The 144179-nt window shown below is 39.1% G+C and overlaps 3 protein-coding genes and 1 pseudogene across 14 annotated transcripts; 2 read left to right on the forward strand and 2 right to left on the reverse strand.

The window, feature by feature from the left end:
- Nucleotides 1-35092: 35092 nt before the first annotated feature.
- On the reverse strand, nucleotides 35093-104285 carry LOC103719549 (uncharacterized). Of its 12 annotated transcripts, none has more exons than XR_016395743.1 (26): nucleotides 103655-104098; nucleotides 93311-93478; nucleotides 90374-90448; nucleotides 89129-89207; nucleotides 88654-88752; nucleotides 83846-83910; nucleotides 83599-83688; nucleotides 81329-81418; nucleotides 81114-81200; nucleotides 80788-80871; nucleotides 77191-77310; nucleotides 68287-68315; nucleotides 60257-60389; nucleotides 58378-58941; nucleotides 55285-55838; nucleotides 55131-55194; nucleotides 54935-55037; nucleotides 54600-54787; nucleotides 50646-50771; nucleotides 50198-50246; nucleotides 46537-46599; nucleotides 42489-42561; nucleotides 40251-40370; nucleotides 40089-40166; nucleotides 35526-35576; nucleotides 35093-35433 (listed from the first exon to the last, which is right to left on the reverse strand). XR_016395743.1 is itself a non-coding variant. In XM_089923917.1 (26 exons), the coding sequence occupies exons 1-26, from the start codon at nucleotides 103862-103864 to the stop codon at nucleotides 35323-35325; spliced, it is 3495 nt and encodes a 1164-aa protein (XP_089780043.1). In that variant the 5' UTR covers nucleotides 103865-104101; the 3' UTR covers nucleotides 35093-35322. The 12 variants fall into 12 exon arrangements, 9 of the variants coding, with proteins under 9 accessions (XP_089780043.1, XP_089780045.1, XP_088579555.2 ...); XM_089923917.1 differs by having other exon boundaries at nucleotides 50176-50246; nucleotides 103655-104101; XM_089923919.1 differs by lacking the exon at nucleotides 103655-104098 and adding an exon at nucleotides 101203-101346 and having other exon boundaries at nucleotides 50176-50246.
- Nucleotides 63702-64523, forward strand: LOC149753369 (uncharacterized; annotated as a pseudogene).
- Nucleotides 104286-119867: 15582 nt separating the features above from the next.
- On the forward strand, nucleotides 119868-122319 carry LOC103721461 (putative glucuronosyltransferase Os03g0107900). The gene is made up of 3 exons (XM_008811685.6): nucleotides 119868-120787; nucleotides 120873-121114; nucleotides 121577-122319. Exons 1-3 carry the CDS (start codon nucleotides 120128-120130, stop codon nucleotides 122058-122060), a joined length of 1386 nt encoding a protein of 461 aa, XP_008809907.4. The 5' UTR covers nucleotides 119868-120127; the 3' UTR covers nucleotides 122061-122319.
- An 8103-nt stretch (nucleotides 122320-130422) lies between these two features.
- Nucleotides 130423-132925, reverse strand: G1 (transmembrane protein G1P-related 1). Its single transcript, XM_008811684.6, has one exon. It carries the CDS (start codon nucleotides 132785-132787, stop codon nucleotides 132041-132043), a length of 747 nt encoding a protein of 248 aa, XP_008809906.1. The 5' UTR covers nucleotides 132788-132925; the 3' UTR covers nucleotides 130423-132040.
- Nucleotides 132926-144179: the final 11254 nt, after the last annotated feature.

Consider the following 144179-nt stretch of genomic DNA (forward strand, 5'->3'; position numbering starts at 1 on the left):
GCGTCGCCACCATTCGTCTTCTAAAGGGCCCACTCAAAGATGTAAAAAGCTGAAGGAGATCAAGGAAGAAAGAAGAGCATATGATAAAAAGAAAAGCCACCATTTATACTGCCTTCTTCTCAAATAAAACTTATTCTTACATATATCCCTCTCACCTCGGCTTGCTCCATCCAGACACCATGTCGGCATCCACGGAATTCTCCCGAGTTCCTCCAGAAGTTGCTATGCATCCTATTATTCCTGTGTTTCCGGTGGAACATCATGATGTCGTGTCGTCTTTGGTTAATGGTGAGGATGGGAGCAGAGAGTGCCGGACGCCGACCACGGAAGAGAGCAGGCTACCGACAGTCCCGTCCAGCTGCCCGCCGGCGCCGAGCAAGCCCCGACAAGTGCTTTTGTGCAAGAGGAGACTACCGGAGCTGGAGTTGTTCGGTGCTCGGCTCGAGGAGATCGAGCTCTGGTTTCCACAAAGAGATCGGCCGGCCGCAGGGTCTTCTTTGTCATGCCGGTCGAAGAAGAAGCGGAAGCGCCGGCGTCTGGGTAAGAAATGAGATGGAAGAACAGTGCCTATTTCAGTGATGCATGCAATTTTTTTCTTTTTATATGGATATATGTTATTAGATATCGTAAGTTTGTTGGTAGAAAGACTCTGCGATTTTATTTGTTTTTCCTCCAAATATAGGTGAGAGAATATTGAGAAGATGAGTTGCTTGTTGTTAATGTCTTGAGATGATTTGTATTTTTTTTTTTTTTGTTACAACGGCGGCTCACACCCGTTGGGTATGAATGCGGCCAACAAAATTAGAGAACAAATGACTAGAGAGAGCCTCCGGCGTGGACACGTGGTCTATCAAGATAAAACTCCCCGAGTAATGTGTAGCAAAAGAGGCAATTCAGTCCGTGGCACAATTTGTCTTCCTGTAAATATGTGTAACCAGGTGAGAGTTACACTTTTCTAGAAGTCGGCATATGTCGTGGAGCAGGGCTTCTCCTCTGCAGCATACCTCCGACCTCGGACTCACTTGATCACAGTGGTCGAGTCTCCCTCCAAATGGATGCAGTCCGCATGCAGAACGCGTTTCGCATAGATAATGCCCTCCTATACTACTTTGAGCTCAACGCACATAATGGACATACTAAATATCTGCTGCTACCAGTCTGGCATCATGAGGTTAATATTGTGTTGAGAGAGCAATAAAGCATCTACATGATATTATCAGTATTGCTGTGCAAATACTAGTGGAGATATTTTATATATATATATATATATATATATATATAGAGAGAGAGAGAGAGAGAGAGAGAGAGAGAGAGAGAGAGAGAGAGAGAGAGAGAGAGAGGTGGTGGTGGTTAGTGCCCTGAAAGTTTGCTGCATGCGGGCGCATAGGTTGGGGTGGGTGGCAAATTTGACGTTTTATGATGCGGTTGTTCGGAGTGACGGACGCGTAGACAAGACTGTTTCATGTCTGCTGCGTTGCCACGTTGAGTTGCGAAGAGGCGGCACGCAAGGTTGGCGACCAACGATGTGATAGTGCTTGGCACGTGCAGCACGAAAGTGGTATTTTCTATTCGTTTGGATTTTTTTTTTTTGCTTGAATATTCTTCTGAACATTCAAATTTATATAAATATTATTTTTTAAAATTAATATTTACATCTTCATAAAATATTTATTTTATATGTATACTATTTTTTTTTACATATATATACGCATGCCATCTAATACGGTTAGATGTGAGCCGATTAAATGAAATAATTAGAATATTTTTAACAAAAAGGCATGAAAAGAAAAAAACTGTAAGGTATATATACAAATAATAACTTTACCAAAGTATTTATATTTTTTTTATATTTAGAAGGATATACATGTAAATTTTTTTTTGATATCTTTTCTTATTTCCCATATAAATTAGTTGATATCTTAAAATATTTGGGTCATTTCATTTTTCCCTAATGTCCTACCTTGGCTATATTAAAATAAGATCTCAATTTATCTTAATTTTGTCCATCAATTTCAATTTTCAAAACCTTATAGGGAGACAGTGAATAGCCTTCACAAAGTATTAGACTAGTTTTTTTACAAAGTACCTTGACTTAAACCATTAAATCTTTTTCCAACTATTTACTTGAGATTGGCTTTATTGGTCTTTGTTCACTAAATATTTTTATTAAGAACCATATCTAATATTATTCAAATATCTTAAGAGAAGATGCTTATATATTTTAGACTGGTTATTTGTCCAACACTAACCCTTCATCTATTTCATCTAGACTTGAAATCGGACATGGTGTTATAATGGTATCCTGGATTTAGAGCTAAACACCTAAAATATATTGACACTATAAGATCAGATTGTGACGTCTGCAATCTGACTAATATAAGAACCCAATATTTAAACATCATGTTCTTCTGTTGTGTGTCAACAAGAGAGTCAACTCTGTAGAGTACAAGTGGTTTAAATTCCATAGTCAGCAAAGCAAACAATTAAAGGCATATACTGTAAGTGCTTTATCTTATGCCCCAATCAGCCGATGATTGTCTTCACAAAATTAAAGGTTATCAGAAGAGTTGACTAGCTAAAGTGAGGCATTCCATGTGTCCATGAACATATGCTAATAAGATTATGATTCTAAATCCAGGATGCTATCATAACACCATGTCTGGTTTCAAGTCCATATGAGAAAAATGGAGGGTTAATGTTGGATATATAACTAGTCTAAATGATATAAACATCTTCTATTAGGATCTTTGAATAATATTAGATATGGTTCTTAATAAAAGTATTTAGTGAACAAGGATCCATAAAGCCGATCTCAAATAGTTGGAAAAAGGCTTAGTGGTGTAAGTCAAGGTACTATGTAAAAAATAGTCCACTATTTTGTCAAGATTATTCACCATTGTAAGGTTTTTAAAATTGAAACTCTCATCAACCTCAATGGGTGGACAAAACTAGGATAAATTGAGATCTTGGTTTAATACAACCAAGGTGGGACATTAGGGAAAAATACAACAACCCAAGTATTTTGAGATATCAGCTAATATATATAGGAAATAAAAAAATATATCAAAAACGTTTTTTTTTTTTTGTATATACCATCCTAAATATAAGAAATTGCATGAATATCTTTGCAAAGTTGCTATTTGCATGAAAAAATAGAAAATAGAGGGATATACATGCAAATATCAATTTGAATATTTTGGAAAAGTATTTATGCAAATTTGAATGTTTTGGCGGGTATTCATGCAAAAAAAAAAAACCCTTATTTTATGAGCATGTTTGTGATGAAATGGAAGAGGATTAAAGGAAGAGTTAGGAAGATGTGGGATCAATTTGGTTTCGCGGTCAATTGCCAGCTTAAGAAAGGAATGAAAGAGTTTTGCTTCACAAAAAGTCCTCGACCACTACAATCATGGCCAAAGTGGTTCGATGATTTAACAACTGAGGGTTATTATGCTCCTCAAAATACTTAGAGATAGTCATCAGGTTATTGCCTCTCTTCTTTATAATAATTTTTCTCAGCCTAATTTGTAGGCTAATCTCTTTGTACATTATTTCCTCCTCGACCACGACGATCATGGCCAAAGTGGTTCAATGATTCAACAATTGGGGGTTATTATGCTTCTCAAAATACTTAGAGAGAGTCATCATGTTATAGCCTCTTTTCTTTATAATAATTTTTCTTTACCTAAATTGTAGGCTAATCTTTTTGTACATTATTTCCTCAAAAAAGATTTGACGGGGGAAGTTTTCTTTCCTCCTATTTCTCAAAATAGAAAACAAAAGAAGCGATGAAACATTACACTAGCAAATGTTTTGAAATCTAGAACATTAGTCGAACCAAAAAAATGACTAGGTTATGGGTTGAACTATCAGACAGTGAAAATAAACAACAATATCATGAGACAATTTGGCCCATATATGTTACATGTGTTAGTATTGAGAGGACCTTTTCTTAGTACAAGAATGGATCTTTGGTGGTACTAGTTATCATGCCCATAGTAAATGCTGGATAGACCAATGTGAAGCGGATAACTGCTGAAAGCATCTAAGTAGCAAGCCTACCCCAAAATGAGCTATCCTAACTTCTCTAGAGCATCCAGTAGCAAAGCTGAGAACACGATAGATTCTCTACCCTTAGACAATGGAGTGATAGAAGTATTAAGAATCCAAGATAAGGTCACGACAAGAAGAGCTATTTATCATTATGATAGGTGTCAAGTGGAAGTATGGTGATGTATGCAATTGAGGCATCCTAACAAACTGAGAGATTTGAATCTTTTCCTACATGAGGTGATCAATTTGATCAAGCATTCGCTATCTATTTACATTGTTCAACTATTTGACAATATAAAAAAACCAAAAGCTTTGCCCTCTACCTTTGTCCTTCCACCTTTATCTATCCAAGGGATGGAAGGACAACGGCCTTTGATGTCCCTTCTAGTCAAGAATTGAGGCCTCACAATTACTAGCTAATATTCTTTTCTCTTATGCTTTTCGATCTTCATTCATGGTTTGATATTTTGATGTCTTAGGCATAAAGGAACCATAACAATCCATCCTGTACTTGGCAATTAAACTCTATCATGGTCACAATACTGTAAGGGAGGTCCTGCAAAAATATAGCGTGATGCCAAAGCCATAAAAAGCTTAACACCTCTTATTTGAGGAGAGGCATGAGGGGTAGTGGCTTATCTTATGGCAAATGTCACCAGTTCAAGTCCATTTATCTCCAACTCATGAACTTAGCTGATACTATGATAGCACCCAATTTTTTTAATTCAAACGAAGAAAGCCTTATAGTGGATACCTAAGCACCTAGAGACAAGAAAAGGCTTAACAAGTGACAAAATGCTTCAGAAAATTGAAAATAAGTATAGACACATAGATTTATAAATAGGTCGATCTCTCGAACTGCTACTAAATCCATAGGCAGGCAAGAGACAACCTAGTGAACCGAAATATCTCAGTAGCCAATAAAAAAAAGAGTAAAAGTAGTTCCTATAGAAACAACTAGTAAAATGGAAGTAACCCAAACCGTGAAAATGGTGTTATAGGAGCACCACAAGCATTGTGCTGCTAGGCAAAGTGGTGGAGTGTTGCATCCTAGATGGTATCTAGTAGTTGAAAGTATCAGTAACTTACACTTTGACTTGAGTAGCATGGGCCACATGGAATCTCGTGTCAATTAAGAAGAACTATATTGCAAAGTTAAGTACTATTAGGCAATTGACAAAGTAGTATCATAAGGGAAAGCTGGAAAGAACCTCCATTGGGGGGTGAAATAGAACATGAAATCATGAGCTCCCAACTAGTGGGAGAAAAATATGATTTCTGACCGTGTGCCTATTGAAGAATGAGCCAATGACTCATCTGTAGTGGCTTGGTTAAGGGAACCATCGGAGCCATAGTGAAAGCAAGTCTTCATAGGGTTATTATCACTACTTATGGACCGGGCCTTGGGCGACCTATCTATGACTACCATGAAGCTTGGGTAAAACTAAGTAGAGGTTTAGACTGACTAATATTGAAGAATCAGTGGATGAGTTATGGTGAGGGGTGAAATACCACCTGAACCCAAAGTTAGCTGGTTCTTCCTAAAATGCATTGACCACAGTAATTGATTGGACACCTAAGGGTAATTACAAATACATATTAAAAATATCTGAAGAATTTTAAAGCTTTTCAATTTTGCTAATAATTTCAGAGAATTAGATAGCATTGTTGTAATAATATATGAGATTAATTCACAAAAAAGAATTAATGATGAACTCTTGACCTTCCGTTTTGTCTTTTGAAGCAACTCAAGTTCCAGAAAACTCAAATTCCTCATTTGTAGGCCTCCACCTCCTGCCTAGCCTAGGCTAATCGGAGCGCTCTAGATAGATAGTCTGCGCAAATGATGAACAAGAGCGGCAACAAAGGGCATCCCTATCTCATTCCCACCAATAATAGAAGAACTGCGATGGGGAGCCGCTCACTAGTAGGGCAAAGGACGAGGCGTGAATGCAACCCTGAATCCACCTAATCCAGAGCGGGTGAAAGCCAAAGCACTCTAGTGACTGAGCCACGAAGTCCCACCTCATCCTATCATAGGCTCTCTCCATATCTGGCTTGACTCCCATCAAACTCCTCCATCCTAGCGCCCGCTGGAGGTCAGACATAAACTCCTAAGCAATGAGCATATTATCAGAGATAGACCGACCTCCAACAAAAGGCTCCCTGCTCTGGACAGACAAGCCTAAGCAAGATCCCCCTCATTCTCCAAACCATAATCTTCGCCACAGCCTTGTAAAGAGTAGTGCATAGGCTGATCAGTCGGAAATAGCCCGACTCCATAGGATCCTGCATTTTAGGAATAAGTGTGATAAAGGTCCTTTTTCAATCATCCAACATCATCGCCGACAAGAAGAACTCCTAGATCGCTGCAAAAACCTCCTGCCCGATAATATTCTAGTACCTTCTGAAAAAAATGTAGAAAAACCATCCGCTCCCAGAGCTTTGTCCTCACTCAAGGTATAGAATGCTTTTCGAACCTCCATCGTTGACATTAGACTGACCATATATGTGTTCTTAACCTCAGAGACCCTCACTGTTGGTGCTAGCATAGCTCCCCCACTGGTACCACCCCCTTGATCGGTCTACCTAGACCGAAAGAATTGCTCCAGTGTCCGTTTGATAGTGTCGGGGTTCTCAGTCATCTGCCCACTACTATCCCTGATCCTGCCAACCCTGTTCTTCTACCTTCGAATGATGGTCGACTGATGGAAGAACCTTGTATTCCGGTCTCCTTCCCCGATCCACTAAATACGAGACTTTTGTCTCTAGAAGATCTTCTGTTGCTTCAAGAGCGAGTGATGTTTGGACAACATGACTCTGAGCTCCACCTGCTCTCTGTCGGACAGGCCGCCCTGATGCTCCACTAGAGACTGAAGTCTAGTAATAGCAGCTTTTACTTCCTCCACCCTTCTGAAGATGTTTTCCACCTCTTTCCAATTCCACTTGAGTAGTCATCGCCTAGTCAGCTCCAGCTTGTGGGTGACCCTATACATGACATCCCCACATACTGGCGACCGTGGGTAGGACAGCCAAACCTGCTCAAAACAAAAAGAGCTCCAAACCAGAATGGGGTGCGAAGTGCTCGCTAGAAACAGACAGTGATCTGAGGCAATTTGGGGTAGATGCCGCACCCGAAAGTTCGAAAACTGCTGGACCCATCTGGGCGAGGCAAAAGCTTTGTCCATCCTCTCCTAAATGCAAGCCCGTCCATTCCTATTATTGCACCAGGAGAACCATGGACCAGCGAACCTAAGGTCAATCAGTCCATTGGTCATTATGAACTCTTGGAACTTCCTAACTTCAATCTTGTTAGTGAAAGACTCCCCCCTCTTCTCATTCGGGCTGTCAATGCTGTTGAAATCTCCCGCCACTATCACTAGGAACCCCTGCTGGATTAGACTGGTAGCCTCATCCCACAATACTCTTCTTTTTCTGTAATCCGTGCTTGCATAGGCTGCCAATAGGACCCAAGGGAGTTCATTCCCCTCTGATACTACTATGACCACCTGCTGATTGCACTTGTGGAATATGTCGAGGTTGCACTCTCCAAGTCTCCAGATGACAATGATGCCCCCTAACTAGGCCTGAGACTCTACAGCATAGCAACCCTAGGATCTAAAAATAGATCGTCATACCCACTACAAACTCGCACCGGACTGCTAGGTTTCAAATAAAACACAAACCAAAGGATCATGTAGTTGCACCAATCTACGGAATGCTGACCTGAATGAAGGTTTACCGGCTCCCCGGCATTTCCACAGAAGGATCTTCGTACCTTTAGATTAGAAGTGGTGGGCCCTTCTAACCCCGGCTTCTCAATAGCCCCACTTGGTCTGGCTTCCTCCACCATGGACCCCTACAAGATCCTTTGAAGTAGCCAATCATCTCCTAATGCCACAGTACATTTGGGCCCACCTCATCCTAGCATGCTCCCAGGTCCCGTTTCGCTCACCCCATCCACCACGAAAGAGGTATCCAACGCTTTCCTCCCACATGAGGAGGCGGCCCCGCCGGCCGACGGCTTGCCCAAATCAGAGGCCACCCCCACCTCGCCCAAGACCTCCCCCTGCTCACGGCTGTTCCCTGCCTTCAACTACGTCGCCCGTTGCAGAAGAGGGACGTCGCTGGCAACCCGAAGCTGACCGCCACCGCCACCGCCATGCCGACCATGGGAGACTAATGCCAGCCGCCCTCAAGCACTGCAGAGAGAGGCTCTGGCTCCGAAAGCTGAGCCTCTCTCCCCCCAGGATCGCGGAACCCTCACCTGGCATGGTAGGTGTGGGTTTCTGGCATGGCCCACGACCCGCAGGCCTGACCCTTGGTTTCCTGGGTGGGCTCCTACCCCGCTTCAGTGGACCAGGCTCGTGGTTAGGGCCCACCATGCCTAGGCCAGCCCTGCCTCCTTAGGCTCGGCCCGTCTTCAACGCATTCGCAACTTGGCCCATCCCACTAGTCCGACTCGAACGATTCAGACTCAGAGCTACGTCGGGTTGCGACTGACTCACCTCCTCCCTATGCTCCATCGGACTGCCGGCCGCTGGCCACTTCTCTGTCGAGCCCCGCCACACCACCTTCTTGAGCTTCTGCCAGCCTTCGGAGTTCGTTGGTGAGGTGGGCATAGTCGGCCTATTCTGAGAAGGACCTGACCGCTGTTGGGGAGGAATCGGACCCAGGGACGACTTAGGGTGGAACTCGGGTTCCTTCCCAGCCCTTCCCCTGATGCCGATGGCCCTAGGCTGGCGAATGCGGCTCGTGGCCAGCCACGGTTCGAAGACCGGCTAGCTAGTGCGCCCTTCCATTTTCGATCCCGACACCCCCGAAGGAGAACCCGAGGTTTCCTCCACCCACGACAAAGTACAGCCGCCCAATGCGCCACTCTTCCTAGTTTTCGACATTGGCCCAGGGTAGCAGCATTTGCTCTCCAGGTGCTCGATCCGGGCATAGGCGAAGCAGAAGGCCGGCAGGTCTTCATAGACGAAGGCCTGCCAAACACTAACCGACTCCCCCTGAATGAACACCCCCGCTTTGAGAGGGTTAATGGTGTCGATCTCGATCTTTATCATCATGTACCCTACCCGTTGGAGCTGGTCAAAGACATCCAGTTCCAGTGGTTAGCCGGCCACCGCGGCAATGTCGAGTAGGGAATCCTTATCCTAGAACTCCTAGAGGAGACAGGGTAGATGCGGTCAAACCATCGTTCAACTCACGGTGTTGATTCTCGGGATGAAGTTGAGCCGCCACTCCTACATCGCCAGCAACTGACCAGCCATCAGCCACGGTCCGTCGGCCAATGCAGCATCCCGATCTGCCCGCTCTGAAACCTGAAGGTCATGAGGCCCTCCGCCATCGGGAAGAAATTGATGTTGCACCCGAGCTTGCCCCGCAGCCGGAGGTCGCACACCACCCAATCCGCCAGAACCCGTCGGCCCAAGCTCCGGATGACCACCGCTGATGATGCCTAGGCCATTCGCGCCCTCCCCACACGATCGACCGGTAGCTCCAACACCTTTGTGAAAAGGTGTTGGAGCACTGCCAGTTCCTATCACAAAGGTGTTGGAGCACTACGAGTTCCTCCGCCGTTATTTGGGGTTTGGTCCACACCGGCCTGCCCGGAACCTTGTGCCACCTCCGACCATAAGGGGATGGTCGTGTCACTTCGCTTGCCCTCCGAGGCTGCAGTCTCCTCTAGCACACTGGTGGTCGGAGCTGCCATCAACATGGCACACCTAGTGTTCGACCGAAGTTCACACTTGGCTGCTTTCCCTCAAAGGGTCTTAGGGTTTTAAATTGACTTCTCTCAAGAGGGGCGCATATTGAGAGGTTTGTGCTTAGAGAGCTTGTAAAAAAGAATCAAGGTATCCATGACGCATTGTTGCCCAAGGTGACAACCCAAGAGGGGGGGGGGGTGAATTGGGTTTTTCTAAATTTTTAGTACTTTAAAAACATCCTTAGTTGAGTGCGGTGAATGCTTTCTTAAATTACTTCAATGAATTAAACTATAGCAAAGATGAAAGATAATGCAAGAACAATCACAAGTGAGTCCACAACACAAACACCACGATGTATAGTGGTTCGGTGCACCCCAAGGCACCTACGTCCACTCCCCAAGCGTCCCCTTGGGAATTTTACTATAACCCCTCGGATTACAGTAGGATTGTTTTCCGGGCTGACAATCCAAAACCTTTACACTTTGGTTTTTCGGGATCACCAAAAATCTATGTTGGTTTTACGGGCTCACCAACGAACCTTCACAATTGGTTTTACGGGTTCACCAACAACCTACGTTGGTTTTACGGGCTTACCAACAACCTACAATGTTGGTTTTACGAGCTTACCAACAAACCTTACAACAAGAATAAATAACAAGGAACTAAAGCTCCTAAATGAGCAAATAAAACAATTATGAGCTACAAAGAAGAGTTTAGAATATAGTTATCCCTTTAATAAGGCTCTTCTCTTCTTTGTCACGATTGCTTCACTCTTCAAGGGTTGGTGGAGCTTTTAATGCCTCTTGGAATCTGCTCAACCACTTTCTTTTGGCTCTTTGAATGAAGCAATTGAATGAAGCTTGCCTTGCTAGGATTTTCTCTTGAATGCACTTGATGTCTTTTCCCAAGCTTACTTCCTCTGATGAATACTCCCTCTTAAATACTTCTCCAACCTCCAAATAGTCCTTTCTAACCGTTGGATTGAAGAAACTAGCCGTTTATAGCCGTTGGGAGTCCAAAAAGCACTTCTGCACAACTAGCCGTTATGCTTCTGCCCGTGCTTGGGTCGGCTCAACCTGTCCTTGGGTCGACTCAACTTTCACTTGGGTCGACTCAAACATTCCTTGGGTCGACCCTCTCAGAAACACAGAAACTTGCAATTCAGCCTTCCTTCACTTGGGTCGATCCAACCTTTCTTTGGGTCGACTCAAGGTTCAGTTGGGTCGACTCAACTTCTTCTTGGGTCGACCCTAACAGGGTTTCCAGAGAACCTTTTCTGTCTTCTGTTCTGTCTTGCCTTTGGGTCGACCGACTCAGGGTTTGGGTCGACTCAAGCTTGGGTCGACTCAACTTCATCTTGGGTCGACCCTCTCAGTAAATCCAGAAAACCATTTTCTTGAGTTGTTTTGAGGATCTTGATGTTTGGGTCGACTCATGCTTTTCTTGGGTCGACCCAACTCACTGTTCATCTGTGCCATTTTTGCAGAAGTGTGCCAAATGCTTTCTTGATGTGCCGGGGTCGACCCAATCATCCTTTGGGTCGACTCAATCCACACTTTGCTGCAACTCAAGGTTAGATCCATCTATATAAACAATGAAATGCATCTTTATCTTATTATACGAATTGTACTGAGAGTAACAGACTTATAAATAATGTATCAAGTTAATTTGCATTTCTAATTTGATATAGCCTCAATAGTTGTGTTAATCATCAAAATAACATTATCATCCTCAATATCCCCCTTTTTTATGATTACAAAACATTGAGAGTAAGCAAATTGGTATTCATATGAAAAAGTACTTTTGGTTCAAGAGTTTCAAAATAGTCTTATTTAGAGTTTGTATAAATGAACCAAGAGCTCCCCCTATCCTATCCAAATGGATGCCAAATGATTTTTAGCTTTGCTCCCCCTTACTCTTGTATTTCATTAAGACAAAATTTTCAAAAGTTTGTGTCAAATCAAGAGTTTCAAGTCATGTATCGAGGCAAGAAAAATCTCTATGATTATGTGCCAGATTCAGATTTTCTCTTTGTTAAATGTCTCCCCATTTAGTGTATAATACTTGTCTCTCCCGTAAGTATACAATATATACCTTTTATATTTTCTTCCTTATACGGTCTTTGTTTATAGAATTATCTTTCCTATAGAATTTGCTTCTAGTTTCTCTCTTATACTTTCTCCCCCTTTTTGTCATCATCAAAAAGAATGAATGGCAATGGATAGTATTGTTATGACAATCACAAAGATCATGACTCAAGAGAAACATTGTCTATGCCAAAAGCACTATGTTTTAGAGAAGAAATACAAACTACCACAAAGAGCAAATATAAGTCAAAACAAATACAAAGTTTGGGAGATACTTTAAGAACATACTTCATGATAATGCTTTAGAGTTAATCAGTTTTAACATATTCAACATATTTCAATCAAAGCTGATTTATATTCAATTCAAAACATAAAGCATTATGAACATAAAGCACAAGGCAATATTTCATTCAATGGATGTCAAATTATTGCAAGCATATGAATCACGTAACTCAAGGCAATAATGTCAGGATAAGATAATGAGTATAGATCAGAGCCAATTAAGACAGTTTTAAAATTATAATTGGATCACATCAAAATCAAGGATGAAAAGTTTGGCTTTAAAAATGAGACATTTAAGATGTGAGCCAGAAGAGATCTCTAAATGTAGATTCCAAATATAGTTTTCAACTCAAGTGTAGATGAAATCTTTTTCAAGTTATTTCAAAGAGTATCAAGAATAATATTCAAGGAAGGCACGAATGAAAATCCAACATTTTTTTTTAAATATATTAAGTATATAGCAAAATGAGAGCAATTTAATTAATTTTCAGAGTATAGTATAAGAGCAGATAAAGATCAAAACTTATATACTTAAAAAATATAAAATTGTGTTGAATCGTTAATTCTTAATGACTTCAAGGTTCTTTCATGATATAAAAGTATTGGGGCATAGATACCAAAACATGAATTTATGCAATGTAGGATACATAAAATTCAGGGCTTTGAAAGTTCTTTTAAAGCTCTCTTAAAGACTTTCTTTTACTCCTTTAAAGATCATAGCATCAAAATCAATTAAAATGAATTGGCTCAGGATTGAAACACTAAAGTGCAAGCCAATAAGAACTCATAAGTAGATTCCAAGATAAATTTTCGATACTAAGACAGATGGAATCCTTTTCCATTAATTTTCAGAAATAAATGATTTACCGATGAATATAGATGGAAATCCAACTTTCAAAAGATATTCAATGAAGCACAAAGTTTAATACCACTTTACATTTAGTATTCTTTGTCTCATCTTTAGATGCGAATTTATACGATTAAGTTCTATATGATCTCTTCCTCTGAAATTTTCTTTCTTCCTCTTAATTAATCATTCCATTTGAGAGTTTAGAGTTTGAAGATAATTTTCAATAAAGAGATTGAGTATTTAAAGCTCCCCCTCAAAAGATGTATTTTCTTTCAAACTTCTTTTTTTTTTTTGTTCTTCTATAATATCAAGAATGTAGAGTGATCCAGAATTTTTCAAAATTTATAGCAATCACTCTTTTTAATCTTTCAAGAATAAATTATATTTTCTCTTATTTTTTTTGAATATGTATGGAAATATTAATCAAAAAATAATTCTTTTGAAGCTCAAATTTTTTTCAAAAGTAATTACATTTTCTTTCCTATAAGAATTATTGAAGTGAGTTGAAATATTTTAAGCTTTAGGATCATTAACTCTCTTCTTAAAAATAGCTTTTCTTTTTTTTTTTAATGATAGAAGCATTTAATTATGCAGGAGTGTATATTCAAAATATTAATTTCTTAGTCATAGTTTTTCAACAATATATATATGAAGCCCCATAAATCTTTTTAATATCAAAATAACATCATATGTTTAGAACCATTTGTTCGCAATCAAGATAATTGAAAAACACATCATTTAGACCAATTTTAGTATACTTATAAGATAAAAAATGATATGTTTCAGATGCGTATCGGAGCAGACAACCAAGGTATCAAAATTAATTCTATTTTTCTTAAGCTGTAGTTTTTATCTAAGAATCATAGTAAATTATTCTTCAGCATGATGCAATAATTGAAGCATATAATGAAAGTTACAAAAATGCAACGATAGAAGCATTTTTAAATTAAGTTTAAGCTTTTATACAAAATCAGATTCTGAATTTCATAAAAATTTTCAAGGAGGCTTTCAGGATTATAATTTGAAATATGCATCTTCTATATTGTAGCTCATCTTAAATTATTAAGATTGAAAACACATATTTCAAGAACATTAGAGCACATCCAGAATCTTTGTAATTCATATTGAATTTTGGTACAAATTGGAAGATATTATGTACTAATGTTAGGCAAGATAAAAGATAAATCAGAATTGTTGCCCAGTAGATACAACCCAAGAGGGGGGGTGAATTGGGTCTTTTAAAACTTTTATTCTACTTCTAAAACTTTTTGATTTACTATGCTAAGTTGTATAGATGCACAGTGAAAGTTAAACTTAGCAAGGGTTTGATGTATAGACTTCGACTTGATTAAATATGCTTGCAACTAAAGGATGTGCGGATAAGAATTAAGCAAGCAATTTATCTAAGTAAGTAAGTGTGTTAGTTAGACAATAACTAGAGGCATTACAAATACAAAGGACATATAGTGGTTCGGTGCACCCCAGCACCTACATCCACTCCCCAAGACCTCTTGGGAATTTCACTATAATCCTACCGATTACAGCCGGTTGTTTTACAAGCTCACAACCCAACTTGTTGTTTTACGAGCGCACAACGAACTCGGTCGGTTTTCCCAGGCTCACCGACTAGAACCTCCCCGATTGTTTTCCCGGGCTCACAATCAAACCCTTACACGTTGGTTTTATCCTCGGCTCACCAACAAACCTATCACCGTTGGTTTTTCCTTTGGCTCACCAACAAACCTTAACACCATTGGTTTTTCTTTGGCTCACCAACAAACCTTAACACCGTTGGTTTTTCTTTGGCTCACCAACAAACCTTAATCCCTTGATTCAATCCCTTGATTGAATCAAGTTACAAGATATTAAAACAAAGTATAAAACAAAACAAAGCTTCTTAAACAAGCAAATATGACAATATAAACAAATAGAGTAAAGAGAAGCCCTCAAACGAGTTTTGAAGATGGAGGAGCTCGGCTTCTTCTTTACTTGATCCTCCTCTGATTTGGCATGAAGTAGAGGATCCCCGAGGCAGCACACGGATGGAGAGGAAGCTTTCGGATTCACTTGGATGCTCTTCTTCTCTCTATTTCGTTTTGGATGGCCCTTTTGTGCTTATGGGAGATTTTCTTTGTAATCTCTTTGAGATCTCTTTCCTAGATGATCTCTCCCACTTCCATGAGTTCTCCCCTAGCTCTCTTCTTGTTTTTATAGCTTTAGATGGCGTGGAAACAAGAATATAGCCGTTAGAGACAAGAAAAAGAGCCGTTGGACACAGTCTGCATTTCCTGACAATGTTACCGTTGAGATCGGAGTCGACTCGCGCGATCAGGAGTCGACTCGCCTGTTGCAGGAGTCGGCTCGTGCTTTACTGGAGACGACTCGGCCACTGTTCCAAATTTGAATTAAAGTGCATGCCTTGACTGGGAGTCGACTCGTCTTAACCTGGAGTCGACTCGCCAACTTCTGGAGCTGACTTGGCAATTTCGGAGTCGGCTCATCCACTGAAGTCCGTGGATCCAATTTTGAATTTGATCCACTCGAGTCGACTCGACTGTCCTGGGAGTCGACTCGAATCTCAGAGCCCGAACTCCCGATTCTCTGTCTTTTGGCTCATCCAGTCTTGGAGTCGACTCGAACTTCCTTGGAGTCGACTCGGCTCTCAGTTTGCGAAACACAGCCTTCTGCCTTTTTGATGTGAAGCTGTCTTGGAGTCGACTCGAGCTGTCTGGGAGTCGACTCGAATCTCAGAGGCAGTAACATGGTTTTCTGTCTGTCGATGGTCGCGGAGTCTCGGAGTCGACTCGTGCAATGCGGGAGTCGACTCGAATCTCAGAGTCCCAAAAATGCTCTCTGACTTTTTCCTTGTGTTCCGCTGAGAGTCGACTCTTGCTTTCTTTGGAGTCGACCTACCAACCATCGGAGTCGACTCGCGTTCCACTGGAGTCGACTCGAATCTCAGACCCGAAAACTGCTCTCTGACTTTTCTGCCTGTGACTCCTAGGAGTCGACTCATACTTTTCCGGAGTCGACTCATACTTCTCCGGAGTCGACTCGAATTCCACTGGAGTCGACTCGAAGACTGTTCTTTTGAATTTTTCTTTTGATTTTACTCCTCCAATTTGAATCCTTTGAACTTTAAACTTTGGGCCAATAAATTGTAGCTTTCTTCCAACTTGAGAGCTTTGGAGGCCTTCTTGTGTTCTTCCAACTTGCTATGTTCCTTGCAAAATAAATATCTTTCTCCTTGCAACATAAACATTAGTATCTATACTTCAAGGTTTTGTGATCATCAAAATCAATTTATGAATCAATCTTTGGGTCATCAATCTCCCCCTTTTTGATGATGACAAAACTTGGAGTATATGCAATATAAAAGATATTGATTTCTAGAAGTAATACATAGCTAAGTTGCATGAAGTAGAAAACATATATATTTAAAAACATACTTCATGATAATGCTTTAGATTTAATCAGCTTAACACAATCAACATATTTAAATTTTAAGCTGATTTGTATTCAATTCAAAGTAATAAAGCATTCTGAGTATATAGCATATACTTAGATATTTCTCCCCCTTTTTGACAACATCAAAAAGATAGGGAAACATTAAGCACAAAGATAAGAGCACTCAAATATTTCTTTTCCTTATTGTACTCTGATTTGAATGTTAAATTATTGCAAGGATATGAATCATATAACTTAAGGCAATAATATTGGGATCAGATTAGTGAGCACAGATCAGAGCCAATTAAGATAGTTTGCAAGAAGTTTTTCTAAGTTGATACCACAGATAGTTTTCTAATCAAGTGTAGGTGGGATCTTCCCTAGGTTAATTCAAGAAGTGGAAATCTAACCTCTCTTCAATAATAAGTGTGAAAGCTTGTTCATTTAAGATCTTGTGCCCAATCTATTAAGTATTTTATCAACATGAGAGCAATTTAATTAATTTTCAGAGTATAAGAGCAATATATTAAGTATGATTGCAAAGTTTTTTTATGATGTAAAAATATTATGGCATAAATACCAAAACATGAATTCATGAAATTTATGATATATCTTAGAGCATACGTAAAATGCAAAGCTTTGAAAGATCATTTAGAGTTCTTTTAAAGATTTGCTTTTATTTCCAAAAAAAATAAGCACAATTTGATACATAAAAAATATGAATTGGCACAAAATTGAAGTTCTAAAGAGCAAGCCAATTAGACCTCATTAGTGAATTCCAAAATAGATTTTCTGAGAGATACTCAAGAAAAATCAACACGTTATTCTCCCCCTTTTTCATTAAATTAGAGGCTCTTAAGATCAACTATTTGAATTGTAATTTGGTTCATGAATACTAACCAAATAACAAGCCTCAAGGTGTATCGTAAAAATTTTCAGATTTAAATTTCAGATGATAAATATTGGAGAGCATTAAGATCACTTTTCATTTAGTATTCTTCCTCTCTCCTTTAGTTATAGATTAATGCGATTAAGTTCCATAAGACCTCTCCTTCTGAAATTTTCTTTCTCCCCCTTAATTGATCATTCCATTTAAGAGTTTAGAATTTGAAGATAATGTTCAATAAAATTGTCAATCTCAAAAATATATTTTCTATAAGTTCAAGGTTTGAGATAAGACAACCTTTATAGAACTCATCTCAAGGTAATTAAAGCATGTCTTGCAATATAAGGAGGTTCATCAAAATCAATCCATAAGATTCAAGGTATGCATCAAATTAAAGTATCTTTAGAATATCTAAAGCTCCCCCTCAAAAGATGCATTCCTCTTTAATCATTCTTTTCTTTTGATATCGAGAGTGTAGAGTGATCTAGAATTATTCAAAATTTATAGTAGTCACTCTTCCTAATCCTTTAAGAACAAGTTATGCTTTCTCCTAATCTTAGAGAAAATGTATAGAATTATTAATCAGAAAATGATTCATTTGAAGCTCAGTTTCTTTCAAAAGCATTTACATTTTCTTTCTTTTAGAATCATTTGAGTGAGCTGAAATATTTCTAGCTTTAAGATCATTCACTCTATTTTGTCTTTAATAATGTAGGAGAGAAAAACATATAGATGATCATTAAAATATATATATTTATAGAACTCAATTTCTTAATCATAGTTTTTCTGCAATGTATACATGAAGCACAATAAATATTTTTAATATCAAAATAAAATCATATATTTAAAAATATTTGCTTGCAATCAAGATCATTGATCATTTAGACCAATATTAGTAGATTTTAATGATAAGAAAGGATATGTTTCGGATGCGTATCGGAGCAATCAGCCAAGACATCAAAATTAATTTTGTTTTTCTTAAATTAAGATTTTATTTAGAAATCATATTGAGTTTAAGCTTTTATACAAAATCAGATTCTGAATTTTCATAAGAATTTCCAAGAAGGCTCTCAAAATTTGAGATATGTATCTTCTACTTTGTAGCTCATCTTAAATTACTAAGATTGAAAACACATATTTCAATAACATTAGAGCACTTTCAGAATCTTTGTATTTAGTATTGAGTTTCGATACAAAATGGAGGATATTTTAACAAGTATTAGGATATTATGTATCAAAGTTAGGCAAGTAGAAAGATAGATCAAGATCAATTCATTTTGCCTAAATAGAGATATCTTTCTCTTCTCATTTCAACTTTCACATTTTAACGATGATTGTGAATGACAAATCTGAATTTTCTTACCAAACAAAAATTTTATGTAGTATTTCAAACAATCAACCAAATTGTCCAAGCATGAAGCATTACAAAATATTGAGAATCCATAATTTAAAGCATCATGCCATATGCAAAATATATTATGTGTTAAGTCATGCATTAGAATATTAAGAGTAAGAATGTTAAGGATCAAAATCAATTCTTTTCAAATAAACTCCCCCTATTTAAATATAATTTTGCACTGATTTCATCCTTAAAGTGTGTTTTCAAGTGATTAAAAAATTGACTTGATTCTTCTTATATACTTTCATTTACTTTGTCTTTCATTTATAACTTTCGTATGCTCTATACTCTATTTGCTCCCTATCCGGTGGAGTTGGGAAGGGGCACGAGGTACTACCACTAGCCTCCCTCTTGTGCCGTCCCTAATATGCCCTACACCGAATAGTTGGGTCAAATAGTGCCGGGTACTACCACTAGCCTCCCCATTGGCACCATCCCTATGATGAGCAATATAGAAAGGTTAAAATGTTTACTTCAAAACCTCCCTGTTTAAGTGTAATTAATTATGGATTTTATCCCTTCCAAAAGAATGCTCACACAAGTCTCACAAATGTGTCGAATATATTAAGTTTGTTTTGCTTTTCCTTAAGGTTGAAGTGTTTGCCTCTACTTGGATTTTACTTCTCTTGAATAATATCCATTTTCTTTTCTTTATCTCTCTCTCTTTTTGTTATTCTCAAGTAATTTTCATGAGAGAGCAGAATAGAGAATTAATCTTACGTATCATATATATGTATATCATGCAAACAACATTTTCATTATGCTCAAGGTTTCATAACTTCTCACAAGTTATTTTACATCAACATTTTAAGCATATACTTGTGTACTTCATGGTTATGACATAGGCAAAGATATATTTTAGTTTGGGCAAACCATGAAATAATTTCTAAAAGTATAAGTCAGTCAATACACATATAGACATGATATCAAAAATTAATAATTAAAGAATTTAATCATGCCATAATAAGATTTAAGTTACTGACTTTGCTCAACTAATTTGTGAGAAAGGTATCTAAATTACCTATTCATTATATGTTCTTCAAGCCAAACTAGATTTCTTATGTGTGAACTTTTGGCTGAAGAAGATCCTCTCTCTTGTTTGCATGTGAATGTTTAGTGTATCTTACATGAAGATATCCTTCAAGTTGAAATTTCTCATTTTTCTTTCTTGAAGGAAGGTCATTAGTTTCTTTAAGATACAAAGCATTCATCCAACATATATATTTTTTTTAACTAGATGACTCAATATAAGATATGACAATAGTTGCATGTTGAGTCACTTTACTCAAGAGATTGCCTAAATATAAGCAAGCACATATCATTTGAACTAAAGAGATAGATTCATTAACCAAGATAGTTTAAGTCAATTTAGTTTAGATTCTATTTGCTTAAGATAATTATCAATAAGATATGTTAACTATGTTTTAATCAATTTATCTTAAACATTTGTTTCTATCAAAATTCAGATTATGATTTATTTGTTATCAATAAAATATGATTAATTAAAGTTAGATTGAAGTCTTGCACAAGGTCACATAATGAGCATACAATCTGGTCTACTAGCTGTAAAATAATTATTCTATCATGCTTCAATACAGCTTTAACACAATAGATCTACTTTGCTCATCCTTTTCAAATTCTACAAGATGGGGTCATAGATATACCTTCTTCATGCCAATCTTCTATAAGAGTTTTCTTGTGGACTAACGTTGGTCAATGAAGATCCCCTTTCCTGTTTGTCTTAATTTGGAGTTTGAGAGAAGATGTTAATTCATTCATCATATTTCAAACTCACTTTGCAATATAACTCTTCATTAGTAGAACCAAAAATGATGTCATCAATGCATACTTTGAGCAAATAAGATATCACAAATTCATCTTTTTGATGCATAGATTTATCACTATTACTTTCTATCAAAAAGGTTGCTTAAGCTTTTATATATCATGCTTTTGATGCTTGTTCTAAATCACATATTGCTTTATCATATATGTAATGTGTATTTTTAAATATGGTGGTTATTTTTCATAGATCTCCTTTTTAATGAAGTAACCACATAGGAGTGACTTCTACACATTCATTTGACAGAATATAAAGCTCATGAAGCAAGCACATGATAATGATGATCTTTACTTCTAATCATGCAAGAATCTTTATCAAGATCTATTTCCTCTTTTCTTGATTTAGTCTTTTAGTAGTCATCAATTTTTCTTCATTAAGTGCATATGTAAAAGATTAACCATATAATTTGATTTTAGTATTTTGATAATAAATCATTAGTCTCATAAAGAATAAAATGAATTGATACTTCTACAACTAGAATTTTTCATGAATGTTCTATATGCATTGCTTGATGAATGATATCCAAGGATAGAAGTATCTTTATCAGATTTGGCATTATTTTCATAATAACATGTACGACTGAAAAATATGAAAGATATGCAATGGTTCATTTTCCATTTTTCAGAAGATCAAAATTTTCATCAAAAATAGAAATCATATGTATGACAAGCAGTGATGATAGTCTTTTAAAAATTATTTAAGTAGATGACTATCATACATAATTGTCTTTTTCATTTCTTCAAGAATTCTATTAATCCTATTTTGCTTATGGTGTCCTTGGTGCTGAAATCATTGGATTTAATATTATTTTCTGTATAACCTTTATCAGAATTTTGGTTTTCAACACTGTGCCATGATTCTTTATCTTCACAGTTTGGAAACCTTTATCATTTGAACCACTTTTACAAGATTTAGTAAATACAGAAAAATACTTCAGTTTTATTTTTCAAGAATAAATCCAATGTAAGCTTTTGAAAAACTTGGAGATGGAAACAACATCTTTAGATTTAGAAATGATTTTTGTTTGTTTCCTTAGTTAGCATGCATAGCAAAACTTTGACCTTTAAGTAGATAATCTAAGTAAGCCTATGGCAAGGTCTTTTGAGATTAAGTACATACTAGCATGAGTTGATTTTATATGCCAAGAATGGTTTCTTGGTATTCATAGTGCATATATTCAAAAGCATACCAAGTACACATTATCATATCTATGATCAATAAACAATAATGCCATGGATAATAACTCTCAATCAAGCATATAGAGAATTCATAGAGTTATTCTTAATAAATTGATTAATCATTTAGCAACTTATCCAATAGTGAGTAAAGTATACTAAAAAATGAAGAGATTTGATTATATTTCCAAAAGTATTTTCTATATCACAAAATTGATCGCTACTAGCAAATCATATCAAATACTAAAGCACAAATAATAATGAGATGCAAGAATTACTGATTTCATTATTATTTTTTTTTTGTTAATAACTTTTTAAGTTTCTTTATGTTCCATAGATACCTTGGTACACCTATGTGTACATCCTCATTTTCTCATTTTGGGTACCCAAGCTTGCTTGAGTCCTTGAGAGTTAGGACATATGGTTCCTTTTGGAACCCATATCTGTTTAATAGTAATAACTTTACCATTTGATTTAATTATACTAGAACGATAGGTAAAGTTGTTATTCCCATCCTTTTCATTTTTGAAATAAGTTATCTTATTTAATGGTTTGCTTGGTAAATTGATAACCTTTTTCTCTAGAGATTTATGGCTAAGTGAAGGAGTCAAGCTAAATTTTGATTTATCAAAATCAGCATGTTGGCTTTCAAACATCATTTTTAATCTTTCTGAACTCACAGTGAATTTGTTAATAAAACATCTTAATTGGTTAATTTCTTTACTTAAGTTTTGATTTTCTTTAATTAAGCTATGATTTTTCTGGATCAATTCTTCTGAAAATGACCTTAAGCTTTCATTTTCAGAATTTAGTTTCTTAAGATTTTTATTCTTTACAGATAATTTTCTACAATCACTATACAACTCATGAAAAGCATTTAATAATTCATCATAAGAGAATTCTTCTTGAAAATCATTTGAGGTAAGAGTAGATTCAGATTTTACCTTGTCTTCTTGTGCCATAAAGCACAAGTCAGTTACCTCTTGTAGTTTCTTGGAGCTAATATCATCATTGTTGCTCCTAACCTTTATTTTTTGGCTTGACTCTTTCTTGGTCAAGGCTTTCTTCCTTTTTATCTCTTTCTTCCTTTCTTCTTGCTTCCTCTTTTTCTTTGTCTTTAGGAAGCTGATTTGCCTCGGAGTCGACTCGGACCTTATTGGAGTCGACTCGACTAACTTGGGAGTCGACTCTGAGCTACTTGGAGTCGACTCGACTGAGGGAGATTCATCACCCTTTTCTGCAGTCTCATTGTTAGTATATAATTGAAGCATATGAGAGCTAATCTGAGATTTATCATAAATATTTTCTAAAGTATCCCAGATCTCCTTAGCAGATAAGCATGCAGAAATTTCATTAAACTTTGTTTCTTGAATAGCACAATATAATATGTTCATAGCATTAGCATTTAATTGTGCTAAGTCCTTCTCATTAATATGAGAGAGTGTGTGAAGGTCATTTGTTATGATTTTCCATAAATAATAGTTTTGTGATTGAATAAAAATGCGCATGCGTATTTTCCAATGTGGGTAGTTTATACCATTAAACAGTGGAGGTGTATCAATTGATTGTCCTTCTCCTAGAAAACTATCTATTTGAGTTGTCATGATCTTTGGCTCTAGTCGGTTAAGACTACAAATAATATTTGAGCACCTGCTCTGATACCACTTGTTGCCCAGTAGATACAACCCAAGAGGGGGGGTGAATTGGGTCTTTTAAAACTTTTATTCTACTTCTAAAACTTTTTGATTTACTATGCTAAGTTGTATAGATGCACAGTGAAAGTTAAACTTAGCAAGGGTTTGATGTATAGACTTCGACTTGATTAAATATGCTTGCAACTAAAGGATGTGCGGATAAGAATTAAGCAAGCAATTTATCTAAGTAAGTAAGTGTGTTAGTTAGACAATAACTAGAGGCATTACAAACACAAAGGACATATAGTGGTTCGGTGCACCCCAGCACCTACATCCACTCCCCAAGACCTCTTGGGAATTTCACTATAATCCTACTGATTACAGCCGGTTGTTTTACAAGTTCACAACCCAACTTGTTGTTTTACGAGTGCACAACGAACTCGGTCGGTTTTCTCAGGCTCACCGACTAGAACCTCCCCGATTGTTTTTCCGGGCTCACAATCAAACCCTTACACGTTGGTTTTATCCTCGGCTCACCAACAAACCTATCACCGTTGGTTTTTCCTTTGGCTCACCAACAAACCTTAACACCGTTGGTTTTTCTTTGGCTCACCAACAAACCTTAACACCGTTGGTTTTTTTTTGGCTCACCAACAAACCTTAATCCCTTGATTCAATCCCTTGATTGAATCAAGTTACAAGATATTAAAACAAAGTATAAAACAAAACAAAGCTTCTTAAACAAGCAAATATGACAATATAAACAAATAGAGTAAAGAGAAGCCCTCAAACGAGTTTTGAAGATGGAGGAGCTCGGCTTCTTCTTTACTTGATCCTCCTCTGATTTGGCATGAAGTAGAGGATCCCCGAGGCAGCACACGGATGGAGAGGAAGCTTTCGGATTCACTTGGATGCTCTTCTTCTCTCTATTTCGTTTTGGATGGCCCTTTTGTGCTTATGGGAGATTTCCTTTGTAATCTCTTTGAGATCTCTTTCCTAGATGATCTCTCCCACTTCCATGAGTTCTCCCCTAGCTCTCTTCTTGTTTTTATAGCTTTAGATGGCGTGGAAACAAGAATATAGCCGTTAGAGACAAGAAAAAGAGCCGTTGGACACAGTCTGCATTTCCTGACAATGTTACCGTTGAGATCGGAGTCGACTCGCGCGATCAGGAGTCGACTCGCCTGTTGCAGGAGTCGGCTCGTGCTTTACTGGAGACGACTCGGCCACTGTTCCAAATTTGAATTAAAGTGCATGCCTTGACTGGGAGTCGACTCGTCTTAACCTGGAGTCGACTCGCCAACTTCTGGAGCTGACTTGGCAATTTCGGAGTCGGCTCATCCACTGAAGTCCGTGGATCCAATTTTGAATTTGATCCACTCGAGTCGACTCGACTGTCCTGGGAGTCGACTCGAATCTCAGAGCCCGAACTCCCGATTCTCTGTCTTTTGGCTCATCCAGTCTTGGAGTCGACTCGAACTTCCTTGGAGTCGACTCGGCTCTCAGTTTGCGAAACACAGCCTTCTGCCTTTTTGATGTGAAGCTGTCTTGGAGTCGACTCGAGCTGTCTGGGAGTCGACTCGAATCTCAGAGGCAGTAACATGGTTTTCTGTCTGTCGATGGTCGCGGAGTCTCGGAGTCGACTCGTGCAATGCGGGAGTCGACTCGAATCTCAGAGTCCCAAAAATGCTCTCTGACTTTTTCCTTGTGTTCCGCTGAGAGTCGACTCTTGCTTTCTTTGGAGTCGACCTACCAACCATCGGAGTCGACTCGCGTTCCACTGGAGTCGACTCGAATCTCAGACCCGAAAACTGCTCTCTGACTTTTCTGCCTGTGACTCCTAGGAGTCGACTCATACTTTTCCGGAGTCGACTCATACTTCTCCGGAGTCGACTCGAATTCCACTGGAGTTGACTCGAAGACTGTTCTTTTGAATTTTTCTTTTGATTTTACTCCTCCAATTTGAATCCTTTGAACTTTAAACTTTGGGCCAATAAATTGTAGCTTTCTTCCAACTTGAGAGCTTTGGAGGCCTTCTTGTGTTCTTCCAACTTGCTATGTTCCTTGCAAAATAAATATCTTTCTCCTTGCAACATAAACATTAGTATCTATACTTCAAGGTTTTGTGATCATCAAAATCAATTTATGAATCAATCTTTGGGTCATCAAGAATCAATTCATTTTGCCTAATTTGCAAATTCAAATTATTCTTTTCTTTTATTTTTCAAAATATATTCATTAAAACAAAATGATGTTGTTGTTGGTAATAACATGTTTCAATCAAATTTTATAGGCATGAAACATTACAAGTTATATTTAGGAAAGATCTTTGTTATTTGAATATTGAAAACACATAATTCATAACATCATGTTACATGCAAAACATAATATGCATTAAGTCATAACATCATGTATTAAAACATTAAGAGCAAGCATGTCAAGGATCAAAATTTATTCTTTTCAAATAAACTCTCCCTATTTATATATAATTCTACACTGATTTTATCCTAAAGGTGTGTTTTCAAGTGATCGAAACTTCATTTGGCTTTTCACAAGCTTTTTATATACTTTTATTTATCTTGTCATTCATTTCCTCATTTTTGAATTTCTTCCTTTAACCACTTAGTGAACATTCTAATCTTCATTTCTTTTGGTTTTACTTTTCTATGCTCTATACTCTATTTGCTCCCTATCCGGTGGAGTTGGAAGGGGCACGAGGTACTACCACTAGCCTCCCTCTTGTGCCGTCCCTAATATGCCCTACACCGAATAGTTAGGTCAAATAGTATCGGGTACTACCACTAGCCTCCCCATTGACACCATCCCTATGATGAGCAATATAGAAGGATTAAAATGTTCACTTCAAACTTTTCTTGTAATTAATTACGGATTTTATCTCTTCCAAAGGAATGTTCATATTAGTCTCACAAATGTGCCAAATATATTATGCTTGTCTTGCTTTTCCTAAAGATTGGAGCATTTGCCTTTACTTAGATTTTACTTTCCTTGAATAATTGTTCATTTTCTTTTCTTTATCTCTCCCTCTTTTTATTATTCTCAAGTAATTTACATGAAAGAGCAGAATAAAGAATTAATCTAATATGCTGCATATAAATGTATATCATGCAAACAGCATTTTCATTATGCCCAATGATTCATAGCTTATCACAAGTTATTTTGAATTAGAGATTTGAGGCATAAACTTGTGTATTTCATGGTTATGCATTATATAGGAAAAAATAAACTTCAATTTAATCACACCATGAAACAATTATCACTAGCATGAGAATGAAGCATGATATCAAGATGATCAGCAATTAAAGGTTTAATCATGCTACCATATAATTTCAGACTATTGATTTTGCTCAACTAACTCACAAGAGAAGAGTTTAGATTACCAGTGCATTTAGCATTCTTCAAGCCAAATACCTTTTAGATTCTTTACACCCTTGGCTGAAGAAAATCTCCTTTTTTTTTTGTTTCCAAGGGAATGTTTATTGTATCTTTCATCGAGGTGTCCTTCAAGTTGAAATTTCTTGCTCATAAATCCTGTATCATTAGCAAAATCTTTTTTCTTTTCTTGAAGGCAATTCATTAGGTTCTTTAGGATACAAAAACATTCATACAACATATTTCTTAACTAGATGACTCAACATGATACATGACAATAATTGAATTTGAGTCACTTTACTCAAGAGATTGTCTAAATATAAGCAAGCACATGTCACTTGAACTAAAGAGATAGTTTCATTAACCAAGATGGTTCAAGAACAAGCATGTGAGGCAATAGGAAGATTTATCAAGGTCAAATCAATTTTTTTGTTTTCAGAATCAATTTAGCTTAGATTCTATTTGCTTAAGATAATTATCAATAAGACGTGCTAGCTAAGTTTTAATCAAATTATCTTAAACAGTTGTTTCTTTCAAAATTCAGATTGTTACATAGAATCAAAATGATAAACTATATTCTCAATAAAGGATCTAGTTTTAATAAGAATAGTTTGAATTGATATTTCTACAACTAGTATCTTTTCATTGAATATTCTATATGCATTGCTTGGAGAGTAATATCCAAAGAAACACTGTTTTATCAGATTTGGCATATCTTTCATTGTTGAGAGCATAACATGTACAATTGAAAAACATGAAAGTGTGCAACATTTGATTTTCCTTTTTTTTTGAGTTCACAAGGGGTTTTCTTCAAACATAGATCTAATAGAAACCTTATAATATGACAAGCTGTAATGATAGCATTAATTAAAAGTTACTATCACAAAGCATTGTTATTACACAAATTTTTCAAGAGTTCTATTTTTATATTTTTATAACCCTATATGCAATGGTGTTCTTGGTGCAAGCACAATTGTATTCAATACCATTTTCTGTACAAAACTTATCAACAAATTGATTTTCAAAGCTGTTCATGAATTTTCACAGTTTGCAAACCTTTTTCATTTGAAACCTTTTGTAAGTTTGTGCCAAAGCAGAAAATATTTCAATTTAAATGCCAAAAACCAACATTAGCTTTGAGAAATCATCCATAATTACAAAATTAGAGAGCTTATCTCCTAGGTTCACAATCCTAGAGATCTAAATAAGTTCTTATGGAGAATTTTCAAAGGCTAAAAGGTGGAAACAATGTTTTCAGATTTAGAAATGATTCTAGTTTATTTTTCTAGATGATATACATAGCAAACTTTGACCTTGCAAAAATTAATCTAAGTGAACCAATGACAAGGTCTTTTGAGATTAAGTCCATACTAGTATGAGTTGATTTTATATGCCAAAACTAGACTCTTTAATCTTGGTATTCTTAATGCATATATTTAAAAAATATACCAAGTAGACATTCTTATGTTTATGATCAATAGAAGATAATGTCATGGATAAGAACTCTCAATCAAGCATATAGAGAATTTAAAGAGTTATTCTAAGAGTATTTATTAAGCAAATTATCCATTAATAACTGAAGCATAATATAGAAAGATGGAGTGATTTGGATATATTTTCTTTTCATGCCAAAAGTATCACTTATATCACAGAAATGATTAATACTAGCTACAATTTCAATATGAGAGAATGCAAGGATTACTAATTTCATTATTTCTTCCATTTTAGTCACTCTTCTTAATTACATTTTAAGTTTCATTCTTTAACATGTGTCTAGAGAACCCATTATCTAAATTAACATCTTTTGTTGGAGCCTTGAGTGCTAGACACACCTACAGAAAATATTTAGATTTCAACTTAGGAACCCAAGCTCTTTTGGATCCTTGTAGGTTAGCTATTATTGTTCCTTTTGGAACCCATATTTTCTTAATAGCTATTTTGTCCATAGGCTTGCAGATTTTAGGATTACAAGGAGTATATTTCTGCATCCTCTTGTTAAATTTAACATCAGTAGTAGATAAACTTATAATTTTCTGTTTTTGCCTATTAGGTTCATCAGAAAAATTAGAATCTGTTTTAGGATAGATAGTGGAGGATTTAACACATATGTTATTAAGGAATTTTTGTGTGTACCAAGATTGATATCCTAATCCAGCCTTTTCAAATTCAGCTCTTTGATTATTTATCATTAAGTTCAGCTTTTCAGAGCTGATAGTAATTTTTTCAACTATAGGCTTAAATTTGTTAACTTCTTTAGTTAACCTTTCATTATCTTCTGAAAGCAATTTATTATTTTTCTGAATTATATCATAGCTTTCAGCAAGAGATAGATTTTTCTGATTTAGCTTTTTATTCTTTAAACTAAGCTTCTTATATTCTAAGTATAGATCAGAAAAAGCATCATGAAGTTCATCAAATGTAAAATCAGATTGAGTTTCAGCATGTACTTTATCTTGGAATGAGAAATCACTTTGTGTTCCAATACATACCTTATCTTCATGTGCCATAAAGCAAGAATTTTTAATTTCAGTTTGCTGCTCTTCTTCTTCAGAGCTAGTTGCAGATTCACTAAAAATGTTAGTGCATTCATATTTACCTTCAAGCATATTCCAGATTTCCTTAGCAGTTATGCAAAAAGATATGCTATTAGTTCACTATCATCTAATGCACAATATAGAATATTCATGGCTTTTGGATTTTGCTGAGCCATTTTCTTATCATGATTAGTGTTTGTGTGTAGCCCGTTGACTATGATACTCCATAAATCATAGTCATGTGCTTGAATGAAAATGCGCATGCATGCTTTCCAATGTGTGTAGTTTATGCCATTAAATAGTGGAGGTCGATCAATCAACTGTCCCTCTCCTAGGAAACTGTCTATTTGAGTTGTCATGATCTTTGGCTCTTTGACGGTTAGGTCAAGATCAAAAAGGCAAGGAATTATAGAGCACCTGCTCTGATGCCACTTGTTGCCCAAGGTGACAACCCAAGAGGGAGGAGGGGGTGAATTGGGTTTTTCTAAATTTTTAGTACTTTAAAAGCATCCTTAGTTGAGTGCGGTGAATGCTTTCTTAAATTACTTCAATGAATTAAACTATAGCAAAGATGAAAGATAATGCAAGAACAATCACAAGTGAGTCCACAACACAAACACCACGATGTATAGTGGTTCGGTGCACCCCAAGGCACCTACGTCCACTCCCCAAGCGTCCCCTTGGAAATTTTACTATAACCCCTCGGATTACAGTAGGATTGGTTTTTCGGGATCACCAAAAACCTATGTTAGTTTTACGGGCTCACCAACGAACCTTCACAATTGGTTTTACGGGTTCACCAACAACCTACGTTGGTTTTACGGGCTTACCAACAACCTACGTTGGTTTTACGGGCTTACCAACAACCTACAATGTTGGTTTTACGGGCTTACCAACAAACCTTACAACAAGAATAAATAACAAGGAACTAAAGCTCCTAAATGAGCAAATAAAATAATTATGAGCTACAAAGAAGAGTTTAGAATATAGTTATCCCTTTAATAAGGCTCTTCTCTTCTTTGTCACGATTGCTTCACTCTTCAAGGGTTGGTGGAGCTTTTAATGCCTCTTGGAATCTGCTCAACCACTTTCTTTTGGCTCTTTGAATGAAGCAATTGAATGAAGCTTGCCTTGCTAGAGTTTTCTCTTGAATGCACTTGATGTCTTTTCCCAAGCTTACTTCCTCTGATGAATACTCCCTCTTAAATACTTCTCCAACCTCCAAATAGTCCTTTCTAACCGTTGGATTGAAGAAACTAGCCGTTTATAGCCGTTGGGAGTCCAAAAAGCACTTCTGCACAACTAGCCGTTATGCTTCTGCCCGTGCTTGGGTCGGCTCAACCTGTCCTTGGGTCGACTCGACTTTCACTTGGGTTGACTCAAACATTCCTTGGGTCAACCCTCTCAGAAATACAGAAACTTGCAATTCAGCCTTCCTTCACTTGGGTCGACCCAACCTTTCTTTGGGTCGACTTAAGGTTCAGTTGGGTCGACTCAACTTCTTCTTGGGTCGACCCTAACAGGGTTTCCAGAGAACCTTTTCTGTCTTCTGTTCTGTCTTGCCTTTGGGTCGACCCACTTAGGGTTTGGGTCGACTCAAGCTTGGGTCGACTCAACTTCATCTTGGGTCGACCCTCTCAGTAAATCCAGAGAACCATTTTCTTGAGTTGTTTTGAGGATCTTGATGTTTGGGTCGACTCATGCTTTTCTTGGGTCGACCCAACTCACTGTTCATCTGTGCCATTTTTGCAGAAGTGTGCCAAATACTTTCTTGATGTGCCGGGGTCGACCCAATCATCCTTTGGGTCGACTCAATCCACACTTTGCTGCAACTCAAGGTTAGATCCATCCATATAAACAATGAAATGCATCTTTATCTTATTATACGAATTGTACTGAGAGTAACAGACTTATAAATGATGTATCAAGTTAATTTGCATTTCTAATTTGATATAGCCTCAATAGTTGTGTTAATCATCAAAATAACATTATCATCCTCACGCATTTAGTAACATCTGCATGCGTGCCAACTTAGAAACAAAAGAAGAGAAAATCTAATAGAATTTAGGAAAAAAAAGAGTTTGCAAAATGAGCTAAAAATAGAGCTGGTAAAATATAATCTAATCCATTAATTTGATCTATATTTGATTTGTCATAAGCATATTTGAATTTAAGCTAAATGAATTCAGGCTGTAAATAGTTCGACTCGTTTAACCCGTTTAATATTCGGCTTAAGTGTTTAACCTGTCTAAATCTATTTAATCCGTTAAAAATCTACTTAACATGTTTAACCTATTTAATCTGACTTGACCTATTTAATAAACAGATATTACAGATCGAATCGAGTTTCCTGTTTAATAAATAGTTGGGGTTCAGATATGAATTTTTGACCTATTAAATAAATAAATTACATTCGGGTTGACGAATTTTTGATCTGATTTGCATCCAATCCTATTTGTTTCCAATTCGACCCAACCTGATTGTCACCTTTAGCTAAAGTAATGGAACCTTTGCAAATGGCAAAAGGCCAACAACCAATGTATTGATGTTGCACTATAAAATTTTAACATTAATCTATCAAGAAAGTAGTGGTGGTGGAAGTTGCCGTCTCAGAATTATCACTAGTTTTCCTTCTATAGTGTTCGTTCTTCCTCGGTAATAATAGACCTATCAAATTTTGGGTTGATAGTCAGCTTGGTTAACTTTCAGTGTGTTGTTTACATCCTAAATGCATCAGTGGCTTTTAAAATGACATGGAATGAGAACTTCTTCCGTAAAATGTAGCTTAGATTGAAATAATTTTATTTAAAAAGCATGGAAGTTCATTATAAATTATAGAGTCGGTTGGACCAGATTCTGTTAAATAGAAATGGTTTTTAACTTCTATGTCAAATCTTTTCTGAAAAAAACTTCTATATTAGATCCCATCACAGGTTCTAATAAAAAATCATATATCAGTTTTATTAATTTTAGTGGTCACTTAGTGGACGGTTTTAATTAAAAAAGTTCGTGTTTTTGGAAAGCTAAAATTTTCTGAAACTTAAGATCTTTTGGTTGGAAAGGTAAACTGTTGACTGATGATAAACGTTCTTAAGAAATCACAGTCACATCCTCTCTCATGCGTTCTTTTCAATTCATCTGAAGATTCATGATATCATGTTTCTCTAAATGCCACTTTTCCAGAGAAATTTTGAAGAAATTTAAGACAATTGCTGGTGTTCAAGTGTGCCCTGGTTCCTAGAAATCTTTCTAGAGAATTGGAACATCCAAGAGTGGAGGAACATCTTATGACTCCTTTCGTTTGTAGGAAGAGGATGGAGAGTATGGCTAGCAGAAAAATGAAGAAATATCTTTTTTTTTTAATTAGAGTTTTCAAAAAAGAGACAGCGAATTGGCTTTTCTATGAGAATAAGATTACCATATTTTATAGGAAAAAAATCCATGTAGAACATAGAAATCTCCATTTTTCACCGAATAGAAATTGAGATAATTTTATTTCTAAAAATACTATTAAGCTTTTACATAGAATAGAATAAAATTTCTCTTTATCAAAGGCATAACTGGTATTTTATGCAACCTTTCTAAGAAAGTAGATGTTCAACTAAACATAAGACACTCTGTAATGTATCACTTTCTCATGGTCAACTAAAAATGCAAGAACCATTTTTTTCAGATATCATATATCCGGATATTAATTTTCTAGAAAAAATATTTCAATAAAAAAAATCTTTTCTGATGAGAGAGCCATATCTCAATGACCTCGCTGTTCTCCTCCAGGGTACAGTCTCGGCACTAGCAGTGGACCTCCGAGGTGTGGAACGATGAAGTGGTGACAGGGGAGGAGCGGTACAACGTGCTGTGCTCCATGGGGGATGCGAGCATGGAGGCCTGCATGGATATCACCGCATGTTTGGATGGAATATGAGATGGAGCTGTCAGTCTTCAAGACCACCTTAGATGCTGGTCCAAGCCCTTCTTTGGATAGCCGTTTACCAGTAAACACCTGGTCCAATATAGTCATCAAACTAGAATGATCCATATATGATATTAGATCCGAACCACCGTCACCTCTGCTCTTACCAACATTGAGCATGTTCCATTCTTGCCTTTCTCCCTAAAGGAGAGAAACATGAACTAGCCCAAAATAAAACTTTATCTATGTTATATTAATAACCAAAAAAAAGTGTGTCCACTTATGTCCATGTTTCAACTTACATGCACAATGCTTAGTGCATTAGACATGCCAAACAATGGGACTTGAGCAAAACCAATCAGTTTAATAATTATATATATATATATATATATATATATATATATATATATATATATATATATATATATATATATATATATATTCCTTTTTTTTCATCCAAAAAAAATAGTTCTTTCAATTCTATGAGCCTTTCTAAAACGTTTTTCTCTTAAATATCACTCAAAAAATTTTCAGATTTTCCGGTATTCCACCAGTTGGTAACCCAATGTTTCGGACATTTATTAGATGAGAAAGACCTACCAGGGAAAAAATATTATGGATGAAATATGTGGGAGGGAGACCAAGGCTTTTCTCTCTTTTTTTTCATGTACATATATATATATATATATAACCACCTGTTGTCACCTTAAGCAAAAAACGAACTCTGCATTGTTAGCATCAAGATAAGTCATGCATGTGTATGCTAGTAATGAAAGAGGCTCAAGCTCCCAAACCTGGTGACCATAGTCTTAGAATTTGATCCCAGGTCCGTGTGTGACTACCAAAGACTTCACCAGCCTAACCACCTGGCACCTTCAGCGGTTAGAAACATTTAACTTTTTGAGGTGTGTGTAAAAACATTTTATTGAACATATCCACACATATATATCCTCAAAGGCAGAGGAAAATGACCTACTAATTCCGCAGAATATGAGAGAGACTTTTCCAGATAAATACTGTATTTTGCGTAGTCTAGTCAAACATCTAAGTTTCAAAAATTCAAACTATGAAATTTTTTTAAAAAAATCTTTAATTTAAAATCTAGTTCCACAATAGCATGCTGATGCAAGAAAAAACGAATTCAACAATAGTATTTGGCTACCTCAATCATTATACCATAACACCAGATTCAACTGAGACTTTGCATGATTCATATCATCACATAGGCATCAGGTATCTAATGCAGGACCCAACTGAGCCCAAGATGCCATTTATTTGGCTAGGTTGGATGCAGAATCGACCTATTCCTACTTGTACATGCGTGCGGATCTTCCACAAACCAGGGACTAACCATGCTTCAATGTCCTGTGGCCAGCTTTTATAGAGAGGCTAACAGGATAATGGATTAGCTAACCAAGTTAGACTTCATATCAGTAAACGGAGATGCATAAGGACTTTGCTTCATTCATCAGTCATCACATTGGACCTCAGCATCAAGCATAAACAACAATCTTGCAATAAATGACAATACCTGTGACCCAACTTTCAAAAAATGAAAGGGGAAAAATAGGCTGCTCCTAAATAAACACATCAACCAGTTTTATAAATGTTTAACAATTATAAATATTAATTTTATGCGGTTATCTTTAGTTTAAACAGTCACACATATTCTCATTCATTTTTTTAAGGGGAAGAACGAATCCCTTAACAATAAATTTTTTTTAAAAAAAAATTACAACTAATGCACCAGCAGGGAATCCATTTTAAGAACATAGATCTTTGCTCTAATTCAAAATATCATATCCATTCTCACCTCTGTGAAACGATAATATAAGTGTTTTTTCTCATACACATTTTATGTAGTAGTTCTCTGCACAAACAGTTTAACAGCTAATGTGAATGGGAGTAATCTATATTATTGACTGACAGTTCACAGTTAAATACACCTGATATTTCTCTTTCAAGAAGACTATAATACAAAATTATAGTTTGGAAAAAAAAAATAATACAGCTAAGAACAATGAGACTAGGAGATACCTATTTCAGATCTACAGAAGAAATAAGAGGAAAACCAATAAATCACAAAAGACTTTACATGCTGCAGAAAATTGCACACCAACTCTAAATGCTGGCTTCAATTCTCTCTAGAACTTCCAACCGCGTCTTCCTTTTCCAGCTTTTCATAGTAGCAACAAGGTTAATTAACCCTACAATTTGGCTTTTACTGTATTCCTGCAGATTAAAAGCAACATACTATCAAGCTACAAGAATGCGACAATCATTGCAATGTAAGAATAAATAATAGCAAAGAAACACCATCTTACTGGATGAGATCGTGCCCAGTGCACATATTCAGTCTCGGGAAGATAGTAGGCCTGTTTGTGTGGAGAAAACAACAGTAGCTTATGAATAGCCAGGTAATATTGGTGACATGTAATAATGCGGAGCAATGTAAACAAAATGCTGAATTTTGGATGCAAGCGGCGAGCCATATGCAAGGCCTAACTGAAGAATAACAAAGCAACATGAATGTTGAATTAGGTTACATTAATACCATATGCTATCAGGAGCATGTCCATTTGTTTGTTTAAGATTGTGTAACAGATTAAGTCAGAAGCAAAATTGAGACAAGAAGCATCCATGACACTTCTCCAGGCTAAAAATATGTCCCTATTCATGCACAGATATGAGGAACATCAGACTTGCTCTCCCTGGCCAAGATCCTAAATGGGAAACATCTGATGTTCTTGAAGACAGCAAAAGAAATTCAGGACGCCATGAAGAAGATATTGTATATGTGGTATAGATATGACAGATATTTCATCAATCTCCAAGATCCTAATTGGGTCCATTGAGTCATACGATTGTAAAAGGCTTGGACTGACAAGCGCAATGGTGTGGCTTTGTTTCCTGGGGAAGCCACTTAGTGCAAAAAAATGCCAAAGTGTTTCCCATTGGCCTGCCTAGCCTAAATTCTGCTAAAGGCCCATCCTCATCTTAGCCTAAATCCTATTTGTGGGCCAGTTGGCCTACAGAAAGCAAAAAAAAACCTCCATGGATCTTTTTTTTAACTCCCATAGAAATTGGGCTGGAAGGTATAGGATTGACATGGGCCTTCTCAAATAGTCTGCCCACTCCATGAATCCAATAAGAAATTTAGACCAATCCTGCTGGATTTTCCAAACAGGCCCTCATCGTTTCTTGCTTGTGTAGTCTACTGCAAAGTTCAAAATGTGTTAATCCCATCAGATAATGAAGTTACGCTAACATTCACATAGCGGCCATAGTGCATGACAAGAATCATTATCATAGCAATAGAGGCTAGCCAAAGAATTCCTGTTTTTAATCAACCAAGCTCCATGGCAAAGCCCAAATAGACCAAGCTCCATGGCAAGGCCCAAATAGGCCAAGCTCCCTGACATGTTTCTGATAGTGCAGCTGGTGTGAGAAGTATAAGTCTGCAGTCAATTTTCCTGTTCTTTTTTTTTTTTTGTTGGAGCAAGAACAGTCTTGACCACCAAAGCCTCACCCACATCTCCTTGCAATTCTGGTCATCCTCTATGCCATAACCTTCATTATAGAATGGGCTTTTGATCTTGGTCCTCATCATCAGAATCATCCTCAATTAGTAGCTTCCTGCTAGGATGACTATTGTTTTTTCAACAATCCTTGGTAAGATGACCCAATTTTCCATGTTGGTGGCAGCGAAGTTAGGTTGACTTTCTTATTGCCTCTTGTCTAACCCTTGGTTTGCAGTTCGAAAGGCAGGGGTTGGGCCCTTCTATTTTCACATTTTGAAGATCACCACCACAAAGCATGCAGATTCAGCGCCTCCTGTATTGATTAACAAAGGCCACCAATGTATCTAGCAACTTCTTGTTCCATCTCCATCAACTCGTTCTGTGTAACAAGTTGATTGAACTCTTTGGTCATGGTCATGAAAAATCAACTACCCTATCGAAGATTTTGTAGACATTGATACAATGTTTAAGTGTAACTGAAGGGCAAAAAAATTGCAGTGTCAACTTTTTCACGTGCTCCGAATCAGCATTTTATTTTCCTTGCATTGGTCTTTCTTAACTGATCCCATTAGGCAGAAGCTCAGACCTTTACTTAAAGGACAATGAGGTTTACCTTCCTGTCACCGAGCACACCCTCATATTTAAAGATGCACTCGACCATGTCCAACCAGTCAAGAAGTCCTCACCTATAGGCTACCAGCAAACCTGGATAGATCCACCTTGATGCTGGTATCCCACGTACTTGCAATCTGATTGGTCGGCTTGATCTACTTGAGTCAAAGGCTCCTTGCATGCAGCTCAGACATGGAGGGAGTTCTCAAAGCCTAAATACTCAAAACCATGGTTATCATCACCATTGCGATCCTAAATCTTGACCATGCAGCTCAAGAACTTGACATCTCAATTTCTCGATCTCTCTGTCTCACAGTTCATGCTCTTGTGCCTGTAGCTCAAGGTATGCTGAACTGACCGGAATCGATCGGTTTAGCCTGTACCGAACCAGTGCCGACATATTAGTTTTTTTTCTTTTTCGCGTCCGCGCACGGACAAGAAGTTTTTTTTTCTTGCGGACACGACGCGCAGTTTTTTTTCCGCATCCCCGCGCGTCTCCAGTTCGGTACCGGTGCCCACCGGTACATCGGTACGGTCGGTCTGGCGAACCTTGCTGCAACTCTTCATGAATAGCTGGCCTAGTTAGTTTTGGCTCTAGTTCCTCCTCCAACCACCTACCATTGTCTTCCAACAATGCACAACCAGCATCGAGCAATTAGGCTCTAACACTAACTGGTGTAGCCCTAAAGAGACATGTTGAAGAGAAAGGAGCACAAAGATAAAGAATTAAAGTGTGGAACAAACTATGCTACTAAGATTTCACAAAATCAAATTCAAAGTTCATCATCAAGCTAAGCTGAGGCCACCTTACATAGCGAGCCCTTACAAATTAAACAAAAGTAGAAAATTTCTCCCTCCTAAGATAATTTGAATTTATTTGAAAAAAATTAAATAATTTTTCAAAAATGGAAAGTTTCCATTTTTGGGCTTTTGTTGGTCCCAAATATAATGGAATTTCATGACAAAAAATGAGGCTATTGACTCTGTTTGTTGGTGGGAATGTTGAGATCTGAATATTGCTTCTGAATTGATGCCTCATGGCATTTTGAAGAGTGGATTGAAAGTCATGCCTAAATTAGTGAATGTTAGGTAAAATCAAGTATCCCGTCTATCAATCGTGCCTTTCTCGCTCCGATCTTTATTCCTCAAATAATCCACTACCATAATGGCCAATTGAAGTTGTAATTATACTAGAACAAAATGAACTATTTTCACCAGTATTGATGTAACACAGGATGCAACCAATAGGTACTATGATCAGCTAGACCATGCCAATCTTCTCACGAGTCAGCAGATTCGCAAGCGAAGACTTCAACAAGCATTTGATTCAAAGTTTTTCACCAAATTTTCCTATAAATTTTCCATTGGCAACAAGATCTTTTTTTAGCCAGGTTTCTATATTTGTAGTGAAATAATTCCAGCATATCTCTTCATTGATTTTGTATTGGGTTTAATACCCAACCTATTTCTAAGTGTCTATTTGAATGCTAGAATCATCAATCTTTGGCCTTGAATATTCAAAAAGAGCGCATCTTGATCCATTTAAACAGCCAAAGACTTTTACACGTGTCTTCTTCAACCTAAACAACTTTATTAGGCATTCCTTGCATTCAGCCTTAGCATAAACTAGAAGTATGACATGGTAGTGGCTCTACTCAAAGGCAGACTTGTACATTAACTTGTTGCCACTCTCAAGGGCAACATGAATGAATTTGCACTTAGTCCAACACATGAATAAGCAAGTAAAAAATTTCCTATTATTAACTTTTCCACTTCGAGATGGTTCCCTATGAGACTAGCTGCCTACAATACTAGTCATCTAACCAAAGAATTCCACGAGATAAAATGTAACATCAATACTCTGAGCCAAATGCAAATCAAGATTTGACAAAGAATCAATTTTTTCTAGGGTCTTTCTCTCCAACACCTTGATACAACAAGGTAGTCATCATGGTATGCCCATGTTCTGCCAAGCAATAGACAGTTAATTATAACTCCCATTTAGAACTTTTACCTTTCAAACATCTCTTTCAAATCTGCACCATTTTCCATGCATCCTCTAGATTCCACAAGACGTACATCAAAGTTAAGTCTTATGTATCCATAGGCTACAAATAATGTGTTAAATTATCGATCCATACAGTTGACTGGTTAATGTCACTGACTTGGGGGGCAATTTCGTCTCTTTACCTAGGTAAGTCAACAAATGGAAGATTTTGATCTCTGCTGCAATATATTGCTACAACAAGTCATAGGGCTAGAATAAGAAATTCTAGAGTTGGCAACCCTTGTACTGTCTAAATGCTAACTCTGCCAAGCAGATTTTGAACTAATCTGAATCACAGAGCTCTTGCGAAGGATCCTAAGGAGTGTGACACCTAGCATGTTCATCTCTTCAACCTCAAGTAGAATACGAAGGGTGATGGAATTCAAAACCCTTGCAGAACACTAGCCCACCACCTCTCCAATTATATTATAAGTTCAAAGCATAGGAATTTGGCGAAGTTGTGAGAACTTAATAGAACGAATTGCACAATTACTACAAAATACGAAGACAATTGTTCACTATGATCATGGTTCTCTAAATTTCTCACCAGCTACCAGTTATTATACTTACAAAAGTTCATACCCAAACTGAAGATTCACCATCTTCATTTTCAAAATTATTGCCCTAAAGGACATACAAATATTTGTGAAACATAGGAAACTAATTCAGACTAATGTACCAAACTCTAGAAAGAACACCAGGGTTACCTTGATAAATGTTTCAACAACTTGCAGCTTTGGCTTCACATTTATGGAAACAAAGTGCTGTAGTCCGTTAATTAAGACCTGGGAACAGCAGGGAGAAAAATGATGTTAATAACTGTAGGTTTCTGTTTAATTACAATGGAATATATGCATAGATTCTAAAACCTGAAGGTCTAATGACATTAAGACCCGTCCTTCATCTGTGCATCTCTTTACTCGTGATAGGCCTTCAATAAGTACTTCTGCAACATTTTCAAGTCCATATTCCAAGAGGAGATCCTGAACCTGGCACACAAATAGAATTGAAATGCTCATATCATAAAAGAATTTGATTACTGGAAAGTCTTATTTTTATAAGCAAGCAATAGTAAAGAACAACATACCAACTGACTTGCAGCTATTTAAAACAAGGTCTGCCATACCGACCATACTTGTAAGATACCGATACAATACCAAAATTCGATTCTGGATACAGCCAAACCAGTTTGCACCAATCTGAATTGAGCGGAGCCACATTGTATTGCCTAGTGTCGCCTGAACTAGGGTATGTACCATTAAGGTTCGCCGTCTAAGTACCGGACCCTATACCGATACCATCCTTTAACAGTGTCGATATTCGGTACGGTACGAGATGGTGAGGCATACTAAGTGTCGGTACGGTCCAAGACTGCGTACCGGTTTAGTACCGATATGGTACGATACCGGCCAGAACAGCAAACCTTGCGTACTATATTGTATTGACCTAGACGACCTAGGTTTGGGTGGTACCATGACAAAAGGTAAGAAAAGGGCCACGAGCTGCCTCAGTACGAGGTGTGTACCATACCGTACCGACCAAGGTCCGCCGTACCGGTGGCGGCCCGGACCGGTACGAAACTGGTCTCGTACCGGTCCGAACCGATGGCGTACCGGTCCCGTACCAGTCCGAACCGGTCCGTACCGGTCCCGTACCGGTTCTTCAACAATAAATTACCGGTACCGGATTTTACGCTGATCCGGTACCGGTCCCAGGCCGGACCGGTACGTACCGGCCCGTACCGGCCGGTACGGACCGGTACGGCAGACAATGGTACCGACTATATTGTATTGAATCGGTTGAGATTGCGGACCTTAATGAAAATCCATGTAGAAGACATAGAAGTGGTACTACTAAGTACTAACTATTATATAGATAACAGACAGTGCTAACGATATGGTCTTGCCATAGAACCTTGCGTTCTTTTCCTTTTGTTAATATTTATTTTACATTCTAGAAGGTCTTCTAGTAAAATCATGAACAAGGCATTTCATTCTCAAAGAGCAAGCCAAATTAAACTATTTCAGCAAATCGTCTACCAAAAACAAGCACAATTATATTAATTTTAAGACTTTCAAAAAATATTAAAAATTTGGTCCTTTTTTACTAATGAAGACTTCTAAGTAGATTACAATTCCTCAGCAAATTTATTAAACTTACTCGAGCAATTAGAAACAAATCACTAAAGTTGAGAATGTATAAACTATTTAAACCATATGGATGTTCCCATTACTTTATCTAAGGACTTAACTTTTGAAATGTAAAAGGACATGCATTTTAGACATTTGTTTCATTAGGTAAAATGAATTAAAAGACTCTTGCAAAGATATTTCTCCTTAAATTCTACTGTAATGGATAACAATTAAAGCAAGTTTTCTTCCGCAAATTTGATTTATTACTCACTGACCTACAAAACCTTGCTCCAAATTACCACGTACCTTATGACAATGATCATGAGCCCTAATGCAGTCAAGCTCGTATGATAAACATAATTGGCCATAACAACATTAGCTATCATTAAATCGCATGAAAATCCTTTCCTTCACAGCAAACAACCTACAATGGTTTTATTTTCACACAATCTATTAGACTAAGATGGTCTGATCATAAATTTTCAGTTAGCTAAAACATATTCCAGAATCAGGCCAAACAAAATTTGGCAGTTCACCAAACTTTGCTTGTAAACATATTCAAATATCCATCTAAATGGCTTACCAAAAGCATGCACATGATATTGAAAATCAAGTGAACAGACCTCCACAGCACCTTTTCTTTTGCCCAGGTCTAAATCACATACTCTTTGTTTTTATCCTTTTCTTGTAGTAGGTTCTCTTTGTCATTCCACAAGATTTGTACCAAGGGTACTTATTTTAGTGTTTCAGTCACTACTTTCACTGATATGAAAGAACAGTCTTAGGAGCCAACCCATTAAGTCATTGAATGTGATACTTTGAATGTGATGCATGGTATATATTTACTAGTTAAGAGACATGCAAAGATGAAATTAGTTTATCGTAAATAATTTTTATGCACAAGAGACATGAAAGTTGATTGTCATTGACCAACATAGTTTGAGCTGTGAAACTTGGAAAGGTAGATGTTATTACCTCCTTAGAGATTCCACCATGTGCAAGCCTTGTTTTATAATGTTTAAATTCTCCCAACAACAAGTCAACATACCTATTAATGCAAGAAAATTGCCATGCACATTACTGTAGAATCTCAAAATAATCACAATAACCAAAAGCTACATAACAAAAAAAAAGGGAAATGTAAGCAAGCAACAAAAATTCGTAGCATCATTATAATAACTTTAGTTGTCTCTCAGTAGCAATGATACAGAATGGGTCTGTGTAAGCCTTAACTATAAAGTTGAGACAAGATTAGCGCAGCATACTGCTAAAGTACACATCTCTATACTAGATATGAACAACATCGAAACTAATTGAATTGATCAAACAATGGGTTCCCAAGGATATTTATGAAACTTTTGAATGTCAAATACAACGTTAATGATGTTGAAACCTGCGAAGTATTGCAAGAGTTGAAGATGCACAAATATACATTCCTATATGCAATTATCCAATATATGTAATCATGTTATGTAGACCACTTCCTATAACATGCAAATGCAATCCATGAAAAAAATTACATGTACATACAAATACAACCTTTTTGACATTATCCTACCACTATATAAAAGTTGGAATAGCTATCAACTTTTGAATTTCCATAATAACCCTAATTAGATTTTTCCATTAACGATGTTCCCACTCTTAATGTCGGCGTGCTCTTCCTAATCCTGCATCCATTATCACTAGAATTTTAGCAATCCTAATTTGCCTCTCCGCCCATCCAATTTAGTCATAAAAGCCCCTCAATTTTATTGTCAATTTGGTAACACATGACCCTTCGCTCGATTAACCCATTGGAGCTTCTCTCTAGCTATTTGTATAGAGAGAAGCTCTGGGATCTCCATTTGGACTCCTTGGATTCTGGCAAGGGAGTCCCCCTCCTGGTTTCCCACCCCTTCTCTCTTCTACCTTTTCCTCTGATCCTCTTTTCCTTTCCCTCACCTTCCCTCTTCTCCCTTCCTCTTTCCCCCCTCTTTGCTTCCCTTCTCTCCCCCCCCCCTCCCCTCCTCTCTCTTTCTCTAACGCCCTCCCTCCCATCATCTCTCCCCTTCTCTTTTTTCTTTTCTCCCTTTTACCTTTGGCATGCGTTGTTGTCCAATGTCATTCATCAGCAACCAATGAGGGGCAGCATCTAGAATATGGTGATCACCTAGGCAGTCCCACTTGTGACTAGTGAGGGCATAGCAGATGCTAAGCAAACTTTCTTGGTGTAGGTGTTGGTGGAGATGAAGAGGAAGGAGAGGAAAGGCATGGTGGATCATGAGTGGCAATGCCAAGAAAGATGTGGAGAGGACCATGACAGACTGAAGATTCTTGGTATAAGGGTTGTTGGTGATCTAGTGGAAGGAGAGGAGGGGGATGGTGAAGAAGGAAATGAAATGATTGAAGATAGAGCACCTATTCAAGATAAACAGGTCTTTGAATTTGAAATTCAAATCTCTAGTTTGGACATAGTTGGGTATTTGGATGGGCCAAGTAGACCTATGCTACAGATGGGTTTATTTGGTATATCAGCTGATTTTTTGTCGGGTTGAGCTTTGGTGTTTGGGCTGGATATGGTCCCTGTCTTTTCGTTTCTTCCTTTGTTTCTTCTTCTTGCTCTTCTTTTCTGCTTTTTGTTTCTCTTTTCGTATGTGGTTCTTGACTCATTTTGCTGATCAATGAAATGTCAGATGGCTTCCCATATGGCTCAAAAAAAAGGACCCCTCGCTCAATCATTTTTTTAAAAAAATTAAAGCTTAGTTAGCTTACATTTAAAATCACTACAATCCACATGCATTTGCATGTCTATATCATTAAAATACCCCAAAAATTCACCATGGTTCACAGACTTAAGTTTTGCAGAATGTATAGTCAAAGAAAACAAAGGTTCTTTGTGAAGAAGCCCACAAGATGCTTTTAGATTGAAAGGTAATGATACGAAGTAGATTATAAATAAAGTAGCAATCAATCTTGATGCTTTCTGCTTTTGCACAAAAATCTAGTCCAACAAAGTAAATACTACTTGATAGTTTGATTATATTAACTTACAGAAGCATGAGGTGTAGTTATAGTTAGATACCCAATTCATATAGAAGATCTAGAAAATGAAAGGGAACTCCATAGGAACGCAAGCCATTACATAACATTCAGCCTTGGTACTGAATTATGAGACAATTTTGATTTTTGTTCCTCTTGAACTAGTGTATCCCTAGAAGTACATAAAATACTGATCAGTAGCATTACATATGCAAAGCATATGTTTAACATATTATTGGACAACAATGACCATAAGTATGACCATATTTTGACCATGTTCTAGCCTCTAATGGATGATTTTCTGGCGATGTAACTTCCAAAGGCACAAATCTTCTTCATGGGAACCTTCCCATTGCCTCTCACTGCAATTATCACCTTCAACTGGAAGAGGGGGGTTAAACTTCTGCTTATTCCTGAGTGGTTAGAGCTCAATTTGGAGTCAATCCAACCCAACCCATCACAAGCTAGGCATTTGACATCCGGTTTATCAAAATCAAAGCACATAGAGCCCATGTATTTGCGCCTATCCTAGTACCGGGCTGCTACAGCTGATTTATTGAACCATGGGAACAATACATAAAATATAAAGTTGTGCGGCAGGCAAGGCAAATAAGCAACAAGCAGAACATGGTGATGTGAAGAATGCTTGGTGAGACCTCCTACTAAGACTCAAATCAAAAGTCACAACCAAGGTTTGCCATGCCGACCTATACCAACCGACAATACTAATAAGGTACTGGCAAGGTTCGCCGTCTCGATACCAGACCCCGTACTAGTGCCACACTAGCATAATGTCGGTACGGTACGATACGGAGTTTTTTTTGGCATACTGAGTGTCGGTATGCCATCCATACCGGATACCAATACCGAACCGGTACGGTATGTTCCATACCATAGGTACGAGATTCAGTTTGGTATATGAGTTGAACCGGTCCATTCCGGTCCGAACCGAGCAGAGCCATCTTGTACTGCCTAGTACTGCACAAAACTAGAGTGTGTACCATACAGTCCCAACATGCACTGCCCGATTTTAGGTGGTCCGCTAATAAAAAGAAGAAGAGTGCAAGGTGCGTACCATACCGTACCAAACAAATATGTACTAGCACAGTACTCGGTACGAGATTGTAGACCTTAGTTACAACAAAACAAAATAAGCAATGCATCTGTCCAAAGAGTGCTTGGAAATGTTTTTCCAAACAATGGGAAACTATAATAACGAAAATGCGAAGTGTTAGAAAAAAGATCCTCCAAGCATCTTGTTTCAAGGTGATTGTCAAACGGCTTTAACAAATATGTTCTTTAGATAGAGATTTGAGCTACTTTCTCTTCTCAACTGAAAAGTCAAATTCTTCAACAAGGGTTTGTTGTCCAAAATTTGCAAGCAAAAATGAAGTGCTAAACAAATCCAGATCAACATTAGACAGCTTTATGAGATGTCATTATATACAATTCCATGAGCTGATGACGTTTAACAAATCAAGCACCTAAACTTCTTATATAATAGATACAATAATCCATTGATTAATGCTTTTATACACGTATAACAATGTCTTACTGCAACGAAATCTTTAACATGATACATGCATGTAACATGAAATATAGTACATGTTATTTATATTGCATCAACATCAACAACCAACATGCTGGGATTAAAATTAAAAAATTGAAAAGTTTTCAGTAGTAATGTTTCTTTTGAAATGTTGAAAGATGATCTCATGCATGTCTAGGATTTTAATCTTTTATTTTAAAAAAGTTATGCCAATGCACAAGATGATATTGATATACTGTTTACTTAAAAAGATAATCAAACGAAAATGGAACGATAATAGCCAAAAGTAAACACTAAACCAATGAGAATACATACATCCTTTTAAAAGGTTCATGAGCACTGATGAAGATAAAATTATCACTAAAAACTAAAACAATTCTTAAGTTTAAACCATAGAATTATGGAAATGATAGAAAAAAATGGCCATATCATCCAAACAGAAATAAGACTTACCCATTGTGCTCTAACCCAAGATCTTTCACCTCCCATTTCGCATTTGTAATCTTATCTGCATACCTGAGATATAACAGTAAACATATTTAACATGCAAAACCAAAATACCTAAATGAACAAAGAATAGTAGCTGAGAGATAGCAAGAGCAACACTGTTCGGAACATGAACTCTGCTTATATATCTTGTGCATGCATTATGATGTAAGAAAAGATGATAGATAAATTGGAATCATTGACACTTGTGCCAACTAAATGATGTTGATGTGTACTTCAACCTAGACTCATAGTTTATATATTGTGAAATTTGCAAAACTTTCCTTTTTCTTTGAACATCTGGAAAACATCCAAAAATCAACCATGCAAAATTATAACATACTGTGTTCGTATCTAAACCAAGGATTTATGTGCCTCTGGTACAAGGCATGACAGCCAGTGAGTCGCACGACACATCCTTTTATGTGCCAAAACTTTTTTTCTTAAAAAAAAAAGGATTTTTGGTTCGGTATTGAGCAAATTAGAATGGGTTGATATGGACAGGAACCCCCTGGACCAGGGAACAACCCAATGCTTAGCCTAGCACATTACATGACAGCTAACACATATCGACACCTAAATTATTTTATAAACAAGAAATAATCTGAAAATTTAATCAAAAAGACACTATGGTATTAAATGAATGAAAATTGTTATGTAGAGGGGTTTTCATATTAATACTGCCATGTGATAATCAGTCCTGATAATATTTTAAACCCAAACAAATCTCCAGTTCCCCAACTTCATGGTCAGCAGAGAGTCATGGGTCATCTTCACTTCCAAATCTGCCCCTGGTCTCTCTGGTAAGTAATAAATAATTGCACTCACTTAGCAGATCTCTTAGTCCCATTCCCATAAGAGAGAGGGAGAGAGTGTGTGTGTGGCAACCATGGTTTTATGTGCCGATTGGTGCAGCATGAATGGAATTTTACATACTGTGCAAGAGACTGGCACACCGCACTGGCATAGTCCGGGCTGCATGCTGGTACTAGGCATGCTAAAAGCCAGCATATGCCAAGTACTTCGATTCTTGAATGATCCACATTCCGCATCACTTTTCTGGTTCTATTCTAATAAAAAGATTCCCCTCTTATGCAGACAAGACCCATATTAGTAACTATGATGACAATTCCTCAGTATCCTGTCTAGTTGCAACAAAATATTTTCCGTTTGCATTAGTCAAAAAACATATTAGGTGATCGAGTCACGGGTACTTGATATATCCACACCTAAGGATTTTACACAAAAGTGGTGACAAGATGTATTACTTGTACAAATCTTTTCATTTTCCAGTTCAATCCAATCCATTCGTTCATCGAGCTATCTATTCGATCACAGATATTTACAGCTCGAAACAACACAGCATGGAAAAATATATATATATTGCTATAGCCAAGCCAACATGCTATTGGCAAGGGAAACTTTAAACTTTGGTGACAACAGATGTATATTTAATATACAAAAAGAAAGAGCATTCTACAAACCATTTACAGATATCACAACCTAGAGAGAAGTTGGACAATGTTGTGTATCAAATTAAAATCTAGAGTTCGCATGTAATTGCATAAGCCTAATGCTAGTCCTGGGAATAAAGAAGAATACTATTAATAAATTTATAGACAAGGACAATAGAGATTTACCACTTTAGGAGAAAAATTGTGACAAAACTGGCACTCACATTTTGTGAATGGACTCAAGTAACAACAAAAGCAACAAAAAATAAGAACTAGTCAATGGTTATTAAAAGTAAATATTAGATAAAGGGCATTATCTGCAATTAGTAAATGACTGATAACAAGTTCAAAATCCCACTTTTCAAACTAACAAATCATTTTCCAACATCTAAAGTATGAGCATAGACCATGCCTATCTGGCACTATAAAATATTCTTTGCATATTAAGTTACAGTCGATCCAGTTTTGGTTAGTACCACTTAACTTTGTAGTTTTTCACCTCATACACAAAGATGCCCTAACAAACAATGCAATAATTTTTTATAGTTGATAGTTATTAAAAACTAAAATATTTTTTTCATTTTAACATTGTCTAGCCCAAATGATGTTATATCATTGTTGGTTTGCAAAATGGGACTGTCAATATAGTGCAGTGGATAACAATTTAAAACAAAAATACAATTCAAGTGGGTTCCTAGATTTTGATTAGTTCAAAAAACTAAACATTTACTTTCTAATTATTTGACATTTTATGGATTTTCTATCTGTTATTTGGAAAAAAATCAATTAAACTTGTTCATGGCCCAGGCAGGGCCAAGCTTTAGCCACATTTCAACACAATTTACTTAGGCCCAAGCCCAGCCAGGCTTGGCCTTCGGGCCTACCTTCTAGGCCCAAGCCTGGTTCTTACTTGGGCTTCAGTCTTCGAGCCGGCTTCGGGCTTCATTGCCATTTTTTTCTAAAAAGACCAAAAAATACAAAAAGGCTTAATGCTAAAAATAAATAATTTAATATTGCCAACAACCTATAACATGTTTATTATCCCATTAAGTTTACATATCAACAACAAATGTCAATTAAGTCTACAAACACATCAATCATAAACAAAAAACACCAAAAAAAGAAAAACATAACAGGCTAGACAGGGCTAGGGTTGGGCTTTAATCCCCAAGCCTGAGCTTAGCCCGTTTATTAAACAACACTATTTTCCATGCCCGAACCAACATGCCTATACCTTTGGCCCAAGCTCGTCCAAATGGCTTCAGGCTCGAGTAGGCCGAATGGGCCGTCTGACCCGTGAATGGGTCTAAATCAATGAAATGTATGAAATTGCTGAGATTGAAACTCACTGGGCATGGTTAAAACCAAAAAACCAAAACTGAATTTTTGAACCATGTCCTCAACATGTCTGTCCTTCACTGTATACATTAGTGAAAATTAGTTTTCCTAGCATATTTCCCCTAGACTAGCTATTAAGAAGATTTTATAACTTAGTTTACTTTTAGTGCAAGATAAGTGTTGATATGGTTACACATCATGTTATTGTGACAAATCTCAGTAGGATATGCAAAACTTGAAAGTTTATTTCTATACTCTCGTAACAAGAAATGATCATAAAACTTTAAAAGAACTTAAGGTAAAAATAAACCCTAAGATGTAAACTAGACGAAATACTTGTATGAGCTAATACCCAATGATTTTAAGAAAAACTGATAAATGCATAAATACAACTGATAAATGCTTAAATATAAAATTACTTACACGGTATTGAATAAATTAAATTCAATACTAACCCAATGATTTTATATTCCCTTCCATTCACAGTATTCTACACACTACAAATTAATTAAATTCAGAACATATATCATTTACCTCAAATGTAGATCTTATAACATAAATATAAATACTACTGTCAGATCTATTTTCCACAATACAACAACCGGCACCATTACACTATTGATAAGTTTAAAGATTGAACTATTGAGAAAACACACTGCAAGATAGATTATAGTAATATTTTAGGAAAACATGGCATATAATTCACAGCTCAGAGGATCAAGAATTGCTAAAGCAATAAACAATATTTCTTCTATAAACATCTAATTTGTTTAACTCGGGAAGCCCATGAGTTAAGAGGTTATCAAAACTCTACCCATTGATATGTAGAAGCATACTTGCCATTGTCCTATGAATGTGCTCGGACAGATCTGGAACAGAATCCACCTGAAAAAAGAGTGAAATTTTGTCATCTATAGGCTATCACCAATATCACTTAACATCTAAAGATTCAGAGAACAGATCTAACAGTATCCAAGCTAATAGCTAGGCAAGAAGCAGATGACATGATTCGACCTCTAAGGTATCAAGGTAGTGCATAACAGGGTTTATGTGCCAGACTCTGCCAGTCCAGTATCCAGACTGGAATAGCATCAGCAAAGCATTCATTTGAACATTTGTTAGATTTTTATAAAAAAAATTGTTCTGAAAACATTTTAGTCCTTTTAAGGGGTTTTTTTTGTTCCAGAAGAGCAGCGCATTCCATTGACACCGATCTTGAAACCTTGGCACATAGTTAAAGTTCGGGCTTAACAATATTTCAGTTGTCAGTGGAAGAAAATATACCAGATTACCAAAAAAATCTTCAACTATAGTTGCATTGTGCTGTAATAGCATTGACTGGAGATGGTTTTTTGATCTATGTAATACGCGTGCAACTAATGATATTGTTTCAGCACCTGCACATCTTTCCTGTAAAAAGGGACAAGTTATCAGTGCATGAAACCGCTCTTACTGCACATACATATGGATATTTACTAAACTGCAGTAATCAAAGTGGCAAAGGATGATCCATGAAACTAAATCAGTACACATCAACAAAATAAACAAAACCCCTCTGAAGCAGTGTTCTTTAAGTCTATGTGGCCATATATGTGGATGCAGTCCCCTGACTGCACTGCATTTCTTTTAGGCAGTTGCTTATGTGGTCAGATGTATGGGCTGAAAAGTAGTACGTAAAGCATTATACGGCTGCATATGCTTCCTGCTTAGCATTATGTGGCTGCATGTGTCCTGCTTGGCATTGTGCATCCACGTATGCAGCCCATTCTTATCTGGGGCCATGTGGAGGGTTCAAGCTCATGGTTGGGTTAGATGTGGGTTTTGGATTTGGCTGGACATACATATTGTTGATATTGTTAGTATGTCAATCATAATGTTTGCTATCAAATATGATGTACCAAGTAGTAAACACTTATTGTTAGCTGCTATAGTTTTTAACATTGCTATTGTTTATCAAAAATACCCCAAGTACTATCATTGTTTTTATTATATTTGTTTTACATATTAAAAAAAATAACTGCATATGCGCAATGCAGTCCCCTGACTACCTGTATACGGTAGCCATCTTTTAAAACACTGCACTCAAAAATTCTGCTACAGTCATTAAATAGTTACATCTTTCATGATTACTTAAGTTTACTCCAAAGACAAAATTTATCAGACATAAGTATTGTATTTTGTCTGAGGTTATTAAATATTATAACAAGGTGATTCTTTCAAACTCCAAACTCTCAAATAAAGAAGTATTATAAAACTATCGGAGAGAATGGATATAATAAGTAATCTGTGCAACCATTGGCATAATAACCTATATGAGGGGAACCACAAAAGTCATTTCCTTTTAGGTGACAATGACATAGATCATTAATGCAAGGTAAATAAACTGGAAGTGCACCATCCCAGTGACATATGATCATAAAATATAAATGACTTGTAGAAAGAAGAATATATAACAAAGTTTTCAACTACTTCAGCTGAATCGATAACACTGTTGGAAAGAAAAGATGCCATAGTACAAGTTCAAGATACCAGAGGTCAGCACACTTGTGGTGTATGCTTGGTAACATTAGGAAAGACTGAGTTAGAAACAAGTGCACTATTTGAAACAGGAGTAAAACAAAAAGAATGATGTAATCATGGCTTGAAGTTGTAACAACAGTAGACCCATTTTTATTCCACCATGTTTCAGCCCACAAATATTCATTCTTCATACTCAATGGGAAAATAACCCCATTCTAACAAGAGCTGAGCCTAAACAGTACCGTAGAGGCGTAGACAGTTTTGCTTCAAGCAGCAAGACATAGTTTTCTGGTTCACCTTCACAATTTTCTTGCTAGTCAAAATCAAGACAACAAAAAAGCATGCATGTTTATAACATGGTTAACTTATTTTGTTGGAGAGTTATATGTTGTTTCAGTGATTTACTTTCAAGCCCCTTTGCATTTATTAAATATTATGAACCTGCTTTTAGCTTCAGCATATAATGATCATTACAAGAAGCCGCCTCCATGTAAGCCAAACAATTTCAAGTGTTGATTCACTATTATATACATACATATGTACGTTTATGCAAGGTCCGCCGAACCGGTACCAGAGGTCAGTGACTAGTTCAGCAGGGTAGGGGTCCGTACTATGCCACTCTAGGGTATATTGAAACAAGGAACGCCAGAGAGAGGCGAAGAGGGGAGAAGGAGATAGGAAAAGAGAGAGGAGGGAGAGGGAAAGAGAAGAAGGGAGGGGTCGAGAGGCCGACAGAAAGAGGGCTCAGAAGTCCTCGTTGTCATTGTGGGGGGGGTGGAGAGAGAGAGAGAGAGAGGGAAAGAGGGAGAGGGCCGAGGAAAACCCTAACCCTAGTAAGGAGAGAGGGAGAGGGAGAGGAGGGAGACACTTACCGAGCACGATCGAGTCATCGGAGGGGGGGTGCGCACGGGGAGAGAGGGAAGGACGATCAAGCAGGGGGTGTTCCTCTCGCATGGGGGTTGGAGGGATTTGAGGGGGGGTGAACAATCCCGAGATGTCTACCGAACCAGGGGGCGAGGGGGGCAGCCAATTTAATCAAACAGCTTGAATCAAGCCCCTTTCTTCTCTCAACCTATTTACCAAGCAGATACGGCGAACTGTCCCGATTCCCCATTTGTTCGAGGCCGTACGACCAACACTACAATTATGCATATGTGTGTGTCTGGGGAAATAATGATAACATTCATAAACATTTGTGCATATGTCAAGTAAGTCCCCATGCATAATTGATGACCATGCTCTTCATCACAATCAACATCACCCAAAGTGCTCAAAAAGGCCCAAAATAGAATTCCTCGAGTTTAATAGGCTTGTCGCTATGAATCTCATCAGAAAATAAACAATTTTCCAACAATTAGAAATTACTTTTATATTAACATTGCTTGGAACTATCCAAAAATTTGAACTTTGATCCCAAGGTATGCCATCTCGGTATCGAGCTCTGTATCGATGCCATCCTATCACTATGCCGTATGCCTAGTACGAGGACCAATTTGGCGTACCAAGGTCGAAACGTCTCCCGTATCGTGTGCCATTACTGAATCAGTATAGTACGATACGCCCCATATAGCTCGGTTCGCTATAGTATGGCATACCATGTTTGACCATATCGTATTATGACAAACAAGTATTGATAAAAGCTGGGGATTGGTGAATTACTTAGCAATCATGCATTTTCGCACACTATAGTTGGTTGTGCCTGAGACCATGAATGCTGCTCCTATATATCTTAAAACATGTGTGCATACCATACTGCATGTTGTATGGTATCCACATGATAATCGATGTACTTTCAATATTATGGTATAATTGCCATGGTGCTGACTGCTTTATTTGTTACACAGCCTCACAACCTCATTTGTGGACCAAGGCATTTTAGGTCTGATTAAGCTGAGTATTACAAAGTTATTAGTGCCTAGCATACTTTTCTTATCCATCACGGTGTTCTTACAATTGTGGATACTGAACATTTCTACCTACATATGTACATTCATTACCTCTTCCCAAATCTTGTTTCATTTGTTACATGGTATCCGAGCAATTGCTTACCACTGTCGCTTCCCATGCACTGCTCAATTAGATGAAAATACAAAATATCAAGGTTTGCTATCTCGACACCGGATCCTATTATAGTATCGGTACGCAGCACAGTACAGTAAGTTTTAGTGTACCGAGTATCGATACGGTACGGTACTACATACTAATTCGGTACTGGCATGGTACGGTACTGACTAGTACAGCAAACCCTGCAAAAAAATAGTTCCACATAGAGACATACATTGAGCTTACAGCATGCCTATCAAATTGAGGTATTTTTAGCAGAAAAAAGGTTAAGAGTAGCAATAAGTCTGGCATAATTAATTTTGAGATGCCACCTGAAAGAAACCTTGTCCTTGGCTTAGATTTTCTAACTTAAAGTATTGATTATCAGTAGAAGCTCACATTATGTCCCATCAACTAAGAATTATGCCATAGTTGGAAACACTTAATTGGGATTATGACATCTAATGTACTTACTGCATAACAGATGATCTGAAAATAAAGCAAAAGAAAACATCAGGTACATGGACATATATATATATATTCAAATCAAGGGTTGCAATTTTCATCTTCTGTAATTTTAGTTCGTCCAAATTCATTTTCAAAACAAGAAATCAATATTTAAAAAAAAGAATATATGTTGACATGGTATGCACATATAATGTAAATAAAATATACCTTCAACCCAAATAAAGTACTTGGTGCATGCCCGAACACGGTGCTAGGAGGTATAGTAGGCATTACATCCATATGTGTGAATGTCGTATTTAATGAGATAGGTGATGAGGGAGAACATGATGCATTTTGGGGTCTGATCCACACATCACAATCTTGCATAATTTTCGATAAGGCTGTTTTAAGCCGAGCTGAACATGATAAGAAGATTCACAAGTTTAGAATTAATGAATATGCATGCCATATAATAGATCGCTGAAAATATAGTATCATTTAACACCGAGACATGCACACACACAGAGAGAGATAGAGAGATGATAACATAAGCAGCTGCTCACAGGATAGAGTATCTGGTAAGAATTTTCCACTTTGATTTGTGTCCCGCTGGCCAAATGTCTCAAAAATATGATGATAAAAAATCCCAAACAGTTGGCAGATTCCCTGCATTAACTCAATGAGAACAAAGTAAGAGATTAAATAATATTCCTGTAAAGGTTTAAAAGCAGTAAAAAAGAAATGTACACAAAATGATACCTTGAAGAACTCAACATTGACTATTTCCAATTTCTGCATGAGCCTGGCATATTTGTCCATTAACCTGATTCATTTCAATTCATGTAGCTTCAGTGATTAAAAAAATAAATCTAGTAAACATGATATTTCTTTTTTGACTTTAGAAAACAGTTACCTCAGTAGACAAAGTGAGGACCCTGTTTGGGCTGAAACCTCTTCGTCATTCCAATTTGCAGAATGTTTTCTAGCAAGTGTGTGTTTAGATATTCGACTAGGAAGCTGACTATCTTCATCAATAAAGTCAGCAAGAAGGTCTTCATTTTCATCCTCTAGAACAGAATTACTTCCATTTACATGATTACCATAATGATTCTTTGCAGAAATACTGTTATCATGTAAGAGATCAACAGCATGCCCATCAGTTAAACTTGAAGCCCTTGATTCACTGAATAATAAATGAGCCTTCGGTGATTCCTTAGAGCCAGATGCCAGCTTTGAAGAAAATGGATTTTCTAACTTAAGCCAATAAACAAATCCACTATTCTGCTTGCCACTAAACGCTGGATCATAAGACTTTTTAGAGTGAAGTGCTGAAACAGTGGAAGTATTACTGACAAAAGGAACAATCAAAGGAGAAGCATCACCAATAAGGCCAGCCAAACTGATTACTTGCAGTGCCTCCGCTGGCATTTTCACCCAAGACTCTTTCTCCAGGATCATCTTAAGTGCCTGGTACAGAGCATACATTTAATAGAACATATAAATCCGGTCATGATCTGATAGCAATTATATATTAGCCATTTTTCATATTTAATAAATTGTCATGGCTGCAGCTCCTAATAATATATAGAATATGGTATGCCATACCGTTCCGAACCGGATGGTAGGGTACGGTACCGGTTCAGTACCGGTATTATGGTATGGAGAGCGTACCGACACTCAGCACGTAGAATCAGACTCCGTACCAGACGTACCGACACAGAGACAAAATGGCACCAATATAGAGCCCGGTACTGAGATAGCGTACCTTGATATAGAAACTAGTAAGACGTTCATAAACAAGAATGTTATGAATTTAGTAAAATGAGAATTGTCTAGCAAAAATAGAAAGAAATAGTATAAGAATGTGCTTAGACGCATCTTACAGGTTTAAAATTAGATGATAATAGAGAGAGCCGATGTATTATATTCTATAGAACTATTAAATATATACATCAAAAATCCAATAAATGTCACAAAAAAGAAACAGATATATTAAGAAAAAGCTAAACAAAGTCAAGAAAATAAACTAGATATCATCTGCAGTACTATCTAATGCGAAAGAACGACACCACCCACACATGGCATCTGACATCATCTTTTGTTTTCCTTATATGTACACACACACACACATATGTATGTATATATATACATATATATGTACATATGTATATACATACAAATACATATATATATGTGCGTGCACGCGCGCGCGCGCGCGCGTATATATATATATATATATATATATATATATATATATATATATATATATATATATATATATATATATATATATATATATATATATATATGTATATATGTATGTATGTATGTATATGCATATGTATATATATATATATCAATGAAGACTGGGCATCTGCATGTCTCCACCACACTCTCCACCTCTAATAGGTATCTATCCTTAATAAGTACACCTCATTTAGTTCAATTCTTAATTCCAAGGGAAAGAAACATGAGACATGAACTCCCATATTATGGAGTATATTTATCAAATTATTTAAACAATGGAACATGTAATTAGATGCAGAATCACAGCCATCAATACTTCCTCTCATGTGCATCACACATGCTGATGACAAGTTTTAGAGACTACCGCATCGTTTGGTATCTTTGGCTTATAGCATTGTCAGGTTCGCACTAAAGTTGATAATGATAACAGAATATTCATTTAGAAAATCATGTTTCAAATTATTTTTAGAGTGTATATATGTGTGCATCACTTTATTATTTGGTGAATGACAGTCTACATGTCCATGGTATTTAAGCTATAACCATCATTATAATCACTCAGCCTTTCCTTCTCACGAAAAAAAAAAAAATCCAGCCTTGTCCAAACTATTTGAGGTCCGGTTTATGGATTGTCATTTGCCAAGCATTCCTCAAGGTGACCTCTTATGTTATTCCAAGCTTTTCCATTTCTCTCTCTCAACCTCCATCCATGTTAGCTTAGGTCTTCTAATCCTTCACCCTTCAACACAAATTAAAGTACCCCTCCTAAATTGAGGCCCCTCATACCTTTGTTGTTCATTCCCACTTCATCTCGATAAATTCTCAATCACTCTGTCCCTAATTTGTGCTTAAATAAGATATGAGAGAGAAAAAGAGAGACAGAATCAGTGCCAACCTGGCTTGAATAAATTTGGTCAGTAGTATTCAGCCAGCACAACGAAGTCTTCAACTAATATAATAATTTGCCTCAAGTAAAATTTAGAATTTATAATAGTCACCAAAACTGCAACCTGAATTAGCATAACGTGGCATCTAAAGAATGACTGGAATATGGAAGAACACCAGCGGTCAAACTGAAGTTACTGAACCAAAAAATTATGATCCACTCCAGTTACAGCAATGCTGTTGATGGTCTTCCATTGAACAGCGACCCTATTTTAGTGATGATCCAGTAAGATAGCCTAGTAAGGGTTTCAGAATATTTGCTTAATGACATATATCTTCAATGAACAGATGGAACTCATGTAGTATGACTTAAGGTTGTTATCAAGGTTATGAAACGACATGTGCAAGGCACAAACATGCGCATATTCACGTAGCATCCACATATCTGCATGTCCGCATGTGAATGCACGTCTTACACGTGAGATGCAAGTGTGATAGTGTATATTTACAGCAAAGTAGTTGCTACACTTTCAGATGAAAAACAATCAGCAACTACCTGAGAAATCAACTAAGAAAGAAAATTAGGTTATATTTCCAAAGATCTGGAAACAAACAAAGAAGCTTCTCGAAAAGATAAAAGGAAAACAAAGAAAGAAAATCAAAGGAAAATGAAAAAAACAAGAAACATCGAAATAACTGAAAGAAAACCACAGCAATCTTGCATCACTAACAACAAATGCACATAACAGCAAATGCAGGCTAAATGAACCTGTTATTTGATCATCTAATTGATTTTGACGTAGAAAGTTTCAATATAATTGATTCACAAGGTAGAAACTTTCAAAAAAAAAAGATGAATGGAAATGATACATACATGAACATTTTGAAGGTGAAAGGCTGTCACATAATTTTCACAAACAATTTTCAGTTTCTGCCTGAATTCGACAGCTTTCACTCCACAGAATGCTTCACCAGCCAAAATAAATACATTAAGATCTTCATAGTTCCTCAGGAATTGGTAATTGCTAGTTGAGCAGATGGCTGAACAAGATAGCAAGACAGATAAACGACTTGTCATAAGTTGCCATAGATTTTTTCGCCCTTTCTCTAGTGTGTGAGCAACAATCTCTGTGGCATCTTTTCTCAGCAGATAAAAGGGACGACCACTGCTTGATGTGGCAGTTTCACCATCATTTGTCTCAGTAGATGATGTACAAGAATGTAAAGTTGTTGATCTCAGATTTTCAGTTACACCAATACCAGACATACTATTTGCTGCATCAAAGTCTTCCTTTTTTGGCAGAGACTCAGATTTAAATCCATTCTGTACACTTGAATTGCTTGATATCTGTGACTCTGAATCAACTACAATTCCTTCAGAGAACTGAGATGTGTTTCTTTTCTTCAGCTCATTGTTTAATGCTTGAGGTTCAAATTCCTGAAGGAAACAAATAAGTGCAATAGGAAAATCCCATTATGGAATAACAAAATCTGGTATGGTTCTAGTAACACAAGCCTTCATTGCTCATATATTAACATCCTCAAGGTCCGCCGTACTGGTACCGGTCGGTGTACCGGTGGCGGCCCGGACCGGTACGTACCGGTCCCATACCAGTTCTCCAACGATAAGCTACCGGTACCGGATTCCACATTGATCCGATACCGGTCCCAGGCCGGACCGGTACGTACCGGCCGTACCGGCCGGCAGACCATGGACATCCTTGATAATAAACTTGATGTTCCCTCAAAAAAATAAATAAATAAACCTGAGGGTACATAGTTCTATTTTATACATCATACCCTAAAATAAATCTTCTGAAATACAGGTCCAGGTACATAACATTCAGCAACATGGAAACATCCCAAATTTTGAGGATGACAAATAGTTTTAGAAAGGAATATTTAAGTAAAATCATATAATCCTATTAAATTACCAATTAGTACAATAATATATTAAATTTTCACATGTAACAGATATCACTGACTTTTGAGTACAATCATATATCGTTTAAGACTCTTCTAATTAAATAAAAGGAGGCAAAAGAACAAGTCTCCTTATTCAAGGCTTTACTGCATACAAGTTAGGAACCAGTCATCTTAGCTGGCATTTTTCAAAATTCAGAAGTGACAGTGATATTCTTATCAAATTCATGTGAATCTAAATGCTGATAAACTTTATCACGGTTCCTTCATTTGCCCTTTCATTGATAAAAAAAATAGGAGAACTTCCTTAGAATTACATTAGTCAAACATCTAGGAATCATCTCCCAAGGTTCAAATTCAGAACCTTCTCCTAATCAGAGGGTTGCAATCACCGGAGTAAGGCCCAGTTTGCAATGAACTCTCAAACTTGTGATAAAGGAGTCAATAGCTCTAATGGACAATTAAGAATTATGGTAATAAACGGTGAAAAATGACATTAAATGATCCCCAAAAAATGTAATATGGCTCACTTCCAGCGGTCATAACTATCATCAGGAAGCATACACCAAAAAACTATTGAAAATTCATAGGCTCTAAATGAAGCCAAATGCAGGAATAGCATGAGGAATAGATATAAAAGATCCAAAATGCAATAAGCTGGCAATATAGCATAGAAGAAAGTAATGCACCACGTTAAAAAAAGGAAAGAAGAGATAAAGGTGCCAAGCTAATTCATTCAAGTAATTAAATTAGCTAACTGTTATCATTTTTAGCAAAAAATTCTATAACAAGAAGAAGTGAGCAATGAAATATGAACCTAACTTGCTTACCTTTTCTTCTGGTCGAAAGCTCATGATAGAATAATATGAACACATCAACTTAAATAGGGTATCCAAAGTTTTTAACAAACACTTCCGAAATTTGGATTCAGGTATTTGAACACAGAGATCACTGTAGGTAAGTCTGAAGAAGAAAAGGATTAGCAACAGAAGAGAACAAAGGAAATTTTATGATCAACCACAAGCTGCTCATTGCAGCAAACATGCCAACATTCTAATTCATTGACCAATTGATGAAATCCTTGCAAGACAGAAAATGATGATAAAATATAAAAAAGGGACAATAAATGTCAATATATATTACAATTATGACCATAAACAAGATAATGACATGCATAGACAATAACATAACCATCAACATGCATCTCTTCAATAAAATTGCATAAAAATGAGAATGCACACTGTTTGGGGTCATATCTAGCATTCAGAGTTTGCCTCGATTTGGTACCGCTCTTGCGGCCCGCACCAAAACAGTTCTAAAGAACGTAGATTACATCCAGCTACATTTCCTCTGATAAAAGAGATGTAGAAAATGTTCAGAATATTTTAGGTTGAAAAAACTTCAGATACTATCTCAATGGATGAACAATAAAAGAGAATGGCTTTAAGGTTTTCCACAAAAAGAGAAATTTTGAATAAAGAAATTGCAGTAGTTTAGGATAATAAGTAACATTCTCATTTTAAAATTGATCCTTAAAATCGTCAAAAGTTCCATTATTTTAGATCTGTTTTAACCATATGAAGCCTTTTATAAGTTCCAATCAAGGTGTTCTTATGCATTATTGATTGTAATTGGAGCCTATTTAATTAATTGATCTAATAACTACATTGACTCCTCTAAGATGCTTGCTCCAATGGTCATATTTACTACCTTGTATACAGCACCTTTGCAAATCACAACTTTGAGTATATAATAAGCTTTGCCCTTGTACCATTTCCTTTTTTAAAAATTTTCCAATCATGTTCCCCTTAATCTGACATCATACAACACAAGTTAGCATTGGGTATGATCCCCTACTTAGGCACTCTAGTCTCTCATTCAAATAGTTTGAGGGCAGTCCATAACTGCTTTCAATTATTTTCTCCAAATATTCATCTTCACATATCTTCCAAATTCACCTACCCATTTCCCTCTAATCTATCTCACGAGGGATTTTTCAGGACCTACAAGAGGCCGAGCCAGAGTTGTACGTGGGTAGGCATGAAGGCAGCGGTCAGAGCTTATGTACAGCAATGCGATATGTGCCAAAGGGCGAAGGCGGATTCACTGCAACCTACGGGTCTACTTCAGCCTTTACCGATTCCTGATCAGGTCTGGGAGGATGTGTCGATGGACTTCATTGAGGGGCTGCCATTAGTTCGAGGGTACTCAGTGATCATGGTTGTTGTGGACCGCCTCAGCAAGTATACCCACTTTTTGGTGCTCGCACATCCGTTTTCTGCTCGGCGGGTGGCAGAGGTCTACATATGGGACGTTGCTCGATTACATGGTATGCCTCGGACTATTTTTTCTGATCATGACCGCATTTTTGTTAGCACATTCTGGCAGGCTTACTTCAAACAGCAAGAGACGAAGCTTGCCATGAGCTCGACTTACCATCCTCAGACCGATGGGCAGACGGAGGTGGTAAACCACTGCATCGAGCAGTACTTGCACTGTATGATTGATGATCGGCCCCGAGAATGGCTTTCTTATTTACCTTGGGCCGAGCATTCGTACAACACTGCTTTCCACTCAGCCATAAGGATGACACCCTTTGAGGCGGTGTATGGACGAGTACCACCGACGCTGCGAGTCTATGATCCACTGTCACTTGCGGATCGGACAGAGGCAGATTTTGAGCTCTTAGACCGCGACGCTACCTTGCGGCAGTTAAAGTTCTACATAATGACTACGCAGAACAGGATGAAGCAGCTGCATGATCGGAAGCACAGAGATCCAGTATACGAGGTGGGCAACTGGGTATACGTCAAGGCGCAGCCTTATCGACAGTTGACACTACGGCCTATGGTGAACCAGAAGCTCTCTCATCGCTTCTACGGACCCTTTCGGATCTTGGAGCGCATTGGACCCGTGGCGTATCGCTTGGACTTGCCGACTACATCGAGAGTTCATCCGATATTCCATGTGTCGCTTCTGAGGGCCCGGCTTGGACCCAAGACATCTGTCGGCCCGATCATACATGAGCCACCGGAGGACGAGGTAGTGGAGCCGGTTCGAGTGCTGGCAAAGCGCAGAATACGAGTAGATGGACGACTAGAAACCCAGATACTAGTGGAGTGGCTGGGGAGAGCAGCAGACCAGGCCACATGAGAGTTTGAGACTGAGATACTTGATCATTTTCCTGACTTCCGACCTTGAGGACAAAGTTAAGGAAAGCGTGGTGGAGTGATGCGGTTGGATCCACTAGACCGTCTCGGACTGAATCATTTGGTTATTTTTGCTTTTGAGTCCTTGATGTTAATTTTATTTCAGCATAGCCTTGCTCGGGCTAACCGACTTGGCCTTTATTAGAGTCGCTTGGGGTTTAGTTGTTTCTTGAATTCAATTAGATCAAGTCAAGTTAAGGGGTCAGGTAGCCACCTATAAATAGATGTGGTGAGCACCTATTTCAGCATGGAAGAATTAATTGAAAGGCTTTTGCCCTAGCTCTCCTTCCTTCTCTCCTCTCTTCTTGCGACGCCTTCCTCCTCTCCCTAGGCTGCCGTCCAAGGCCGCCGCCCCCTCCATCCGGCTGCACCACCTCTGTCCCGAGAGGCCAGCCACCTCTCCCTCTCCTCCTTGATCCCTACCAGCCTCTACCAACAACTCCATTCCGTCAAATTATCAGCCCGTCCTCCCTGCGCAGTCGTCAGTCGGAGGCTAATATCTCAAGATCCCGACATCCCCTCTAGACCCACGACCTACCGTTGGAAAGCTAACGTGGAGACTTACAACATATCCAAAATTGAGATCGATCTGACTGGCGGATCTTCGAGAATCGCACCCGCAAGCAGGTCGGAACCACCCTCCCAGAAATCAAGAAGAGTTAAGAATCTTGAGATACGGATCGAATTCTATCGGATCGCATCAATGTCAAGGAGGAGAAAAAGGAATATATGGCAAGCAGAAAGGACCAAAAACAGTAAACTAATTTGTTAGAAGATTATGATGAAAATGAAGAAGAAAAAGAGGATGAAGATGATATTGTAGAGGTCGATCATCATGGGAAAAGGCCTTTGAATTCAAGTGCAGGAAGCACCAAGTCAGTCCAATCCAAATTCAAGAAGCCAAAGCCAAATCAAAAGCCAAGGGCCCTATAAATTTATATCTTCGCCCTAATGTGGAAGAGTAAGTCGAGGAAAGAAGAAAAATCAAAGCTAACAATAATCAATAACTGCTTCAAGAAAGAGTTAAGAAAAAAGGCATGCAAGGACATAGCAATGTGAATGTATTATGCAGGAATGTCTTTTAATGCAGTCAAGTATAAATACCTTCAAAGTGATGATTGAATCCATAGGGAGATATGGAGCTCATATGGATCCACCAAGCTATCATGAGGCCAGAGTTTCTTTTTTAAAGAAAGCAGTGGAGCGAACATAACAATCAAAAGAAGGATCATAAGGAGGAATGGGCAAGAAGTGGTGGTTCCATCATGTCTAATAGATGGACAGACGAGAGAAAGAACACTCATTAACTTTTTGGTAAATTGTTCTAGAGGAACTATGCTTATAGAGTTCATTGTTGCCTCTTCATATGTGAAGACAAGGGACAATCTATTTTAGCTACTTGACAGTATGGCGGAGCAAATCAGGGAAGAAAATATTGTTCAAGTTACTATTGACAGTCATTCAAGTTATGTGATGGCCAGTAAGCATTATAATATCTTTCTATTTACTTTTATTGATCATTAATGATTAGAAAATTTTAAGTTATTAGGTGATTCATTGATTTCTTAATTCTTTATGTGCTTCTTATTGTAAAGGGAGATTATTGGAGGCAAAGAGGCCACACTTGGATTAGACACCATATACCACACATTGCATACATTGAATGTTCGAAGACATAGGAAAAATAACTGACATCCAGAGGATATCACGAAGGGAAATTCTCATGCAAACAAGTCTTTTGTACAGGAGCTAAAGAAGTTAGTCAAGGACTAGACTATAAATAAGGCCTTAGGTATGAATCAGAAAAAGTAAGGGACAAAATAGCTAATACTAGAAAATTGTGACAACCTCATGTTTAATACCACCTAATGCTCATGACCACTGCATGCTTGTTTATTGGCTGCCACCTCATACTTTTTGTTTTTGGTGAGCTGCCACCTCATGTATACCATTAGACCAGCACCTCCAACTTGCACCATCTCGTGATTATGCTGCCACCTCATATCGGTAATTAATTGCCACCTCATATAGCTTTGCTTTAAGCTGCATCCTTGCTTGACGTGTCATGCTTAGGACTATTAAAACAGCCACCTCGTGCTTACTAATCGAGGACCCAATTGAACGCTAGCTTGGAACCCAGCAACTATTTGGTAGCCAGACACCTCATGCTTACAAGACCACTATAAATTGGGGAGCAAAGCCCTCATTCTAGCATTTCTACTATCCCAACAAATCATCCTCCTATAAAGTATGAAACTAGCAACGGGAAGAGAGGAATTAGAGAATAGAAAACAGCTAGAAAGAAACGAGAAGATTGTAGTAAGAATTTCTACACTAGACATCTGTAAGTACCCTCACATAGTTAACAACCTAATTCAAAAATGCTGGGTTTTGGCCTGCTGATTTCAAAATCTGTATTCTCCAGATTTCAGGCTACAGTCAGTTCAAAAGGTTTTGTCTTATGAAATTACTTCATGGAATTCAAACATTGTAAATTGTTTGGTTACACGCCAATGAAATACTATATGTCCTACGTGAAGTTAAACCGATCATAGTTTTCATGATTTTCTAATGTTTTCTTTAACATTTTATGTTGAGTGAAATTTGGAAATTTCACATTTTAAATAACAATTTGAAATCTGAATTTAACAAAGTTAAGCTATATATTGAAACTATATCACTATTTAAAGAGACTTCTTTTGATCTAGCATTTGAAATGTTCGTTAATCGTCATAATGGCTAAAAGTGAATGATATTTTGTTTTATGAATTTAAATGAAACATCTGGTCAGTCAGTGCACCCTAACTTGAGGACAAAATTGTTGACTGCAGTGAAATCTAGCCAACCGGAATAATAGTTGGCATCAGTGAACCCCTGCCAGTGGGTATAATAGTTGGTCTAAGTGAATCCCTAAATTAATGGGCCTAATGGTCAGTGAACCCTTGACCAGCAGGTATAATAGTTGGTTACTAACAGGTTGGTATTGACTTGGTTCAACAAAGTAATTTCAAATGTATTCCAATGTTTTTAAACAAAGTGATTCTAATGATTTCAAGTGATTGACCAGTTAGTATCGAATTAATTATACTGTGTTTTCCAGTTTCAATGAATTCAAGTGAAGTCACCAATGCATTTAAGTGATCCCAAGTATATTTTAATGTTTCCACAAATGAGAGTTTCCAACAATATTGAAAAAGACATACATCTTGATTGTATTAATTGTTTAGCATTCTAGTGTATTTTTTCAAAACAAAGATTTACTAGCAAATGTACTTATTTCGACCACTCTTATAAGATATCATTTCATGACTACTTGACTTTTCAATATGTATAGATCCTCACTGCTTCATTTTTCTACTTTTTCTTAAAACTATATTGTGTGCAATGTTTGGCAACTAATTAAGTTATGTAGCTCACCCGTTTACCTATTACATTTCAATGTGGAGACCTATTGGATAAGGCCACTAAAAGGTTTGAAGTACTTTTTGTACACACATCGGAGCCACTACTTCAGAAGTGGGACTTAGCTATTCTTATGTATGGTATGTAAGTTCATTCAATTTCTTGAGGTTATGAGATGTAAAAGTTTAATTTGGATGAGATTTTAGTTTTCTCTGTCTAATCAAGCAGCCATTTATTTTTGTTAATAAGTGATTTTGAGATAAATTTTAAAATTATTCTCTTGCACGACCAATGATCGATTGAAGTTCAAGCCATTGATTGACCACAATTAGTTAGGGGCACTCGGCAGAGCTGAGTTTCGAGTTGTGAAATGGAGAGCCTATACATTACACTAGAAGGGCGTCATGCGGGAGGTCAAAAGCAAGTAGCCAACATTCAAGTTTTAACGCAAGAGTTGATATTGATGAACGCAAGGCTGCCTCAAGTGAGACCAAAGAGGAAGATGGAGAATATAAATCTGATGAAGATGAAGATGAAGACAATGTTGCACCTGATGATGATGATGATGATCCTTAGGGATTAGCTCTTCTATAATGCCTTAATAGTTTTGGATCAGATTTTATGATAGATACTTTGATCTCTTTGTACTTGCTTCTTGGGCACTTAGGCTTATACATTTGCTTTCATTTTTTGACTTTTTAGTTTAGACAATTGATCTTTAAAAACTTTAACTTTGTTATGGTCTAATATTTATATGTAGTTCAGTATTTCATACTTAGTAGCAGTACCATAGAAGTTATTTTCTTGTGGCTGATTATTGCCTTGTTATATTTGAAATTTTGATATTTGACATGTGATATCCTTGATATATGTATAAATTTGAATTCTAATATTCCTTTTATTTGTATTTGTTTTCATAGATTGATAATTCATTGTTAAATGTGTTTGAAATCATGTTTCACTATTATTTACATGTATTTTGATATTTTTGCACCTCACTTCATCAAGGTGCATACCTTGCACTGCAGCTTGTGCATAGCTCCAAGAGGTCTTGGCACCATGGTGTGCCTTGAGCCTTTGACAACTTTGTGTGAAACCTTAAGTGAGATGTGGAGAAATATTCAATTAATAACTTATCAATAATAATATGTGGATCAAAGCTTCTACCCAAGGGTATTGGTACTGGTACACATACTAATAACTTAATAGTACGGTATAGTAGCATACAAACACAATATGCCTCTTGGTGCTAGCACAACATAATAGAGGTGAAATACCATATCTTTATACAATACCAACACGGGAAATGTACTGGTATTCATTTCTTGTCATTGCAATCTGACACAGCCAGTATGGAGCAATACAATTGGTACTTACATCCATGCTTCTACCAATAGTAAGCTCTCAATGACGAGCAAAGGCCAGATCGACGAAAATGATAAAGGAGATGCACATTAAAAAATTGTTAGAACTGTGCACAAACAAATGAAGTTTGACCCCAAAATACTTCTACTTTTTAGAGTTGTAAAGGAAATCCAAAATGATGTCCATTAAATACTTAAGAATAAATTCAGAACCACAAAATATTAACCAAAATTATGTAAAGTGACTTTGGGGTTGAAGGCAACAAAACTGTCGCTTTGAGACACAAGATTAGGTCATTCAACATAAATCAAAATGATATAGATTAGGGAAAGATAACCAAAGCCTTAAACTAGTAATAATCAGTACACAAAATACTGGCTGAATAATACAATCAGCTCATGATGACTCCTGATGCAAAGTCAAATGAAGGATTTAAAAAAGAAAATATTGTTACATCATGTAAGCATACAAAATGCAAACACATATCCAACATCTTCAACGAAAAAACCAATATAGTATTTAATGTTTCAAACCTATGCCTTGGAACCTGGGATATTCTTATAATAAATTAGTATCCAGACAATCATAGAAGCAAAAAGTTCAGGTTTTAAGTTGATATGAACCCGCATGCTTGATTATTGTCAAAATCAGCCAGCTCAATTTTTGAAACAACAAACTCAGCAGCATTATATTAATCATCAGTGATTCAAGTTTACAAGGATTATTTACATTGAAATTTAAAAAGATACTGAAGACAACTCAATGTAACAGAGAAATGAACAGTGGAAAAGGTATATTACCTAAACCTTAAACTTATTCCATAATTTGCATGCTTCTAATACTTATATGCCAAAAGGGAAGAGTATTGGGTATTTAAGACGCACCTACTTCTCTGCGTTGTATTTCCAATTTCCTGCCATGGTAATCAGTCATTTAGAAAATTTTTAAGAAAAGAAAAAGAGCAATCTGCTTTACAAGCAAAAAAGGAAGGGAAAAGAAAGGACCAATTAACAATTCTAATAGATCAAAAGGCTAACAGGGAATTGAGAAAAAAAAAGAAAGAAAGAAAGAAAGAAAGAAAGATACACAAGATCAAAAGGAAGATTTGAAAAATACATGAAAACTAATACATCAGCTAGATACTGTGAAAAGTGGTGGTGTTTAATGTTCTAATAAATGCTAAATTTCAAATTGGATTTTCTATAATGTGATGACAATGTTATTGTTAAGCTAACAACACAAACAAGTAAAGAATTTATGCTCATGTTTTACCAACATAAATGCAACTAAAATTTTATATGAATATATATTCAGCTATTCCCTGAGGCCAACAATGAATATCCTGGTGCTCTATCATCTCAACAAGACAAATATTTGCAAGAGGCTCTTGCATTGCTAGGCCTTTACACCCAACATGGAGGGGAAAACTCAGGCCATATAGGTCTGATATGTCACTGAAGTCATTTACAACTAATTGAAAACAATAAGTTGCCATCATTTACAACTTGTTTCCTGCTAAAGGAATTAACTGCATAAAAACCATAAAAATGAAACATTCAACTCTGTCAAGTGTCAACTATAGGCATTATTAATGTCCATTCAAGCATTGACTTCTTTTTTTGTTTCTTTCACCTATGAAATTCCCACAAAAATTTTCAAACAGAAATCAAGCTTAGAACAATTACCTTCCAGCAGAATTTACATATTAGATAAAGTATGTTTATCATGTAATTTAACAACCTAGAGTCAGGTGGTCAAAATGCAGAATAGATCATCAGACATATGAAGTTCAATTTGGGGATTGGCTAGATCTCAGTTTTGGTAGATCTTGAAGTTGGCTGTAAGTTGTTTATCAATATCAGATATATTACAAGAGTATGTCAGGTACTATAGCTGAATGAATCTCCAGCCACTCCGTTTACAACATCAGAATACACAAACCAATGGTTAATACGGAAAAGACACAAGGTGAGCCATTGATACTCTCAACAAGGCAAGGTTTACGCCACAATGCTTTGGGCATAAGCCTCATGGATTTTGGAAATGAATTTAAAAAAATTAAGAAATATAGTATGAAGATAAGCTATATAAAGGATGTTGGTGTTATTCTTGAACTCAGTCACAATATTTGCTGAAGAAAAGATATTTCATATGCCAAGTATAGAATAAAACATCTAACATAGTTTTGGAAATTTCAATCTACATACATCATGCAAAACAATATGAAAAAATGTCCATCACTTCCCTTCCATTGGTTGTGGAAATAATCAAAGCCAAATATTAGAAACACCCAATGTCTGTCGAACAGGGCCGAATCGCCCGTAACGAGCCAACCCGGTGCATGACTAGGTCGATTCGCCAGTGGGATTCGGATTCGAACCCAAACTGGTTGAAACCAGTCGGAATTGGTTCCGAACTGATTCTCCGTCTCTTCCTCTCCTTTTATATGATGGAAGAACTGTTGGAAAGGCCTAAGAAACTTCTCAAGCTTTCGTTCAATACTTCTTCGAACCTCCCCACCCCTCCGGGGCCAAAAACACGACGATTCAAGACGATTCAAGAAGAATCCAACCCAAAATAAGATATGCTTTACCTCTCTTATCTCATTTTCTCTTTTCTTTCAAAGCCAAAAAATTCTTCAAAATTTGCAAAATAAGAGAAGATCATGCCAAAAATTTTTATTTTGGCATGATTTCATGATGTGTTGTAGATCTATGGATGATCTACACAATCCCACAAAAATTTTTAGTTTACGGATTATATATAATTTTTAAAATTAAAAAATATATTTGTGGACTAAAAATTTAAAAAATAAAATAAAATTCAAAAAAAGACTATAAAATCATCAGCTTATTTAGAGGTATGGAAGCTACTCTCCAGCTAAATTTTATGTCCATTTATTCAAATTTTGACGAGATCATGCACACAGCGGTTTAGGCCTAAATTAAAAAAAATTGAGAAATAAGTAGCCTTTGATGCATGTCTATAGGCCTAGAAAAATATATGTAGGATCCATTATAGGGTTCTACATGGATATGAGCTCAAATTAATTTTTTTAATATTTATATTTAAAAATTATTTTTTATTTAAAAATAATTAAAAATATATAATTAATACCAAAATTCTGAAAAATTAGTAGTACGTATTACATACTTCAGAAGTATTTTATGAATTAAAAATATATTTTTCTGAATTTATGATATTTAAACATATTTTTAATTTAAAAATTATTAAAAATATATAAATAAATCAAAAAATATGAAAAATTAGTACTATATATTAGATAAGTCAGATGCATTTTCTAAAGTAGAAAATATTTTTTTAATTATACCAAAATTTTACTAGTTTTGAATAATTGATAAACTAACATACTTAATAAATCTGCAGGAATAGAACCATCAGGGAAAAAAGACCAAGGGCGTGATTTGGTTAGGATCAGGGACAAATGCTCTCAAGTCCGCACCACTGAGAGTGCAACTAGTGCAACATAGAGTTCGAGAGAAAAGGAGTAACCAGATTGAAGCAGTACCTAGCCAGTGGTTATCCCGATGTATCTATGTGCCGAAAATTCTCATAGAAGGTTCGGCAGTTGATGAAAAAGTACTTTACTGATTTCAGAGCAGCAAATTAAAGAGCTGCCAAAAAGAAGGCAGGGTTGGACCACCGAGCGGTACAGCCACCTTCCTATCACTTTAAGAAATCAGAGGAGACGTCCACTCTAGATGACGAGGCACAGATCCAGACTGACATTCAGACGAGCCTCGATGATCAGTGGCAACAGAATGAGGTGGCCAAGCATAGGGCTCGATTTGGGCCCTCACACTACAAGTCGGGCTCTGGTCTACGATCAGCAGAGCAGATCCAGCTCACACTACGAGTCGGGCTCCGATTCTGCAACTAGTAGGGCAAATCCAGAGTTCAGGAGGACCTCCGTTAGGGAGGTCGTGTAGGTAGAGGCGGTGGTCGTATTGCATCTATACTGGAGGCTTTTGGTAGCAAAAAGCACTGTACGAAGTGCTTCAGGTCGTGGACAATAAAAGGTACCCCCAGATGGGCTTCTTGTATCATATGATGGAGAAGGCAAAGAATCAGATCAGAGAGACAGATTCGACGCATGCCCAAGAGTACATCGACATCATTGAGCAGCGGTGGGACTGCCAGATGGGTATGGATTTGCATCTAGCAGATAAGCAAGAATAGTAAAAATTAGACGATTCCTGTATTTATACAATTTTACTAAAATAATTACGAACTTTATCAGCAGCTTACTACCTAAATTTGAGGTTCCAGTATACCGTACTTGGAATCAATATGGATGACGAACTTCTAGTCGCTCTGCGTAATGCAATTTACAAGATGGAGCCTGATCCAGAAGTCGTGACTTTGTGTCTAGAAGAAATAAGTTAACTTAAGTGACATGCGTGAGTTAACTCGTATCTTCAATGATTAATATATTACAATATAGTTCTTTTTTACATACGAAAATATTTAAAGAGAGCATTGACAGCTTTGGAGTCTCGGCAACTGTCGTAAGTAAAAAAGTATGAATACAGATATATTACATATCAACGATAACTATTATCTGATGTTAGATGGTTAATAATATGATACTAACTTACATGTAATTTTCTTCAATATTTTTGCAACTGAATGATGGATTCATTTTAGTTTGTCTGCGAGAAATCTTAAACAGCTAGCCATCCGAATCCTCTCCCAAACGGTCTCCTCGAGTGGCTGTGAGCGCAAATGGTCCACCTTCGCCCTCATCCACAGCAAGCAGAGGAACTATCTGACACAGAAGCGCCTCAACGACCTTATATATGTTCATTAATCACTACAATCTGAGATTGAGGCTGAAGTACATTCAGTAGGAAATGGAGCTAAAGTACACAGATCCGATCCATAATGCTTTCGTTGGTGATGAGGTTGATCCTAGATCGGATGGCTTGTGGGCCAGCAGCAGGAGCCGGAGCTTGATGAGCCAAGATCGCCTTCATAACCGATCAGTTTTGTAGCCAGCAAAGCTAGGGTCAATGCAGGGCAATGGGCAGATCACAACATTCTACATATCCTTCCAGCTGATCAGTCACAGCCACCAAGGTCATTAGGAAACTGGTCATCCCATGACTTTTTATCTGAGGCATCCTTCTAGAGATATGATCTTGAGTTGCTTGGACGAGACCACCATGCTACCCAGTCAACCCAGTCAGAAGGGTGACATCCATCCTCCCAACGCAGCCAGGCAGAGAGGGGAACAGAGTAAGTAAGAAGCTGCTTAACATAGCAAAAAAGAAAAAGAAAAGGCATTAGCGGTCCCAATGGAGAGTGGAGTCAAGTCAATCAGATTCAGAGACCAAGAAGAGCAACGATGACATTTCTGGTGGTTATGGATCTACTGGCTGAGGGAGTAGAGAACATAAGACGACCGTTTATGAGAAAACCGCAGGATGTCTTCGATTCACCGATGAGTCCCAGTTTACACATGCTACACAGGATAAGAACCATGGTGCATGATTTGGAAAGGCCCATAAGGATACGATTGTATATTGAAGACGCGCTCCTCGAGATCATTCAGGAGGACACGGTGCAGCTATAGATTTCAAATCGTATACTAGATTCTATTATCCGCAGCCACAGGCAGCCTATGATCCATATGGATATGGATAGGGATATGGTGCGTTTGAGGCATCGTCTTCTGGTGGCTACTACCCTACGCAACCCAGAGTATCTTACATGTCAGATTTTGCTGTCAACATATTCGAATGAGGCCCTCCACACCATATTATCAACCAGAGGATACCTCTCAGAGTCCGAGCTTCAATAAGAGATCCGAGAGTGGTTATAACTCAGAGTGTGTTCCTTATGGGATGAGCATACAAGACTACGACGCTGCTTGTTTAGAGAGGTGGGTTGATGTGCCTCCTAATTATGTTAATGATCCGAATATCTACGAGAGGCATCACCACTCGACAAGATTTTAGATATCGATATGTATTTTGTACTTTAAATATATGTAATTGATTATATTATTTTATATTTTGTATCTCATTAATTGATTTTAAGATATTTCATGTTGCTTCTTGTAACATGCAACATCTCACTAATTATTTTTTTTATCATTTTAAAACAACAAGTTGCATCATTTAGGTTATATCAGAATTATACAAACATCAAAAAATATCAGGAAACATCAAATTATACTTAAAATCATTGAAAAAGTTGAAAAAAATGATTTACCAATAAATCAAACCTAAAAAGCATTGAAAAAAAAATGTTGTGCCGGTTCGACTCATATCTTCAATGATTAATATATTACAACACAATTCTTTTTCTTGGAAAAACTTCTACTAGATACTAAATATCAGTTATAAAGTTGCCATACAATTGGAATCTGATAACGTTGAATGATTTGATGGTTAGATTTGTCAATTCAATGAAATTTAACAATGCATATGAAATTTAGGCAACTGTCTTATAATAACTGGTTAGCCGCACAGCTTGTGAACATTTTTGCATCAGATAATAAGAACTAGGTATAGCTTAGTGTTTGCACTTCTCCTTAAGGAGGTTTTGGGCTCAAACCAAGGTATGCTGTGTCGATACTAGGAACTGTACCAGTTGCCTAGCAATTAGGTATGTACAGTATCATGCCGCTCCGTTCCAAGCCATACCAACAAAGCTGAGCCGGCGAGGGAGGGGGAGAAGGAGAAGGAAAGAGATGAAAAGAGAGAGAAAGGGACGAGGAGGAGTAAGGCTGCAAATGGGTCGGGTCGACCCGAGATCCGACCCGACCCGATCCGTGTAGACCCGACCCGAATTTTAGGACCCGCGGGTCCGGGTCGGGTCCTAAAATTGGACCCGAATCATTTTCTGGGTCGGGTCTGGGTTTACCGAATGGATCCGACCCGACCCGAATGGACCCGAAGAGAGAGAGAGGGGGGGGGGAAGCAAAAGAGAATTTTTTTTGTGTGTGTGTGTGTGTTTGTTGGGGGGGGGAGTAGGATTCAAGCTTGGAAGGATAGCAACAAGCATAGGCTCACAGAATCCAAAGGAACCTCGGCCTGTTAGGATTTTCTCTCGATCTATTACACTGTTGATACCTCTGGTGTCTCGGTAGCTGGCTTTTTTTTTTTACCTTCTGTTTTCTGGTTTTTGTTTCTTTTAACTTTTGTAGAGAGGAAGTGAGGGAACACTGAACTGAATATGGGTCGCGCCAGTTTTCTGCAATGGAAGTGGATTTTGGAAGAAGGTCTGGGATTTTTTTTGTCCTCGTGAGAGGGGAGCTGGGAGACACCAAGTTCCGTCCAATCAGTCATATAGATAAAAAATAGTGTGATATGAAATTTGGCTTGTAGACCGACTTAGTTAGTAAGTCATGGGTCATTTGTTCTGACTGGAGGTCAATTGCAAGTCATGGGTCACCCAGCACCTCATAATTATGATATGACCAAATTAGATTTGTCCAAATTTTTTCCTAAAACACAAAAAATGGACCCGATCGGACCCGAACCCGACCCGACTCGGATCCGAACCCGATCCGGACCCGACTCGGACCCGACCCGATCTTCAACCGGGTCGGGTCTGGGTCCAAAATTAGGACCCGAACAAAAAATCGGGTCGGATCAGGGTCACTTAGGACCCGACCCGACCCGACCCATTTGCACCCCTAAGGAGGAGAGTGATAGGGAGAGAGGGCTTTCGAGCCCTCGTCCTCCATTTTCCGACTTAAGAAATTTAAAAAAAAATAGGGGTGGAGACCCTATTTTATCTGGCCCACCACTAATAGAGGATAAGGGACAAGGGCTCGAAAGCCCTCTCTCCCTCCCTTTCTCGACCTCTCTCCCTCTCCCTCCCTCTCTCTTTCTCTACCTCTCTCTGCTTCTCCATCTCCCCCTCCCTTGCCAGATTTCTGTCACTAAGGGACGGAGCCATGCCGGTCCACCCTCGGTACAGTTCAGTACGTCCCAAACCGAACAGTTCTGGGTGGTACAACATTCCTTGGTTCAAACATTGTGAAGTGTCTTCCAAGTGTTTGTCTCAGGTAATTTACTCAAAGAAAAAGATAATGCAATTTATTTTTGCCAAATTAAGCTTCATTAGCACTTCAAGCAAGAAAACCTATTCAATTTAATTGGTGTTGCATTGAAATATGAACATGACCAGAAATATGCTTTAAAATTAACTCACATCAAACAAAAAGATCACAAAAAAAAATGATAGTTATGAGCATATATAGAATTATATAATGTATTGAATGTGTTATATGTTTTGTACAATTCGTAGAATGTTTACCACCATGGCAAGCATTTATGTGGGAAAAAAATCTGAAAAATGGAAATGTTGGGAGATCTCTTCATAGTTCAAAAACAGTAAAAAGAGGAGAAATTAAAATAAGTTCATTAATGAAAGGTCAAAGGGGGACCAAGGAAAAACAAAGTGATGTTAAGTGGAATAAAAAACCTGAGATTGCTGGGACGTGCAGCAAAAGACAACTTGAAACAATTTGTCCTAGACAGGTTGCTAAAGAAAAAGGCAGATTCACTTGATGTATCTAATGGTAACATTAGAGATGCAGTGCTTGCCCTAATCAAATGTCTTAAGGGATGTCTGCATTTGTATGGTCATGCCATTTGGAGATTGTGTCGCACCATCTGGCTAATAGATTTTGTCCCACAAATAAATGGGGTTCTCATTTTTGTATGGAATACAGATGCTTTCCACATCTGTGGGAACTTAGAAGGTTTGCTCCCTTGTTTTGGGAGCTTAAATTGCATCACTAATATGGTAGATCTACATACCCACGAACTAGCATTCAGATTTGAGTTTCATGGATGGCCACTCAAATCTAGAGTAGCCTTAGCAGGAATCTGGAAACGAGAGGGTTGACATCAAGCTGAGAGCTGATCAAAAAACTTCCTCAAACTTAGATGAATCACATCAACCGATTAAACCATGTAGAGACAGTTGAGGATAAAGGATGCAATTAAAACTCCCAGAACAAGAACAACAAACATATAAATCTAGTAAATACAAAGCATGTGAAAAAATGTATAAGGAAATAGAACATTCCTTCCCATTCCTTTAGTAATGTCCCTTTCATTTATTAAAAGGAAAAAAGAAATCTACGCAAGGATTGTCTACCCCGCTTCAGTGTTTAGCATGCATCAACTATGAAAGGGAACAACAAATATAAATAAACAGTAAGTATGGAAAAATGTTGTAGATGAAGATACAACAAGATGCTAGAGACAGTAGTCAAACATAAAGCATGGCAACAAGCAGCTGACAAAACAAGTATTCAGTTCTTTTTCTAATAGAGAATATAACCGTAACAAGTCATTAAATCCATAGGAAGAAAACAAGAAGCTTTATAAATTCAAGGAATTGGGAAAGTGAGTGATTTTCAAGAATATAATCAAGTGATTTGACATAGCAATAACATAGTACATTGCTTTGCAGATTCCTAATACCAAGCTCTGCAGACTACTATTTAATGATCACAATCCATATAAGAAATAAATCACAATTGAGAATTTAGCATTAAGCTTAATTTACAAAAGCCCATTAAGCTTCAGAAGAGGCAAAAACTGCATCCTCAGGGACTATATATAATACCCTAATAATATCTGAGGCTTGATTAAGATCTTAAAAAAGAATACCTAGTTTAAGTGCCTCATATTTTCTATCATATTGATACTTATATACAAGAAAAGGAGCACCCAGAAATTGATCAGAGAACTGAGAGGGAAAAACTTGTAAAACAGAACTGAGAGTCAAAACCAAATTACCTCTTGCACCAAATCTTTCAGTACAGAATGTGTTCCAGAGAGAATTTCTTGCATATAGAAACTCTGTATTTTTTCAGCAAGCCCAGCAACATCCCCCATTAACGCATATGCATCAACTGCCTAAAGGGAAACATATTTTCAAGACTTGCAAACAAAAATAGAAATGAAATTCAACTCTTGATTAACAAGCCCTAAAATTCACACTCAGTAAGCTCGAAAGTTCAAGCAAAAGACAAAGATCATAGTCATGTTGAAGAATAGTAACAGTGACCCACATAAAAACCACAATGTATTATTGAGCAAAATTATCACAGATGATTGACATGTCCGGATCCATAGGTCAGAAAAGATGTATTTGTTTCAATATTTACAAACTTGCAAATACTGTGATTTTGAAAGATATCATGAAGCAAAACTAGATTACAACCATGGTCATAGTAATTTAATTGGACTCTATAAGAATTTCAAATACAAGATTTACAGGTAAGAATTCATGCAAATATATTAATATTGCCTCTATCCAGTGAAGCTCCCCCTTTGGTGTCTGCATAATTGAGTGTCCTTGGGGATCAACAACCACCACCAATCCTATCAGTCAGACTAAGAGAAGATGGCATCAACTGGAAATATAACTCAAGTATGCAAACTGCATCATTTAAATAGTCCTAACACATTACAACACAGGAAGAATTTTTAAACTAACAGGCAGTTACAATGACTTACATGCCTGAACAAAAAAAAATCCCTGGTTCTTCTTGTAGCAAATTATTCATATTATTATAAACTTATTTTGTGCATTAAATGGTTTAGTTGATGCACATGGTAAGCATGTTACGCAGTGTCTGCTGTGCTGGTACCGAGCCCCAGACCGGTTGCCCGGCGGCACGGGTCGGTACGGGCCTCGCCGTGCCGTACCGGGCTTGTACCGACACAGTAGAAGAGGCGGGAGAGAGGAAAAACAGAAGAGAGGAAAAGAGAGAGAAGAGAGAGGCCGAGGGAAGCCAGCGAAGAGCCAGCGGAGGGCCGGAGAGCCGCCGTGCGGAGGAGGTGGAGGCTGAGGAGCCACCGCGCGGCGGAGGGGGAGGCCAGGGAGCAGCCGCAGAGGAGGCGAAGCCCCTATTCCGCGGCTCCCCGACCTCCGCCTCCACCGGCCGGCCTCCACCTTTCTCTCTCTTCCTTTCCCTCTCCCTCCCTCGCTCTCTTTCTCTTTTCCTCTTTTTCCTTCTCCATCTCCTCCTTCGTCACCGGTCTCGTTGTCGTTGCCGGAACCATCCCGGTCCGCCGCTGATACGGCTTGGGACGCCCCAAGCTGGATAGTTCGGGACAGCTTCGCCGACCATGATGTTACATATCTTTTTTTTCTTGTCAAACACAATGCATCACAATATGCATCAGAATATTGTCCACGGCTAGAAGCAATGACGCGATGCAATATTCTGGTCATATTTTTTTAGAGAATCTTGTTTTTTATTATACGTTTATATCAATGAAAAGATATTAATCTATATATATAGAGTATGTGATAGTACTCAATGATTTCACATGTAAACATTCAAATTCAAGCATATACATATGGTTCTGTACACTTTAAAAAAATGCCAAAGAAAGGTAAGATAGTGTCTTATAAACGAATATGCTTTGGAAAGTAAATCATGTTTGTCGTCTCGATACCAGACCCATATCAGTACTATGTTGGTACAATGTCAGTATGCCAAGTATGGAGGTCAGTTCGGCGTATGGAGAGTCAATACCCCCCCCCCCCACCAAATCTCGATTCAATCCAATGTGGTACGATATGCCGCTATGAGGCAGTATGCATTGGTACAACGATCCATTACAGTTCCTAAACCACTAATAACAAACATAATATGTTATTTACTCTCCTAAAACATAGGAATGTGTCTTTATATGAACTCATTGAACACATACTATCTCAAATGTCATATACATAAAGCAGGCATTACGCACTGCATACAGATGTATATATCGAAAATCTAAAAGAGTGCTTCTCAAATTTACCAATCTGAAATATCAGAGTATCTCAAGAAATGCGGAACCGTCTCAAACCGGACGGTTCCGCCCGTTTCGAGCCGTACTGGTGGCTTACCAGTACGATTCTGACTTTGAAAACAGTTCGTTGTCAGAGCCAGAGAAGAAGAGAAAGAGAGAGCGAGCGGAGGAGGGAGGAGAGTGGCCGCGGACGCCCGCGGCCTCCGCCGACCCTCTGCGGGCATCCACGGCCGCTCCTCCCTCCGTCCCCCACTCGCTCTCTTTCTCTTCTCCTTTAGCTCCGGCTGGTTTTCTCTCTCGGTACGAGCCCGGCACAGCCCATACCGATTCGTGCCGCCGGACAACCGGCACGGTGCCCGGTACCGGCATAGTACACCATGGAGTATCTCATTACATCTTATGCATTACTAAAAAAGTAAAAACAACAGTTAACTATTCCTATTTAAGCACATCACATCAATTAATACAATCAAAAAATATGGTCATGAAAAGCCCTAACTACAAGATGAAGCAGGTTAAAAAGAGTCACTAAATGTAATTTAAGTGATGTGTCTATCACATAATGTCAAAAAAGAATAGGTAGGTGATGTTTGGGAGGTCTAAGGATGACTGTGGTGAAAAGTGGGGGTGGGGAGGGGCAAGAAGTAATCATTGGAAACAGGCAATCTTGCACTAGATAGGCAAAAGTATATATGTAAATGATTTTGACTGAATTAGATAACTAAATTTGTTCAAATAACAGTCGACTTCTTGCCAGCCCTACTCATAGGGGCAGTGTGATACTTCTTAGAGGACACTGTAAAGCAAAAGTATAGATCATTAGAGTGAATGTGATTTTGTAAAAAATAAAACAAATTTTTAAAGTGCAGCCTTCATTTTAGACAAATGTCGTAAAGGAACAGGTAAATTGCCAAATCTCTCAATGGAAGGCTCTTGACACCAACCCTGAACCAAACTATTGAGTTGATGTTGAAGATTATTTGAACTAATATAGGACAGCAAAAGAAATCTAATTAAAGCCAAGTTGTCATATAATCATCGCCAAAATTGTCATGCAATTGCATATCCTTTTTCAAAAATCATATAAAAGTTGTAGGAAATTGGAGCCAATCCTTAGCTTAAGGTTGCCAATACCAAGTAAGATTTATTTATGAGTCATTTTGTGTGTATTCATATAGAATTTTCAGTTAGAAGAACAACCTAAATTTGGGAAATCCATTATTCTAAAATTCATTAAAAAAGTTCTGCACCTTCCTTCTCCATTGCTGCAATGTCTATCCTCAAATAAACTTTTACTATTGGGAAAAACACATCCTATTTTGCACTTTCATTTATTGAAATATAAATATATAATACAACAATTTACTGGTAAAAAACAATAATATCAATCAAATGCCCTGCAAGATGAAGGGTAAGGAAAATAATTTGTTCAGCTTTACACAAAATAAGATAAATATGTGATGAAATGTAAGAGTGGTACTATCTTATATGTATCATAGAATAAAGAACAACCTCAAGACTTTAGACACAGTATCCATTTAAACAAAAGAATGGTGAGTTTCTTTGCCAACAGATAGGAATACTGACAGTTATGTAGCTTTCCTCCTTGAACATCTGGCAAACTCCTAGTAAGTGTGAATCCAGCTTCTGAATTGTCCTTGCTAACCAAGCCTGCAGGTATAGCAAGATTAATAACACAAACTATTACAATTGTAAGTCCTAGCAATAGGAAAACAAAGATGGAATTAGTATAAAAAAATATACGAATGAAGAAAGTAATACCAGATTTAGTTTCTCCCAATTTAAAATACAGGAAATCAAGATTTAATTGTGCATATAGGAAAAGCACAGAGATTCCTTAAGTACTAGCAATCATCTGGCAATGAATTCCTCTAATGAAGCAAAAAACTGACCTCAACACCACATCCCATTTCTTGAATAGCAGAAAGTTCTGAATAGTTCTCCAAAACTTGCAAGTACTCTGGTAATAACTGAAATGCCTGTCATAAGAGGCGAGCAAGCCACAAAGAGCATGAAAAAACAATTGTCCCAAAAACTTGTTCCATTGCAAGAAGCATCTAAAAAACTTAATTATAACCAACATAGAAAGAAATATATTAAAATATACCAGAAAGTAATTTCCATTCTCAACCAGTGCTTCAAGTTCCATTTGCATGTCTAATGCATGACGAAGTTCTGTAAGAATTGGAAGCATGTCCTGCATTATGCCCAAGGATATACTTAATACTTATTCATATACCTTGAAATATTAACCAGAGATCAGGTCACATCTTATAATTGATCACCGTCAACTTTAAAGCATAAGCTGCAGACCCTGTCAGTAGATGATTTATAATCTTTCCCTAGAGCACATGACATACATAACCATATAAATTATAAAGATTTGAGAAAATAATATGGAATATGGATAAACAATAGTGATGTCGTAGAGGAAGGTGTTTGATGTTTGTTATGAGAAGATAGCATAATTAGATGGAAAGCCAAAAGGCCTTGAGAAAAATTGCATAGAAGTAGTACTACAGGCACTTCAAAAGCAAAACACTTGCAACCTGCGACAGGGGGGGATTGGAAATAGACACGGAGAAAGGATAACAATGCTAGTTCATGGAGGGAACAAGATATAAGGCAATATGTGAGTCATAAAAACACGGGCATACAAATGCACACATGCATGTGTATGTTCTTGCATATACAAAAGTATATGCAATCACTAGAACCGACATGAACCAGATGGTTTGGCCGATACCGAACCGGAACCGAACCAATGCCAAGTAAAAATGTTTCAGCACTCTCGCTCGGTTCGCTTAATAACCCTCCCTAGGTTCAACAATTCAAAAGCCTTCAAGGCTCTCTCTCTCGATGAACCCCCCTCTTCGATGTGAAACCCTTGTTCTGCCCAAGCCATCATCTCAATTCGAAGAAGGTTCCGGCGAGTCTCTCACTCCCCCTCTCCTCCTCTCTCTCAGGGTCTTCGTCGCCAAATCCGGAGCTCTCAAAGCTCCCCATTGACAGATCTGGCTGATCTCTCTCCCCCTCCCTCCCTCCCTCCCTCTCCTGATTCCTCTCCCCCTTCTCCCTCTCCCTCCATCTCCTCCCTCTCCCTGTTTCGATACGCTCCAAGGCCGTACCGTAATGAACCGATCGCCGACCAGCCGATATCACTCCCAATACCAGTTTGGCATATGTTGATATGCATGCTTTCACGCAAGGTTCGCCGTACTGGTACCGGACCCCGTACTGATGTTGCACTAGATAGGCGTACCGACATTGGCATACCGGTACCGATACCCACCAGTACCGGTACAGTATGCCCAGTATCGACCGGTACCGACTGGTACAGCATACCATGTTTCATGCATGCATTCACCTATTAAAAAAAAACATGCCACATACATTAAATGGATTACAAATATTTGAGATATCCTAGTCAAATAACTAGTGGAGTGTCCTTGCTAATAATCAAGTCGATGGATGCTTTCATATTTATCATAAATGATATACAATAACACAGTTAGTATATCGAGTGTCTCAACTATCAAATTAGACGTGCATATACCCTACCTTCAAAAAAACAAGACTATGAATGCATCATAAACTAAAAATGATATTACATACATTGTATATACCCATTTAGCTGTATTCAAGACAAGCCACTTAACTATGATCATCAAAATTTACCAAAAGATGGATTTGATATTCTTTTGGTGTAAGGATTTAATCTGTGTTACCACATCACTTAAACATAACAGGATTTGGTAGCAGGCAAATCACAATCCTTCAGTGTCATCTGATGCTGCAAAAAATACAAATCAAACAGGCTACCCGTGAACGCTAAGCCCCAATTGAAAATGAAATTCAGCTGGAGACAACTGCAATCAAGAACAGCTGAAACATCTATTCCCATCCATACAAGAGAGGATTAAATACAGAGAATGTTTAAGAAGGAAAGAAAAATACCAGTACGTGGTTCTTTTTTTTTTGGTTTGGGGGGGGGGGGGGGGGGGGGGGGGGGGATTGGTTTAGGCCAAAGGGACAGGTAACATTTTGTTTGGTTCTCTTTTAAATGCTTGGTGGGTATTAATGGCATCAAAATTGCTTGTAAAATAAATGTGGTGTTATTAGAAATTATAGCCACAATGTTCTATGGCTCGGAATGATGGGCAATATAGAGGACCCAAGAAGATAAATATGACAGGAATGGGAATGTCAAGATGGATGTGTAGTAAACAATTGGACAGAATGTTGCAAATGAGGAATGGACATGATACTTTGCAAAGCACCCTACATAGAATTAACAAGCATATGGTTGGAATCTTCTATGCTATCTAAGAAACATAATACCAAAAAAAGCAATCTGAAGTCTGATAATATAGTTACCAATAAAGCTTGTTTCTTTTTCGAATGCGAGTTCACAACAAGATCCCTTGAGACCTCTTGCATTGACGAGGCTATATGTCTTCTCCCATTCTACAAGTTCGACCATAGGGATTACATTGGGGGAAAACAGAATGAGAATTGAAGTATTAGAAAGATCAAAGAAGGTTTTTAAGAATGTATTTAATGATTATATGTAAACACTTATTCAGAATGTAATTCTCTGCTAAGAACATTATGATAACCTTACCATGCAGATGACATTTGCAACTTTCAAATCTTGCTCCAACTCCATCACCAATTGCATCCCCTTCACTGATCATAAAGAAGCACTATATAGTCAAATATTACATTCAAAGTTGCATGATGAAAATCATGGCATAATATAACCATAAAAAAATGAATTTGGATAACATCAAGTATGCAACAAAAATTGATATTTAATCTAGAAAAATGGAAAGAAAAGTAAAATGTAGAAAGTAAAATGTTTAAGAGTACCATTACAAAACTAGGATTCAAAAAACAAAACGCATTTGAAGAACATAATGAGGATATGGCTCAATTATAGCACTTACATTGTTGAAAGGCTCAAGGAAAGAAGAAAATTACAAAGGCTTATCTGGCTTCTCAGAAAATAAAACAACATAGCATCATATGTAGTTGGCCTACAATTACATATCGCTCCAATTGATGGTCATAGGTAATTCGTCTAAATGATGGACTAAAAATATTGTAGCAAGCTGAGTTCTACTTCAAATGTAAGCAAGGAGTGAAATATCGCATGCTGGTAGGATACAGGAACGGCACTAGCATGCTACATACTAGGCCTTGCTGTGTCGCGCTAAGATGTGCAAGTGCCTGTTACACATTGGCCTAGTACCATGCCAGTAAATTGCAAATAGCATGGTTTGCTATCCCCAACAGTACTGCCAAGTACAGAGCATACGGTTTCATACCGCACCAGTTGGGTGCCGAGACTTGAATGCCGCATGTACCAAGTGCCAATATTTAGGTATGCACCACATAAGACACCAGTATGGTGTCCGATACCACGACTCCAAACCTTGGCCAATACCGTGCCACTGTTACATGCCAATAAGGAACTGGCATCATACATGTCATGTCGTACCATGTTGTGCCAACCAGTGCTTAAAAGTATGATTTTAAGGGTTGTTGAATATGATGAATAGCGTGGATCTTTGATTTAGATAGCATGCAATTCTTCGCTAGGGCATAATTACATGGCTCATAACCTAGAAAGGTATGGGATTTGAGATTGCAAATATCCAAAATTTGGCAAAAGTTCAGGAGGAATTCAAGAAAGCTCAAAAATCAAAAGTGAAAGTAAGAGATATTATATATATCTCGAGTCGAGCAAAGTCATCGTCTTTCTGCCGATCCGCTTTTCGGAAGATGAGCTCGATTTATGGAAACACTCAATGCAGATGAAGCCTCTTAATCTCGGCCTTTCCATACTTTCTCGATTCGCACTTAAGAAAAGATTAAGAGAAAATCAATGAATAGAACAAAGTAAGAAAATTCTCAAAACAATCCAAGAAATAACAAATATCACAAGTAACAATCATATGTCTTCAGAAAGCCATATAATCATGATTTTTATTTACTTGGTATAAACTTAAGAAGAAAAAAATTATGGAAAAAACAAATAGAGAAATTTTGATTTAATTGAAAATCATGTCTCATGCACATTAAAGCGATCCTGTATATAGCCATATATCCAAATATGCATGCATATATATAAATATATATGCTTAATATATATATATATATATATTTATGGATATTCTGTATATATACACGTATGTGAGTATTTGCATATATTTGTAAACATGAAAAAAGATTTCATAAATGTTGTTTTTATATATAAATACACAACGATATAATCAAGGTATGTTGAACCTTATTTTTTGTTTGTTTTTTTTTTTCGTCCGCGCGTGCGCGGGGCCGCGGACAAGCACGTCTCAACTAGTACCGAACCCGTACCGTACCGGTACCGATGCTCACCGGTACGTCGGTACGGTCGGTCCGGCGAACCTTGGATATAATATTTAAGAATATGTGCATCTAAAAGTATGTGCATGTGCATATATGTGTATGCATTTATCAACATATGTTTTTGTATGAATTTAATGTACATATATGTATGAGTTCATACGTATTCATATGTATGTGCTTATATTTATGCGGGTTCCAACATGTGTGTTGTGTCTACAGAGGGGTATGTGGGTGTGTGTGGGTGGATGTGCGCGGGGGCTGGAGAGAGAGAGAGAGAGAGAGAGAGGAATCAAGCTAGAAATCTTCATGAAAAATTGAGCCTAAATACTGTCAATTACATGATGGACCATTAAAATTTAGATTGAAAATTAGGGATCATGTTCTACAACATTTAAAATACTTAAAAAACATAAATTAGTTTTCTTCTGGAATTTATTATTTAAACAATTGGATGGAAATAAAAATGAACTTTTTATGTAAGGTAAATTAATTGATATAATGTTGGTTTGTAACAATCAAAGAATTTCCATCCATACATGTTTTGAATAGCCCATCATGTATAATTTTAACATAGCACAACCAGTACCAATCATTTAATGACCACTTGATCCAAAGGTAAGAAACCTCCTAACATTCAACTTCTGATTTCTAGGCATTTTTGATGTTGTCAAGATCAACTGTGTGGACCCCATATTGAATGGCTGAAATATAACTTGCAGTTACAGGATTCAGACCCAAATTACATCAATAGAATTCTAGCCCATATACCAAAGTCCACCATCTTGGTATCGGACTTCGTACCAGTGCGACACTAGCACAATATCAGTACAGTACAAAATTTTTTAGGCATACCAAGCCCATACTGGGTACCGGTACCGAACCGAGATAGTATGGTACGCCTCGTACTGGCTCAAATTCAGCCCAATTCGGGCCGATATGGCATACCATGCCATATACTATTGTCTATGTGTATGCATGTGTGTCAACAGCAAGAGTATTCATGTATCAACAAAGGAAAAAAAAATTAGCTAGTAGGATTGAAGCCCTAATCCTATTAATACAAATAAATGATAGAAAGTTTAATTTGAGGATCCACCCTGCTGACAATAACTAGAATGCACGCAAACAAAAAGTTAAATACTTTGGAGCTTTTTTACCGGTGCATCAAGTGGACGCAAAATGGATGGAAGTTTCGTGTAATAACGTATAAAGTATGCTATATAACTATAAAATTCAAATCATCAACCATACTAAATTTATATACAAATAAACATTTAGAAATACAGAGAATATACTAGATTCAAAATCATAAAGACGTGCTATTGTACAGACAGGAAGGAATAGATTCCAAGTGCATTTTAATTTTATGGTGATATAGGGGTTATCTTCTTTTTCTTGAGCGCACTCCATCCATGTGGCACTCTAATGATACAAAGATTAAAGTCAATTATTGAAGAAAAGGAGTGATACTACATAATTAAGAGTTCATTCGTCAGTTTCAAAACCAGTAGGTTGAAGATGATTGCAAAAACAATAGCAAAATACAGCCTGCTTGTCAGCATAATAATAACATAGGTACTTATAGAAGACTAGAAATGTGCACACGTGCATACACATCCCATTCATGAATATAATTATTCTTCATTTATATCTAAGTATTCTCCTTATAAACACCCATCCCATATACGAATACACTTCTTCATTTGTATTTAAGTTATCTTGTGTATCTAAAAAGGTTAGTTTGCCTTTCGATTGACAGTGCTAAAAGAACATGCAATGTGGAAATTTTTATAAAGTTATTTTTATGCACTAATAATTTAACGAAATATAAGTATTAATATGAATTTGGCACAAATATGTTGCTAATTCTTTAGAAACTAGTTAACATGATGCATCAACCAACCTAGTAACATTATGAAATGGAACATTTTAGTGCTTTTGACGAGCATAATTTCGCATGTATATGTTTTTCTTTCTTTTCTAAGATACCTTCTAATAGAGTTTATTGCATGCAAAGTAATCCTTACCAATTCTTTTATAGTTATATCAAGTAGCCAAAAAATGTTATTTGAGATATGCAAGTTGCGTTTAAGAATTTGAAGGTTAATGTATGCCTCGAGAACCCCCAAGCATCAATCGGATTAATGATGATCACATAGTTGGATGGTTATGATTCAGCTATAGTCCCTAAAAGCAGTGAGGGAAGAGTGTGCTTGAAGAATTTAAGATACATAGATCTGCTTACTCTCCACCTACTCTCTAAAACATCTCAAGCACTGCTTGTCCATGCTTAAAACTTCAACTTTTAAAGCATCTCCTGGCCCTGAACACACCCCTAAAAAATATTATATAAACCTTTACTTAAATACATTTCTTAATAAACTATTTCCTTTTCACCCACCACCCCTGAAACCCCCTAATTATTCTTAAATGACTCTCAACCAACCAGACACCATCACCTTGCAAAAAAAAAAAAAAAATACATGCATCATCTCTGGCTCCTTAGAAAACCCTCCATTAACCACCAGCCCCTTTCACTCCATTTCTTGCATCTTTTCTGGGATACATATTTAAAGCCCTGCTTCGCTTGATGACTTCAATCCTTATAACTTACATATGGGAACAACTTTTACAAATCAAGTTAATTTTTTCCTATCTTCTTTAATAAGATATTTAAAAAAGGAAAACATTCAAAAAAGATGCAAACGTAATTCTCTAGTGAGTCAAGGCTGAGTTGTGAAAAATCACAAATGCAATAAATATATACAGGGAGATGAATGTCTATGTGTGTATATTCATATAAAAAACAAAAACATTTTTCGTTTTTGACCATGTATTAATCATGCCAAAATTGCCAACACCTAGTTGGAGAAATTTAATTTGTTTTAGTATTACTGAAGCCTACCTCATGACTGAGGAACAAGCATCATGAATAATTTAGCACAGTCCACTACTATGGTAAGTCCTAGAAATTTCAAATCAATATATATCTGATAATTATTGAGAAATTGCATAGTCTACAAAAGTGAATTCATCTTTTACCTTTGCATTCTTTCATTGCTAAACAAAATTCCCATTCAAGATCAACTATAAATCTGACAAAATGATACAGTCTCCAGGACTTAATTGGTTCACATAAAGCTGTGTAATATGATGTAGGGAATAAATCAGATAACTGCTCCAGGTAACCACCGTATACAACAGTTATTAATAGGACAAAGGAAAATACTCTGTCAATAAAAATATACTGTATAAGATAATTGAAATTGGAGGATTTGCAATATGCATTATATCTCTACACTCAATGCTGGTGGTGCTTGCATCACAGTAAAATAAAAACATAATTGTCATAGATTCTAAAAAAGGCAACTCTTCTTTTCTGCAGAAAATATTTGTATAAAAGTGGGTCTTTTGCTACTGAAAACAAACATGAAAATCACATTCAACAGGCACTGACTTAATCAGATATAATAAGATATTTTTATTCTTGGCTCTAGCTTCCAGATTAGAAACATACCCATCTCTTCATGATGCTCCATAACATGACGTGATAACTGTTCTGCTATCTTATCAAGCTGGGCCAATCTAAGAGTGGACTGTAGTAACACATGACTAATCTCATATCAAGAAAAGCATTTTCACAAATGTTGAAAGAAAGGACTTTAGCATAAATAATAAATTCTTAGTTCTTGCTAGCCATGATACATATAAAAGAAGACCAAAAAAGATTGAAATATGACAAAAATTACCAAAGGAAGATCAGGTGCATGCTTCACAACTCAAACAACCATATCATATATTATAGGGAAAATTACTGAAACACCCTCTCAGCTTAGGGTCGAGTTTAAAAAGTTTCAATGTGGTTCAATGTGGTCCCAAGCCCCATCTGGCATCCAATGCTATTAAAATGCCATCATAAAGGACAATTATGCCCACAAGAATAGCTTATTTATCAAAAAATGCCTTCTATTCTCCTCTCATCCCTCCTCACTCCCTTGACCTCCTCCTCCAACACTTCCTCCGCATCTCTAAACCTTGTCGTCGTCCTCATCCTTCCTCTCTATCTCTCCTCTCTATCTAACCCGTCCAACCTGAGCCTCCATCCACTCCCACCACCTCCTCTTCCAACACGTCCTCCTCCTCCACTATAAATCCTGCTGCTGTCCTCATCCCTCCTCTCCATCTAACCTGGTCCCGAGTCGCACCCAATCCCCACCAGCTCTCACCATCTCCTCTCTAAACCCTACCATCATCCTCATCCCTCCACTCCATCTAACCTGATCCCGAGCCCCACCGGTTCCCACTATCTCCTCCTCTTCCAACACTTCCTCCTCTCTAAACCTCCTCATCCTTCCTCTCCATCCCTGCTCATCTCTTCTCCCCAATCCCCCTCTCCATCTAAACCACTCCTCACACTAGAAGTCTCACATGACCATCATAAGATGGCATCCCGTGAGCCCAGGTAAATGAAGATGGATGACGGGACCACACTGAACCACTTAACTAAATTGAAGGACCACTTTGAAACCTTTTAAACTCAAGGACTATTAAGTAAAGCTGGCCCTATATTATAATAACATATTCAACTGAATCTACGAGGATATTCACACGATCTTAACAAGGAAAGAAAAAAATTTTGGAGGAAAGGAAAACCCAAAAAAAGTAAAGCAGTAATAATAGTAACATTATACGGATGAAATAACTATATAGATGAAATACAAAATAAGTGTAAACATTCACCTTAAATAGTCTATATACTAACCTTCTGATCAAAATAGGTAACATCATTTTCTTCAGATGGAATATTTTCCAGAACATGCCTCACTGGATCAAAATCCTGGAAGTAGATGATTATGGAAATTGAATTTGAGAAAATGTGCAGTGGTAACAGAAATACCAACATCATCAAGGTAATATCCTGTTTTTCTTCCTTAGAAAACAAAACTGTGAAATATCAGAATGATGAACATAAGCAAGCGGTGGCTGTTAACAGAAGATAACAAAAACCACATCGAGATATTGCAGTAGATGCTGGAACCAATTTAACTCTCATACAAAGCATACAGAAACCTGATAATACCGATAGAAGAATATTGAAATTTAAAGTGTCTGGGCATAGGGATTCTTTGATTGGCTGTGAAAAACAATATAAAGAACCAACAGCAACATCAAGCAAAATAAAATAAAACTCATATACATGTAGTTTCACCTCGCAGCATGGTGCCAGCAAATGCAACCGTCAAAAAGGAGAATGACAAAATACCATGCCCTAAGAGTCAGCATCAGCAACTGTTACACTTATCTGTCTCTCAACATGGATCCATTATTTTTCCTTCAGATACAAGTAATAAGCCCATACTTCCAATTATTTAATATGTTCCATGGTTATTTATAAACTAGAGTCATTTAACCAATCTCTTTATTCTCAATTCAATTTCTCTTAATCGTGTGCTTTGTCCAACACATGTCTAGGCCCATGCAAATAGTTGGAACTTTCATTTGGACCATCTTCACATTCCCCTCTATCCCTCTATAGAATACCTTTCTTTCATTTGCAGTACTACCAACTTTATTTTCCTCTAACTGCTATATGTTGGCCATATATCTGCATCTGAAATCTGAACTCTGCTTCATACGACTTTTCTAAGCGAGTAAGCATTGTATCTTTTCCTCGACCAAACTATAAATTCCAGGTTAGCAAAGCAGTTGACATCCCCCTTTCTCTGATAAACAAGGTCCTCCACATCTTTCAATCTATTATGTGGTATCATGCACCCTCACCTCTTCAAAGGTTAAATTTAGAATTAGGTCTGCTTCATAGACAACCTGATTACCTGTGTCCTCATGCATCATCAACCTGAAGTGTTGTTGCAGCTATAGATACTTGAATGCTAAGGCCTACAACTAATTCGGCAATCTCCATCAAGTCCTCTTTCATTCTGATAATGCAGAAGCATCTCTCACATTAAAGTCTGGCATTGTTGACACAGTACATCACCTTGATAATCATGTCCTGACACATACATTAAGTAGGGTTGTTGAGAGATCATCATTACATTCTTGAGACTACTCATGCACATATAGTTGGGGTCCATGCCTCACTTTCTATATCCTTAAGCTTCTAAACTTTATCAAACTTTGCAACTACACGCCCTTTATCAATCTTCAAGGTGCTTGTTGAATAAGTATTTACTGTTCTTACACTTGTGATAACCCTAGTACCTACAGATGCTTGTTCTTAACTAAAGAAAAGAATTATAGGATGTTAAAAAAAAAAACACTATTCTTAACAAATGAATGAACTCATGTAAGAAAATTCAGCAAAAGCATCAGAAGATTCTGTTTAGAATCTAGGGTGATAATGCTGTCATATATAAATGAGCATACATCACCAATCTTGCAAAATTAAAATTAAATGTTTGTGGCTCACCATGACAATTATAATAATTCTTTGTGGATTGCATTAAAAAGCAGAGGGAAAATGCCATAATTTACATTTACCCAATAAGAATTGCATTAAAAATGAGAGAAAAATAAAAAATAAAACAAAATTTTCTACACACTAAGATATAAATGCTCAACATGTCCCATAATTAAAAACAAGAAACATCTCCAATCAAGGTTTGTGATCTCAGTACCGGATACCATACTAGTATATTATCAGTTCAGTATGGTACGGTCGGTACGGTACAGTACAAACTCCATACCGAAATAGCCATTGACCCCTTTTTCTCACTTTTTATCACGATATCATCTGAAACTAGATGACACGAGTCGGTAATGGTATGCATCCCAATACAAGGCGATGCCTCTTGGTTCGGACCGTTACAAACCGCTATGGACTAGTTCGGGGCCTGTACCGATCTAAAACCCCGTCTAGTCCTGATTATAACATGTTACAGGTTAGTATACCTCGAACTAGGTGGTTCAGTACGAGATGGCAATCATTATCTCCTATAATTACAAACAAGAAACAAGAAATCTTTTCAGGTACCTCCACGAACTAGAACCTTGATAAAACACTATATAGTTACAGCATAATGAACTAACAATATTAGATGGATGGAGAATGTTAGTACTCAACGCCTCATTTGCAACATTTCTTGCACACTCTTTCAAGCAGCATTGCATCAATTCCATTGAACGAACCTCCTTAAATTTCCATTCTTCCCATAGTTTAGTAGTCTGACACTAAACATTCAACTTTGGTAGGACACCGACACTTAAATTCCATTCCACTCCCAAATCAACTTATTAATGTTCCCATTACCCTCTTTGATCAGTTTTCTTTTCTTGTTACCATATTTCTATCAAAAATCTATGTTATTTATATTCACTGTATAAATTTCTACAAATCATTTTCTTAAAAAAAAATTGATGAGTATCTCCTTAGAACATAGACATCAAATGACGTGCTTTCAATAATTTTATGATTATTAATGTCATTTAATGCCTATGCTTTGCTTTTACATTTTAAATACTAAAATCTCCATGTTCTCCCCAGATTCTGCTCTCAAATCTACTTCCTCTCCCAACTTAAGCATATAAACTCATCAAATACGCAACGATCATTTTCCAAAATCTGGAATAAAAAAAAATGAAAGTCATCAAAATATAGGATGAGGATCTAAAGTTAGCCTCCATACAGTCCTTATTTAGGATCAGAACATAAAAGAAAGAAGGTTCAGAAAAGCAGAACCTCATGATAGAAGCCTTCCTCAAGCTCTTCTATGACCTGACCTTGGGATCTGATGCCATAGATTGAAACCAATTCTTCAGAATTTGATGGAAGGGTAATCCTTTGATGTGGGGGAAGTCCTGCTAGAGCACGAGCAGCAGCAGCTGCTGCTGCTGCTCGAGCTGGAACCTGCAGCAACGAATAAAAGAACACGTTAAACAACTCAGAAAACTGTCTTGTGTTTGAGAATATGCAAGTACTGGAGTTACAAAAGAGTGTGAGTTAAAAAAAGGAAAAAGATAACCTAATAATATTGGGAGAAAAACAAAGAAACTAGAAGAAATCAAAGGGACCTAAATATAAAGAAGAAAACAAGAATTAGTAAATATTCAATTCATTATTTTCTGCGGCATATGTCCAAGTATATCCAACATACAAATAGCAAACTATGTGAATCCAATCCACAAAGCCAAAGACAGCCAAGCCTTTAACAGTGCCCTTAAATCTCTTCCCGACTGAAATACGGCCTCCCAAGAATTTCCTGCTGTTTGTTTCTGTCTGTACATAACATCCTGGCACAGAGAAGACCCCCCCCCCCCCCCCTCCAATAGTGCTCTGTTGTTGTCCTCACCTGATCATCCATCATTCTAAACCCTTTGATCTTGTGCTAAACTTTCCTTCAAAAGAATCTTACATTTCTTTCATCCCACTTCCTGGCTTACAAAATCAGCACATAAACAGCACATGTTGTCATATTATATGCAATTTTATCTTCTTTGACATCCATTTACTGGATGCCAAATTGAAGAGTCGCTCGCTATCTTCCCAGTTTATCTGATTACACCGCAATCCCCTCTCTTGAAGCTTCCTTTGAGTTAAGTACTTTACATGAAAGGCTCTCTAAACAGCAAACAAACATTTCAGAATTGTCCACCCATACCATATGAATAAACATCATTCAACCCCTTGTTTGCAAATAATACTAAGATAAACCAAACAGGTCTGAGTGAAAACTGGCCTTCATTCTCTAATTCCCAGAACAGTTCATCTTTGGGAAGGGTTTGATGGAAGATGCACTCTTCTCACCAAGTTTTAGACATGATTCATGTTCGATGAAACTGAGAGGAGTTCCCAAGAACCATCCTGTATAAACATACAGGCTCTGTCCATGATAGGCTCTTCCTTCAACTATGACACAATCTCCCATAATAACTAAAGTGATATGCTAGCAATGTCTTAGTCTAAACATTGTTTTCCAAATGACAGGATCAACGCCCTGACAGTCCAAAATCCAGATATCACCTTTGTAATAATTTTCCTGAATCATTCAACCCATAGACTTGGTTCATTGTCATCATATTCCAAAAATTTTAAAAGCAACCTAATCAACATCTCTTATCCTTTTATTTCAAACCTACCATTCAATTTTCGAAAAGCAAACAACCTCCCACTTAACAAGAACAATTCCATTTTGAAGTAGAAACTTGCTCATCCAATATAGCATTCTTATTTTACAAGCAAATATCTACCTACCATTAAAAGGAAATGATAGAACCAAGGTTCAAATTGCTTCTAAATAGGGTTCGCCGAATCCTACTAAACCAGCCGATTCAGGGCGTATCGAACCGGACTGATCCATTACCGACACGATACGATTAGTTGAATCGAGTTAAAATTTAAATCCCTCCTCAAAGACCTCTGGCACTCCTGATGCCCTCAAAAGTCGAAACCCTCGCCTCCCCTCTCTCTCTCCCCCTCCTACCTCCTCCAACGGCCTCTATTCTTAGCCACCATCCGACAATGTCTCGTCCACATCTGACGACTTCGACAATGTCTTAGATAGTTGAGTCCTCTCTCTCTCTTAAGGTCCCCGTTGCCTGGTCTGGAACCGTCAAATGGCTCGAAGCCCTTATGAAGCCCCGCCTCCCATCTCTCCCCCTCTCCTGCGTCCTTCTCCAACCTCTATCCTCTGATGACCTCGGCCGACAACATCCCATCTATGTCCAATGACGACGATGACATCCTAGCCCGGTGAATCCTCTCTCTCTCTCTCGATCTTCACCGTCAAATCTGGAGGCCTCTACCTCTCCCTCCTCCCTCTCCCTCTCCCTCTCCCTCCTCTAGTTCCACTATGCCACGGTTCGGTACAATACGTACTAGTACCGTACAGGTCTGGTTGTTGGCCGGTATAACTCTTGGTACCGGTTCGGCGAACCTTACTTCTAATCAAATTCATCCAAGTTGAACAACTCTTATTGTCTAGCATCTCGAGTGAAAGGGGGATTCCCAATTGGTCTCCTATCCAAAATACGAGCCCAAAAACCAATCAACAGTGAATATCATAATACAATTTATATAGCTACCCTTAGCACCATGAAGTAACCCTAATCAGGGTCATATCCTTTATTCTGAAAAAACTCATTTCAATGGGGAAAAGGTTTAGGATGACTGGATCCTCCTGTCCCCAACAACAATTAACATGGCAGACTTCCCCAACTCCACCAATCAGCAGTATTAGAAAAGAGGGTATCCCAATGCTTTATAACAACCATGTTATCCATTATTATTGAAATTCATCTTTCTTAGCACCTATAGTATCAAATCCTTTGTCTACTCTATCATAGACCACAATATATCCATCTTGAGATAGAAACTAGCACTATCTCAGTAGTTAGTACCTTCTCCTCTTAACCTTCTGGATCATCATGGAGATAAGAAAGATATTGGCAGTTATACTCCTTCCCACTGTGAAAGCAGGTTTGCTTTGACTAGCGCAGCACCCATTATATTTTAAAAGTAAATTATGTTGTGATGGTACTTTAGACAAAATTATCAAGAGAAATTCTGAAATAAGTTGACGCCTCTGCCTTTGGAAATCAGCACTACAGGGGTGTGATTTATCTGCTCTAGAAGCCCTCACAGTCCAACGAAGTTCTTATAAAGTCATTTTCTGATAGTTGTCTAAGTAGCTTTAAATATACCAGCCAAGAGACCATCCAGAAATGAAGCTTTGCAATTATCAGCCTACATTATTACTTTCTAAACTTCAACCATAAAAAACAGACTTATCAGCAACTCTTCAGTATCACTTGTTAGATTCTTTGTTGTCTTAAATTCTTCCAAGAACTCCCATCCCAAGACTCTAATGTTATTTCTGGTTTAAAAAAAAAAAGTCACTTCCTCATTGTCCTCTCTCATTCCAGCATGAAGAATTGATCTTCCATATCAAGGCCTCTACTTAGATTCAAATTCCTTCTTGCCTTTCGAGCAACATGGTAGAAGTCTGAATTTGAGCGTGCCTTTATTGGTCCAGTCTAATTTTGCTTTTTGAATCAGCATAGATTCTGTCATATTATAGATCTTTCATCTTCAATTCTTCATCTTTACAGTTAGCTCCTTACGCTTCAAAATATTCTACAGACTAGCTCAAGTAGTTCTGCTTGACACTCTTAACAAAAGCACTCTTGACTATTCAGTTTGCTAATAAGTATATACATTGGGTTATCCCTGACTGGTTCCTGCCAAGCTTTGTTCGTCATGTTCTAACATCAGCATGCTTGGTTTAGGCATTCAAATATCTAAAGAGAGGGTGCAGGCACAAAACCAAGGGCAAATGACCACTTATATCTCAGTTGGCAGCTCTAGGATCAATCCAGGCATGATGGATCAATGAAAGCTCTATCCATTTCAAGTGTTCTTCTCTTAACCTATAGCATGATTACACCCAGTCCAACTCAAGCAACTCCATTTCAAAGTTCGAGTCTTGACCTTTTGGAAAGTTTTCCACATCCTCAAGGTCATCAACCTCTACTAAGCATTCCACTCTTTTCTATTTCAAGCAAGGAAACTTGCTAAGGTAATAGCATAGCAATGTTGTATAACCCAGTAGACTAGCCCGGTCCACTTGACCGGCCCAGTCATTTTGTCCCAACGAAAAGAAAGAAAGAAAAAAAAAAAAGAAGAAGAAATGCACGTGTCGCGCACATTCGATCTGGGAAGAGACTCCCGATGAGAATCATCTTGCTCCTCGAAATCACCAGACAGAATCCGACTCTAAATCAAATTCTGGTTGCGTCCAGGCCTATTTAGAGGCCCTCCCCGATTCCTCTCTCACCCCTACCGGAGATCCAGCCTTGATTTGAGCTCACCAGCAGCGTTCTCTTTATTTTTTCTCTCCAAACGTCGAACTCGACACCCTTGACTTATCTCTCTCCTCTTTCTTTCAAACTTCTTAGAGCTTTGATTTCGGCTGGTGATTGCCATATTTTTGGCGAAAAAGGGCAATCCCCTGTTTTCCCTATTTTTGGACAATTTTTCTTCCGATTTTGGTTGCCTCCATCGTCGGCACTTATCGTCAAAGGCTTTCTTCGATCCCCTGCGGTGGCTAGAAGCTATGGCCGGAGCTCCAGCCATCGGGATGCATTGGATCCATGGTTTAAGGGGTTAAAACTCCTATTTCTTTTATGAGTTTTGGCGTTGTCGGCTGCCTGTTGGCCGGTCGTGGGTCCCATAACCCCAGGCACCACCACAGCCACCCTTTCTCTCTTTTTTCCTTCCTTGGCTAGAGAGAGGTCATATTCTCGCTTTCTCTCTCTTTTCTCTCTTCCCCATCCTTTCTCTCTCTTGTTTCTCTCTCTACCTAGATTATCTCTCTACTCTCCCTCTAGAATTGTTAAATCCAGTGAGGACGTCTCTCGGTGACTTTTGGATCAGCTCTAGTGAAAGGTCTTGATCTAGGATCGTTAGGCAACTTGCACCCCCCCCCGGCCCTTGCCAAACACCATTAAATTTGGCACCTCTAATTTTTACTGAACCATCTATACCCTAGTTCAAACATAATCAGATGAGTTTCATCTTGATTAGACCAACCCAAGATGTCGGGCACTCCTATTTGGTCAGCCCTGTGAGAATATTAGAATTTAGAATTTTTATTTTTAAAATAATTATGATGAAAATTTAACAAAAAAATATATGTTATATTAGACTTTGAGAGATTTTCGAGACTATTGAATCTGTTAGTTGCATTGCGTTCAAAAGGTAAGTAATGTAACCCTTTTTCTAGATTTATCGGCAAATTATAGATATTTTCTGAATTGAATTATTCTTGATTTATGAATTTGATACAGAATATTTTATTCAAGGTCTGCCGTGCCACCCCGTAGTGCTCGATACAGGGCATACCGTACCATACCAGAAGAAAATCGGTACGAAACTCAATTTTGAATCGGTACAAGCCCCGTACCGCCCCGTATTGAGGCATACCGAGGTACGTACCAACCCGTATCGAAGCATATCGACCCATATTGAGGCGTACCGAAATAAAAATTGAAAAAAATAGTTAAAAAGCTATTTTAGTACATAATGTGCACCGTACTATACCAAATCAGTAAGGTACCGATACGGTACCCGATATCAAGATTGCGGACTTTGGTTTTATTATTATATATGCCTTGTTTAAAATACTATATGATTCTTGATCGAACGTATTGATTTTGATATGGATTATGCTCGATTGATTTCGAAATATGATTTTATGTATCTTATGATTTGCAGAATTAAACATGGTTTTGAGAAAAAGAGTTTTGATTCAAAACGAATTTGGACTCGCAGCTAGACTATATTTTCATACCCTACTAATAGAGACTGTACGTTGGCATTTCGATACCCTGCCAGTGAGGATTATACGTTGGCATTTCGATACCCTGCTAGTGGGGATTGTACGTTGGCATTTCGATATCCTGCTAGTAGAGTTGTACGTTGGCACTTTGATACCCTGTCATTAATAGTTATGTGACAGCACTTTGATGTGGTCATAGTTCATGGTTGTCGATATAAATTTGATGTTTTGAAAGAATTTAGATTTATGATCAAAATTTGATTTTGAAAAAGATTGAATTTGGCATACGTAATGTTTTGATAATGTTGCATATTAGAATTTAGTTTTGAATTAATGAATTCCATATACTTATTTTGTGTAAATAATTATTTAATTTATTGTCTGATTAATCTAATTAAAGTGTACATTGCTTAGCTGTCTAGCTCATTATTCCATATCTTATTGTTTTTACAGATCTAAGAACTAAAATGGCATAGGATTATGATCAGAAGAGTGACTAGAGGTCGAATTTGATATTTTTAATTTAGATTAAGATTTGACTAAAGTATGATGTAAGATCTTTTAAATATTGTTGGTTTTGTGAGATATTAAAATTTGATTTTAATTATTTAAATTGAAGTTTGAATATTGATTATTTAAATTTATTCTGCTATTTATTTATGATATCATGTTGAGATATCTTGCATACTCGTGAGGAGAGTTCTCTATGAGTATGCGGCAGTTGCCGCGACCTTTGGCTCACGACCTCGAGTCGGAGGCATGACAAATGTAGAATTCAATATCACCTATTTTTCACTCAACAACCTTAAAGAAACTCCTCAAATGCATCAAATTCCTTTGGTTACTGTTACTCTAAGAAATTTGCTCCTCTTACCCACCATTTTTCCTCTACTATCCATAGATCACTTGTATCCCACATTTTAGAAAGTGGTTTATTCGGCCACATATGCAGAGGTAGCCTCTGGACTGCACTGCATAGGCCATATTAGGTCGCTTAATGCACTAGGCTGCATATGTCTAGCTAGCCACATATGTGCCGGTCTACCACATATGCAGCTACATATGTAACAGCATACTACGTATGCACTTCCATACTTTAACTACCATGTGTCATATTATTTTTGTTTATGAAGTCTGTACTTTAAAGTTTAAACCTTGTTCTCGACCTATATTTTGTCATTTTTCTTTATGAAGTACTTCAAAGTTTAAACTTATTATAGACTTCTAACCATGGTCTACCGAACCGATCCGTACCGGCCGATTCGGCCCGGTACCGATCGGTCCGACCTAGAACCGGTATCCGGACAGCGTGGATACCGGTTCCAACTATTTTCGGACTGGTACTGACTGGTACACATGCGTACCGGCTGCGAACCGATCACGTACCGGCATGTATCGATGCGAACCGGCCGGTTAGCACCGGTACCAATTTTTTTTTCTTTTAACCACAGCGCGCACTGTGGATTTTAAACCACAGCGCGCGTGCTGTGGTGTGAGACCACGTGGCCCAAAAGGGCCACGCGCTCCCTCGAGGCAGAGCGCCCGCGCAGGGCCGCGCGCCTGCGCGCCATTGCGGTTGAGGCATGCGGTCCCCCCTGCGCGTTTCCGCCCGCAGTCGCGCGGCGCAATTTCATGGCGCACGGAATCACCCCGCATGGGCCATAAATGCCACAGAGTGGCATTTAGCCAGCTCTGGCGCATCCGCGAGCGAAGGCGGACACGAACCAAAAAAAAACATTTCGGGCACGTTCGCGCGTCCGTGAACCCAAAAAAATCAAATAAACAAAGACCGGTTCGTACCGGACTGGTTCCAATACAAACCGGTCTCGAACCGGTCCGGTAGGCGACTGGTATGCCTACCGGTACCGGTTCAGCGTACCCTGCTTCTAACAATACTTTGTTGCAACTTATGTTTTACTTTGTTGTCTATATTTTGAGTTCATTAATGAATGATAATAACTTGTGGATCTGTTACTTTAAATTTCATTATTGTCATGGTACTTTAAGAAAGGTTTACATATTAAAAGTGATTCATGATATTATCATTTTATTAGGTTAGCATCTTATACCATGTTAGAATGTGCATTCAAATAAGTGTGAATTTGCATACTTAATTTTTATTATTTTCTGAATTTTATAGATTAAATTGTAATCTTCAACCATTTATCATTTAGGTTACATATTATTTATTTTAAATATTAAAACATACAAACTGTACATGTGCCCACATATGTGCCCTACATACCACATATGTGCTATCGAATCCTCACTTTAAAGTCCTAATCTAGTGGTGTACCTTCATTTGTCAGAAGTGGGGCGAGGGCAGGTGCAGGAGTGGGTTCAGTATAGGTAAACTGGATCTCTGAAAAAAATAAGAATAAGAAAACACTTCAAAAGCGGGTTAGAACACAAGTTTCCAAAGAGAGTATGCCACCCTAAGTAGAAGTTCCTGCTCACTAAGAGTGACCTTTTCACCTAAATGCTAGCATTGCCCATTTTTTATGAACTCCAAGGAATTTTTCCAATTAACATGCTTCTTAACAGTCTTTAATTAAACTCTTAAAGCATTCCAGATCCATCATATCAAGATATGCCGTACCGGCCCGAACCAGGTGGCACGAAACGTATCATACCATACCGGTTCAGTACCAATACCCGAAACCGGTGACGTAACAACACTCGGAATGCCAAAAAAATTATGTACCATACCATACCGACACTGTGCTAGTATGGCACCGGTACGGGGTCCGGTACCGAGACAGCGAACATTGAGCACAAGCACGGTGCCCCTTTAATAAATGATCAAACAACAAATTTACTTGCTTGGTTGACAATTATTACAAACCTTACCAAAAGTTCTTATACTTACCTCGACTTCTAGTTCATCACTAGTTTTAGTTGAAAGATTCCCATTGCTCAGTCCTATGGTCTTTATCCTCCTTCCGCATTTGAATAAATTTTTTTTTCACGGCCCAATAGGTGAGGTTGACCATCTCTTAATGAAGTGGTAATATGCCCCACTTCCTTGCAAACTATTGGTTTCTATTAACAATCCGCCAAGCCCCTTTAGTTCTCCATTATAAAATTGACAGCCAATCGCATGGAGCACTTCTTTAACATCAAATGCAATACAAACTCTCATAAAGACAAGCCTTTTTATTTCCACTGGTTCTGTAAAACATTTGTTCCCAATTATACTTGAGAATACTAGATGATCTTTTTAGCCAATAGGTGGAGACCATGGAATGAGAATCTCACCAAAATGGGAAGTGAACGTAGAAGGAGTTCCTTCAATTTTGTACCATTAGTCCTTTTCCTACCACTGTATGTTCCCTATAGCTCCAACACCCGACTACACCCCTCCCCTCACTAATAACAATCCTTTCCACAACACCTCCCTCCCCCTCCCCCTGCCACCAAAAAAAAAACATACAAAAAAACAATCCAATACTTAAAGAGATTTTTTTTACTTCACCAAAACACCTTTGAGACTTCAATTTCTCCTGACAAGTTTACATAACAAATTGCATTCTAGCCTCATTCCCAATAAATGACCCACTAAAGTTTGCCTCCAAAATTCTTCAACTCCCTGAGCTCCTCCTTATCAAGGATAGCACTTTTCCAGTTATCCCTCACCTCAGGGGAATGACAAAAAGAAAACAATTGTAAACCTCAACTTCTACCACCTTCCACCAAATAATGAAGAATTCTTGCAACTATAGTCCATCAAATGAATGAGCACTGATCTACCCGCCCTCCCTCCAACATAAACCACCCCCACCCCCCCAACCCCACCCCAGAAAAAAACGAAAAAGGACCAAAAAACTAGAAAATACCCAAACCTGAATACCTCAGAAAAGTTTTAATGCTCAAGCTGCTCTAGCTGTCTCTACATCCATTACCACCCCCTTTCATTAAATTGGATGAAGAAGGGAAGAGCCAATCAAAATCCTGGCAAAGCACCTGTCTTTTCCCCCCCGATACAGCATATATTTTTCGTTCACTACCCGTTCTTTGCTTGCATGGAAAGAAACCAACATGGCAACCCCTCGTCAAGTGTATTAGAAGGACTCCAAACTTTACAATCCACCAAATGCATAGTCACAGAATGAACACTATCATGTGTTTGAGTAGTAAGCAATCCAAGCAAATATAGGAGGAGCTCGAGAAATAACATTTTGATGCATTGAAAATTATTCATTGATGATGATTAAAGAAGCCATCTGAAGTTCAATACTTTGGCTCAAGTCTTTCCTTAACAAGATTCAATGCTTTCAGCAGTTGCTAGCTCCAGTATCAATGCTTACACCGTATGATGCAATCACCAGCACATATCAAGTGTCCAAATTTTTTTCGTTGTCAGAATTTCTCAAATATTTTAAGCGGTCCTATGAATCCGATTAGCAACCAACCCCTGGCAGATCAATGCACAGAGAAGTGGTGGGCGGTCTGCCTGATGCACACTTGAGATGCTTTCCTGGGGGTTATTGGACCACGTTAGCTCATCAAGCACAAATGTTGGTATCAATTAGAGTACTTCACTCCATCAAAGACCAGATTTTTATACCCAACACTAATTTTCCAAGAAAACGAATTTTTTAATAAATGAGTCTCCACTCTTTTACTGGCGCGTGAAAATCGAGCTCAAACCCTTACCATTTCGCGGATAATGCAGCTACCACTAAGCAAATCAAAAACGAAACGAAAACCAAAGCAACGGAACAAGAAGCTGGTCATAAATATCGTACCTCCGGACGATCGGACGCCGGGGGAAGAAGCCCGAGAGATCTCGCGGAGCGCACGGAGCTGAGGAGCTTCTCGCCGATTCGGGACAGATCCATCCCTCCTCCCTGGAGGAAAAGCAAGGGAAGGAACAGCAAGGGCCCCGGGTTGTCGAACTCCTGGATCGGACGGCCACCGTCGAGGAACGAGGGGATTCCCGACGGATCCTGCCGCATCTCAGCTCCCGCGTCCGGCGAGATAAGCCACGCCGACGCCTCTCCCGCCTCCCATCAGACGACGACGACGACGCGAGGGAGGGTTCGTATGCCTGCCGGCTTTCCCCGGGGGGAGGGGGGGGGGGGGGGGGGTTCGCTGGCGATCGGTTCGGGAGTGAGTGAGGAATGGGGATGATGTGTTCGACGCCGGAGATCAGAGAAGAAAAAGGAGAAACACGGTGACAGAATGGAGGCGATGGAGACTAGTGATTGTTTTGGCCTCTTTCTTAGATGGAGATGGCGGTGGCTTTTTTTTTTCTCGATTTTTCTCGTCCTCTCCGGTGGATGGATGGATGGCAAGTGTCATCGGGTAGAAATCTGCCCACTCGCTAAGTCTTAGACTTAGCCAGCCTTCCCAATGCCTGAAAGCATGCAAAGGTTCTGTCTCCCTTCTATGCACTTGATTTAATAGTCTTCACCAAGACCAGATCATCCTTCATGCAAACATTTTATAACCAAACATCAGAATGGAGAGAAACGGAAGAATCTCCTTTTATTGAACTAAAAAAAGATTACAAAACTTTTGGACACCTCACTTCCCTTTTCGAAACTCCACTTAAGAGCTCCTTACAAGTGAACTCGAGCCCACACTTGGCTCTTCCTCTCACTCTAGGACCAACTCTTGAACATCCCCTCTCAAGCTCTCTTTCTCACTCAAAGAGTAGCACACTAGGAACCCAACTTCACTTCTCTCTGGAGTTTTCTCTGGAGTCCTGCCTAAATGAGAGCTATAATGCCCTATATATAGACACCTAAGCTCCAGCTAGGTGCCACATAAGCTAACCAATTTAACCACTTCTAGTTAGCCAACTAGAATTTTTGTTCAGCCCAACAGAATTTCAACCACCTTTTGACCCAGCATAACCTTTGGTCAAAGTCGCCACATCAGCGCCTAATCAGCATCCCAATTGGTTGCCACGTTGGCTTCCAAGCTACTGCCCAAAGTCCAGCTGTCTTTATGGATGTTTGTTGTCCACTGCAATTCAGCAACCTGCTGTTGTTGCAGTCCGCCCAGCAGTCTACTTGGTTAGCTTTCTCCCGCGCACACAAGCTCCGCCGCTTGCTGTCTTGCTGAGCATTGTGCTGTAATGCTTCGGTCGTCTCCCTACATGCGGTTGCTGCACATATCCCCAGCAAGTTCATGCCGCGCACCAAATCGGCTGCGCACGCTCATGTCCTGCGCATATTTCAGCACGTTGCCGAGGCTCACCATGTAGGGGTGGCAATCGGGTCGGGTCAAGCATAAACAGGTCGGGTCAGATACAAGTCGGGTCAGAAAATTATAAACCTAAATCCGACCTATTTATTAAACAGGTCAGGAATTACAACTTGAACCCGACCTGTTTAATAAATAGGCCACCTGGCCCGACCTGTTTAAGGAAAGGAAAGGGTGGGGGCTAGCCGGCTAGGGGGATGGGAGGGGAAAAGATGAGAGAGAGAGAGAGACGAGAGAGAGACTGAGAGAGAGAGAAGCGGGAGGGTAAAGCTGCAAAGGAGAAGAAAAAAAATTCCCTGCTCATCTTCTTCCCCGATCGGCCTCCCTCGCCAGGGCTGCGCCCGAGCCGCCACCCCGCACCGCCACGGCCTCCTCCTTGCCGCGTCGCCGCCAGAGCTTCACCGGTCGAACCACCGCCTCAAGATCTGCCGCGACCGCCGCTGTGCCGCCATTGCAGCGCCGCACCGAGCCGCCACTGCTGAGCCCTCTTCCTCTTGGCGGCAGTCGGCCTCTCGGCCTGGACTATCGGGTTTGCCTGCGCTCGCCCCTTCCGCACTCTGCTACAAAGCTCCGGATCCTTGGAGGAGATTTAGAGTTAGGGTTTCATACCTCTCAGTCTTCGGATCCGGCCGTAGAGAAGCTCGTAGAGGAGGACGCAGCGCTGCCATGGGACTGTGGGAGCGGCCGGCGGCGACCTCATGGGCGACGTACTTGTGGGTGCCGACGAAGGAGCAGGATCGGGCAGCGACCGGCTCGGCGACGAATCGGCAGGAGGGGAGGGAGGGGGCCGGCTTGCGGGGGCGGAAAAGGCGGTCGGGGAGGCAGGAGGGTCGTCGGCGCCGTCGGAGGGGTCGGAGGCGGCGGGCTCGAGGGTGGGGGTGGAGGTGGACTAGAGGGAGAGTCGGAGAGGTCGAAGCATCGAACCAAAAAAAAAGGGCACCACTACCCTAATGACCCATGGGGAGATTATTTTAAACGGATCCTTGTGGGCTGTGGGCTGTGGGCTGTGGACTGTGGATAAGGGCCTTATCCAACCCGACCCATATATTAAACAGGTTATTAAACATGTTATATAGGTTAAACGGGTCAGATATCTTAAATCTGTTTTCGACCCAATTAATAAACAGGTTAAACGGGTCAACCTGTTTATGACCCGAACCTGTTTAGTGTAAACCCAAACCTATTTATGGCGGGTCGAACATGGGTCGGGTTGGCGAGTCGGGTCATATTTTGCCACCCTTATCACCATGCCTTAGCCATCCAGCCATGTAGTTGCTCGTGCTCTCCCACTTGTGCGCATCCAACGCCCGCGCACATGCCGTGCCAAAACTTGCGCATACCCGCACATGTCCGCATGCCCCGCGCACTTTGCACACGCCCGCGCATGCTCGCGCGCCTCACGTGCCAAGACCTCATGCCGCACGCCCATTCATGTGCCTAGGTCCACTATGCCGCGCGTCTCAACTTCATCCGCATGATGCCCCGAACACCAGGCCGTGCGCCCATCTGGGCGCGCATGCCGTGCGCCCCAGACTAGGGCCGTGACAATCCTCCCGTGCCAAAGCTTGACGACGCCCTCGTCGGAAGGTTCTCGAGGAAGAGCTGCACCATGTCTTCAAATTGCCAAACGTTTGCCGCCTTCTCCCAAGTTGCATCGGCCTCTTCTTCACCCTCCCAATGGATCAAAAATTCGGACCTTCGGTTGGATGAACTTTCTCCAGCCGTGCGATGGTCAAGTATTTTCTTGACCCTCGTGGCATACTCCTTTCGGATTCTGGTGGCGCTCTTTTAGGATGAGTTCTTGCTGCATCAACATCCTCATGAAAAGGCTTTAGAAAGCTAACATGAAAAGTTGGATGAATTTTTAACCTCTCCGGAAGAGCGAGCCGGTAGGCGATATTGCTAATCCTCTTCACCACCACGAACGGTCCATCATAGCGCTGGATAAGTCCCTTGTGGTAGCGACGGTTTGTGATCTTCTTCCAAATTTGAGGAGTAAGTTTCAACAATACCTTATCCCCAACTTGAAACTCCAAAGGCCTTCGATTGCGGTCTGCATATTTCTTCATTCGACGTTGAGCTCTCTCTAAACTCTCCCACGCCGAATCAAGGAGCTCGGCCTTGTCCCTTGCAAGCCAATATGCAGCCGGACAAACCTCTTGGTCCTTTCTCTTGGCCACTTACAACAGTGTAGTTGGCTGAAAACCCAAACAAAGCTCCGCTGGACTATGCCCTGTAGAAGATGACCGGTGGCAATTGTAACAGAACCGTGCCACATCCAAGAGATCAAGCCAATTGCGTTGGCTTGCAGTCACATAATGTCGTAAGTACTCTTCAAGAAGTGCATTCGCTCTCTCAGTTTAGCCATCTGTTTGAGGATGATTTGCAGTGAAAAACATCAAGTATGAACCCAGTAACTTGAATAGAACTGTCCAGAACCGTCCTGTGAACCTTGCATCTCGGTCGCTCACAATATCACCAGGCAAACCAAAGACTTTGACGACATGCTTCAAAAAGAGTTCTGCCGTCGTCTCAGCTGAACACGGATGTGGGGCTGCAATAAACACTGAGTATTTAGAGAATCTATCAACAACAACTAGAATAGATCTCATACCTCCCACTTCCGTGAACCCTGAGATAAAGTCCATTGAAACTCACATCCAAGGCTTCTCAAAAATGGGCAAAGGTTGCAGTAGGCCAGCTGCCTTCCTCCTCTCCGTCTTGTCTAACTGACATACAAGACAAGTTCTGACATAGAGTTCCACATCTTCTTGTAACTTCGGCCAATGATAATCCCTAGAAAGTAAGGCAACCATTCTTTCTATTCCAGGGTGACCCACCCATTGCGAATCATGAGCCTCCTTAAGAAGTTCCCTCCTTATTCCTCTCTCTGAAGGAACAAACAATCTTCTTCCTTTTGCATAAAGCAACCCATTCTCTAGCCAAAATCTTCTTACCTGACCTGCCTTTACCTCCTCCACAAGTTTGGTGTAGGCGGCATCATGTATGGCTTGCCTTCTCACCCGCTCAAGGAAATCCATTTGAAAAGTTGAAATTGCAGCAACATACCCTTGAGCTTGCTTCCTACTTAACGCATCAGCCACCTGGTTGAGCCTCCCAAGCTTATGTACCCACTGGAAATCAAATTCTGCAAGAAATTCTTGCCACCTTGCTTGCTTGGGTGTTAGTTTTTTTTGTGAAGAGAAATAGGTGTTGGCCACATTGTCGGTCACCACCAAAAATTTGGTTCCAAGCAGGTAGTGTCGCCACTTGTCCAAACAGTGTACCACGGCAGCCATTTCCTTCTCATGGGTGGAGTAGTGTTGCTCAGCCTCCTTGAGCTTCCTACTCTCATAAGCGATGGGATGGTTTTCTTGTACCAAAACTCCACCAAGAGCAACATCTGAAGCATCAGTATGTACCTCAAAAGGCTTGCCAAAGTTAGGTAAGGCAAGGACTGGTTCGGAAGAGACTGCTTCTTTAAGAGTGTTAAAGGCCGCCTGACACTCTGGTGACCAATTCCACTGGCGATCCTTCTTCAACAAATCAGTGAGGGGTGCTGTTTTCTTCGAATAACCAACTACGAATCTGCGGTAGTAGTTGGCTAATCCCAAGAAGGCACGAAGATCCGTAGCCTTTGAAGGGGTCGGCCACTCCATGATAGCCCGTACCTTGCTGCTGTCTATTCGGATCTTCCCTTGGCTGATCACATGCCCCAAAAAGTGGATCTCTTGGGAAGCAAAAATACACTTCTCCTTCTTGATGTAAAGTATGTGTTTTCTTAACTTTGAAAAGACCTGTCTCAAATGACTTACATGGTCATCTAAAGACAAGCTATAAACAACAATATCGTCCAGATAAACTACAACAAAATGATCAAGATACTCATAAAGGACATCATTCATGAGGTTACAAAATGTAGCTGGAGCGTTCGTAAGTCCAAATGGCATTACAAGGAACTCATAAGATCCATACCTCGTGACACAAGTCGTCATCCCTTCATCACCTTCCATGATCCGCACTTGCCAATAGCCGGATGTTAGATCAAGTTTTGTGAAGTAGGAAGACCCCGCTAATCTGTCAAACAAATCAGCTGCATTTGGTATAGGGTACTTGTTTTTAATGGTTACCTTGTTTAGAGCCCAGTAATCCACACCCATCCGCAAGCTACCATCTTGCTTCTTTTGGAAAAGGACCAGTGCGCCATAAGGTGCCTTGGAAGGCTGAATGAGTCCGGCCTCAAGCAATTCCCCCAATTGCTTCCTCAGCTCAGCCAATTCACATGGAGCCATTCGGTAAGGGACTTGTGCAGGTGGTCGTGCTCTAGGTTCCAGCTCAATTTTGTGATCTACGGCTCTTCTTGGAGGCAACTCTTTTGGCAATTCAGTCGGCATCACATCCTGAAAATCCTGCAGAATTTCAACCACTTGATCGAGCTTTAATTCTACCAAAGCTGCCACATAAGTGGTGTTCCCTTATTTGACTCCCTTCTTTAATTGACCAGCTGAAACAATAGTGCCCTTTCCTTTATCTTGATCAGCCCTTTTGATGCTTTGAATGTAACATGGCTGCGCTTCATCTCCAATCAGCGCACCGCCCAAGTGTGGCATGAGAGTCACTTTGGCCTTCACAAAAAACTCCATGCCAAGTATAAGATCAAAGTCATCTAAAGGTACTACCATAAGACGGCACACACCTACCCAAGTGCCTAACCGAAGTGAAACCATAGCAGCTCCAAACACTAGCATTGCCCCAGAATTTACAGCCTTTATCCTGCTGCTGTTGTTGCAAACTGTGAGTCCCAAAATAGCCACTATCCGCTGCGACACAAAGCTATTTGTTGCCCTGGTATCCAGCATCGCTTGCACTATCTTTCCATTAACTTCCGCTACCACGTACATCAGCCCAGAGTACTCCTTTGGCTGTGATTCTGCTGCCATTGCATTCAGCAACTGCAGTGGATTTACTCGAGAAGTTGCAGCAACTTCACTTTCTTTTCCAGCAGCATCATTCACTAGGGTGTTGAGGAAACCCTTCCTTGGACACTCCCTAGCAAAGTGTGAACCTCTACAGATAAAACAACTAAGATTTTTGGTTTGGGGATACCCTTTTGGACTGTCATTTTGCTGCGGTTTCTTGCCCTTGTTGTACGCAGCAGATTTTTTTTCTCAGCCAACCGTTGGCTTGGATTTCTTCCCCTCCACCGGTGGTTTCTTCTTCTTCTCGGCCATGGATGTGGAAGAGTTGCTGCGGTAATCCACAAGTCCTTCAGCCGCTGCTATAGCAGTGGGGAGGTCTTTGACACCGTGCCTCCTTAATTCAACCTGCGCCCATCCTTGTAGACCTGACTAGAAGTTGAATATCTTGTCTTCATCAGACATATTGTGGATATCCAATAGTAAAGAGCTAAACTCCTTCACATATTCTCTGATTGAGCCCATATGCTTTAACTTCTCCAGAGCTTCTCTTGCCAACCATGATGTATTTGATGGCAAGAATTGATCCTTCAACTCCCGCTTGAGGGACTCACAATTTACAATTTGAGATCGGCCCGAACTAAGATCCTCCAAGACCCTAGTCCTCCACCAAAGTTTTGCATCGCCTACAAGAAACATAGAAGCAATGCTCACCTTCTCATAGTTCGGCACCTTGGTGGCCTTGAAAAATTGTTCGATGTCCCACAAGAAATTCTCAAGCTCCTTGGAATTCTGCAGCCCTTCATAAGGTTTAGGCTCCGGTACTTTGAGCTTAGGGATGGATCCCTCGTCTCCCCTAGACGAGATAAAAACTTTTTGAAGAAAAGCTATCTCCTCTTCCATAGCTTTCATACGAGCTTTATTGTACTCTTGCTCCTACTGTTGATGATCATAACGGGCCTCAAGATCCTGCATCAAATCTGAATGCGAACCTTGCAAAAGAGCAATCTGATTATGGTGCTCATTGCATTGAGTCACCAAGTCAACATAATTCTCCGTAGGATCACCAACAATAGCCTCTAGACGGGTAATCCTTTCTTTTGCCTCTACTAGAGTCATCCTCATCCACGGTAGAATTTAGAGCAAAAGAAATAAAAGCTCCAAAGAACCTCAAACCTAGATTGGAGAAGCTCTGATACCTCTTGTCATCAGGTAGAAGTCAGCTCACAAATTTTTCGCTTGATCCCTCTCGGTGCGGTGCTAAGTCTCGGACTTAGCCAACCTTCCCAATGCCCGAAAGCGTGTAGAGGTTCTGTCTCCCTTCTATGCACTTGATCTAACACTCTTCACCAAGACTAGATCATCCTTCATGCAAACATTTCATAACCAAACACCAGGATGGAGAGAAATGGGAGAATCTCCTATCATTGAACTAAGAAAGGTTACAAAACTTTTGGACACCTCACTTCCCTTTTGGAAACTCCACTTAAGAGCTCCTTACAAGTGAACTCGAGCCCACACTTGGCTCTTCCTCTCACTCTAGGACCAACTCTTGAACAGCCCCTCTCAAGCTCTCTTTCTCACTCAAAGAGTATCACACTAGGGACCCAACTTCACTTCTCTCTAGAGTTCTCTCTGGAGTCCTGCCCAAATGAGAGCTACAATGCCCTATATATAGAGTTGGGGAAGCTCCAATCTTCCAGAAGAAGCTTCAGCCACCTAAGCTCCAGCTAGGTGCCACATAAGCTAACCAACTTAACCACTTCAACCACTTCTAGTTAGCCAACTAGAATTTTTGTTCAGCCCAACAGAATTTCAACCACCTTTTGACCCAGCATAACCTTTGGTCAAAGTCGCCACATCAGCGCCTAATCAGCATCCCAATTGGTTGCCACGTTGGCTTCCAAGCTACTGCCCAAAGTCCAGCTGTCTTTATGGATGTTTGTTGTCCACTGTAATTCAGCAACCTGCTGTTGTTGCAGTCCGCCCAGCAGTCTACTTGGTTAGCTTTCTCCCGCGCACACAAGCTCCGCCGCTTATTGCCTTGCTGAGCATCGTGCCGTAATGCTTCGGTCATTTCCCTACATGCGGTCGCTGCACATATCCCCAGCAAGTTCATGCCGCGCACCAAACCGGCTACGTACGCTCATGTCCTGCGCACATTTCAGCACGTTGCCAAGGCTCACCATGCCTTAGCCGTCGAGCCATGTAGTTGCTCGTGCTCTCCCACTTGTGCGCATCCAACGCCCGCACACATGTCGTGCCAAAACTTGCGCACACCCGCACATGTTCGCATGCCCTGCGCACCTTGCACACGCCCGCGCATGCTCGCGCGCCTCACTTGCCAAGACCTCATGCCGCACGCCCATTCATGCGCCTAGATTCACTGTGTCGTGCGTTTCAACTTCATCCGCCTGATGCCACGAGCACCAGTCCGTGCGCCCATCCGGGCGCGCATGCCGTGCGCCCCAGACTAGGGCCGTGACAGCAGGCTAGCACGAGCGCATGCAATGTCGGGTCCCGCGACTCACGACTGCTTTTCTTTTTTTTTCTTTTTTTTTCTTTTTTCTCTCTTTTTTTTAAGCGGCAATTTATATAGCTCTAAGTACATCCTACCAAATCAATAGAAAATAAATAGTACATTATATAGGAAGTATCTCCTGTAGATGTCCAAAGAAACTCCCCAAAGTACTCGGCGACGAAAGAGGCAACCCAATCTACTGCTCGGTTCGCCTTCCGAAAAACATGTGCTACCTAGAGACCACCCATCTTCCGAACCAATCTGCGAGACTGTCAGATGAGAGGATGGCCATCACCATACCTATCCAAACTTCGGATCCAGTCAATCACCACAGAAGAATCTTCCTTGAGATGCACCCGCTCGGCATCGAGACACCTCCTCGCATATGACAGCCACTCCTATGCAGCCCGAAGCTCTATCCCTACAACAGTGAGACCAGGCGTACGCCGACCTCCGGCTGCTACCAACCTGCCAAGAGAATCTCTGTTCACAAATCCAATACCCCTATATACTCCATCCACCGACATATTACCATCGAAGTTCACTTTAAAATGACCAAGGAATGGGGGCACCCAAGAAACAAGGGCAAACTCACGACTGCTGCTTCGAGTACAAGTAGAGAGCGATCCGTTTGGCACTCATCGGTTAATTGCTTTGGGTTGGCTGGTGCAATCGAACCGCATAGAGTAGTTAGAGGCTCGAACTTAGGGGTGGCAAAATATGATCTGACCCGCCAATCATATTTGTATTTAACCCGCCATAAACAAATTTGGGTTTGGCCTAAACAGCTTCGGGTCGTAAACAAGTTGAACTGTTGAACATGTTTATTAATTGGGTCGGATACATATTTTGGATGTCTGATCCGTTTAACCCGTATAACATGTTTAATTGTTGGGATGATAGGTAAGGGCCATAGGCCCACAAGGCCCATCGCGAGCGAAAGCAATGTATATAGCGAGAGAGAGAGAGAGAGAGAGAGAGAAAAAGAGAGAGAGAGAGAGAGAGGAGATGATGTTTTAGAATCTGGATGGAAACCGCCGAGACTATAAAACCCTAATTCCCTTCCACAAAACCCCTTCCAAGACCAATCAACCCAACGAGAAGGTCAGAGATCGAAGTCTCGAGATGGCTCCGGCCACACGACGACGAGGAGGAGGAGGAGGAGAGGCCGTGGAAGGGGAAAGCTGAGCGGGAGGAAGGGATGGAGGTACTCAGCTTACCTCCGGTGACCAAGTTGCTTCAAACTAGCCTGCAATTTGCATGCGATGATTGACGGCGGAGATCAGAGGGTAGACAAAGGAGGCGGCGGGGAAGGGGAGCAGAGGATCCCGACGCATCTGGTGGTGATAGTGAATGGCATCATCAGAAGGTCTGATACTGCGGGGTGGATCGATCCCCTTTCCTGTTCGCTTTTTTTATTTTTTTAGTAATGATTTTGCGATCCTCTGGTTTTAAAAATCTCATTGTTTTGATCTCTCTCTCATGGCCCTCGCTGGCCCCCTCCATATTCCGGTCCCAACCCCAGCATCAAACCCTATATGTCTCGCACCGCCACTTCTGGTACTGGGCCCCGGATTTTTGACTACTCCGCTGCTCATCCGCTGCCGCCTCCCGGTCCTACGATCTCCTCCTCGCCCTTAACAACTCCAACTCCACGAACCCCATCCTCCCTCTATTTTTATGGGGCAGAAGGCTAGGTTACCGTAAGGGGTGGCAATCGAGTTGGGTCGGAATGCAGATCGGGTCAGAAAATCATAAATCTGAATCCGACCTATTTATTAAACAAGTTAAATAGGTTGGGTCGGATTATCTGTTTATTAAACATGGCAGGTTCGGGTTGTAATTTCTGACCTATTTAATAAATAGGTCAGGTTTAGGTTTATGATTTTCTGATCCGACCTGCATCTGACCGGATCCGTTTATGTCTGACCCGACCCGATTGCCACTCCTGCTCAAACTTCACTCAATTCAAAATATCTAGATTCAAAATTCGACTTCAATCGAGTTTTAATATTCAAATTCAAATTCGATTCGATCAAAGAAAAAAAAACAATACTTGACATCGAATCCACTCGACCTAAATGTCAACCGAGCCATACTCAAACTAGAGTTCAAGCTCGAATTCGAACCTTGGTGACAATTAAATCATATGATTAAAACAAAATATTTATATTATATTATATTTTTAAATACTAAATTAATGATATATAAATAAAAATAATATATATATATATGACTAGGTTTTTTTAGCTTTTGAGAAGAGTATTTTGCTACTCGAGCTCGACTTATTTAAGCTACTGGAGCTAGACTCGGCTATCACCGAGCTTGAGTCGAGCTCGAGCAGCTCGCAAGCTGCTTAGCTCATTTACGCCCGTAGTTAACTCTCTCATTTTGCCCTTTTGGGTCATCAATTTTGTGGTTGTACGTGAGGTCATCAGAAGCTAAATTTACTTCTAAGATTTTCATTAAAGAGACTTTTGAGGTGAATTTAGATGTTGGGGGCATAATTTGATCTTAAACTTGTTCATGTCCGATACTAATAATATTCTATGCACTAACATCTTGCGCCTGTAGTACTTGTGGATATGTTTTACACATGGTTAATGAATGGTCAAAATATCCTTAAAAGATCTCGAAGGAAGGCGAGCATGCAAGATTTTTTTTTGATTATTTCTTGTCTAACGAGGCCAAGCTCCAAATCTTTTCTTGCAGTAAGAAAAAGCAATAGAGGATGGCTAAAAGTATTTTGAAATTTTGGATAATGAAATGTAATGGGATAAATTACTCTTTAAAAAAAAAGTATTTAAAATTTTGGAATGTGGAGTTTATTGAAAAGTAGTTATTTTAGAAAAAAAGAGAAATATGGTTGTTAAAAGGAGGGGAAAGCAAGTTGTTCTGGTACATTAACTAGCACATAGCCTGTGCAATACGCGAGGTATAGTTTTTCTCCTCTTTCCAGCTAATCCTAAAATACAATATCGAATAAATATAATAGAATAGCTAACAGAAATAGAAAAATATAATAGATCTAAGAGCCTAATTATTTTCTAAAATAATTTTTGATATTAATATAATGATATACTATCACTATACAAAATTCTAGCAGTACACACACACACACACACACACACACACACTCACACACACACACACACACACACACACACACACACACACACACATATATATATATATATATGTATGTATATAAATATTTATATATGTATGTATATATACATAGATATATATATGTATGTATATATACATACATACATATATATATGTATGTATATATACATATACATATATATATATACATATATATGGATATATATATATATATATATATATGGATATAGTAAAATAATATATTACAACAAAATAATGAAATTATGATCCAACTTGCATATAATAAGATAGAAAAGTATTGCATCTAGAGGATATTTAATTGCAACATTACTTGGTCATTAGAGGTTGTGCTTTCACTTTTAAGTAAAATTATTATTATAAAAATGCAACTAAAATTAAGAAACACTGGGAGGGTATAGTATTAATAAAAAAATCATTAATATTGTCATATTAATAATGTCATTGATTTCTATATCAATTTAGTTGTAATAATCAAAAGTTCTTTATTAATACAATTTAATAAGCTAATAAGCTTCTTAGTAACAATTTTATATTATTATATTTTAATAAAGAAATGTATTAAATAAGAGTCAAATTTATTATGCAAAATAAAGAACTCTATTAATAACATTATTAATATATTCCACATGGAAATGGAAAGTTCTCCACAAGCAATACCTCCATTTTAATATATATATTAGATGCAACTAAAATTAATAAAAATTAGTGCAGTCTAACGACCTACACAGGATATGAGCATGGTACGGTACTAACAAAAAAATATTTTTATTAATTTTTATATTAATTTAGTAGTACTAATAAAAAGTTCTTTATTTAATATGGTTTAGTAAGTTAATAAGCTTCTTATCAATAATATAATATTATTATATTCTAATAAAGAACTATATTATAAAAATCTTATTATTATCCAAAATAAAGGGCTCCATTAATAACGTTACTAATATAAACATCCACATGGCAAATGGAGGGCTTTGCACAAGCAGAGCCTCCATTTTAATAAATATATATTAGATACAACTTAAATTAATAAACATTAATTAGTCAAATAGCCTGAGCAAGATAAAGAAAAATTACAATACTAATAAAAAATATTTTTTTACTAATATCATCATATTAATAAGGTCATTAATTTCTGTATTTGGTACTACTACACTACAGAAAAAGTGAGATTTTCCGACGCTTTTTTTCTGACAACATGGAGAAACGTTGGAAAATTTTGGTTAAAAAGCATCGGTAAAACTTCAGAATCGATGATGCTTAAAAAGCATCATCGAAAAGTTGGACCAAATCCATTCAAATATCAGCCCCCTCTCGATCAATGCCCTAGCTCTTATAAGCGTCTCCTCTCCTCTCCTCTCCTCCTCCCTCCGGTGCCAACATCAATCTATCGCCTCCCCCCGCTCTTTCACCTCCTCCGGTGCTCTTATAAGCACATGCTCAGCATCGTCTATCGCGACCTCAAGTCGGAGAACATCCTCATCCACTCCGACGGCCACATCATGCTCTTCGACTTTGATCTCTCCCTCCAATCCACCTCCTCCCCCACCCTCGAGGCCGCCTCCGACGGCGTCGACTACCCCTCCTACCTCCCCGACCGCCTCTTCTGCCCCCGCAAGCCGCCCCCCTCCCTCCCCTCCCGCTGGTTCATCGCCGAGCCGGTCACCGCTTGGTCCTGCTCCTTCGTCGGCACCCACGAGTACGTCACCCCCGAGGTCGCCGCCGGCCGCTTCCACGGCAGCACCGTCGACTGGTGGGCCTACGACGTCCTCCTCTACAAGCTTCTCTACAGCCTGACCCCCTTCGCCGGCCCAGCAACGAGGCCACCCTCCGCAACATCGTCAAGTAGCCTCTCGCCTTCGCCCTGGCTCGTAGCCCGGCCAACTCCGCCACCTGGGACCTCATCTCGGTCTGCTCGTTAAGGACCTGGCCTCTCGACCGACACTTGCCTTCGCCTCCTCCCCCGACCCTCCCCCCCCCCTCTTTTTTTTCTTAATGTTCTCAAAATTACATTTTCCTTGTAATTTACAGCCTGACCCCCTTCGCCGGCCCAGCAACGAGGCCACCCTCCGCAACATCGTCAAGTAGCCTCTCGCCTTCGCCCTGGCTCGTAGCCCGGCCAACTCCGCCACCTGGGACCTCATCTCGGTCTGCTCGTTAAGGACCTGGCCTCTCGACCGACACTTGCCTTCGCCTCCTCCCCCGACCCTCCCCCCCCCCCCCCCCCCCCCTCTTTTTTTTCTTAATGTTCTCAAAATTACATTTTCCTTGTAATTTGTTTAATTTATCATCTTAGGATCTTCCAAGTTGAGTTCGTGGGTGGTTTTTGGGTTGGGATGGGGAAAAGAGGCTATCTTATATTCTGGTTTCTGAGTAGTGGAGTCATTAGGAAAAGGACCTAGCACCAGACCTGAGGTAATGCCCAAAACATCTCTTCTTCTATTCGAGGCTCCTCTCTTAAGTGAGTAGAAGCAGTAGCCAGGATCAATTTCCCTCTCGATAAATTACTCTCAACCAAGAAGGAATGAGAATGTTGAAGAAAATAATTTTTTTTAAAAAAATTGAAAGCTAAAGCCGATGCTTACAAGCGTCGGCTTTAAGATTTTTAGTGACGCTTTTAAGCATCGCTAAAAATTGATCTTTTATAATACTTTTCAAAAGCACCGGAAAAAATTTTTCTCACTTAGATATCGCCGAAGTTTCTGCGACGCTTTGTTTAGCATCGGCGGAACTTTAAGCGACACTTATAAGTATCGCTAAAGGATTTAAAAAATATCGAAAAAGATACATTTTTCTGTAGTACTAATAAAATATATTCTTGATATTAATTATTCTGATCGTATATTTATGGCGGTGTTGAAGCAGCCAGTTGCCGAGACCAATAACCGTGATGATCTTTAGCATTACTCTATGTCTGGACACACATAATACATCGGCCAATACCGAAGTCATTCATCCCGGTCAAAGTCGAGGCCAAAGAATTCTCCCCATCAGATGGTATGACAAAGTTGGGAGCTGAAGGAGCGACCAAGTTTGGACAGGTTGTAAGAAGGCATTGCTATGACCAACAGATGGAGGTGACGAGAAGGATGACGAGAAGGATGAGGGGCTTGGAGCCATGTGGTGGCGCCACCGCCGAAGGAGCGGTGGTGGTGGGATGGACATGGGGATATCCGAGGCATGGATGGAGCCATCGTAGGCTTGAGAAGGAGAGGTAATGTTTTATTTGGAGCTATTTTGGATTTCTCGACAAGCTGGTTTGGATTACCAGACAAGATGGTATTGTTGGTGGTCGAAGGTGGCAAGATTTTAATTTGAGCTGGACTAGTTACGGGGGGCAGTGGGATGGAGAGACAAGAGGAGGAAGGATGCAGTCTCTTCTCTAAGAACTAACAAATCTCTATCCTAGTGTTTTCATAAATGCCATTTATTACAGTGACTGTAACCAGCGAGGACGGCAGGGGCGAGCCGAAGGCTCGATGGCTGGTAGGCTGGCAGCCGTGGAGATCGTCGTTATCCATGCAAGGTAAGTTGTCGCGAATAAGGGACATGGTGTAGATCACTTCACGGCGGTGGCGGGAGGCGTGGCATGGTGCTCATGGCCGTCGATCATCTCGCAGTTGACGAGGCAGATGATTGGGCAGATGCGCTTACCACCGCCGTGGGCGTAGCACATTGAGCTACTCGGCGGCGTTGAGGGCCCGATTCACGGCGGTGGCATTCTGGAGCATGTAGCCCTTGAAGTTGATCTCCACAGACGCCGCCGCGGAGGAGGAGGCAGCGTTGACCTCCATGATCGCCGCCCAGGCAGGGTGGCCGCGGACGGACGGCTATCTAAGGGCAGCGGCGGAGGCGGAGGCGGGCGGGGGTGGGAAAGATGGGGAGAGGGAGGACGAGGAGGAGAAGGCGGACACGTCGGCCTAGGAGCCCAACCGGGTTACGTGAACGGTGTCCGAGAGCGGTGGCGTTGGGGGAACCCGGCATTGAATATCAACAGGAGAAAAAAAAATAAAACAACAGTGAATACCACATCCAGCCCACAGCCATTGACCAGTCCTAGGACCCACTGATAATTATGTGACAACTAAAAGAACTTTGAAACTTCACCTATATTAATTAGAAAAATAGTCCAATAATAGAGAAAGTTCCACTCCCCTTCATTTCACCTTCTTCCCCTTCCTCGCCCTCTGGATTTTGGTAAGCTCCAGCTCAAAATATCCAGACGCATCGCACCAACCGGACCCCATAAATGAAGTGAAAAGAAAACAACGCCCCACTTCTCCACCAACCCCTCTTACATCTCTCTCTCTCCCCTAATAATTCTCTTCTATCTCCCTTCACCACCACTCCACCTCCTACTCCCTCCGAAAACACCACCCCACCCTCCTCCAAGTCCCCCCAAACTCCCTCCCTTTTAACCTCCCATGCCGGAGCTCAGAGCTTCTCACCATCACTCTAGAAGCTATTTTTCCTCCTATTCCCCCTCCCCTCACATGAAGCTCCTCCCCAAAAGAACACACCTCCACCACCCCCACCACCACTACGAGAAAGCCCTCTGCCTCAAGAAGTACTCCAAATGGCTCCTCTGGCTCGGTCTCTCCATCTACCTCTTCTCCTCCTCCTCTTCCACTCTCTTCCCTCGCCCCACCCCGACTTCCCTCCCCAAAACCACCCTCCCCCTCAAAACCACCCCTCGCGCTCTCATCGAAGCTCGAAATACTTCAACTTCTCCTCCCTTCAAGATCTATGTCTACGATCTTCCCTCCAGGTATAATAGAGACTGGCTTGCCGACCGGCGGTGCGAGACCCATTTGTTCGCGGCGGAGGTGGCGCTCCACGAGGCGTTCCTCGACTCCCCCCACCGCGCTCTCGACCCCAACGATGCCGACTTCTTCTTCGTCCCCGTTTATGTCTCTTGTAATTTTAGCACTCCGAATGGATTCCCTTCGCTTGGCCACGCCCGCCCCCTCCTCGCCTCTGCCGTGGAGCTTATCTCCTCCCAGCTCCCCTTCTGGAACCGCTCCCGCGGCCGCGACCACCTCTTCGTCGCCTCCCATGACTACGGCGCCTGCTTCCACGCCATGGTATTATTCTTCCCTTTTCCCACCTTATTTTAAATAATTAAATTTGATTTTTAGTGATTCTTATTCTGGTGGTTAAAAAAAATAGGAGGATAGGGCGATACGGAATGGGATCCCGGAGTTCTTGAAGGAGTCCGTCATATTGCAGACGTTTGGCATGCGGACAACGCACGTGTGCCAGGAGGTGGAGCACGTGCAGATACCTCCGTACGTGCCGCCGGATATTGAACGGTGGCCAGCGTCGGAGACGGTGAAGAGGGACATCTGGGTGTTCTTCCGGGGGAAGATGGAGGTCCATCCCAAGAACATCAGCGGCCGGTTCTACGGCAGGTAAGCGGTGACGTTTACTTATCCTACTCCGTATAATTTTTATCGATTAATTAGAGCCGGAAGAAGTAGTGGAATTCTTCAGGACGGCCGTCGTCTCCAATTCTCAATGCTTCCTTGAGGATAAATTAGAATTCAGAAATGGTTTGCTGTTAAACAACAGAACAGTTTTCATATGACCGAAATAGCAGATGTCGTTTCCTTTTTTTCATTTCCTAATTGTGGAATAAAATGATTCTTAATATTAATTTACTTCGAATTGTAAAATATATTTTTTTTATTGGAAAGAAGAGGTTTGAGCTCGTAACGCTGTTATAACGATGAATAAAGGGAATTTTTTTTTCCGAATTGTAAAAGATGACATCATCAAATGGCAGCTAGATTTTTGTTGAGGTTAACAACAATGGCACTTGAAAACGTAGTCGTTCGACGGAGAAAGTAACGATGTGTCATTTCGTGGTGCAGGAGGGTGAGAACCGAGATATGGCATCGCTACGGCAACAACCCTCGGTTTTATCTCCGGCGAAAGCGGTTCGCCGGCTACCAGTCGGAGATCGCGCGGTCGGTGTTCTGCCTGTGCCCCCTCGGGTGGGCCCCGTGGAGCCCACGCCTAGTGGAGGCGGTGGCGCTGGGCTGCGTCCCCGTCATCATCGCGGATGGAATTCGCCTCCCGTTCCCTGAGGCGGTCCGGTGGCAGGAGATCTCCCTCACGGTGGCGGAGCGAGACGTCGGCAATCTGGAGCCCATTCTGGACCACGTGGCGGCCACCAACCTCTCCGCGATCCAGCGCAACCTGTGGGACACGGCCAAGCGGCGTGCGCTGCTCTTCCACCGTCGGATCGAGGAGGGCGACGCCACGTGGCAAGTGCTGAAGGAGCTCGAGGGGAAGCTAGATCGGTCCTGGCGGTGGGGGCAGGACCAGCAGTTGCGGGTGGCCTCGTGGAGTTAGAAATTGGGGGCGCTTTCCCCGACGTGCTGGCTGTGGGTTGGGGACAGCTGGCGGTTTGGAGCGGTGGCCGGAGGGGAGGGTGGTGGGACCCACTGAATTATGGCAGGTCTGCTGAGATGGCACGCCGTGATTGGTACGATCAGAGAGACCTGTACAGGGACCACGAGAAAATATACATTATTTTGTATTTTTTCCACGGAGAGAAGAATAAATAAGTAAATAAATAGATAAATAAATAAATAGAGGTATGGTTTTCTCATTCGGTGGATTAACATTTAATAATGGGAAATGGTTGGTTGGATGACGATACTATAGTGCTGGAGAGTGGATTTGTGAAAGTGGATAGGGATATAATAATTATAAATTAATTTTGATATAAATATAAAAATGTGGCAGGTGTTTTTTTTAATAAAATAATGATGGGAAAAATTATTAGTTGAATTAGATCCACCAACTCAAAAATAGATATCCAACCATAGAATTTTTAATTAAATCAATAACAGCAAATGAACCAATTCAACCAGCACCTACAAATATGCATGACTATATATTATTTATTTATTTATTTTATACTCATATTTGTGCATATTATTAATTTGTAGTGGGTGGATTCGTTCCAACTAATAATTTTTTCTTGATTTAAATTATTTTTTTATATTATATTTATTATTTAATATATCTTGGTGCTTTTACGAGGGGAACCTTGAACCATCTTTGTAACGGCTGAGGGGGGAAGAATGGGCCTGAATGGCCCTCAGCCATTGTTTAATTAGACATTTGAATTCTTTTTTAAACAAAAAAGTATATGTGACTTCTGCATCTTACGTAATATACTCTGTATGTTTGGCTGCATCTTTACATTTGGAAAATTTGATTAAATAAATAATAACAGTAGTAAACTTGAATAAATTAAGCAGATAATAAAACATTCTTGGAACTCATAAATAATTTAATAATTTTAAATGGTATTAAGTAAAATATTTAGCATTTTGTTCCGTTAAGCATTAGAGCCGGCTTTGCTTGTAATGAGTGGATCTCTGGGCTGCTGCGAGTTGGATTTGAGCTGCCATTCATGGAGAAATCTGCAGTATGTGGGGAACGTGGGATCTTCGCTACACCCCCTTTCTTGAGTGCGGGGCGGCGTCCACCTACCAAAAGACAAACGCATCATCCACCGAACTATAAGAAGTGCATGGCGTGATCAAACTAAGCTCATCATACCCACCTGTTGAAAGACTGCCAAGTAGGGGGCCATTTATTTAAGGTTATCTCTGTCCCAAAGCGATAAAGAGGCAAGTTTTTGCAGATCTACTGGCCCATCAAAAGACCCTATCGAGCTTTCTGAAGAAATTCCGTATAGGTTTGGAGCTTTTCGTTTTGATGAGGTTTTGGATCGAATTCCTAAGGCTAAGAATTGGATTCAAAAATAATGTAGCACGATAGGTTGGGGTCGTATCTTTCGCACTGAAGAAGGATTCATCTTTCTTTGCAGAAATCCAGTGTTGGATTGCATAATAGCCACTTTGAGATCTTCGTAGATGAATTAAGTTTGAAGTATTTTGAGATCTATGTAGGATGAGATTCAACTATTGACGCTTTGAAAAAAAAAATCAATCATTTTTTCGCTAACCTCTATGTTAACTACTGTGCTGTATAGCATGTTCGACCTTCTTTGGTCTTATATCCGAGGCAACCCCCCACCAACTTAAAAGTGATATTTAAAAGTCTCTTTGGCATTACTTTTTTTATTATTTCCAAAAAATCTAAAAAGAAAGTTGAACTTGAGTTGACAGACATGTTCCATGAAACCTTTTTGTTTTTCAAGTTATTTGCAAATCTCTAAGAACTTTTGATAGCAAAGTTTTGTAGCTTCAAGAAAAGGGTGAAATTAAAGGCATTGGAATAAGTCCTATGTGGAGATGATGTCAATCTCCATGTGGTTTTTCGTTAATTTGAAGAGAAACAAAATCTGAAACAATCGTCACAGGTATGATTAAAGTAGAAAAATAAAAAATAATTTTTATTTCTAAAAATCTGAAACAATCGTCACAGGTATGATTAAAGTAGGATATAGATATCATGGAATTCAGGTGTCGGATTCTTTGTCGAATAATACCTAAAAAGTTCACGTGGACCACAGCCATCATGCTTCACGGGCGAAGGGGACGGCTATGCTTTCCAATTAAAGTGGCAAGAAAGCATCCCTTTTATACGTGCTAGCGTCCGGTTCTTCCCCTTGGGCCTTGGGAAGGACAGCTTTTTTTTTTTTTTTTTTTTTTGGTATAGCTCATGTCAAACGAGCATGAGCGCTACTCTCAGCAAAAATGATATAAAGATAACGGAGCAACTACAGTCTCAGTCCATAACATTTCTCTGAAATGATGAGTAGCAAAAGAGGCAGTTCAGTTTGCAGCCTTGTTTGTCTCCTGAAATATATGGACAACCTGAATTGAACGGCAACCAGACATCTATGTTCCTAAGTACAGGGTGGCCATCCCTCCGACGACGGATTGTGTTGTCTTCTTTAATTTGGCAGAGGAAAAATGGATTCTATAGGGGGCAAAAGATTTTTAATATATTTGGTGATAATATACGGACTAATGTTTCGCAAATGGGAAGCAGGGGAAGAAAGCTGTGATTATCCGTAGTGATTATCCATAAAAGCATTTCTAATATGCTATAGGTTTTATGCCAGGCAAAGATAAACTCGATGGTTTTTGGATCATTTGTATTATGCCATTATAACAATTTTTATATTGAGCAAATAACCAGATGGAGAATTTAAATGTTTATATTTTTTTATAAAATAATAAATTGTAGCCCGATGATCTCAAACTTAAACTTTATTCATTTTTAATTAGGTTTTCAGACCAGACTGATATAAATTTTGATATTTTCTATACTCAGACCCGCTCTGATTAGAAGGGAGAGAGTGCCAACTGGTCAAGTTAGTAAAGTCTTTAGAAATGGTGCTAGAGACTTTGATTTATGGCTCATGTTCCCTAAAGCTTTTGGTCTCCATGAATTATCAACAAATATAAAATAATTATATTCTCCTTTTGTATCAATTCCCTTGAAAGTTTTATACAAAAATATATCTTTAAGTACAAATAAATGCTAAAAATGATTTCAGGATATTAATGTAAAAAGATAATGGAGGCATTTTGTATTAAATCATTGTTTATAAATATCATTAAAAAAAAATCTAATGCGATGAGTATTGTTAAGAAAACATAATGAACTGAGAGCTATATATATACACACAAATAATGATGTTCGAGGTGCAAATATGCAATAAATCATATTTGTATGGTCATATATATATATATATATATATATATATATATATATATATATATATATGTATGTATGTGTGTGTGTGTATATATATATATATATGTATATATATATATATGTATGTATGTGTGTATATATATATATATATATGTGTGTGTATATATATATATATGTGTGTGTGTATATATATATATATGTGTGTGTGTATATATATATATATGTGTGTGTATATATATATATATATATATATATATATATATATATATGTATATATATATATATGTATGTATGTGTGTGTATATATATATATATATGTATGTATGTGTGTGTATATATATATATATATGTATGTATGTGTGTATATATATATATATATATATATGTATGTGTGTATATATATATATATATATATATATATGTATGTATGTATGTATATATATATATATATATTTATACATATATATATATATATTTGTATATATATATATATATTTGTATGATCATATAGTTTTGGCTCAGATTGCTTCCTTGCTTATCCGGGCTCTTTGTCGTCTTCTTTTATGAATTTACTACATAAATGAAACTGGTAAATCATGCTCATGAACTCGCAAAAGATGGAAGTTAAGATATTTTCAAAGTTTATGGTGACATTAATATGCTCATGAACTCCAAAATCCAAAAGGTAACAGTTGACAGGTGGGATGCCTGTAAGAGCAAAGCATGTGAAGAATTTTTTTAATTAGTGAATTTTGTATAAAAATCCATCTAATTATTGATTTAGGAAAGAAAAAATCAAATTAATTTTGTAGAATGATATATATTTAAGGATTCTGAATGATTTTCTTTAAGTTTATATATTTTATTACATATTTAGCAAGACTCCCACTCTTACCAAATTAAAAGCAAGAGTTCCACATGTTTATGAACTCTCATATTGTCAAGGAGTGTAATTAGTAGATGGAATTTTCAGAAAAGAGAAAGTGGTGCTTGGGAACCTGCATCATAAGTTTCTCTTTTCTAATATTCTTTAAACTAATTAATTTTTAAGAATTTAGCAATATTTTTTTCTTTGTTATCCATGCATCTTACGTGCACTATACATCATACATGTATTTTGAATATTCAATATTATACTATTTAATTAACGTCCACCTCACACTTAGATCCAAGAGTAAAATTGTCCGGAAACTCCGATTCCATATCATTAGGCCAAAAATATCTTTCCTTGCAAATCAACAAATTAGGTGGAATTTTATGTAAAATCTTTTTTTGTTATTTACCTTTTGACCTTCATTCCTCCCTTTCTCTATCTTTGTTTCGTCTCTTATGTTTTATATATTAACAGCACCAAAAGTTAAGGTGGCAATGCTTAACCATTGAATCTATTGAAGTTGTTTCAACCTACTCTAGATCAAGTAGATTACCTATCTAATAAAATAACCTACCCTGAATTTGGATTTTTAACCTATTTAATAAATAGATCGAGTTCGGATTGAATTTTTTTTGGATCTAACATGTATCCCACCTAATCCATATCTTATCTAACCGACCTTGTCCAAATTTTGGCTGCTACATCCATCTTTGCTGTTGCCTTTGCCCTTCACTGCAGCTCAAAAAGGTAACACCCTCCTTATGTTGGAGAGTGACTGCTGAGCTCTACAGGCCTGCTGTTACAGGGTTCAACTGGGATTTTCTCACCAGAATTTTGGCTACTTTAATCACGATTGAGATTAATACATGTTTTTTTTTTGGGAAAAACATGCTATGCCCGTTATAAGGAAACTAATTCAACTAGGTCAACTGTTATTCAAAATATGCGCACCATGTCTAAATAAGTAGCACCATATCCAAGATAATGTCCAAAAAATGCGCCATCTCTAAAGAAAGCAGAAACAATCTTTGAACCTGATACTAAGTTCTTTTCCAGAGGGAGAGTCCAATTTAGTGCATACCTAAACGACCATCAAAATGAAGCACAGGGATCAACTGTAGTCTAGCCTGCACCAGAAAGCTGTCAAAATACAACATTAAGTGATTCCTTAACCATATCCCAACATGTCAGTTACTTTCAAGGTTCAGGTTTCATCTGTCACATTATGGTTTAGATTATAAAATATTCAAGGCTTTGTTCCTTTTTTCTTCTGAAATTTGGATTTCCTCTTCAACTTTATCATTTCTGCGTCCTTGACGTTTCATGTTGCATAAGGAGATCATGGCTCTGGGGGGGACTGTAAGGATATTATGGGGGTAAAGAATGGCTTGAGTTCTGGTTTCAGTTTTAGCTAAAACTGCTCGGAAACTAGGGGTCAGTTTTGGGGTCTCGACTGAAACTATTTGAGGGTCAAATTTGTTACATACTAGTTGTTTCTGCTAAGTTTTTATTTCTTAAATTTTAGGGAGTATCTTCTTAGGGAGTATTTTCTTTATATTAAAATTAGATTTGGTGAATCTTGGAAGATATTTGAAAACATTCTGATGTCAACTACCTAAAACATTTAGAAAAAAGTAATTTTTTTGACAAAGATTCGACTAACCTAGAATCCAAAATAAAAACATTTAAATTGTAAGTTATATTGACTTTAAATTAGAAAATGATATATTACATTCTGAACACAATTTTTTTCGTATACATATTTTAAAAAAAATCAAAAGGTCATTTACTTTACATTTTTTCATTTTGTCTATTTTTCTAATTATAGTTCATTTTTTTATTTTCAACCAAAATTGCTGAAATTAGAACTGGGACAACCAAACCATCAAAACTGCTGAAGAAAAAACTCATCAAAACCGCTGGGGTCTATAAACCCCGGGTAACAACCTCCGATAAGGTTGTCAATTGAAGGCAAACATTCAACCCACTCTTATATTTTCTCTCCAACCTCTTAACAATTTTGACCAAAGCTTCTCTTGTTTGTTTAATGATTAAAAAACTCTACCACTAGTATTCTTGTAAGGTAGCTGAATATAACATAGAGTCTATCTTAAGTAATTTAATCATTAAGGCTACCATGTAGTAAATGGCCTCACTTAAAATTAGAAGAATACAAGTTGTCTCAGACTAGAGAAGTCTTGCTCCAGGTTTTCGCCCCTAGGAAAACAAAAAATCATTTCTCAAAGGCTCACCACCATGCATGTATGTATGTTCAAAGAACCACCCCCGTTTTATAACTTCAAACTGGTTTTTATGAGAGTGCAAGCCCAGCCAAAAACCAACCCTCCCTGCTAAATCAAATTATACAAATAAGCAAGATGAACGAAAACAATTCTACAGATTTGAAAATAAAATCCAAGACCTTTAGAAACTCTGATGACTATAATACTATATTTCTTTAGTAGGGAAGTGCTGCTCCAGGTTTTCACCCCCAGGAAAGCATAAAATCATCTTTTAAAAGCTCACCACTATATATATGTATGTTCAAAGAACTCAAACTTGTTTTTATGGAAGTGTAGACTCAGCCCAAGAAAAACGAGGAAAATGGTGTACCAAACAGAACAACGAATGACAACTCCTGTAAGGATTTCAAAATCAGATCCTAGACCATAAGAAACTCTGATGACTATAATGCCTGCACAAAATAAAACTTCCATCTCGAACCCTGAATGAAAGGACTTCTAACAAGTGGTTCTCACTGGTTCTTTCTATCCTTACCTCAAACCTATCCTCCACAATTAATCTTCCACTTTGACTTGCATTAACCAATCTTAGCAACACTTTTTATCCTCGTATTCACACCAAGTCTAAAGCACTTGTTTACTCTAAAATCTCCTTTGTATCTGCATGATTAATCACACTCAAACAACATTTTCTTCAATATGTTACCTATTTCTACTAATCATTTCAGAAGCCTGCTTGCTCCCTGTAAAATTTATACAGCTATCTAACAGAAACATATCCTTTCTTCACATGACAAATCCTCTCTATCCAAATCCTCATGCATCTACTTGATATACAAGTTCCTGGTTCACAAACAAATTCCCTTGTGTACTATGATCCTTTACCAGTACTTCAATATTAGTAACGAAGATTGAACTTTTGCCACTGCAGAAGCATGGACCTCAAGAAAAGACCACCAGATAAAGCAATACGGCTCTGACTAAAGTCATAGTTAACAGGAAAGAATTTAATCTTCCATTTGTCAGTACCTTAACACAGCTTTCCACAAAGTGATGCGCTCTTGATTTCTCAACATTAAATATCAGATGGAAAAATAGCAAATTTTCCCAAGATCACAGGAAAGTAGATGAATCAGTAGCATCTTTCAGTTGCCTAGATAAAATAATGAGAAAAGGTAAAAGAACGCAGATAGCATATGTGAGGGGGATGAAAGCTTTTTGCCAATGATCTCAACCCCTTCTCGAGCAGGACCACATGCACGTCGTGAAAGTTTTTAAGCTTTCAAATAAAATCTGGAAAAATTAAAAAAAATTGTTTAAATTCTAACACTATCTACAATAGGTTGATAGAAATATACTGCCAATGCCTGAAAAATTAAAAAAAATTGTTTAAATTCTAACACTATCTACAATAGGTTGATAGAAATATACTGCCAATGCCTGAAAGGACAAATAAGGCTCTCTCACTTTAGTACTCTTTTTTAAGAACCTCCTCAAACACCCCTCAACCCAGACAAAACTATTACCCAACTAAAAGGGGCGTGCCTAATGGATATACAAATGATGCAAATTTCACAGAAAAGGTATTCCTCCATTTAATTCACTGCTCAATGCAACCTTTTCTTACAATAACTAATCTCATATACTCCAAGTTCATATTACCATAGGATTCATCAAGGTCAATTTTGAAGACAAGTTCAGTTTTTCTTTTAAGGAAAATTGCGGAACTTCTCCCTATCAAGATGACCTACAACTTTCTCATACCTCTAACCCTACTCAAAAATACCTCAATCAAATTCATCACTTTATACATAAGGTGCAGCATTTCATCCTTATTGAGATAAAGCAATAGAAGTAGCATATATCCATAAGAATTATTCTTCTATGAAAGATAAAAAATTACATAATCTCATAATATCAACTCACAATATGCTAAAACTTTTGAAATATGAATACAAGGGAACTGGTCAGATCCTGTACCTTTTCTACCTATAGTTCACATACCACTTCGAATGGCTATCTCCTTACAATTCTTCATCAACTCTTCTTACTTCTATGCGAATCTATAGATGCAATCAGAGTCTCAAATAAGGACTCACCCCATGTCCATTTCATGCTAGTCCTTTTTTACCATTGCTTCTTTTTCTCCCATTTTGCCATTCTGTAAAAAATTGTGTTTTATCACCATCTAGGAATCATCCTTAATCTTCTCTAAATGCCTCATATTCAACATTTTGCATGAACAAGTGAGAAATAAACAACGGAATTAGTGAGAAGGCATTAAAACAATGAGGAAGCCTTTCTAGTAGCTAAACTTATATAGTTCCTTCTAAGTAGTTAGAGCCCAAACTTCTCAGACAACCTAAAATAGATGCACCATTGATGATATGATCTTGTTTACCTCTGGAGAGGATTGCATGATATGCAAACTCAAGATCCAAACTCGATCCTTCAAAGAGGCAAACCACTTCCAAAAACATTCAACCGAGCTTTATTCCCTCTTTCTTGATGATTTAAAGAAATTCCATAAGTTTTGGCCTTGATTACGCTTACCATCAGTGTTACATGACAATAATATCATGAATGATCAACCATGCAACAAAAGGATATGATCTGTGGAGTAACATATGTAATCATGTTTTTCTTTGTTATCCAGATGCACATTCATATTCAACGATTGTCAATGTATTTTTAAATTTTCAAATTATTCATGACCAAAGGAATATTTATGTTTCATCTCATTAAATTTTACACCGTGCAACAAACTAGCTGAAACACTTTTAAATCAACATTATTGAGGGACATAAACCTGTGTCACGGGAGGTATCAAGAAGCCCAAATCTCAAAAGAAAGCATGTGATAGGAGAATACATTACACGGCTACTAGCACTAACAGTTAACCGTCAATCAAAGAAGGAAAATGACAAGCATTGATGTTTATTGAATTTCTACATTCCTATCAAAGGAACTCCAGCCAACAAAGTTGTCTAAAATATCATAAAGTTCATGCTTCTCTCAAGAATAATACACATCAGAAACACACACTTGGAATTCAGCATTGAACCTCTGCTTATTAGTCGAATTCACATTCCAAGCAGACGAAAAACACAAACATCCCACGAAAAAGAATAATAAATATATGCAAAACAAGATATCCCACAAACTCTGAATGACTAAATTCTCACATTATAATATATTCCCTTAGCTAATCGAGCAATATTGAAACACATGGCCTTTGGCATTCAGGTTACACCAATAACATATCACCATTATAGTGCCAACTGAGCATCATGTATATTGTTAACTGAAATTTAGAGAAACCCAAAACCAAGAGAATCCATTACAATCATAATGTCAATACCGAGCACATAATATCATCCCGTTTCTCTTCCTTATTATTCTCAGCTATTTCTATGGTCAAAAATGGCAATAACACCAAGCTACAACAACATGGAGCTGGTGAACATCAATCAATCTGTATAAAAACTAAATCTTTTACTCTCTAAACGTAACAAAATCGAATGAAAAATCAAAACTTTGAAGTTAACCTGGACCAGAATCGTTTCTTCTCAGCTCCTCTTATCAATTGCAGCAGCTTCCGCCTCAGCTTCAATCTTTTTCTTATTCCGCTCGAGCGCCACGGCCACCTCCTTAGGCATGTACTTCTCGTCGTGCTTCGCCAGCACCTCGGTTGCCTTGAAGAAGAACTCCCCACTCCTCGCCTTCTCCGACACCTTCGGCCCGTTTGTCGCCAGCGGATGGGCGTCCGCGATGGGCTTTATGAAGCCCTCGACGACGACAGAGTGGCCCTCGCGGAAGAGGTCGGGGAGGGAGCCCTCGTAGCGTACGAGGATGTCGGTGATGAGGTCGGTTACGACGAACTCCATCTCCGGGGACGTGGCGGAGGGGTGGCCAACGCTACCCTCGAGGACGAGGCCGCCGAGGCGGAAGCGGTTCTTGGAGGGGTTGGCGGCGAACTTTGTGAGGGCGTCGGTGGGGGTGACGTAGAAGACAAGCTGGTCCTGGAAGTTGCTGAGGACGATGACGACGAAGCCGGCGACGCAGCTGAAGGTGAGGGCGTAGGTCCAGAGGCGCCGGTTCTGGAGCTGCCGGGCGCGGGCGCCGACGTCGACGCGCGGCCGGGAGGGGTGGCGTCTGGCGGCGGCGGTGGAGAGGTGGCGGAGAAGGGCGTCGAGCCGCGGCGGCGGCGGCGGCGGTGGCAGCGGCAGCGGGGACGGGTGGGGGTGGAGGGCAGCGGCGCGGAGGAAGGGGGAGATGCGGGATCGGAGGCTGGAGGCGAGAATTCTAGAGGCCATGAAAGAGGAGGAAGAGATCGAGGGGGTTAGGGCTTTGGGCGGTGAGCGGATCCCCCTTCCTCGCCTCTTTTCTTCTAGTTCTAGAACTAGACGGGCAGGAGCGCAGAGACCGGAGGGCCGCGTGGATCTCCGGAAGACGGCAGTTTTATGGACGGTACATCGATTGGACGGTGTGAAACTCTCGATCACGAGAGGGCTTAGATTTGGTCGGATGGTCAAGATGAGATCTTAAGAGTATCGTTTGAATATTGAATCGAGGTCGGCTTGTCGGCTACGGCAATCGAACAGGAGAGAGAAGTCCATCTCTCCGTGCTAGCGTCTCCCGAGCACGTGCCATGCATGCTTGAGAAAAACAAAAACAAAATTGTATAAGATAAAAATTATTGAAAATATTATTTAAAAAATAACATTACTCTAAATGTGTCGCAACAGGATAATTTTTGAGTTCGAGTTAGCAAATAAATGACGTTCGAGTCCTGACATCTATGTTTTCATTTTATTCAAATTTAATCATAAGTACCACGATCGGATTAACCACATCAGGCTAATAATTTAAATCCATTCAAATCTAATCACAAGCACCATGATTGGTCCATTGTCAGCCAACTCGTACTGCAGTGTCCTCTAATCCACATATACTATGGGCCGAATTAGCTATGATATCATTTCTTAGTTCTGTTTAAGTATTCAAAAATTTTTCGATAAATAATTGATGTGAAACTAAATATACGCTCACACGTATTTTCAGACAAAGGTAATACCCAATCTAAAAGAAATACCTTTGCTTTTTTTATTAGATTGAACACATACGCGTGTCTGGGTTTGAGGTGGGGGAGCGGGTGGGTAGATGGGTCTGCAGACTTTGCAGGAGCGTGTAATGAACTGAGCACCTCGAGATTGGCTTGGACTTGCTTAGGAAACGCGTGAATCAAGCTCAATTTAAATTTTGGCAAGCCCAGATTGACCCAATAAAATAGGATGAAAAATAATTTCAGGTTGAGCAAAAATTAATCTTAGTTCAATGATGGATCATTAATTAGAGTTTTAGCTGATTTATTATTTTTTGAATTAATTAAATGTTATTCTAGATCTAAACCAAAGTTGGAACCAAAACTTGCAATCAAGAATCAATTTTTTATTTAAGCTCGAGTCAAGCTTTATTCGATTTTGAGTTGATTTCATTTTGATTTAAAATATCAAGTTGATAAGAACTCAATTTGAAATTAGGCTTGAAATATTGATAGAATAAATCTTGATCTTTTTTTTTTTTTCTGAAAACGGATATTTCATACAATACGTGTACGAATACATCCAAGAAAGTCAAAATACAACAACTCACGGAGAGCCTGTGGAAGCTCCCCCTCCCCTCCCCAAAGAGTGTACCCTGAGTGGTGGGCCGCATAGGTCGCCACCCAGTCGGCCGCCCCATTAGCTTCCCTAAATACATGCTTAACCAAAAAAGCCCTCCCATCTCCCATCATCATCCGTATATCACGGGTCAAGGGATGGTCTGCACCATCAGCCGTCTCCCCCCTCTGGATCCACCCGATGACCGTGGCCGAGTCACCCTCCAAAATGATCGAGCTAGCCTGCAGGACCATCCTCGCATGGCGCACGCCCGCCCAGGCAGCTCGAAGCTCTGCCTCCGGAACTGAGATGTCAAACAATTGGCAGCCACCTGCTGCCACTACCCTGGAGTGCGGGTCTTGTATGATAAAGCCTGCACCGCCCCGCGTGCCACCATCCAGCACCGACCCATCAAAATTAACCTTGAGGAAGCTTGGGGGTGGGGGCTCCCAGGTGAAAAACACCATCTGGTGAGCTGCCGAAGCAGAAGGGGGCCCCAGGTGCCCTGAGCTGTCAAAGGCCTATCTGAAGAGTGGGTGGGCATGATCTCTGAAGCCTGTACACGAGCACGCTCCGCAGCAAAACGCGGTGACACCCTGCGGTCACCGAGGGTCCGAGCGTTCCTTGCCAGCCAAATCTGATGCGCTGTGCAAGTCGCTCTAATGGCCTCCTGACTCGTCCTCGTGCTGGCTAGCCACTGCCGTATCGTGTGAAGAAACTGTAGCCGCTCACTCCGAGCCTCCTGCGGGACCCCGGCCCACTGCCATGTGAGCCTCGCCCATATACACTGGAAGAGCACATGGTCCACTGACTCCGCGGCTCCGCATGTCCCACACTCTGCGGGGATCCCCCATCCACGCCTGCTCAGTGCTACTCTCGTCGGCAGGCGGTCCCAGAAAACCTTCCATAAGAAGAGGGCTACCCGCGGGTGGAGGCCGTACCTCCAGATCCAAGCACAATCTGGCCCCCTATCCTGCTCTGGCTGGATGACACGGGTGAGGTCTCCCAGCCTGACCCTGGCCCGGCTCGAGGTACCCCATACCCTAACATCCGATCCTGCACATCCTGGTAACGGGATGGACCGGATCCTCGCTGCTAGATGTACCCCAAATAACTGTCGAAGTCTAGCGTCATCCCACTCTGCTCCACCTGCTGCCAAAAGGTCGCAAACCCGTAGTCCCTCTGCTGCCTCTATGCTAACCATGATCGGCCACCTCCTCAATGGGAGGGTGTCCACCCACGGCTCACTGGTCACATCAATGCTCCTGCCGTCACCTATCAGCCATCTGGTGTTCGCTGATGCAGTCAGCAGATACCTTCCAATCTCGCGCCACATGAAAGAGACTCGGCGACCCCGCCATACTCCCTCTAGGCCCCCACGGCCATATCTAGCTGCCATCACCTGACTCCACAGGCTGTGTGGCTCAAGCAGGAACCGAGCCGCATGCCGAGCAATGAGAGCCTCACGCCTCCCCATCAAAGATTGCACCCCCAGGCCACCCTCACTAGTAGGACGGCAAACCTGCTCCCAAGCCACCAAATGCACACCATGGCCCCCACCGTGTGATCCCCACAAGAAGCTCCAAAGAAGACGCTCGATCCTCAACAGAGTCGTCTTTGGTATCACAGTGTGAGCCATGAGGTACAATGGTATGGAACCCAATACTGATCTAATCAAAGTCAGTCTCCCCATCATGGATAGGGAAGACGCTGTCCATCCCTCAAGCCTGCTCTGGACTCGCTGTACCAGGCTCGAGCACTCTGCTACTCGTGGCCGCCTGCCACTGATGGGAACTCCCAGGTAGGTCAGCGTCCCCTCCTGCTCTGGTATCTGCAATATCCCTCGGATCTCCTGTCGGACTCTAATATCCGTGCTGGGACTGAACGTGATAGCTGACTTCATGAAATTCACTCTCTGGCCGGACTCCATGCAGTACTCCGTCACCACCCTGCGAGGAGCCCGTGCCTCCGTCACTCGTGCCCTGGTCAAAAGAAGGCAATCATCAGCGAAAAATAAATGTGAGAGAGGTCGAGCCCCCGGTGCTGGAATGTACGCCTCCAGCTCCCGGTCGGCGCAAACTCTCTGTAGGGTTCGTGATAAGATATCAGCACAAATAATAAACAAGTATGGGGATAAAGGACATCCCTGCCGCAATCCCAAGGTGGACTCGAAGAATAGTGTGGGTGTGCCATTGATCAAGATAGAAAACTTTGGTCCTCGGATGCACCCCATGACCCATCCAATCCATTGCCTGTGGAAACTGTACGCCTCCAGTGCTCGCTCGAGAAAGCTCCACTTGATCCTGTCGTAAGCCCTCTCCATATCCAACTTGATGGCCATCAAGCTGCGCCTCTTTGATGCTCTTAGAAGATCCCACATCATTTCCTGAGCCAACAAAATATTGTGTGAAATGTTTCTACCAGCTACAAATGCCCCCTGCTCATGGCTGATGATACCAGGTAAAAGGGGCTTCATTCTGCCCACCATAATTTTTGCCACAACCTTATACAAGGTTGTGCACAAGCTAATAGGCCTGAAGTGACTGGGCTCAACCGCATCCTGACGCTTTGGTATAAGCGTGATGAATGTGGCCTTCCAGTCCTCGGGCATCGCAGCCTGAGCAAAAAAACACTGGATAGCCTCCACCACACCTCGGTGGATAATGCCCCAATACTTCCGAAAGAAGAAGGGAGGAAAACCATCGGGCCCTGGAGCCTTGTCAGCAGCCAGCGCCCAAACTGCCTCCTGTACCTCTTGTGCTAATACCGATCGAATCAAGGAGGCCATCTCAACATTGCCAATACCCCTGTCCACCCTCAGAGGGCGGTCACCGTGACTGGCCTCATCGTCCTCCATCCATCTGGCTCGGAAAAAGTCAAAGAGGGTCTGCCGAACCGTCTGCTCGCCCTCTACCCGATGGCCAGTCTCATCTCGCAAGGAATGAATCAAGCTCCGCTGCCGCCGAATAATCGTCGACCGATGGAAGAACCTAGTGTTGCGATCACCCTCTCTCACCCATTACACACGGGATTTCTGTCGCCAGAAAATCTCGTGCTGCCGTAGCAACGAATGATGAGTCGCTAGCAACCCCCGAAGGTCGGACATATCGTCCTCCATGAGCACCCCTCCTAGGTCTTCCTTCCTCTGCAACTCCGCAATCGAGGACTCAACCCCTTCCAAACGCCAGAATATGTTACCCACGACCTCACGATTCCACCGGCATAAACGCCTTTTAGTCAATTCTAATCGGCGCGAGACCGCCTGCATGGCATCGCCGCGTACCGGGGTGCGCCACGCGTCGCGGACTACATCCCACGACTGGGGGTATGATAACCAAACCTTCTCAAAACGGAAAGGACTATGATGGGCGTGTACCGACGATGTGGATAGAAGCAGAATAAATCTTGATCTTAGAAATTAAGTTTGAAATTAATTTCAAATCAAGCCTAATTAGACCTAAACTCGTTCGCTTAGACTTACACTATGGACATTTTTTTCTTTCTTCTTTCCCTTGTTTCTTTGCTATTCACCCAATTTCCCTCCTCATACAAGAGCCCCTTTTTTGGTCTTGTTCATCTTCCCATGGGAGACGATGGATGTCTATCTAGTGGATGGTGGATTTTCCTTCAAGTCAACTTTATAGTTTATATAGTAGGTATGTAAGAATAGCTTGCTCAATGAAAAAAAGCAACTTCCATTCTGGAGGGTTGCATCTTCCTCAAGCATCTATTATCTTGGTAAATAGATGGAGGAAATAAAGAATCGGATATTTCTGAACAATTAAAAAGAAAAAAAATAACCTGTGATGTTTTAGGCTGGATAGAGTCACAGACATCAACCTCCCCATGGGCTCAAGTGGTAAGAGCAAAGTATAGATTTTAGGGTTCATGGCACACCTGTAAGAAGCCCAAGGGCTGTTCTTCCATGTTGGATGTTTAGGCCTATGGTTCAATTTCAGTTTTTATGGTCCATTGGCAATGGATCCTCCATCAACATGCCTTGGGACCCCTAGATTTCTACTATTCCTTTGATTGCTTGGCCAATTTATATCAATATGAACATCGATATTTCAAATTTGTAGGTGGATAAGCTTATATCTAATTGCAGCATGTGGGATATGGAGCAGTTAGCTGCATTGTTGCTGGCTGAGATGATTGTGTGAAGACATTCTGGTGGCAGCTATTATGGAGAAAGTTGCCCTGCACGAGTGTTCTTTACAGGCGAGGCATTCTTGATATAAAGCTTCTTAGGTTTGTGATCTTTGTCCCCATGCTATAGAGAGAACTGTGACCATGTCGTTATATCTTGTTCCTGTGCAACCGCCTGTTGGCAACAGGCAAGACTTTTACCTTTCTTCTTCTTCTTCTTCTTTTTTGGGTACAACTATGGCTCACACGCGGTGGATGTGAGTGTAGCCAATAAAATTTAAAAAAAAATAAAATTATACAAAGGATAAGCCGCAAAGGATGCCACCAAGTCAGCAGCGCTGTTCGTCTTCTTGTAAACATGTGTGGCCCGATAGAGACCATGATCGGTTATTTCAATTTTGAAAATAAACCACGCAATAGCACGTATCCTGTAGGATAGTGATTACGGGTGTCGGTCCACAGGGATTGGAGACAAGTTATTTTTCTTTTAAAAATAAATCAAAAAGAAGGATTTGCTAACTTGATTCAACTAAATTAATCTATGAGTACGAATTGAAATTTAATCAAAGTAAATAGATCTAGGGTTTGGAATCCACCACATAGCATTGCATCAAGGATTGTGTTCTTAATCTTTATCTTTTGGAAGGCATGCAATTTTGGCTATAAGCCTTTTAAAATAAAGACATAAAGAGTGTTAGGAAGATCCATCTTCGGTATAGCATGAAGTGTCTACCTAAGTATGCTAATCTAGGATGCAGCACACTTCATCTTCCTAGGCATGGATCATCTTAGACTACTTTAGCAAACATGATTAGTAACTAGCATGCTCAAAGTTTAAATATCATAAAGGAATATTTCATTGAAAATAAGAATTTAAACAAGCTCCAAAATAATAATAAAAATAAGAACTACAATGCCCTGATACATTGCTAGGGCTTCATCCAGCCCTAGACTAGATGTTTAGCCGAGCATGGCTTCCGGACGACCTCCCATCCTCAAATGAAGTTGATCACCTCCCATAATTCCCAAAATATCCAAGACTCTTCTCTTTCCTCCCCTCTCTCTTCTTTTTTTTATTTCTTTCTCTCGGCTTTCTTCTTCTTCTTCACCGAAACAGAGCCCCCCTGTTTCTTTCTTCTCCACCGAGCCTCCTCCCTCTGTTTCTTCCCTCTCTCCCTTTTATAGATCAATCGTTGAAGCATCGAGAGGGAGAGGATGCGTGATTGCTGGGGATCCGATTGCTTGGGGGCTGGGATTTGGAAACGGAAGGAGGGCGTCAATCCGTGGGATCACCAGCTGCATTTGAAACGGGCGGAAGAAATGGGAGCTTGATCGACGGGAGGAAATCACGAAAGAGGTGCTGGGTCCTTGGGTCACAGTGCTTGCAGACGCGGAGGCTTGAAGCGTGGGATGCATCACCGGCGGAAGAAATGGTGCTGGAGGACCACTGCAGACGGACGCTGGGAACTTGGACTGGTGCTTAAACTTGGAAGCAGGATCGCTGGGATCACGGGGACGTTGAAAGGAGCTGGAGATCCGGAAGAGTGGAGAACATGGATCCGTGGTTGCAGAGGCAGGAAGGAAGATGGCTGCGTTGCCTTGATCACGGATGGGTGACTTCCGGCTGCTGGGAGGATCGCTCCGAATGGTGGGTGGCCGCGGGATCAACGGGGAGATGCCTCGACGCGGCTTGATGGCGGAGCTGGGTCTCGGCTGCGGGCTGCGTCACAGGCGGAGGACGAGGCGGAATCGATGGGAAGAAGGGGAACGGCCCGGATGCACTGCGGGGGAGAAGATGAACAGTGGCTTCTTGTTTACATTATTATTTTTTTTTTGTAACACTGTTCATATGAACAGTGTTTTCACGGGACACTGTTCATATGAACAGTGAATTCCCCGAAATTATTTTTATTTATTTTATTATATTTATTATTTTCTTTTTTTTTTTTGTTTTTTAAATTTATAAATTTTATATGAAGGCAGGTAAAGAATTGGTTGGGAGTTACTTTGGGTTTGAAGTGGGTCATGATTGTTGATTTGGCTTGAACTCATTCTCGAGCCCAATGTCATTTAATTCTTACTAAACTGCTTCAGATTGGACTCAACCAGATCAGACCGTGACTTAATAAAAGAGTTAATCAAATATTTTCCTATACAATTATAACTTTCAATCAAATCAGGACCAAAGCCCATTTAGTTATAACCTTAGTCGGGTCAACACAATCTCCTTATATATTTTTTTGTAATTTTCATGAAAGATTGCAACCAAGGGAGAGACAAGTTCAGAATCTAGTTTAAGAGAATAATTACCATATTTTAAACTTACTTCAATGTTTGTTCAATTTCATGGTAAAATATGTATTTATCAGTTTAAAAATATTGATAAGTGCTATGGAAAGGTAACTAAATTATAAATTATTAAGCACTTATCACACCCCCAAACCTATGTTTTGCTAGTCCTCGAGCAAAATAAAACTAGAAAAGAAGAATTCTAACTCACTTTCGCAGGCATCGCGGTTACATTTACCATATGTAACAAGGCTTTAAACCCCTAGGTTACCCTAGTGGACGAGTTGTAGTCTCGTGAGGATTTTCAGTGAAGATACCCACAAACTTCAGTAAATCATTTATTATTATTGTTATTCTTAATTTTTTTTTTTTTTTTTTTTTTTTTTTTTTTTTTTTAGATCGATTGATCTATGAAGTGAAAATCGAATTCCAAATGCATACTAGTAAAGAATTTCTAAAACTCTTTCTCTTTTTTTTATTAAAATCTAATTTAAGATACATAAATGATGAAAATTTCAAAGCACACACGGTTTTATTTACTAAATCAGCCCAAATCCTAGGTCAAGATGCAATTCAAGTTGAAGTCATTAAGTTTCCGTTAGGGAGTTGTAAGACTTATTTATACTGGAGTGCTCAGTGAAATCTGGACCGTACCCAAGCTAAGAGCTCAGATCTCCAAAATATTGCTAATACCAGTAGTTTCCAAGGATTGGTCGAAGGAACCTACTCACTGATTCAAAATCATCTTATCTGCAGGATTTCGAGAGTTGTGGATGTTTACTTTAGTACCTCACGGGCTTTATCTGTAATATTCCAGTTTACTCGAATTTTTACAACGACGGCTTTCACACTATTGTCTTTTCGGTCAATACAGCTTTTTTTTCCCTTTTTTTTCTTTTTTTTTTTTTTTTTAAGAAAGATATATAAATTGTGCACTTTTACTCTTGTGGTGATTTCTCCGTGTAACGAGCAATCAGTCGACGACTCTCACACCAGTTGGCATAAGGTGTCGGGCATCAAGACTCCCCTACGGACTTATGCTCGGAGTCCTCATCACAAGCCCACTTGACCTTTGACAATAGGTAGCCCTTTTCGATGTTCCTGACTAAATCCATTTTTATTGAATTTTTTTTTTTTTTTTTTATTTTTTTTTATTGGATTAGATAAGTATGATTCATCAGGGTCCAAGGTTGCTACTATACTATCAACATAATGTCGAGCCTAGACCTTAGAAGGGTCGGCCAGTGTGTAGTGAAATTCCAAAGTATTAATTAGCTTACAACTCCCTAAGAGAGACTTAATAAAAAGAACTTAAATTTGTATTACTTCCCACTAGTCATTGGGCTTTTAGATTTTATATACCTTGTGTGTTTATCATTCTCGCATAAATGTATATAAATTAGGTTTTTTTTTTTTCAACAAAACTTTTTTTTTTAATAATTTTTTATTATTATTTTATAAACACATTTTTTAAAAAAAATTATTTTAAAATTTTTTTTTAAAGATGATTTTTTTTTTATTATATATTTTTTTTTAAAACTTTTTTTTTTTGATGAAAATCAAGATGAATACCCCCAAACCTAAACCTAACATTGTCCTCAATGTTAAGAAATAATCTAAGAGAATTGGGTTGCCTCCCAACAAGCGCTAAGTTTATTGTCTTCAGCCAGACACAGTGGGTCCTTAATTATTTTGATAAACAGGGTTCGTTAAATTAAGGGATTCGATCAATTGCCCGTCGGCAACACAGTCTACATAAGGTTTTAACCTTTGACCATTGACTTTTAAAACATGTCCACCATTGAGGTGTTGGATCTCTACTGCACCATAAGGAGAAACCTTTTTCACTACGAATGGTCCATCCCACCTAGAGCGAAGTTTACCCGGGAAGAGTCGCAACTTGGAATTGAACAGCCAAACCTTTTGACCAGGTTCGAAGGACTTACGGTTAATATTTTTATCATGAAAAGCCTTAGTCCTTGCTTTATAAATTTTAGCATTTTCATAAGCCTCATTACGCAATTCTTCAAGTTCACTTAGTTGGAGTTTTCGGTGAGGACCAGCTACTGCCATGTCTAAGTTAAATTTTTTTATAGCCCAGAAAGCTCTATGTTCAAGTTCTACCGGTAAGTGACAAGCTTTACCAAAAACTAATCGGTAGGGGGACATGCCAATAGGAGTTTTGTAGGCGGTACGGTAAGCCCAGAGTGCATCATTTATCCTTTGAGACCAATCTTTCCTATCGGGACGTACCGTTTTCTCTAAGATGTGTTTTAACTCTCTATTGGACACCTCGACTTGTCCACTCGTTTGGGGATGGTATGGGGTAGCAACTTTGTGGGTGATGTTATATTTGCGAACCAAAGCCTCGAAAGATCGGTTGCAAAAATGAGATCCCCCATCACTGATAATGGCCCGGGGTGTACCAAAACGACAAAAGATGTTTTCATGTAAAAATTTAATCACAACCTTGTGGTCATTAGTTTTAGTGGCGACAGCTTCTACCCATTTTGAAACATAATCAACCCCTACCAGAATATATTCGAAACCAAAGGATGGTGGGAAAGGGCCCATGAAGTCAATACCCCAGACATCAAAGATTTCTACAATTAAAATAGGATTGAGAGGCATCATATCTCTACGAGAGATGGTACCCATCCGTTGGCACCGTTCACAAGTTTGGCAAAAGTTATGGGCATCTTTGAAAAGTGTGGGCCAATAAAATCCACTTTGTAAAACTTTTGCTGCAGTTTTTCTACCCCCAAAATGTCCCCCACAAGCTTGTGAATGGCAGAATGAAAGAATACTTTGAAATTCACATTCAGGGACACATCGACGGATGACTTGATCGGGACAATACTTGAATAAATCAGGATCATCCCAATAATAGAACTTTACTTGTGAAAAGAATCGGTTCTTATCTTGAGTTGACCAATCATCAGGAATTCGTCCTATGGCAAGGTAATTCACTATGTTTGCAAACCATGGCGTTTTTATTCTTTGTACCTCAAATAATTGTTCATCTGGGAAAGAATCGTGCAAGGGTGAGGTATTTTTACAAGAGGGCTCAAGAAGAATCCTAGATAAGTGGTCCGCTACGACATTTGCAGTTCCTTTCTTATCACGAATTTCTAGGTCAAATTCTTGTAGTAAAAGAATCCATCGAATCAGACGGGGTTTGGTATCCTTCTTTGCAAGAAGGTGTCGAAGGGCAGCATGATCAGTGAATACGGTAACCTTGGATCCTAATAAGTAAGATCGAAACTTGTCTAGTGCGAATACTACCGCTAGCAATTCTTTCTCAGTGGTGGTGTAGTTTAATTGTGCATCTGAGAGTGCTTTACTAGCATAGTAAATGACATGAGGTACTTTATCTAGCCGTTGCCCTAAGACTGCCCCAATAGCATAGTCGGATGCATCACACATTAGTTCAAATGGAAGGGTCCAATTAGGGGGCCGTATGATAGGTGCAGTGGTCAATTTCGAGCGAAGATTTTCAAATGCCTCCTCGCATGTTTTATCAAAGACAAAGGGAGTGTCCTTGGCAAGAAGATTGCACAAGGGTTTGGAAATCTTACTGAAATCCTGAATAAAGCGACGGTAGAAA

This window comes from Phoenix dactylifera, chromosome 6, assembly GCF_051530095.1.
Source record: "Phoenix dactylifera cultivar Ajwa chromosome 6, Ajwa_hap1_PhDact_Kaust_v1.1, whole genome shotgun sequence".
NCBI lineage: Eukaryota > Viridiplantae > Streptophyta > Magnoliopsida > Arecales > Arecaceae > Phoenix > Phoenix dactylifera.

Excerpts from the sequence above, each read along its gene's own strand:
- LOC103719549 (XM_089923917.1), bottom strand. The coding sequence starts at position 103,864 with ATGCGGCAGGATCCGTCGGGAATCCCCTCGTTCCTCGACGGTGGCCGT. Across the intron at positions 83,689-83,845 it reads TTGCAAATGTCATCTGCATG|AATGGGAGAAGACATATAGC; the intron begins GTAAGGTTATCA and ends TCGAACTTGTAG. Across the intron at positions 77,311-80,787 it reads AGGAGGAAAGCTACATAACT|GCAGTTGATGCATATGCGTT; the intron begins GTCAGTATTCCT and ends GTTTCCCTTTAG.
- LOC103721461 (XM_008811685.6), top strand. The coding sequence starts at position 120,128 with ATGCCGGAGCTCAGAGCTTCTCACCATCACTCTAGAAGCTATTTTTCC. Across the intron at positions 120,788-120,872 it reads GCGCCTGCTTCCACGCCATG|GAGGATAGGGCGATACGGAA; the intron begins GTATTATTCTTC and ends TAAAAAAAATAG. Across the intron at positions 121,115-121,576 it reads AGCGGCCGGTTCTACGGCAG|GAGGGTGAGAACCGAGATAT; the intron begins GTAAGCGGTGAC and ends TTCGTGGTGCAG.
- G1 (XM_008811684.6), bottom strand. The coding sequence starts at position 132,787 with ATGGCCTCTAGAATTCTCGCCTCCAGCCTCCGATCCCGCATCTCCCCC.